Below are 144,179 nucleotides of genomic sequence, written 5' to 3'. Positions count from 1 at the left end.
TAAAACGTAATTGTGATCATCAAAAATAATTATTGAGTGCTCACTTTGTGCCAGCAAACACTGAGATGTGAAAAAGCCTGAGATTCGTCTCTATTATCAGAAAAAAAATAGATATAAAGAGTGATGCCAAAGGAGGGTGGCAAAGGCAGAACAGAAAGGACTTTTAATTGACATTCAACTTTGTTGGGCTTTTCTCTCTCTTTGAAATTTGGACTTACAATCAATAAAACGGTACAAATAAAATACAAGGCAGCGGGAAGAAACTGAGTTATAATTTATTCTCTCATATTCCAATAAACATCTAGTTAGTACAGAGAAAAGAATATGTATTAATATTTTAGAATCCTCTTAGGTATAAGAAAACAAATCCCACAAAATTGATTCTTGTGTCAATTTCTCAATATTCTACAACTGTAACTCCTTTAAACATCATCAAAAATGTTTTGAAATTTTAAACATGCACACTATCTAGAAATTTTTAGTGGGGAAAATAAGTAATTCAAACATGAGAGAGAAATTTATTCTTTATTGAAACTAACTCATCAAAGCAAAATCAACTCATTTTTAGAAAATACAATTCAAAGATGGAATGATACACACTGTAATTGCAATGGCAACGTGTGTAGAAAGGTATCCTTGCGGCTGACAGCGTTTACACTGAGACAGTCTATCAAATGGGGATGCACGACAGAAGGTACTTGGTTTGCAAAGTACTACTGAAACACTATTCAGTTTAACTTGAGTGGATTGACCTTTTTTACACATGTGAATGAATGTAGTGAGCCAAGATTCATAGGATCCTTGAGGTACATGTCTTAACAGCAGGAGTAACTAGAATAAAAACATCTGTAATCATCCTCTGCGGAAATTGACCAACCACTCACGAGATAGTCTATTGACATGCATAGTGTTTATCTCTGTGTCATTTACAGAAAAGAATTGTCAGCCTCTGTGTATGAGTTTTCTTTTCTCAGCTATTTGTAAGACCTTCTCAGACAACCATTTGCCTTCTTGCGTTTCTTTTTCCTTCGGATGGTTTTGGTCACTGCCTCCTGTATGTTATGAACCTCCATTCACAGTTCTTCAGGGACTCTGTCTATCAGATCTAACCCCTTGAATCTGTTTGTTACCCCCACTGTATAATCATAAGGGATTTGATGTAGGTCATACCTGAATGGTCTAGTGGTTTTAAGATGTGTTTAAGATATGTTTAAGATCAATAAGATGTCTTTGTTTTCATATATATATTATACTTTTTTCATTTTGTATATATATGTATATATAAATATATATATTTTATACACATATATATTTTATATATATATATATGTTATAACAATAGCCTCACATGATGATCCCGGAACTGAAGTCAGCATGTTGGTGTCCCAGGTGAGTCAAAAGTGAAGTTCCAGTCAAAGGCCAGTAGGCTCGAGACCAACAAAGATCTGATGTTTAAGTTTAAGTTCGAATGCAGGGGAAAAAAAAACAAGGTGTCTCAGCTGAAAGACAATCAGCAATCTGGCAGGAAGTACTCCTGTTGTCTGGGAGAGAGTCAGCCTTTTTGTTCTGTGTTAAACCTAAAAATTGAAGATAAAAATATGGAAGACATGATAAAGAAAAGATACGAACCAACACATTGATTTAATAAATGTTTCCTGAGACTCACCAAGTGCCAAGCACTCACTATTCTTGGTGTAAGACAAAAAGCAGTGAACAAAGACAGATCTCTTGGCCTCATGGAGTTTATACCCAGGAACAGAAAGACAGTAAAAAATAAGAGTATATAGATATGATTTCAGGGAGAGCTAAGGGCTGGGAGGAAAAGTAAAGCTTACCAGTGACTGAAGGATAACATGTTAATCTCTCAGTCGTGTCCAACTCTGTGGCCTCATGGGCTGTAGCTCACCACTCCTCTGTCCATGGAGTTCTCCAGGCAAGAATACTGGAGTGGGTAGCTATTCCCTTCTCCAGGGAATCCTCCTTCACCATCTGAACCCCCAGGGAAGCCCCTGGATAGGTACCCTAAGACAGGGTGGATGAGCAAAGTCTAAAAAATCACACCTATAACTTCAGATTTACGTTTATAACTTCCTTTTCCTTACTACTCATTGGGTTATATTTGCTGAAGTTAACACTTCAGCTGGTTAGGATTACCTAAATACCCCAAACTTGCATTCCTAAAGGATCTAAGTGAAAGTGAAAGTGTTAGTTACTCAGTTGTGTCCGACTTTTTTCGACCCCGTGGACTGTAGCCCGCCAGGTTTCTATGTTCATGGGATTCTCCAGGCAAAAATGCTGGAGGGGGTTGCCATTTCCTTCTCCAGGGGATCTTCCTGACCCAGGGATGGAACCCAGGTCTCCTGCATTGCAGGCAGATTCTTTACCATTTGAGACACTAGGAAAGGATCTAAGTTCTCAGTAATTTTACCTTAATTGAGTTGCCACTGTCTTCTTTAATTGTCATAGATTTATCAGAGGATATCCCACAGAATCCTCTAGACTTCAGACACACCCCTCCCTTTCTGTCTTTATACAGCAACAAACAAATTGTATCATGCTATTTGGGATCTATAACATTAGCTACCACAGTGATCTCTTTTCTAAGTCTATGTGTGGTGTTTTTTGTTTGTTTTTATTAAATTTTTTTTTTTTTAACCTCTCTGGCAGTGTGGGATCTTAGTTAAAGCATGCAGGGTCTTTGATCTTCGTTGTGGCATGCAGACTCTCAGTTGTGGCATGTGAGATTAGTTTCCTGACCAGGGTTGAACCTTGGCCTGCTGCATTGGAAACACAGAGTCTTAGACACTGGACCACCGGGAAAGTTCCTCTTTCTTTGTCTGTTTGTTCTACAGAATGATAACACACAAATGACTAAGAGGCCGTCCCAGTTTCTAACTGGGAAATAATTGATACATCCTCAGGGGATGTACCAGAGTTCAAAGCTATGAAGGTGGGAAGGAAAAATTTTGTGACTAAGTTATTAGGTATACTAGATAAACCCTTCCTGTTTTCATGCTTGGTCTTAGACTCACATATTCTGACTGTGGGAGGAAACAGAATCAAATGGTTGTTGCTGATTTTATGTACACACCACATCCTATTGGACACTGTGGAGAAACTTTGCAGAAAATTAGCTCTATAGCTGAGGTTTCAGTAGGCCAATTCCATCTCTGAGAGCTCAGTTGGTAAAGAATCTGCCTACAATGCAGGAGATCCTGGTTCAATTCCTGGGTCAGGAAGATCTGTGAGAAGGGATAGGCTACCCACTCCAGTATTCTTGGAATTCCCTTGTGGCTCAGCTGGTAAAGAATCCACCTGCAATGTGGAAGACCTATGTTCGATTCCTGGCCTGGGAAGATCCCCTAAAGAAGGGAAAGGCTACCTACTCCAGTATTCTGGCCTGGAGAATTTCATGGACTATATAATCTATGGGGTCACAGAGTCAGACACAACTGAGCAACTTTCACTTTCACTTTCGTCTAGAATGGTAAGAGCAATAAAGAATTTGACTGTGGCATCATTGCTTCTCTTCTCTTTCCATAAAATGAGTTTCTTTGTTCTGAAGCAACGCTGTATGGAAAAACAAGAAGGTAAACATGGTACCACAGATGAAGATGTTAGGACAAGTATAGTGGGCAAAACCACAAACCTCTATCCAGAATAAGCATCTAGTGAGGGCATGTAATTGTTCCCTGGAAGGTAGGAGGGGTCCATAGTAATCAGTCTTCGGTGACCGTGGTGTTTGTTTCTGCTACTAGCAAGCTGGGCAGTCAATGATGCATTTAGATCAGCTTTAGAGCGGAGGACCCCTGTTGTCCAGCTTCTGTATTTCCTCTGTCTTTGACCCGTACTACTCAGTCACTCAGTCGTGTCCGACTCTGTGACCCTATGGACTGTAGTCCACCAGGCTCCTCTGTCCATGGGATTTTTCAGGCAAGAATACTGGAGTGGGTTGCCATTTCCTCCTCCAGGGGATCTTCCTGACTCAGGGATCGAACCAGTCTCTCTTGCATCTGCTGCATTGTAGGCAGATTCTTTACCACTGTACCACTTGGGAAGCCCAGTAACTAATATGAACTGTTTAAGTCAAAACTTGTATTTTTCAGGCCCCATCTTTCAGGCCTTCATCTGAGTGGTGTTACAAGGCTGTGGTATCCACTTCTGGCCGCAACTGGATGCTTCACACATTCATCTGTAAACCAGGCATGAGTTGTTTTTATTTTCTTCCTTAGTAGGCAAGATGGGAACTGTGATAAGTCAAGTGAGACATCTAGCACACAAAATTCAAGGAGGTATCTACTGCTAGGATCATGTAAATGCTATCTTTTGTGAAAGGAAAGAAGAAATACTTGTGTGTATTTATGTTAGCAAAAGAAAACAGGAAGAATAAAAAATAATGAGATTTGTTACCTACAGGGGAGGTGTTCATGGGATGGACTTGATGGAGAAGTAATGACATTTTTGTGTAGTTTAACTTTTGAAGCCATATTAATGTTTTTCAGACTAAAAATAACAAAAGAAAACCCTAAAGATAGTATCAGAAAATTACTAGAGCTAATCAGTGAATTTAGCAAAGTTGCAGGATACAAAATCAATGCACAGAAATCACTTGCTTTTCTATACACTAACAATGAAAAATCAGAAAGAGAAAAGGAATCAATCCCATTCACCATTGCAACAAAAAGAATTAAATATCTAGGAATAAACTTACCTAAGGAGACAAATTCAGACTTAAATTGAAGAAAGTGGAGAAAACCACTAGACCATTCAGGTGTGACCTAAATCAAATCCCTTATGACTATACAGTGGAAGTGAGAAACAGGTTTAAGGGGCTAGATCTGATAGACAGAGTGCCTGATGAACTATGGACGGAGGTTCATGACATTGTACAGGAGACAGGAATCAAGACCATCCCCAAGAAAAAGAAATGCAAAAAAGCAAAATGGTCGTCTGAGGAGGCCTTACAAATAACTGTGAAAAGAAGGGAAGTGAAAAGCAAAGGGGAAATGGAAAGATATACCCATTTGAATACACAGTTCCAAAGAATAGCAAGGAGAGATAAGAAAGTCTTCCTCAGTGATCAATTGCAAAGAAATAGAGGAAAACAATAGAATGGAAAAGACTAGAGATCTCTTCAAGAAAATTAGAGATACCAAGGGAACATTTCATGCAAAGATGGGCTCAATAAAGGACAGAAATGGTAGAGACCTAACAGAAGCAGAAGATATTAAGAAGAGGTGGCAAGAATACACAGAAGAACTGTACAAAAAAGATCCTCACAACCCAGATAATCACGGTGGTGTGATCACTCACCTAGAGCCTGGAATGTGAAGTCAAGTGGGCCTTAGGAAGCATCACTACGAACAAAGCTAGTGGAGGTGGTGGAATTCCAGTTGAGCTATTTCAAATCCTAAAAGATGATGCTGTTAAAGTGCTGCACTCAATATGCTAACAAATTTGGAAAACTCAGCAGTGGCCACAGGACTGGAAAATATCAGTTTTCATTCCAATCCCAAAGAAAGGCAATGCCAAAGAATGCTCAAACTACCACACAATTGCACTCATCTCACATGCTAGTAAAGTACTGCTTAAAATTCTCCAAGCCAGGCTTCAGCAATATGCGAACCATGAACTACCAGATGTTCAAGCTGGTTTCAGAAAAAGCAGAGGAATCAGAGGTCAAATTGCCAACATCCTCTGGATCATTGAAATAGCAAGAGAGTTCTAGAAAAACATCTATTTCTACCTTATTGACAATGCCAAAGCCTTTGACTGTGTGGATCACAATAAACTGTGGAAAATTCTTGAAGAGATGGGACTACCAGACCACCTGACCTGCCTCTTGAGAAACCTGTATGCAGGTCAAGAAGCAACAGTTAGAAATGGACATGGAACAACAGACTGGTTCCAAATAGGAAAGGGAGTACATCAAGGATGTATATTGTCACCCTGCTTGTTTAACTTATATGCAGAGTACATCATGAGAAACACTGGGCTGGAGGAAGCACAAGCTGGAATCAAGATTGCCGGGAGAAATATCAATAACCTCAGATAAGCAGATGACACTACCCTTATGGCAGAAGGTGAAGAAGAACTAAAGAGCCTCTTGATGAAAGTGAAAGAGGAGAGTGAAACAGTTGGCTTAAAGTTCAACATTCAGAAAACTAAGATCATGGCATCTGGTCCTATCACTTCATGGGAAATAGATGGGGAAACAGTGTCAGACTTAATTTTTCTGGACTCCAAAATCACTGCGGATGGTGATTGCAGCCATGAAATTAAAAGATGCCTACTCCTTGGAAGGAAAGTTATGACCAACCTAGATAGCATATTAAAAAGCAGAGACATTACTTTGCCAACAAAGATCCATCTAGTCAAGGCTATGGTTTTTCCAGTGGTCATATATGAATGTTAGAGTTGGACTGTAAAGAAAGCTGAGTGCAGAAGAATTGATGCTTTTGAACTGTGGTGCTGGAGAAGACTCTTGAGAGTCCCTTGGACTGCAAGGAGATCCAACCAGTCCATCCTAAAGGAGATCAGTCCTGGGTGTTCATTGGAAGGACTGATGGTGAAGCTGAAACTCCAATACTTTGGCCACCTGATGCAAAAAGCTAACTCATTGGAAAAGACCCTGATGCTGGGAAAGATTGAGGGCAGGAGGAGAAGGGGACAACAGAGGATGAGATGGCTGGATGGCATCACCGACTCGATGGACATGGGTTTGGGTGGACTCCGGGAGTTGGTGATGAACAGGGAGGCCTGGCATGCTGCGATTCATGGAGTCGCAAAAAGTCAGACATGACTGAGCGACTGAACTGAACTGAAATGAAGGAGACAAAAGATCTATGCACAGAAAATTATAAGACACTGATGAAAGAAACCAAAGATGACATAAACAGATGAAGAGATATTCCATGTTCCTGGGTAGAAAGAATCAATATTGTGAAAATGACTATACTACCAAATGCAATCTACAGATTTAATGCAATCCCATCAAATTACCAATGGCATTTTTCACAGAACTAGAACAAAAAATTTCACAATTCCTGAATAGCCAAAGCAGTCTTGAGAAAGAAGAATGGAGTTGGAGGAATCAACCTTCCTGACTTCAGATTATACTACAAAGCTACAGTCATCATGACAGTATGGTACTGGCACAAGAACAGAAATACAGGCCAATGGAACAAGATAGAAAGCCTAGAAATAAACCCATGTACCTATGAGTACCTTATTTTTGACAAAGGAGGCAAGAATATACAATGGGGCAAAGACAGACTCTTCAATAAATGGTGCTGGGAAAACTGGACAGCTACATATAAAAGAAATTATGAAAAAAAAAAAAAAAAGAAATTATGAAATTAGAACACTTCCAACACCATAGACAAACTCAAAATGGGTAGACCTAAATGTAAGACCAGAAGCTATAAAACTCTTAAAGGAAAACATAGGCAGAACACTCGATGACATAAATCAAAGCAAGATCGTCTATGACCCACCTCCTAGAGTAATGGAAATAAAAACAAAAATAAACTAGTAGGACCTGAATAAACTTAAAAGCTTTTGCCCTGTAAAGGAAACTATAAGAAAGATGAAAAGACAACCCTCAATGGGAGAAAATAATAGCAAATGAAACAACTGACAAAGGATTAATTTCCAAAATATCCAAGCAGCTCATACAACTCAATACCAGAAAAACAAACAACCCAATCAAATTTGGGAAAAAGACCTAAACAGACATTTTGCCAAAGAAGACATACAGATGGCTAACAAACACATGAAAAGATGCTCAACATCACTCATTATTAGAGAAATGCAAATCAAAACTACAATGAGATATCACCTCATACTGGTCAGAATGGCCCTCATCAAAATGTCTACAAACAATAAATGCTAGAGAGGATGTGGAGAAAAGGGAACACTCTTGCACTGTTGGTGAGGAATGTAAATTGATATAGCCACTATGGAAGACTGTATGGCGATTCCTTGAAAAACTAAGAATAAAACCACCATATGACCCAGCAATCCCACTCCTACATATATTTACCCTGAGGAAACCACAACTGAAAGAGAAACATGTATCCCATTGTTCATTGCAGCACTATTTACAATAGCTAGAACATGGAAGCAACCTAGATGTCCATCTACAGATAAATGGATAAAGAAGTTGTGGTATATATACACAATGGAATACTGCTCAGCCATAAAAAGGAAGGCACTGGAGTCAGTTCTAATGAGGTGGATGACCTAGAACCTATTATACAGAGTGAAGTGAGTCAGAAAGTGAAAGATAAATACCGTATTCTAATGCATATATTTGGAATCTAGCAAAATTATATTGAAGAATATATTTACAGAGCAACAATGGAGAAACAGACTTATGGAGATGGAGAGAGGGGAGGAGAGGGTGAGACGTATGGAAAGAGTAACATGGAAACTTACCTTACCATATGTAAGATAGATAGCCAACGGGAATTTGCTGTGTGGCTCAGGAAACTCAAACAGGGGCTCTGTATCAACCTAGAGGGGTGGGATGGGGAGGGAAATGGGAGGGAGGTTCAGAGGAGAGGGGATATATGTATACCTATGGCTGATTCACATTGAGGTTTGACAGAAAACAAAATTCTGTAAAGCAATTATCCTTCAATAAAAAATAAATAAAATTTTAAAAAATACAGAAAGGGAGGCGACTAGAAGCAACTTTGTGGAATTGGCTTGGAATTTAGAGGTATCAGTATAATCTGGTGGTTATGGATAGAGACATAGAAATGTATGTTTATATGAATAATTTATTTCTAACTCTTTCTTGTGAGAATTTCTTGAAGCAATGATTCAAGAGAGATTGAGAGGTTAAGTGGTTCCAGTAGCAATGAGTGCACATAAAGCCCAGATCTTGGCAACTTAAAACCATTTGTCACTATAAAACATTATTAGAAAAATTGTTGATTAAGGGACTGAAGCAGAGAAGGAACAAGAGGAGCTTGGTATTTCTCACTCGACCTGAAATTAAGGAAGAGCTCAAAGAATGATGTCTATGCATGCTAAGTCGCTTCAGTCACGTCTGACTCTTTGTGACCCCATGAACTGTAGCCCGTGAGGCTCCTTTGTCCATGGGGATTCTCCAGGCAAGAATACTGGAGTGGGTTGCTATGCCCTCCTCCAGGGGATCTTCCCAACCCAGGGATCAAATGATGGGCACATGTCAAAAGTGCGGATGCCACCCTAACTGAGAAATCAAATATTTCAAAAGAACAGCATGTATACTATCTATGGTGAAACAGATCACCAGCCCAGGTGGGATGCATGAGACAAGTGCTCGGGCCTGGTGCACTGGGAAGACCCAGAGGAATCGGGTGGAGAGGGAGGTGGGAGGGGGGATCGGGATTGGGAATACATGTAAATCCATGGCTGATTCATATCAATGTATGACAAAACTCACTGGAAAAAAATAATAATAATAAAAAAATAAATAAATAAATAAAAATAAATTAAAAAAAAAAAAAAGTTAACCTTCCCTGTAATGTCACACATCATGAGCCTCTTGTTAAAATGCACTGAAAACAGTACAGCTCTCTTCTGAACTTTCCTGGCAAATATGTATATCTGAATCAGATGATGAGGAAACATCAGCTAAAGCTCATATAGAGGAGGTACTCTACAAAATTGTCAAGTCAAAGAAAGACTGGAACCATTGCAGATCAAAGAATATCACCTAAAGAGACACAGTGACTGTATACAATGTGTGAGCTTTTTATGTGTAGCTTTGTTTGCAGGTATTGAGGCGCTAAAGAATTCAGCAACTTCTGTAGTGTTTTCAAATGAGCAGAAAACATAATAGAGGGTTGATATCTCAGGGAGCTATCTGGGTGCAAGGCTTGTTATACTCTGTCTTATATACAAAGCAGATCTGCCTTATGTACAGAGCTTTATGTAAACCAAATTATATTTGTTTTAATCAGATTAATCTCCAGACTATTTGCCTGCCTTATTTTTCATTCATCTCTAGGTTCTGTTACCTAAAAGGATATAGTTTTCTTCCAATTTTATCTTATCTTCATCTTCCACATACATATCCTTCCCACTGTGATGTATAAAAAGAACACAATTTTAGATTTGAAGATATTTTGATTAATAGTATATATGTGAAATCTTAGTTTCTACCTATGTGTGTGTGTGAGCCTGCGTACTCAGTCATGTCCGACTCTTTGCAACTCCCTGAAGTACTATAGCCTGCCAGGCTCCTCTGTCCATGGGATTCTCCAGGCAAGAATACTGGAGTGGGTTGCCATTTCCTTCTCCGGGGGATCTTCCTGACCAGATGATTGAACCCACATCTCTTGTATCTCCTGCAATGGCAGGTGGGTTCTTTACCAGCTGAGCCACTTGGGAAGCCCAGGTAGGGTTAAAAATGTAAACTGACCTTTTTGAAACAGATTTTAAAGATGTGGATTTTAACAGTGTTTCTCACTAAACATAATGAAGAAATCCTCTGTATACGTCAATGTATGTCAGTGACACACAAAAATATGTTTAATATTTGAATCATTCCCCAAAAGGGTGGATATTCTAACTAGAATGCTAAAAGCTTTGGCAGGTGATGGAACATAAGTTTGAAGTAGAGCTTGGGACAGATGAATTGTTCTGCATTATAGCTGCCTGAGAATCATGAGGAGGGAAACACAATGCAAGGTCAGCTGGCAGTCACCGGATAGGGAGGTGAGCTGAGATGCAAGATGTATCACGAGCGTAAGAAGTAGGGGATTGGAAAGGGAGTGGTCCAAGAGGAATTTTAGGGCAACAGGCTCTTGAGTGTGATTCATAAATCTTATAAAATGCTTAGTGTACTTGGAGCGGTGGTAGAAACTAATGAAGAGGCATAGTTCCATGATTGACATGGTGTGGAAATCATAAGGCTTTGTGGATGAGGGCACTGTAGACAACTGAGGTCCGTAAGTGCACTTGGGCATCTTGTAATATGCAAAAGAACCCATCTGTGGATATGTTCTTTTATGGGTCTTGGTTTGCAGGGGCAGGGGGGGGGTCATGTTTTTCTGTAATATAATGACTGGTCAACAGTCATTTCCTGCCCTTTTTCTTTACTAAGCCATTTTTACAATAGGACAGTTTGATACATTTGGTAAATATCTGAGGCTAGTTCACAGGCAAACAAAGTCATAAGTAGATGGGTAACAGTCTGTTCACTGGTTTTCTCTAAATAGATACGATGAGTCACATCTTCCTCTGGGTTTACCATCTGCTGTGATTTAGAAAGAAGCCCTCATTTAAACAAGACTTTTTTTTTTCCTCTTTCTTTCATTATTCTTGCATGTGAGAAGGATTGGCCTGGGACTCACACTTTTATTTATTTCTTGTTGTACATGATAAACCCTTATTGTGCTATGTCAACCCTTGTCTTGCCACACTGTACAAATCACTTAAAGGGGGCATCTATAGCAGGAGTACCACTGAACTGTCTCTACAGATATAGCTGTAAGTGTGAGCTCATTTGCTCAGTCGTGTCTGACTCTCTGTGACCCCATGGGCAGTAGCCCGAGAGGCTCCTCTGTCCATGGGATTCTCCAGGCAAAAACGCTGGAGTGGGTTGCCATGCCCTCCTCCAGGGGATTTCCCGACCCAGGGATTGAGCCCAGGTCTCTTAGGTCTCATTCACTGGCAATTCCTCTCTCCTAGGGAGTGTCTGTGATGCTCCCTCACCATCACTATCTGGCAGAACTGATTTTACATGTTGATTGTCATAGCAGACATTTGAGATGAGCTACAGGTCACTTGGGATGATTTTGTAAAGAAATCTGTCATGACTGGGCAGTTGGGCAGAGAGGTTGGGACAATCTGAATACAGGAAAGTCCTATCCAGAGCTGCCATATAATTTTCTTCCATATAAGCTTACCCTCTATTTTCTATACACTATGATGAGAGAACCAGTTCTTACAATTTGATCATGAGTTTCATTCAAAAGTTTTCTAAAAGGACTTCCCTTGTGGTCCAGTGGCTGGGACTTCACACTTGCAATACAGGGGCCTAGGTTCAATCTGAGCACCGAAGAATTGAAGTTTTTGAACTGTGGTGTTAGAGAAGATTCCTGAGAGTCCCTTGGACTGCAAGGAGATCCAACCAGTCAATCCTGAAGGAAATCAGCCCTGAATATTCATTGGAAGGACTGATGCTGAAGCTGAAATTCCAATACTTTGGCCACCTGATGCATAGAACTGACTCATTGGAAAAGAACCTGATGCTAGGAAAGATTGAAGGCAGGAGGAGAAGGGGCCGACAGAGGATGAGATGGTTGGATGGCATCACTGACTCAATAGACATGAGTATGAGCAAACTCCAAGAGTTGGTGATAGGCAGGGAAACCTGGCGTGCTGCAGTCCATGGGGTCACAAGAAGTCAGACCCGACTGAGTGACTGAACTGACTGACTGGGTTCAATCCCCCGTCTGGGAACTGGATCCCACATGTCGCAACTAAGGGGTCATGTGCCACAACTAAAGATTCCCCATGATGCAGCAAAAATCAAGGATCCAGAGTGCCTTGACTAGGAACCGGTGCAGCCGAATAAGTAAATAAATATATATTTTTTTAATTTGATAAAACTTTTGAGCATCTACTGGGTACAGTCGTTGAATAAGATAAATTCCTTGCTTTTAAGCAGCTGAGTGAGCAAACCAACAATTGTAATTGCAAAGACAAAGATATATACAAAGAGCCTGAGTTCAGTGATGTGTTCTAACCTGGGAATTAAAAAAAGAAGTGTTTTAGAGGAAAGGGTGCCTGAGTTGTGCCTGAATAAGAAGGAAATAGTCAGGAAGTGGGTTGTGTGTCTGGGGGTAAGGGTGGCAGACCAACGTCCCAAGAGTGGGAGCATTATGAATAAATCCTCAGAGGTTTGAAAGGAAAGAAAGGAAATGCAGTAAGGTGTTCAGGGAGGAACAAGCATTGCAATCATGGTGGGACAAAGCATGAGGCCAGAAGGAGAGGAGTCGGGGCTGGATGGTTAGTGGAGTGGGTCATGGAAGCATTGCAAGACACAATGCAAGAGGCTTAGCGTTGATCCTTAGGCAACCGGGAGACATTGGAGGGTATATAATGGAGAAGCTGTCTTTTAAAAGACATGGTTATGTGGAGGAAGGGTTGCAAGTGAACAAAATAAGGAAACCATTGAGAAGGTTGCTGCTGTGGGAGAGAGATAATGAAAGATTGAACAGGGCGGTAATTACAAAGATGGAGAGAAGGGAGTTGGGTTTGAAAATTATTGGGAGCTAAAATTAGTAGAACATGGGGATTGATTACATCATGGAACAAAGTGAAGGAGCCCAGTACTTGCTGTGGTAACTCGTTGGCTGTAATACAGTCTATTTGAAGAGCCCCCTTAGTGGAATACAAATTCAGCTTTGAGTATTTTATCAGAGCTCCCCAAGTGGAGATATCCACTAGCCAGGGGTCCCTAAGCACCGGGCCATGGACCGATCCTGGTTCATGACCTGTTAGGAACCAAGTCCTAGAACAGGAGGTGAGCAGCAGGCCAGAGAGGGGAACTTCATCTGTATTTACAGCCACTCCCTAACGCGCTTGAATCATTCTGAAACCATACTCCCTCTCACCACTGGTCTGTGGAAAAACTGTCTTCCATGAAACCAGCCCCTGGTGCCAAAAAGGCTGGAGACTACTGCATTAGGCAATCAGATTTGTGCTGAGTGTCATAGCCAGGTCAAGGATGCTGCTACAGATTAAGAAATCAACAGCAGAGAAATGGGAATTAAAGCCCAGGGAGAATGTGTAGAACACAGAGGTCAATGGTCAGAAGCAGCAAATGGATGGAATGACCAAAGAGCAATAACAACAACAGAGAAAATTCATAAGTATAGACAAGTAGGAAGGCAGGGATTGGGGGTTGATGGTGGTAAGCTTTAGAAAGAACCAGAGGGAATCTCGGGAATATATCTAGAGAAAACTCTGATTTGAAAAGATACATGCACCCTGGTATTCACTGCAACACTATTTACAACAGCCAGGATATGGAAGTAACCTAAATATTCATATGCAGGCATGCCCAGTCACTTCAGTTGTATTTGACTCTTTGCAATCCCATGGACTGGAACCTGCCACAGGCTCCTCTGTCCATGGGATTCTCCAGGCAAGAATACTGGAGTGAGTTGCCATGCCCTCCTCCAGAGGATCTTCCCGACCCAGGGATCGAACCAGAGGCTCTTATGTCCCGTGAATTGGCAGGGAGGGTTCTTTAGCAGTAGTGCCATCTGGGAAGCCCAGATGAATGGATAAAGAAGATGTGGTATATTTATACAATGCAATATTACTCAACCATAAAAAAGAATAAAATAATGCTATATGCAGCAACATAGATGGACCTGAAGAGTATCATACTAAGTCAGTCAGGAGAAAGACAAATACAAAATGATATCACTTGTACGTGGAACCTAAAAGAAATGACACAAATGAATTATTTACAAAACAGAAATAGATTCACAGACATCTGAAAAAAATTAAGGTTACCAAAGAAGAATGGGGAGAATAAATTAGGAATTTGGGCTTAACATATACACATTACTATATACTGACTAGATAACCAACAAGGGCCTATAGTATAGCACAGGGAACTATACTGAAAAATTTTATAATAACCTACAAAGGAAAAGAATTTGAAAAAGAATATATATCTATATATAACTGAATCAGTGTGCTATATACCTGAAACTAACACAACATTGTAAATCAACTATACTTCAATTAAAAAAAATATTGCAAAAAAGCTTAATTCTGAGGAAGTCTTTTCTGACTAATTGAACTTAAGATAGTTGTTACTGCTGCTAAGTTGCTTCAGTTGTGTCCAACTTTTTGCAACCCCATGGACTGTAGCCTGCCAGCCTCTTCTGTTCATGGGATTCTCTGGGCAAGAATACTGGAGTGGACTGCCATGAGCAAGCTTTAAACCACAAAGTAACATTGGTCAGTTTGATGTCAGGAGAAAAGTTTTGATCCTTTGACCAACTCACTTGTGCCATCTAGAACTGTATTCTCTAGAAGGGTAGCTACTACCACAAAAATTCAGTTCAGTTCAGTCGCTCAGTCGTGTCCGACTCTTTGCAACCCCATGAATCACAGCACGCCAGGCCTTCCTCTCCATCATAAACTCCTGGAGTATACTCAAACACATGTCCATCGAGTCGGTGATGCCATTCAGCCATCTCATCCTCTGTCCTTCCCTTCTCCTCCTGCCCCCAAGCCCTTCCAGCATCAGGGTCTTTTCCAATGAGTTAACTCTTCGCATGAGGTGGCCATAGTATTGGAGTTTCAGTTTCAACAACAGTCCTTCCATTGAGCACCCAGTACTGATCTCCTTTAGGATGGACTAGTTGGATCTCCTTGCAGTCCAAGGAGCTCTCAAGAGTCTTCTCCAACACCACAGTTCAAAAGCATCAATTCTTCGGCACTCAGCTTTCTTCACAGTCCAACTCTCACATCCATATATGACCACTGGAAAAACCATAGCTTTGAATAGTTGGACTTTTGTTGGCAAAGTACTGTCTCTGCTTTTTAATATGCTATCTAGGTTGGTCATAATGTTCCTTCCAAGGAGTAAGCGTCTTTTAATTTCATGGCTGCTGTCACCATCTGCAGTGATTTTGGAGCCCCCAAAAATAAAGTCTGACACTGTTTCCCCATCTATTTGCCATGAAGTGATGGGACCAGATGCCATGATCTTAGTTTTCTGAATGTTGAGCTTTAAGCCAATTTTTTCACTCTCCTCTTTCACTCTCATCAAGAGGCTTTTTAGTTCCTCTTCACTTTCTGCCATAACGGTGGTGTCATCTGCATATCTGAGGTTATTGATATTTCTCCCAGCAATCTTGATTCCAGCTTGTGCTTCATCTAGCCCAGCGTTTCTCATGATGTACTCTGCATATAAGTTAAATAAACAGGGTGACAATATACATCCTTGATGTACTCCTTTTCCTATTTGGAACCAGTCTGTTGTTCCATGTCCAGTTCTAACTGTTGCTTCCTGACCTGCATATAGGTTTCTCAAGAGGCAGGTCAGATGGTCTGGTATGCCCATCTCTTCAAAAATTTTCCACAGTTTATTGTGATCCACACAGTCAAAGGCTTTGGCATAGTCAATAAAGCAGAAATATACGTTTTTCTGGAACTCTCTTGCTTTTTCGATGATCCAGTGAATGTTGGCAATTTGATCTCTGGTTCCTCTGCCTTTTCCACAAAAATTAATTCATAGTAAATCAAATTAAAAATTGAGTCCCTCAGCAGCACCACACACTTGTCAAGAGTGCTACCTACTAGTAGTACTAACAGTATCAACGCATTTAAAGTGCTCAATGGCCACGTTTTGGACAGAGTAGGTTCCCAGGTGGCTCAGTTGTAAAGAATCAGCCTGCCAATGAAGGAGACACAGGAGACGTGGGTTCAAGATCTGGGTCAGAAAGATCCCCTATAGGAGGAAATGGCAACCCACTCCAGTATTCTTGCCTGGAGAATCCCATTGACAAGAGCCTGGTGGGCTACAATCCATGGGGTTGCAAAGAATCAGACATGACTTAGGGACTGAGCATGCAAGGTATAATATTACCACCATGGTAGAAAGCTCCACTGGATGATACTTACCTAGAAATGACTCCTTGGTCTGTTACTGCCCAAGGAAGGAGCCAGGTGCTAATCAAAATGCCATTCACTAGTAGAAAAACTGTAGATGTCGTTACAGTGATGGTGTAGTCCTTTGTTCAATATACAAAGCAATATAGTATTAAGATTAGAAACCTTTGAAGATCAGAATTACATGGAACTAAATACAGTATTTAGCCATACTGAGTAAGTGGAGGTGAATTCTTTTCCCTCATGTGTTCTAATACAATAAAATCTGGATATGCTGCCATTATCTAGGGGATTAAGAAAAATGAACTAAGTCTAAGCACTTGAAATTTTGCATTTACTTTCTCAAAAATTGCCAAATGAAACAGTAGATGCCTATTGTGTATCAAGGCTCCTTTGCTTTTAGAAAAAAAAATATCTTTCACAATCTCTAAGTCAAACAATGATCTAAACTGTTTAAATTGTTCAAAATATAAAATGAGAGGTCAAGAGAGCTCCCAAATACTGTTCCACTGGGGCGGGGGGGGGGGGGAAGTAGTTCAAAAATTTTAAATATGTTCTTAAATTTGTGCTTTTTTATAAATTATCCCTCTTATTGGAGAACAGTAATGCTAGCTTCTACTGAGAAGCAAACATTAGTAACAACTAAAGTATTATAAGGAAATTAATATTTATTATGGTAATGAATTAGAAGATAAAGGTAAGAGTTCACTAAATAGCTTATTTGCTATTAAACTGATACTATTTTTAATAATCAAACCATTACCCAGGAGATGCTGGCCAAGTAGAAGATGCTGGCCAGTCTGGATGACCAAATCATGAGGCTGTGTGGTAAACAGTTACTGCCTGATTAACAAACAGGGGACTCTAGAAGTCTAATTGTGTCTTTGTGAGTGTGTGCGTTTGACATTAAATATTGTATCTTACTGCTCAGGAAGGACAGAAGGAAAACAAGAGGAAAAGGAAAAGCTTTGTTCTGAAGGCGTCCAGCAGGTGGCATCAGTGCCGCAGCTACAAGCATGCTTTCCATGACCCCAATTGAAAGAGATTGGTTTATGATCAAACTTCATTAACCATTTCTCTTTCTGACACGAAGCAAGAAGCACAATCTAAATATCGATATCTTCAGGATAAATCTACTTTCATCCTGGGAATGACTGATTTTAAACATAACTTACAGAAAGCTTACATAGAGCACGTGCTTCAAAGTCTTGAGCGAATGTGGGGGGCAAGGCTAGAATAAGCACAGTCCAAACAGGAGATAAGAGGATGGACCACTTTCCACTCTAGGAGAAGCCATCTGGGAAGAACAACTCTTTTCTTTTCAAACTCCCCTTTACTGTCAGTTCCATCTTCTGAGCCTGTCTGAAGAGAAATACATTTCCATTCTAAAATACAAAATCCACCCAACCTTTCTTGACCTTTGCTCCCAACAGCCACCATCCAATTTACTCCTCTCTTTAAAATCCCCAAACTTCTTGAAACCATGATCAACACTTTCTCATCTCTCTTTCACTCTTCAGTTCCCTTTAACCTGTTTCCCATCATTGTGTCTTCCAAATAATCCTCCATGGAGCCCAAAGGGAAATTTGCCCAACTTCAAATATCCCTGTGGTTAAACCTCACTTAGGATAGAGTCCAACTCCTAAGCAGAGAATTAGGGTTGCTTCCCTCCCTGACCTTCTCTCTCACTAGCAGTCCCCAACTGCCTCAGTTCACAGCACACACCATGCCTTTTCTCATTTCTGTGCTTTTGTTCCTTCTCTCTTCTCTCCCTGGAATGCCTTAACATTCTCCTTTCCCAGATTTGTCTGAATTTTCCTACACATTATTAACACCAAGCTCAAATTCTTGGAGGAAATTTCCCTAATTGGAGGAATTTCCCTAATTCCCCCAGTCCTACATGAATAACTGAACTTAGATCCAAATTTCTTATAATCCCTTCTGTATCTCTTTGGGAATATATTTATTAGTGAATATGTTACTTATCTGTGTCTGTATTATAGTGTTTTGTTTGTATGTCTGTCTTCCCTTTCAGACTGAGAATTGTTTTAAAGAGGAGGTTTGGGAGTTCAATGATTCACTGAAGACTCCAAACAAAAACAATATTACAGTAAAATACTTTGCCTTGTATACATTATTGAAAACTTTTTAAAAACATCTGCTACCTATGTAAATACAGACATTTATGGTTATTTCCAAAAAATTACTGTAATGGAAGAATCATGGAATTACTTAATCTAGGAGCCAATTATTTAGAAAGTAATAGAATATGGTTTTGGGGGAGAAAAAGCAGACAAACTTTGGAAAATCTAATGGTGAAAAGATGGAAAAAAACAAAGAGAACATGACAAATATGTAAATAAGGTCACTACTATGGTTACTGCTATTACAAAATATCATGCCCACTGGTATGCTAAAAAATTTGGAAATACAATAAAGTAAATATTTTCTGGAAAAGTACCTAATTGCTTCAGTATGAAGTATTTAATATTAATGGACTAATAAAGATCAAATTTAAACATTTATCAAATTGCCTACATAAAATACTCTCAATTTTTACAAGTGAATTATTTAAATATTTCCTAGAAAATTTATGGACCATTAAATTGTTTCAGAACATATGAAGTGGTAAAATTCACAATTCAGCCTAACAAAGCAAACATAATACTTATACCAAAACCCAATCCTTAGCCCTCAAACAAAACTGGGAAGATTCATTATCTGGAAAGTCATTAGTATTCAGTATCTCAAACTTGAAGAAAAAATTATACAAAATTTTTAACTTTATCATAATGATATTTAATTAAATTAGATGACTATTTGTAAGAAATTTTCTTTTAATAGAATAATGGTCCTTATAATAAAGAGCTTCAAGTGTGGACTTTGATAAATTTATCATTTTTTCAATTTTAATGAAAGACCCAATGGTTTCAACTTTGTATCTTGAAAAGAGAATGTGGTAAAATGTTTTGAAATCCAAGTTGTTTAAAATTATTTGGTGAACGACCCCGCATTACAGCTCACAGGATATTTATGCAGACAATTATTATGCCAGGTTGCGGTTCTTCCACAATAGGTCTAGATGATTTCAAACTTTGTGATTCTTGCCCTGGAAGCTATGTCTATATAATTTTGGAACTAAGCAATTTGTCTATAAAGTGTCCTTATAAAATTTGGTGAATATTTTCCATACCATAAAAAGAAATTATATGAAATACTAATGGAACAGTTTGTTTACAAATGATTTAAAGAATTAGAAATATGAATTTTCTCTTTGTCAGGAGTAATCCAATAGTAGTTATGTAGTTATGTTATCTTTGCAGCATGATGCTGTGAATAAAAATGAACTGCTAAAATATCTTAACAAAATGTGATGGACCACCCCTCAGCCTCTTATTGACCTTTGTTCTTAGGGTTTGAGGGTGGTAAATAAGCATTCCTAGAAGTGAGTCAGCCCCGTTGCCCCAAGTTAAAGCTGAGTAGGAAATAAAACAAACTAGTGGAGGTGAAAAACATCAGTTTACATATTGATAAAGCGAGATGGGAGATGCGAGACCAGGGGAGGCTGCCAAATAATTTCCTTGCTGAGACTTACTTTCCCTCCGTGGCTGTATTGCTCTCCTGCTGTGGGCAGAGCCAACCATGATAAACTGACCTCAGGAAGAGCTGGAACCGCCTCGCCTGAAAAAGAGACCTGTGCCTGCTGTCTTTTTTCTCTAAGCGCACCAATGAGATCAGCTATTCTCTTTCCAAGTGAGAAACACTAGAGGAAGGGTGCAAGTTCCCAATTTTGTAGAGAACAGTTGCTTCTACCAAGTATATGTTCAGTAAGTTCTTGGAGAAGACACCATTGGTCTTTAAATTATTTCATGTTTTAAGATTACATTTAATTCATAAGGTTAAACAACTATGGCTTAAGCAAGAAGGCAGCCAATGTTCCTTTTATTAAAAAGACATCAGACACCAGTAGCACAATTACTTTAGCAGCTACATAATCATCCAAGGTCCAGCCTTCTTTCTGCTATTTGCTCTGCCAATCCTCTTCTTCATGGCACAAGAAGGATTCTAGAGCTCTGGCCATTGTATAAAACCCACATTGAATATGGAAGGAAGAAAGAAAGAAGAGATGTGAAGAAGAGTATGTTCTGTCTTATTCAGGAAATTTTCTCAAAATGACACATGATCACATGACGCTTCTGTATTTGATATCTTTGCCAGAACAGTAACATGACTGTCCCTGTTGCTAGGGAGGCAGGAAAGTTATTTATCTGTGCCCAGTTAATACTGGGGCCTTATTACAAAGCACAAAGGGGTGGATGTGTTTGGGAAGCAACCAGCAGAATCTGTCATGTTGATCAAGCAACATGGAAAAGAATTAGTTCAGTTCAGTTCAGTCGCTCAGTCGTGTCTGACTCTATGCGACCCCATGGACTGCAGCACACCAGGTTTCCTTGTCCATCACCAACTCCCAGAGCTTACTCAAACTCATGTCCATTGAGTCGGTGATGCCATCCAACCATCTCATCCTCTGTCGTCCCCTTCTCCTCCAGCCTTCAATCATTCCCAGCATCAGAGTCTTTTCAAGTGAGTCAGTTCTTTGCATCAGGTGGCCAAAGTATTGGAGTTTCAGCTTCAGCATCAGTCCTTCCAATGAATATTCAGGACTGATTTCCTTTAGGATGGACTAGCTGGATCTCCTTGCTGTCCAAGGGACTCTCAAGAGTCTTCTCCAATACCACTGTAAAAAACATCAATTCTTCAGTTCTCAGCTTTCTTTATGTGAAAAAATAATGGCAGTTAATTTCCTCCACCAAAAAATTTTTAATCAAATTATCTAATTTATTTATTTATCTGCTTATATTTGGCTGTTCTAGATCTTGATTGCCTTGCACAGGCTTTCTCTAGTTGTGGCAAGTGGGAGCTACTCTTTGTTGCAGTGTGTGGACTTCTCATTGGAGTGACTTCTCTTGTTGTAAAGCACAGGCTCTAGGGCACATAGGCTTGGTAGTTGTGATACAGGGGCTTAGTGGCTCCATAGGCATGTGGGATCTTTCTAGACCAAGGGTCGAACTCATGTCCCCTGCATTGACAGGTGGATTCTTAACCACTGGACCAGAGGGGAAGCCCCTCAAACATTTTTAAATTAAGTTTTTACTCTTCCCTTATTTCAATAGCATATAGTTACCTGACAGTTTCAAGTTGTCAATCAAGCTCTTTGTAAAACCAAAATTCCATGAAAGAGGAGCCTGGCGGGCTGCAGTCCATGGGGTTGCAAAGCGTCGGACGTGACTGAGTGACTGAGCGCACACACACAATCATTTTATTCACATGATATTTGTGCCAGTTTCTCAAGTCCAAGAGGAAGAGAAAGTGAAACAACAGTTTATGCTTCAGTAATGGAAAAGCAATCAGACCCACATAAGTATGGCAGCTTCTTTCTTTATACTTAGAAACAAGTGTCCCTTTTTAGAACCACTATGTGTTTCAACTGTATATTCCAGGTCAAGATCAAACCCTTGAACCTGAGCCAGTCCAGGCTCCTATAGGGTTAAATTCAGGTTCTACCCAATCCTAGGAAACCAGTTCTAACTAACTACCCTATGGATTGAAAGAGAAGTATCCTAGAGGTTAATATGCTGAAATCCCCAAGTTCTTCCAATCTCCATAGTGACTTAGAGCTTCATATTCTTATTTAGATTGGACACACTCAAGCTCAGCAGACAGCCTGGGACTAAGCTGGTGTGCATTCAAAATCCAGTGAACTCCAGGAATCTCTGAGTCTCTAAAGAGGCAAGCAAGGAACACTTTTTCCAGATGTTGCCCGCTTCTGTTCAAAGTACACATTGCAATTCTCTGCTTGGGTGGCTGAACAATGTCATTCCTGACAAGAGGGTGCCATTTATTTTATTCATCTGCAAACACAACATTCTTGCTCCCACAGGAATCCCACCTGGGACACCAAATTTCAATATCCTTGACTACAATCTAGTTGTATCTGCCACCTACCACTATGAGCCACCTTTGGTTACTTGCCATTCCAGGTAACTAATTAAATAACAGCTTCCATTGGCAGCAGATGAACTCAGACTTTCCAGTAAGTATCAACTCCCATGAATTCTGGAAAAGGAAAGAGAACACAGGAAGCTTTCATTTCTCCATGTGGTATCTGACTGGTGTGCAGGTCAGTGGCCTTAGTGATCCCTAAGCACTCTAAGAGCTGATCACTCTTGTTTTTCCATGACTCAGTCTTTTGCTCAGTAAACCCAGCAATAAATATGACTGGGATTAAGAAATTTGGATAACAATCCCTGTTCTTCTACCAACTAGTGATGTACTTTATGCAAGTTTCTTAATTTACTTGTCTGTTTCATTTTCTAAAAAAATCTGAAAGTTGGAATAGATAGCTTCTGATCTCATTTTCAATTCAAAAATTCTGACTTGAGCTTTTTGAAATTTGTTCCTTGGATGATGTCTAAGAGAAATGTGTTTCAACATTCTCACATTTAAAAGAGGCGATCTGCTTGAAGGGAAACAGATGTAGGTGCAACATGGATTTCATTAATCTTATTTGTAAATCTCCATTCAGTAAGAGCTTTAACTTGTTGATTTCCAAAGTAGGAAAGGATTTTTCACAATTCAGGTTGAAATGTTGTGTCCTCAAAGGAAATTTTGGCAAAAGATCTCTTAAGCACATAGCTGATGGAATGTGATCATGTAGCCAATGGCTTTCTTATTTTATAAATCTTAATGCTGTCACTGCTACAGCACTAGACACAGTTGTTAGAGGCAAAAAGGAAAATACATCTGTTGAGAAAGAACAGGCATTTTTTCCAAGGGTAAATAAAATTTGATAAACTTGGAGTAAGGTTAGAAAGAAATTGAATTGTGTAACAGCATCACCCCATGAACTCTTTCTTGGATGAGTATGTCTACAGAACCACAAACCAGAGGGCCAACAGAGAGGTATACAGTAGTTTCTTTTACAGGGAGTAGGGATAAAAATATGAAAGTGAACTTTATGAGAGATATTATAGGTCTAAGTTGATTGAATATTGGCACTTTGATATGGATGGGCCAGATAGTTCTGCTTCTTGCTTGTGGGTATCAAGTGCTAGTTCTACCCAAATGTGGTACATGGACACCAAGGATGCAGAAATATCATCATTCTTGGTGATGAAATATCCTTAGTAACAACACTGAGAACTGTTAGGGTGGACTTCTAGGTTAGGGGAGCAGAACCCTGACCACAGGGGAACCTCCAGGAAACTAAAGGCCATGATAGTGGGAATGGAGGGGTAAGAAGAGAGATGAAGCCGAGAGCGAGTACACAGGGCAGCTTAGGGCACTGCCTGATTTGCATCCACTTGCACCAGAATTAACTGTAGGCCCTGCCAAGCATGATGGGGAGGGGATGAAAGTGTAACTGAAACTCTACTATGTTTGGGAATAAACACACTTGAACCCTCTACTAGGAGAATGAATATAAACAGAGAGTTTTTTTTTTAATTGAACTCTAGTTGATTTATATAAGGTATTAACTTCAGGTATATGGCAAGGTGATTGTTATATATTTGTATCTATATATCTATTTTTCAGATTCTTTTCCATTATAGGTTATTACAAGATAGTGAATATAGTTCTCTGTGCTACCCAGTAGGTCTTTGTTGTTTATCAATTATATAATGGTATACATATCTGTTACAAAATACACATTTTTTTTAATTAAAAAAATTTTTAATGTGGACCATTTTAAAACTCTTCCCTGAATTTGTTACAATATTGCTTCTGATGTTTGTGTTCTGGTTTTTTGGCATGAGGCACTTGGGATCTTACCTCCCTGACTAGGGATCGAACCTGCCCACCCTGCATTGGAAAGCGAAGTCTTAACCACTGGACTGCCTGGGAAGTTCCCATAGATTCTTTATTGAGAGGCAATTAATGATACAGTATTATACTTCCGGCCCTGTGGTTCTTCCCCTAATATCCTCCCCAACCCTTACCAAGGTGCCTTTCTTAGGACTCAGTCTTAGGCTCTCTGCTTTCATTCCTCCTGGCCCACTACCAAGAGCGCTTTTCATTTACATAATTTCATCTGATTCCCTGCTCCCTGGAGAGGCTCTCATCATGCCTTCTCTTCAGTCCCCTGGGGACAGATACTTCTTTCCTAGTTAATTTCACCCATGTGCTACTCTATTTAATACCCTGTAAACATTCTGTTACAATCTTGAAATGTCTACTTCTTTGTAAATGTTCTCAGTCTTTTTCATTAGGGTGCCTTATGTAGTTCAACAAGACTGTGAACTGTTTGGAAGTAGAGACAGTGTTCTTATGATAGCCTGATATAAGAGCTGGGTTCAGAGAAAAAGTGATCATGTAAGTGAAAGTGCACTTGTTATTGTTGATTTGTAGGATGGTGCCTTGCCTATCAACAACTCAGATGTTTGGAAACCTCAAATTTCTGGAAATATAACTAACAGAAAACAAGCTGAGAAAAAATACTGAGAGACTCTAAGAAACCCAAATAAGTGTCACAGCATCCAAATGTCAGTACTCTTGAATATTTCACCTGTGGTGTTTAATCCCATTTCTGCTTATTTGCAGAGGAATTGGAGGAGTGTAAGTGCCTGGTTTCTACAGTAGAAGCAGCAAAATAGTTAAAGTAGGTACAAAACAAGAATAGGTTAATAAGGATATATGTAAAGGTACAATATCTAGGGAAAAGGCAGAAAAACATCAGATTCTTCCATGTCCTGGCTATTGTAAATAGTGCTGCAATGAACACTAGGGTATGTGCATCTTTTGGAATTATGGGTTTCTCTGGGTATATGCCCAGGAGTGGGATTGCTGGGTCATATGGTAGTTCTATTTTTAGCTTTGTAAGGAACCTCCATACTGTCCTCCATAGTGGCTGTACCAATTTACATTCACACCAACAGTGTAGGAGGGTTCCCTTTTTTCCACACTCTCTCCAGCATTTACTGTTTGTAGATTTTTTTTTTTTTTTATGATGGCCATTCTGACTGGTGTGAGGTGATACCTCATTATAGTTTTGATTTGACTTTCTCCAAAGAATTAGTGACATTGAGCATCTTTTCATGTGCTTTTTAGCTATCTGTGTGTCTTTGGATAAATATCTGTTAGATCTTCTGCCCATTTTTTAATTGGATGATTTGCTTTTTGATCTTGAGCAGCATGAGCTGTTTGTGTATTTTGGAGATTAATCCCTTGTCAGTTGATTCATTTGTAAATATTTTCTCCCATTCTGAGGGTTGTCTTTTTGTTTGGCTTATAGTTTCCTTTGCTGTGCAAAAGTTTTTAAGTTTAATTAGGTCCCATTTGTGTTGGGTTTTTGTTTTTGTTTTTTGGGTTTTTTGTTGTTTTTTTTTTTTGTTTGTTTGTTTTATTTTCATTACTCCAGGAGGTGGCTCAAAAAGGATCCTTCTGTGATTTATGTTAAATGGTGTTCTGCCTATGTTTTCCTCTAAGCATTTTATAGTGTCTGGCCTTATATTTAGGTTATGAAAGAAACTTAGATGTTCATCAACAGAGGAGCGGATAAAAAAGATGTGGTACATATATACAACAGAATATTACTCAGCCACTAAAAAGAACAAATTAATGCTATTTGCAGCAACATGGATGCAACTAGAGATTGTCATACTGAATGAACTAAATCAGAAAGATGAATATTATATGGTATTACTTATATGTAGAATCTTAAAAAAAAGGGTACAAATAAATTTATTTATAAAACAGAGGTAGAGTCACAGATGTGGAAAATAAGTTATGGTTACCAGGGAATAACCAAGGGGGAGGGGTAAATTGGGAGACTGGGGTTGACATATACACTCTACTAGATATAAAATATATAACCAATAAGAACCTGCTGTATAGCCCAGGGAACTCTACTCAATACTCTGTAGTGGCCTAGGGTAGGGGAAAAAAAGAGTGGCTATGTATGTATATATATATGTATACATTGGCTTCCCAGGTAGTTTAGTGGTAAACAATCCAATCCACCTGCCAATGCAGGAGACACTGGTTGGATTCCTGTGTCAGGAAGATCCCTGGAGAGGGAAAAGGCAACCCAATCCAGTATTCTTGCCTAGAGCATTTCATGGACAGGGGAGCCTGGTGGGCTATAGTCCATAGGGCTACAAAGAGTCAGATAAGACTAAGTGACTAAACAACAACAACAAATATGTTTATGGGTAACTGATTCACTTAGCTGTCCACCTGAAACTAACACAACATTGCAAATCAACTATATTCCAATAAAGATTGTTTAAAAAATCAGACTCATGTGAGATTCCAAAAGAACAATTTGGTGTGATTTTAGTGACTTTGTAGTGTAGGGACAAACCATCATATTTTTTTTACAGAGTCTATGGTAATGGCAATAACAAAATCAGAACAAGAGTTTTTTTTCATACTGATGAACGTATTTTCAACAGAAGTTAAAGACTAATAGCTTTTAAAGTAAGTTGCAAAATACAGACTTTAATCAGGTAAAAATTATATCCAAAGGTTACTTATTGATAAATAACCTCTTTAAACTTTTTTTATTGGAGTATAGCTGATCAACAATGTTGTGACAGTTTCAAGTACACAGCAGAGCAACTCAGCCACACATATATATGTATCCATTCTCCCCCAAACTCCTCTTCCATCTAGGCTGCCACATACATTGAGCAGAGTTCATAAGCTATAGAGCAGGTCCTTGTTGGTTATCCATTTTAAATACAGCAGTGTGCATATGTTCATTCCAAAGTCCCTAACTATCCCTTTCCCCCACCCTTCCCTTCTGGTAACCCTAAGTTAATTCTCTAAGTCTGTTTGTCTGTTTCTGTTTTGTAAATAAGTTGATTTATATCATTTCTTTGTCAATTCTGCATATAAGAGATATCATAACATCTTACAGAAAAACCCAAATGAACGTTTTGGCCAGCCCAATAATTACGTAGTTAAGACGAGTAGGATGGTACAGCCGCTATGGAGAACAGTGTGGAGATTCCTTAAAAAACTGGAAATAGAACTGCCATAGGACCCAGCAATCCCACTTCTGGGCATACATACCGAGGAAACCAGATCTGAAAGAGACACGTGCACCCCAATGTTCATCGCAGCACTGTTTATAATAGCCAGGACATGGAAGCAACCTAGATGCCCATCAGCAGATGAATGGATAAGGAAGCTGTGGTACATATACACCATGGAATATTACTCAGTCATTAAAAAGAATTCATTTGAATCAGTTCTAATGAGATGGATGAAACTGGAGCCCATTATACAGAGTGAAGTAAGCCAGAAAGATAAAGACCAATATAGTATACTAACGCATATATATGGAATTTAGAAAGATGGTAACGATAACCCTATTTGCAAAACCGAAAAACAGACACAGAAGTACAGAACAGACTTTTGGACTCTGTGGGAGAAGGCAAGGGTGGGATGTTTCGAGAGAACAGCATCGAAACATGCATGTTATCTAGGGTGAAACAGATCACCAGCCCAGGTTGGATGCATGAGACAAGTGCTCAGGCCTGGTGCACTGGGAAGACCCAGAGGGAGCAGGTGGAGAGGGAGGTGGGAGGGGGGATTGGGATGGGGAATACATGTAAATCCATGGCTGATTCATGTCAATGTATGACAAAAACCACTACAATATTGTAAAGTAATTAGCCTCCAACTAATAAAAATAAATGGAAAAAAAAAATAATAAAGTCAGTCTGAAAAAGAGGTGCTACCCCAGCAAAAAAAAAAAAAAAATGATGAGTAGGATGGGTCCCTAATTCAATGACTGGTGTCCTTAGCAAAAGGGGAGGTTTGGACCCGGAGACAGATGCATGCCGGTAGAACTCCAAGTGACAAGGGAAGCAGAGATTGGGACAAGGCTTCTATCAGCCAAGGAGCACAAAGACTGCAGGCAAACCACCAGGATCCATGGCAGAGACCGGAGGCAGATGCTCCGTCACAGCCTCCAGAGGGAACCAACCCTGATGAACACTTCATCTTGGACTTCAAATCTCCAGAACTGTGAGGAAATACATTTCTGCTGTTTAAATCACATGGTTTGTGGCACTTTGTTATGGTAGCCCTAGCAAACTACTGGAACCATTCAGCCAGTTCCTTAGGAAGAATTAAAACTCATTACCAGGCTTCCCTGGTGGTTCAGACTGTAAAGAATCTGCCTGCAATGTGGGAGATCTGGGTTCAATCACTGGGTCGGGAAGATCCCCTGGAAAAGGGAATAGCAACCTATTCCAGTATTCTTGCCTGGAGAATCCTGTGGACAGAGGAGCTGGTGGGCTCTAGTCCTTTGGGTCACAAAGAGTTGGACACAACTGAGTGACTAACACTAGAACACTGCTCTATTAAATTTATAACAATTGTATTCCTAGAACAAGATAGATGGAGAGAAGGAAAAAGAGTAGGTAATTAGGCTTTCATTAATTTTAATTGTTTTATTTCTACACACGTATGCCTACCCGTCTACCTAATCTCCTTCCATAATGTAGGTAACTGCATAGAAAACTGTTCATCAGTCTTATTCCATGCAGTGGGGCCAGTCACTCTCAACTGCTTCTTTCTATTGCTGTACTATGTTCTAAGCACTATTAGAGATATTCGTATTCAAGATTCTGTTGGCCAGGGGGTTGGTCAATTAAATGTGTCTCATGGAGAGACACTTTAACTACATTCCCGCTGGGGGTGCCACGAATCAGATCCAGGAAATTAAACAACTGTCTCTTGAGCAACTGTCTCTTGAGCAACTATCTCAGGGCTCACTATGAGGCATTTGGGGACAATACACATATTAATAATTAACTACTAAGCTGAACAGTATCGGGGACACATATATCATATTTGAAGCTTTTAATAATATGCTGAATGGAAAAAAAGATCCTGAATCATAGGGCCAAGTCATGGGTTGCCTCCTTTGAATTTATGATGGGTTTTATGCCTCCAGGTTTTGGCAGACCCACTATAGCACTTCTGTCCTCCTCCTCCCCATAAAGAGGTCCATTCTCTGGGGTCCCTACTTCCTGCCCAGTGAAGCCTTGTCCCCTGAAAACATAATGATAATAAAGTCAATTTATTATTGTGCAATTAAAACAACTCATTTATGTATACCTATTCCATCGATGAACGGCCAGGATATCTTCCCAACCCAGGTATCAAACCTGCATCTCCTGTGTCTCCTGCATTGGCAAGTAGATTCTTTAACCACTGGGCCACCTGGGAACTTACCTCCATATATATTGTGGAAGAATATTCATTCATTTATTTAGGGATAATTTTATTATGAAATAGTCATTTTCCTACTTGTTTTCCTATATTTTTTTCAGTGACTTTCTGAAAGATGTTTTATGAAACACTTTAGATGTCATATCTACTCTCTGGGTTCAAGAGGCACCCGAGTGATAGAAACTTCCCGTATGTGATATTTGATCTTGCCAGATAAAAGGGCTTCTTTTTATGCTCCAAAACAGCCCTATTTCAACAGCATCTTTTAACTACAATTAGAAGGGGCTTCAGGACTTAAATGCTAATGAAACTACGGCAGGAAATAATTTGCTTTATTGATGCAAAGAGATGTTGATTGCAATCATAGAAGCAGAGAGCAAAAATTAATAAGACTTTGTTGGAAAGATTATTCAATCTGAATCTGTTTATTAGAATCCACTGTTTTGTTATATAGTGGGTTTGTTATATAAATGGGTTTCCATAGAATGTTTTCAAAGTAATGAGAGCCCCTTATATGAATGTGTCTGGATCAAGCCATGGGGGAAGCCCTTGATATATGTTATTCCTCAGTTATTCGGCATGATGAAATGGCCTCTCTATTCAAGAGATGGCATGATATATGAAGATGAATGATAACTGAAAATCAAAACAAAATATTTAATTCAGATTTTATAAAGATCCTTAATTATACTGTTTAAAATATAAATTCATACGTTAGTTGCTCAGTCGTGTCCATCTCTATGCGACCCCATGGATTGTAGCCCATCAGGCCCCTCTGTCTATGGGCTTCTCCAGGCAAGACTACTGGAGTGAGTTGCCATTTCCTTCTCAGAGGATCTTTCCAACCCAGGGATCAAACCTAGGTCTCCGGCATTGCAGGCATATCTTTTATTCTTTATCATCTGAGCCCCCAGAGAAATCTCAAATATAAACTTATCTCCTGCATTAAGACAGTCATAAATTCTGGGTCCTAAAAATATGTTATTAACTTCTACCCCCCAAACCCTTTTATCCTCATTGCTTTTCAATATAACCTAATTCATGTGACTGAACATCTAGATGAGGTGCCTTCCTAACTAAAAATTGATAGAAATTTTATCTGAGAAAAGCTTAAATGGAGATTTCTGTAAAGAGTTGGACCTGAGATCAAGGTGGGCTGAGAGAACATTTTTACTAATGGGCTTCATTTCAGGAACTCAGCTGACAGCTGATTCCCTTGTTATGGGTGCCACTCCCAGAGGAAAAGTGTGCAAATGATCTGAACCCAAGAAAGCAGGGGATGCTCTTGGAAAGCTAATGAGTTTTAAAAGCCTCATCTCCATCTAGTGAGAGCCCTGATGGGCAGCATTAAGCCTCTGGAAGATGAATAGTGCTCTCTGAGAGCACAGTTTTAATATTATTAACCTTCTTATGGTGAATTGAAGTTTCTTGTTCAGAGAAGTGCTGAGGAAAACCTCAACCCTGTTGACCTGGTGAACTGTAATAATGTAGATACTTGAGGGTGGTGGGAAGCAGTAGGCGAAGAGCCTCAGTAATTGGAAACTGATGCAGCAGTGAAGGAAATGTCAACCCACTCCAGTATTCTTGCCTGGAAAATCCCATGGGCAGAGGAGCCTGGCGGGTACAGTCCACGGGATCACAAAAGAGTTGAACACAATTTAGCAACTAAACAACAGCAGCAGCAAAATGTAAAGGGTTCTCCTAACAGAGTTCAACATTGATGATAAAGAAGAAGGAGATTGCCCAAGGTCCTCAGAAGTCATTCGACAAATCCCAACTAATGGTGGTCATTGTGAGCCACCACTGGGACATTGTATTGAGGCAAATCGAAACTTTTAAGACACTAGAAGCAGAAGTCCCGTCTTGATATATTCAATCCTGTTCCAGTGCTTTAGGAGAAAGAATATTAACTCTCATAAGAAGCATTCCCAGAAGGATTCTGTAATCATGTAAGATGAAGACATCCTTATGCAAATGACCTTTGTAGTTCGAACAAGCCAGAGCACTGAGAGTCTCTGGATGCGATGATAGGGTCACAGGTGCAGACCTGGCCTCCAGCTTCCCGCTTTTTTAAACCCATCCCAAGAGAGCACCTTTTGGCTCCTAGAGTGCCTTCTAATCCTGTTGTTGTTTAGTAGCTAAGTTGTGTCCAACCTCTTTGTGACCCCATAGGCTGTAGCCTGCCAGACTCCTCTGCCCATGGGACTTTCCCAGCAAGAATACTGGAGTGGGCTGCCATGCTTTCCTCCAGGGGATCTTCCCAACCCAGGGGTTGAACCTGTGTCTCCGGCATCTCCTGCATTGGCAGGTGGATTCTTTACCACTGAGCCATCTGGGAATCCCAAACAACACCTCTAAAAGAGTGCAAAAACAACCCACAGAGTGGGGGAAGATATATACCTAGAAAAAAACTTTATACCAGAACATACAAAGAGCTCTTACCAATCAATAAGAAAAACATAGACATATAAAAAGTATTTATAAAATATTTTAACATATACATCACAAAAAGAGGATATCCAAATAAGCAATAAACATATAATAAGACCCTCAACTGTATTGTTCTTAAGGAATTGCAAATTCAACCACAATGTATCACAGTATTCCTATCAGAAATGAAAAGTGAAGAAAGACAGAAAATATCAAGGGTTGGCAAATATGTGGATAAAGTGGAATACTTAGACAATGCAGGTGTGAAAATCAATTGGTATAATGCCTTTGGTAGGCCATCTAGTGCTATCTGTTATAAATGAATAATACACATCCTATAGCCCAATTCTTCTCAACAACAACAACTATAATCAACAACAAAAATATGAATATACATTCCTCAGAGGATATGGCATAGAATTATCATAGTGGCACTAATTTGTAACAGTAAAAAACCTGAAAATTTCAAATGTCACTCAATAGTAGAATGGATCAGTAAATGTTGGTATATTCACACATTGGAATATATTTGTACAGCCATGAGGATGAGTAATTTACAACTACCAAAGAAATTCCAAAATAATTCCCAAATATTGAAAAATCCTCCTAATGAATTAAAAACCAAGGTACATAGTAGTGTTCCATTTACATAAATTACATAAATTAGCAAAGGTATGATGCGAGAAGCCAGGATGGTGTTCACCCTTGGGAGAGTGGGCATGGTGAGAGGTATTCCAACAGTAAAAGGGGACCCAAGTTGGGTCTCCTGAGATTCTGGTAATATTGTGTTTTTCCCTTTGGATGCCAGTTTCTCAAGTGTGTTCAAGTCAAGAAAAATGAGATTTCCCTTACCAAGTGTTTTTAAGAGTAGACCAAATAGTATAATGAACCATCATGTATCCATGTAATCATACTCAGCTACAATGATCAGTTTATGATTCATTTTGTTTCAAAGATACTCCTACTTCCCACTTCCCATATTGCTTTGAAGCTAATTCCAGACATTATATCATTCATTTCATTTGTAAATATTTTAGTTAGTATCTCTAAATCACAATGACTCTTTTAAAAACAGAGCTATGGTAACATTATCATACTGAAAAAATTGGCAATAATTCCTTGATATTATAAAAAAATAATCAGCATTCAAGTTTTCATACAGGGCATATTTGTTTTATAGCTAGAGAAGTTCATCCTACTTGAAATTCACTCTTCTTGAATGAAGTCCATTTCAAACGGGATCTGATTCTCACATTGTTTTCCTGGTTTTTTTTTTTCTCATCTATTAGTTCAAACCTACCGTCATCTATCGGGCTTCCTAGGTGGTGCTAGTGGTAAAGAACTCGTCTGCCAATGCAGGAGGCATAAAAGACACGGGTTTGATCCCTGGGCTAGGAAGATTCCCTGGAGAAGAGCATGTAATCCATTCCAATATTCTTGCCTGGAGAGTCCCATGGACAGAGGAGCCTGGTGGGTTACAGTCCATAGGGTCACAAAGAGTCAGACACGACTGAAGTGACTTAGCATGCATGCACCATCATCTATATATTTAAAAGCAAGCTTAGTTAGTTACTAATGGTTTGCTTGATGAATAAATGACAACGTGTCCTGAACACTAGATACACAAACACACACACACATAAATACACATATTCAAGCTCTATGTTAAAAATATCGCCCTTTCCTATGGGTCTCTATGATAGAATTTTCTAGTTTTGTTAACTATCTTTTACAGTATTCTGTTTTTCAGAATGATGCATGTGATCAAATAAATTAGAAGAAATTGCTTTTTAAAAATCGATATTTGAACTTACAATTAGAAGAGGGTTCAGAGATAATCAAGGCAGAAAATGAAAATTTTGCTTTCTGTAGAAAATTATAGGGCCTTCCTGGTGGCTCAGATGGTAAAGAATCTGCCTGCAAGTTAGCTTTGTGGATTCAAGTGACATATAATAATACATAGGGCATGTTTATTGCTGTGGTTTGGACATTTGTATAAAGGAATTATGGTAGTTCTTGAGTACAGGATGTTTACACCAAATATACTCTCCTTTATGATGACAAAAGGTATTTATATTACCATGACCTGTATTTACTCCACAGGTCTTGATATTGGGAGCTCTGAGTCATCATTAAGCAAGCTGGTCTAAGCCCTGGAAATATAGTGATGCCTTCCTAGATAATGTTTCCATGAGTAAACTTTTGTGGTGACAAAAGCAGAAGAGTGCTTTGGCAGAGTTGTCAATACTCACTCTTCCCTCATTGTAATTGGCCCCCGCAAAAAATAAGTAGGGCATGGAAGAAACTCCAGCCAGTTGATTTTATTCTTGACAATATGGGTGAGTTCTCTGTCCTGAATAAAAAATGAAGCCAGAATTTGGGAGCTAATCTATTTTAAAATTTTAATTGGTTTCTTCTTCCAGCACCCAAGAGGCATCTTCTAAATTTGCGTCATTTTTAATACAGGGGAGATGGTAATGATAAGGGCTTTTTGATGTTGTTGTTTTGTTTTTAGAATGAGTTACTAGTGTTCTTCCTGTGTCTTTAGTGAGAAATTGGGAGAGGCTATGTGTTAGGAGATGTGATATTATGATTTATCATATATATGTATATTATATACGTATATTTGGTCTTTGTCCCCTTTTCTGGCACAGAGCTCCTAAAACCATTGGAATTCCCTACATGTTGAGACCCACAGAGATATCTTTTGTATTGTTAATGTGATTTTGGGGAAGCGGGTAGGTAACTTAAGGATGGGGGATGGTCTTCAGTGGAGGCAACCACATTATTAGAGGGTTAAAACTTTCCATTCCACTCCCTTTGACTCTCAGGGAGAGGAGGGGAGGTCAAGTTCAATCACCAGTAGCCAGTGATTTCATTAATCATACTTATGTGATGGAGTTTCCATTAAAACCCCAAAGGAGAGGGTTTGGAGTACTTCCATACTGGTGTATATGTGAAGATCTGTGGAGAATCTAGAGAGGGCATAAAAGCTTCACACCCTTTCCCCATAACCTTGGCTTTGCCTGTCTTCATCCAGATGTTCTTGACTTATATCCTCTGATAATAAACTGGTCGTCTAGTAAGTAAATTTTTTTCTCTGAGTTCTGTGAGCCACTCTAACAAATTAATTGAACCCAAGGAGGAGGTATTAGGAACCTCTGATTTATAGCCAGATGGAAGGACAGGTAACAACCTGGACTTGTAACTGTCATCAGAAGTCCAACAAGAGGGTCATTGGGACCTCCAATCTGTAGCCGGTGGGTCAGAAGCACAAGTGACGACCTGGGCTTGCTCCTGGCATCTGAAATGCGGGTGGAGGAGTCCTGTGGGATTGAGTGCCTAGCTTGTGGAGTCTGATGCTACCTCCAGTTGATGGTGTCAGGATTGGCTTGTAGGGCACCCTGGTGGTGTCTGGAGAACTGTTAGTGTGCAGAAACCTCTTCTGCCAAACATTGATACTGCATCCAAGAATCTAAAGAGAAGTACTGTTTTTAACTGCAAGGAAAAAGGTCTTTATTGTTATACTAACAAAAAGTACAGAGTAGACCAATTTCAAAGTTGCTTCAGTAGCTCAGTGATCGTGTCATAGACACAGATTCTGTTCAGCCTTTGGTACCATTCATATCCCAAGCTAACAAGGGAGGTAGGCAGAAAGAAAAGGGCCTTTCATATGATCCTTCTTCAAACAAGGAGTAAAGTTATTCTCAGAAGCCCACCACCCCCAGCCAACCTTCTCATGTCTCAAATTCTAGTTGTTCATGCCCAAACCAATCACTGGCAAAGTAGAACAGGATTATCTGTTCAGTTCAGTTCAGTTCAGTCACTGTCATGTCTGACTCTTTGTGACCCCATGGACTGCAGCACGTCAAGCTTCCCTGTCCATCACCAACTCCCGGAGCTTGTTCAAACTCATGTCCATCAAGTCGGTGATGCCATTCGACCATCTCATCCTCTGTTGTCCCCTTCTCCTCCTGCCTTCAATCTTTCCCAGCATCAGGGGCTTTTCTAATGAGTCAGTTCTTCATATCAGGTGGCCAGAGTATTAGAGTTTCAGCTTTAGCATTAGTTTTTCCAATGAATAGTCATAATTAGAACTATTATGGTTCAGTCCCTGGGGCTTATCAAACAAAACTCAGTATTATCACAAAGAAAAAGATGGAATGGAATGTCCTGGGTTGCATCGTGGTTTTCTGCCACACACCATTTTGTACAAAGTACTCACACAAGGTTTCCAATCTTGCATGTGTCAACATATGTTATACACCAGATGTAGAACAACAGAAATCAACATGAAAAGAAAGAAAACCAAAAACAACTTATATATTAAAACTTTTCATGCACAGACACAACAGTATACTTTATTTGTCTATCTATTTTACGGAAGGTTTATGAGCCATGTCACTTTAGTAAACTTGTTCTAGATCAAGCATGAGTTGAGAGGTAGATAATATTTGAGCAGACATTTTCAATCCTGCTGCTGCTGCTGCTAAGTCGCTTCAGTCATGTCTGACTCTGTGCAACCCCATAGAAGGCAGCCCACCAGGCTCCTCTGTCCCTGGGATTCTCCAGGCAAGAATACTGGAGTGGGTTGCCATTTCCTTCTCCATTTCAATCCTACAACACTACAAAGAATCAATAGAAAGGAGTACTAACAGATGAATGCAATTTCATCACTACCATAAAAATAATTAAAATATTTACCTCTGATGATATTTCATCTTTAGATACCAAGTCACCAAGAAGTTTCTGGAAATCAAAACAACACTGTAAAAATGTATCAAAGAACTCAAAAGATAGCCTGAAAATCCACTGAAAGAAGGAAAAATCAACAAGTGGAGTTGGAGATTTTATCTTGGTTACTATTCCGGAACAAACACATCTGAGCTTATCTTCTCCCCAGATATGTATTTCATTTGCTAAGATAGCTTTTCCGGTGTTTAAATTTTTTTCATGTGTCTAGACACCCTTGTGGTTAGGCAGCAACCCTGTGAAATAGTGATGAGGCAACTTTACAGATAAGCAGGGAACATTTGGTAATATAAACACTTGCTCTATTAATCCTAATGGAAGATTAACATCTGCACAGAAAGAAAATTAGTAGTTCAAACAGGGAGCATCAGAGTCTGAGGTGTGCAGTGCATCCTTGGTGCCAGATTGGCCAGCATTTTGTGGGACTGTAGTCTATGGGGAGCAGAGTTTTGCTGTTGGAACGGATGGATGGAACTGGATCAGATTATTCCCATGAATGTGACTGCAATCCTCATTAAACAATGCTCTCTCAAGAGGAAAACACACACACACACACACACACACACACACAAAGCTAGAAATGCAGGGTGCAGGAGAGAAAATGAAAGGAAGATAGTACTGGGAAGCAATTGGGGGATAAGAAGAGATGAACAAGGGCTGCCATTTGCAGTTCTACTGCCCCCAGTCAGACTCTTATCATCCCCTGTCTGTTGTGTGCATGCATACTCAGTAACTTCAGTCGTGTCTGACTTTCTGAAAATCTATGGACTGCAGCCCACCAGGTTCTTTTGTCCTTGGGATTCTCCCGGCAAGAATACTGGATTGGATTGCCATTTCCTTCTTCAAGGGATCCTTAGACCCAGGGATCGAACCGAAGTCGCCTGCACTGCAGGTGGTTTACCTCATTGCAGGTAGATTCTTTACTGCCTGAGCCACCAAGGAAGCCCTCTGCTATATACAGTAGGACCTTGTTGTTCATCTTTGAAGTGATTTATAAGGAAAGAGGGTAATGATGTTCACCTTGACTCTCATTTTGACCTTTATGAGAGATTAACTGGTTATCTCCCTTGGGTCTGTGCTTGGACTCTTCCAAGGAGGACGGTATACAATGTGTCCAATATTAACCCTAACTTGGATTCACTCTGTGCCTTCCCGAGCAAGAACGTAATTTTACTTTGTTTCATTTTCTTAAACCACAACACAGGAAATTTATATCTAGAAGGACTGGCTCTTGGGCAAGCAATTTGTCTGAGAAGTTTTTATTGAGCTGAGTCAAGATGAATCAGACCATGAAATTTCAATGTTTACAGCTGAAAATAACAATTGCATGATTAGAGGGATGAAAGGAGTAGGTGAGGCAACTTGTTGATGCGTGGAGATTATTAGATGTTGGAGTTGGCAGTCAAGGATATCAGGGAATATCTATCCCTGCGTGCATGCATGCTAAGTTGCTTCAGCTGTGTCTGATTCTTTGCTACCATATGGACTCCTCTCCCGCCAGGCTCCTCTGTCCATGGGCTTCTCCGGACAAGAATACTGGAGTGGGTTGCCATGCCCTCCTCCAGGGGATCTTCCCTACCCAGGGATAGAACCTGTGTCCCTTACATCTCCTCCTTTGAGAGGCAGGTTCTTTACCACTAGTGCCAACTGGGAAGCCCATCTCTATCCCTAACAGTCCTTAAAAGTCATATATTGAATTGGCCAGAAAGTCTGTTTTTTTCTATAACATCTTATGGACTTTGGGAAAGTTGGTCTACCATTCTATGCCTAAGCTTTCTCATTTGTAAAATGGGAAAAAATTAAGGACCTATTTTCATAAGCAGTCATGAGAATTCAATGATATAATAAATCTAAAGTACTGAAATGAGATAATGAGTATGAAATCTGGCTCATTGTGATCATTAATAAATGTTGGCCATCCATCTAGTGTATACCATCCAGTAATTGTGGTAAATATCATGCGACTCTGGAATAAAAAGCATAAGATATTGCTTCCCTTTTGTTAGAGTGATTCAATTAAAAAAATTATAGTCATTTCCTCAATGGTTTATCTTATTCCCAAGAACCACAATAAAGCACCTTTGACTTCAGAAGAGTCCAGAGGAGTCCAAGATTAAATGTTTCTCCATCTGAAAGTTTCATAATGGTCTGTCTTGTACTGAATTCCTAATGCTTTCTCCTATTACTAAAAGGATCATCAGCATAAGAAATAAGCATTTTTGTAATGCTGTAATAAAACACAGTTTAGGTTGCACAAAATTGTGTAGTTTGAGAGCATTTTCTCATACATTGTCTAATTTGCTTTCAACAGAATTCTAGTGGGGCTGGCTTTACTTTTGTGCACAAGAAATCAGAGAAATTAATGACCAACCGAGGATTACGGAATTGCCAGATGGCATGCTGGGACTCAGACTTTGGTTTTCTTACTTCAACTTCCATGTCATTGCATGACCTTTGATCTCCTGGCCTGGAAAAGGCTGGATTAACAGAGCATGTGGGGGATCTTCTATGGGTGGATGGCATCTTGGCCATGGGGTTGCTTATTTCTTACTGGGGCCATAGACCAACATTTGTAGTGTTCTGTATATCATCTCAAAGAGTCAGACATGACTTAGTGACTGAACAACAACAACTATATTGGTCTATAGTTGTTTTAATTTTTTTTTTTCAATTTCTCTTTTATTTATTTATTTATTTTTTCCAGTGGGTTTTGTCATACATTGATATGAATCAGCCATAGATTTACACGTATTCCCCATCCCGATCCCCCCTCCCACCTCCCTCTCCACCCGATTCCTCTGGGTCTTCCCAGTGCACCAGGCCTGAGCACTTGTCTCATGCATCCCACCTGGCCTGGTGATCTGTTTCACCATAGATAATATACATGCTGTTCTTTCGAAACATCCCACCCTCACCTTCTCCCACAGAGTTCAAAAGTCTGTTCTGTACTTCTGTGTCTCTTTTTCTGTTTTGCATATAGGGTTACCGTTACCATCTTTCTAAATTCCATATATATGTGTTAGTATGCTGTAATGTTCTTTATCTTTCTGGCTTACTTCATTCTGTATAATGGGCTCCAGTTTCATCCATCTCATTAGAACTGATTCAAATGAATTCTTTTTAATGTCGGAGTAATATCCCATGGTGTATATGTACCACAGCTTCCTTATCCATTCATCTGCTGATGGGCATCTAGGTTGCTTCCATGACCTGGCTATTATAAACAGATGGCTAACAAACACATGAAAAGATGCTCAACATCACTCGTTATCAGAGAAATGCAAATCAAAACCACAATGAGGTACCATTACATGCCAGTCAGGATGGCTGCTATCCAAAAGTCTACAAGCAATAAATGCTGGAGAGGGTGTGGAGAAAAGGGAACCCTCTTACACTGTTGGTGGGAATGCAAACTAGTACAGCCACTATGGAAAACAGTGTGGAGATTTCTTAAAAAACTGGAAATAGAACTGCCATATGACCCAGCAATCCCACTTCTGGGCATACACACTGAGGAAACCAGATCTGAAAGAGACACGTGCATCCCGATGTTCATTGCAGCACTGTTTTAATTTTTGAAATGAAATTACTGTATTCATTTCATCCCTGGAAAGTTCACAGAAAAACACCACCAAAACAACTAAATGTGAAAAAACAGTTACTTCTTTTATTCCCCCTCTGTAATTGTTGTTCAGTTTCTAAGTCATGTCTGACTTTGCAACCCCATTGACTGCAGCATGCCAAGCTTCGCTGTCCTTAACTATCTCCCGCAGTTTGCTCAAATTCATGTCCATCGAGTCAGTGGTGCCATCTAACCATCTCATTCTCTGTCATCCTCTTCTCCTTTTGCCTTCAATCTTTCCCAGCATCAGGGTCTTTTCTAATGAGTGGATGCCTTGCATCAGGTGGCCAAAGTATTGGAGTTTAAGCTTCAGCTTTTCAGTGACCATTCAGGATTGACTGGCTTGATCTCCTTGCAGTCCAAGCGACTCTCAAGAGTCTTCTCCAGCACTGCAATTTGAAAGCATCAATTTTTCATTGCTCAAACTTCTTTGTGGTCCAACTGTCACATCCATACATGACTACTGGAAAAACCATAGCTTTAACTACACAGACCTTTGTCAGCAAAGTGATGTCTGTGATTTTTAACATGCTCTCAAGGTTTGTCATACCTTTTCTTCCAAGGAGCAAGCGACTTAATTTCATAGCTGCAGTCATCACCTGTAGTGCTTTTGGAGGTCAAGAAAATAAAATTTGTCACTGCCACTTTTCCTCCTTCTATTTGCCATGAAATGATGGGACCAGAAGCAACAATCTTAGTTTTCTGAATGTTGGGTTTTAAGCCAACTTTTTTCACCCTCATCAAAAGGCTCTTTAGTTTCTCTTTGCTTTTTGCTATCAAAGTGGTATCATCTGTATATCTGAGGTTGTTGATGTTTCTCCAGGCAATTTTGATTCCAGCTTGTGATTCATCCGGGCCAGGATTTCACATAATGTATTCTGCACATAAGTTAAAGAAACAGGGTGACAATATACATACAGCCTTGTCTTACTTCTTTCTCAAACTGGAACCACTGTTGTTCCATGTCTGGTTCTACCTGTTGTTTCTTAACCTGTATACAGGTTTCCTAGGAGACAGGTAAGGTGGTCTGGTAGTCCCATCTCTTTAAGAATGTTCTATAGTTTGTTATGATCCACACAGTCAAAAGCTTTAGCATAGTCAGTGAAGCAGAAGTAGATGTATTTCTGGAATTCCCTTGCTTCTCTATGATCCAACAGATGTGGCAATTTGATCTCTGGTTCCTCTGCCTTTTCTAAATCCAGCCTGAACATCTGGAAGTTCTCAGTTCATGTGCTGCTGAAGCCAAGTTTGAAGGATTTTGAGCATAACCTTGCTAACCTGTGAAACAAGTGCAATTGTGTAGTAGTTTGAACATTCTTTGGCATTGTCCTTGTTTGGGATTGGAATGAAAACTGACCTTTTCCAGTCCTGAGATTACTGCTGAGTTTTCCAGATTTGCTGACATATTAAATGCAGCACTTTAACAGCATCATCTTACAATTTTAAGTAGCTCGGTTGGAATTCCATCACTTCTATTAGCTTTGTTCATAGTAATGCTTTCAAAGGCCCACTTGACTTGACACTCCAGGAGTCTGGCTCTAGGTGAGTGACCACACCATTGTGATTATCCTGGTCATTAAGACCTTTTTTTAAAAAATATTTCTTCTGTGTATTCTTGTCATCTCTTCTTAATCTCTGTTAGGTCCTTACTGTTTCTGTTCTCTATTGTGCCCATCCTTGCATGAAATGTTCCCTTGATATCTCCAATTTTCTTGAGGAGATCTCAGCTCCTTAGGACATCTTAATATACTACCTAGTATACAATTTCTGCTCAAAAAATGTTTCTGAGTTAATAATTGACTGACAATGAAAATGCATTAGAACCAGAAAACAGAGGACACATCAGATGAACCATCTCCAATCAAGTTGTCATATTTGATGTACAAAGCTAGTGTAACTTAAAAGATATTATAGCTTTCACAAAGTATCTTGTTAATTACTTTCTTAAGAAATTTATTTTTCTTAAGATAATGGCAGACTCAAATATATGCTTACGACATGAGGCATTTGTCATATTCTATTTTGGATAATTTTCTCTTGAATAACTCAGTTTTGTCCCCATTTTACTGGTATATAGCACATTTTATACCTGAATGACAATGATGCAAACTTTTATATACTTTTCTTGGTGATCCGTCTTTTATTCAGTAGAAGGATGGTGATTAGTTTACCACAGAAGCTAAATAACTCTCCTGAGGGTACCACTTTTAACTAGTTTGATTTGTGATATTATATTATAAGAGTAAGTGAGATAAACTTCAAGCAATAATAAATCAGGTGACTCCTTTTCAGTAGCCAGCAATCAAATTTCAAAGCTCAAAGTATGAAAACTTTGTGTTCACTCATCATTTATATAAGGTAGTCTAATAAAAAGACACAATATTGACTCCTAGAATGAACCACCCTTTGTGTAATTATATACGACTATAAAAGTGGGTGCAACCTATGGACTGTGTGAGAAAAGGAACAACTCTTTACCTGGGTAACATCAGGTACAAGACGTCAATTTCCATGAATAAAGGTAAGCATGATTTTTATTCACTATCTTGTAACTTTAAGATTTTAAATGTCCTAACATTTCAGATGTTAGGTGAGTCAAGTTTTCTGATATAAGAAATTAACATAATGATAATACTTATTATATACTTCAAAGGCTAGTTTGTGTTTCAACTCTAAGGAATGTAAGTTCTCATTTTATATTTGATGTTATTTAGTTTCAATCTGGCCTAGTTCCCATCATGAATTGGATGAAAAAAAACTTTATTTTTACATATGATTTTATTCAAATTGTTTGAGCTATGATTGTCCAGAATTACTGAGAAGCTTAATTAAGACTTGGAAATCTAAAAAGATTTTCTCTTTACAGACTGGGAAATTGAATGTATTCTTAAAACAATAAAACAATAATATTTCTATATACTGAAAATACATTGAACTACAGATATTATTTGCGTTAACTGCTTAAAATAAATTCAATAAGATATTTTCATATATTGGTTTAAAATATCCTTGTGCTTAAAAGCTTCCATATATAATAAAGTTATTAAGGTAAATAGCAGAGGTGCTTTCTATTGCATTTTTACTGCCCCAGTCAACAATGACCTTGGTATAAATGAATTAAGTGTATAGCAGGTAAAGTTGTACCACAGAGGCTTTTCATAATCAGCAGGGAGTTTCAACTGTACTTTCAAATCCTATAGAGTAATACTGCTAATATGAGATATCTACCATAATCTCCTTCATGGGCCGATATCATGGAAACGTATTTTAAATTTTGACTGTTGCTTCAGGTTAAATAGTTAGAAATAAAAATTCAGAACATGAAGATTAACCCACCATCTGATTAAGCTTTATAGAATACAGTTTACAGGAATAGAATACAAGTAAAATAAATTTATATAACTTACTTTATTCTAAAATTTGAATTACTATTTGCCATGTCACAATTGATTCTTAGCAAGGTTTTCTTCTGGTCTGGGGGCCAACTTAATTAGGTTTTTTAAATACTCACCTTTGAAATAACCTTATCAGATTCGCACTTTTATTAATTGCACTAATAATCTCTCTAGACCACAGTTGTCAAGGGCCCTGGAATGGGGCTGGTTTGGATGATCTGTGTCTATCAGTTGGTCTTCTGGGAGGTAGAGAGGGAAGAATCTGCTTCAGGCTTCTCTCAATCAAAGCTCATGGGCAGTCTCTGATTCCTGATAGAAAAGAGTATCTCACAGGCGTCCACAGTAATATGCGTATGGTGTGTGCATGTCTGTGTGTCTGTGTGCTTGGGCATGTATGTGTGGCTCAGACAGTAAACAATCTGCCCACAGTGCCGGAGGCCTGGGTTTGATCTCTGGGGAGGGAAGATCCCCTGGAGAAGGGAATGGCAACCTACTCCAGTATTCTTGCCTGGAGAATTCTACGGACAGATGAGCCTGGCGAGCTATAGTCCACGGGGTTGCAAAGAGTGAGACATAACTGAGCGACTAACATACACACATATGTGTATAACATCTATATATCTGTGTTAAGCAGAATTTTCTGTTTGGGACTTTGCTATCACCAAACTAATGACATGGCCTAGTGAGAAGTAGGATTTATTAAATATTAGTTTCTCCCCTTCCTCCCAAACCCAGTCCTTTTCTAATGTAACTTAATTATTTCAAGATGCACTATACAAAAAAAAAAAAAAAAAAAAAAGAACATTTCCACACAAGTTGGCAGACACAGGATAAAATTTCTTAAATTACAGAGAAAATAAGAGAAAGTGATTGAATTAAGATAGTTGTCTGAGACACATCTACTTTCTTTCCCATCTGAAAATGTGAAATAATAAAATATTTTTTTAATAAAGATAAATCCAAATGAAAGCAGGAAAAACAAAACAAAACAATGCATGCAACCAAAGGTTTAGAAATAGGATTCTGGAAAGATGGGAGGTCAAAACTACATCATGAAATTTTATAGAGCTGAGAGAAAACTCAGTGATCACACCAACGGTCATAAACTTGGAAGAGTGGGAGCTTTCAAACAGTAGAGAAATTTCTCTTTCTTTATGAAAAAAGTGATAGAGGAGGAGACAGAAAGAGCTTTGATGACATTCAGTCCCAGATCAGTCTGTCTTACACTAGTACACTACATTAACACAGGCTTTTTAGTTCTATGAACCAATCAATTCCACTATTGGTTAAGCTAGTTTTGGTTGTGTTTTTCTGTTATCTGCCATGAAAAGATACCTAACATTGTAGATACAAAAGAAGATAATGAATAACATGGAAGACGATTTCCCAGAGCAAAGAAAATCATTAGATTAGAAGCACCACAGAGTTCAGAACAAGGCAAAATAGAAATGCTCAATGAGTTACATATTGGTGATGTTTTGTAACAGAATAAGGTGAAAATCCTAAAACATTCCAGATAGAAAAATAAAACAAATTAACAAGAAATGAATGATAAACAGATTGATATAAGATACTTTATCTGTAAAAATGAATGATGAAAAAGAAAAATAAAGTCTTCAAATTTCTCAGAGAAAATGACTTTGAAATAGTTTTATATCTATTAAAACTATCATCCAAGAGGAAGCCAAAATAAGGAAAGTTTTAGACATGTAAGGCCTAGAATTTTGTATCACCAATTTCTCTTCAACAAATTCTTCTTCTCTAGAAGAATCCCTTGTATATGGAATCCAGGAAAAATTCACATGACTCTGAGAAAGGAATTATAAGGATTGTGAGAAACAGTAATATAAAAAATAATGATAAAATTTACAGTTATCTAAATACTTTTATAAAGCTTAATTTTTTAAAATCTGAAACTAAAACCCTGGATATATTAATATGGGTTATAGGGATAGTCAACAAGAAAGAAATGTAAGCTGTTGTATTGTAAATGGGAAGATATAGACAAGCATTAACTTTTGAGATTGACAAAAATCTTAAGTGAGGAACAACAATAAAATATTTTGATTATTTCCCATCAGAGACAATGGAGGTCAATGTAATAACATTTAAAGTGCTTAAAAAAATCTGTTGAATAAAAGTTATACATCTAGCAAAATTATCCATTAATAATTTTTTTCAAGCAGAACAGCCTTACAAGAAATTCTAAAGGAAGTTCTTCAGATAGAAAGGAAATGATACCAGACTATTATGCAAATCTACTGGAAGAAATGAAGAGCACTGAATACGGTAAATATTTTAACACTTTTATTTTGAAGTATATAATATACATAGATATAGTATGTACCCATAAATGTATTACAAATAATAATAATAGTATAAAGATGGGAGAGGAAATGGAGGTGTATTGGAAAAAAGTTGATATAGCTTACTGGAATTAAATAAGTACTAATCTGAAGTAGACAGTGATAAGTTTTGAACATTGTTATCACTACACAAAGAAAATAACTTACTAAAAAATCTACCAAAGAATAAAAATAGTTTGCTAAAAGAATTGTTGAACACAAAAGAAGTCAGTAAAAGAGGAATAGAGTAGAAGAGAAAGATATGAGACATAGAAAACACATATCAAAACAGCAGTACCATAGAAACAATTACAGTTAATTTCAAGGGTTAAACATTGTAATTAAAAAACATTCTGGAGTTAGATGAAAGAGCAAGATTTAACTTGACACAATGTATTAGAAATACTTTAAAGATACATAAAGGATACAAAAAAGGTCTACCATGTAAACAATAAATACAGGTGACCTGGAATAGCTATCTCAGACAAAATAGACTTTAACACAAAAAATATTACTAAAGACAAAGAAAGAAATTTCATAATAATAAAAGGGGAAATGTAACAGAATAGCAATAATTACAAATATGCATACATTTAAGAACACACAGCTACCCAAAAAGAAGTAAATCCTGAACAAAATGGAAAGAATAAATCAACAATTAACAGTTATAACTGGGGGCTTCCTAGGTGGTCCAGTGGTAAAGGATCTGCCTGCCAATGCAGGAGATATGGGTTCAATCCCTGGGTTGGGAAGGTCCCCTGGTGGAGAAAATGGGAACCCACTTCAGTATTCTTGCCTGGAAAATTCCATGGACAGAGGAGACTGGTGGGCTACATACAGCCCATAGGGTTGCAGAGTTGGACATCACTGAGCACTCAGGCATACACACAGTTATAACTGGAGATTTTAATACTCTTTTCTCAGCAACTGATAGAAGAATAGACAAAAAATTCACTAAGAATATGGAAGACATGAACAATGCTATAAACCAAACGGACTTTAAAACATGCAAAAATGTTACCAAAAGAAAGAGAATACGCATTCTTTTGAAGTATACATGAAACAGTTTCTAGGAGAGACCACATGACATCCATAAAACAAGTCTCAGTGACTTCACATTTGAATTTAGATGCACTGAAATCATACAAAGTATTTCTCTGACCACAACCGGATTGTCAGAAACAACAGAAAGAAATCTGGGAAAACCCCAAATACTTGGAAATTAAACACACATTTTCAAAAAATAACTTGTGAATTAAAGAAGAAGCCACAAATGTAAACACAACAAATCATGGAATTTATGGGATGCAACTAAAACAATGCTTAGAAAGTATCTTGTAGCTTTAAATGCTTATATTAGAAAGATCTAAAATCAACCGCCTCTAGGTTACATATTGAGGAAGTAAAGAAAGATCAAGTCAAATCCAAAGCTACCAGAAAGAAAAACAAATTGAAGAGAAAAATCGTTGAAAACAGTGAAACCAAAGGTAGCAAAACTATAGAGAAAAATCAATACAATTAATAAGTTTCTTCTTTGAAAAGATAAAAAAATATTGATAAACTATTTCTGAGAAGAGACAGATGACACTAATTACCAAAATCAGGAAGGAAAGAGGGGACACTACAAGAATTAAAAGGATTGTAAGGGAATTTTACGAACAACTTTACAGCAAGAAATAGGCAAGTTAGATAGACAAATTTCTGAAGAGAAACAAATCACCAAAGTTTACTCAAGCAAAAATATAAAATTTAAAAAATCTATAAAATAAAAGTGAATTGGTCATTAAATATATTCCCAGAAAGAAAATTAAAAGCCCTCGTGGGCTACAGTCCATGGGGTCGCAAAGAATCGGATACATACAACTGAGCAACTACGCACAGCACAGCAATAAAATTCTTAAGGATACATTTAACAATAATCGTGCATGATCTGTACATGGAAAACTATAAAATACTGCTGACACAAATCAAGAAAGACCTAAATAAATGGATAAAAATACCACATTTATGGATTAGAAGACAATGTTAAGGTGACACATCTCACCAAACTGATCTATAGACTCAATGCAATTCCTATCAAAATCTCAGCAAGCTTTTCCATGAAATTGATGAGCTGATCCTAAATTTATAGTGCAAAGGACTTAGAATAGCCAAAACAATTTAGAGAAAAAGAAAATAAAATTTGGGGGACTTACAACATCTGAGTTCAAGTTTACCATGAAGCTATGAAATCAAAACTGTATGGTATTGACTTAAACACAAATATATCTATCAATGGAAAAGAACAGGAAGTCCAGAAACAAGTCCCTATACTTATGGTCAATTGATTTTTGACAGTAGTCCAAGGTTAAACTGATGAAGAAAATACAGATTTTTTTTAGCAAATGGTAACAACTGAATATCCACATGAAATAAAAAGAAACATTGGACTCTTGCAGCACACACAAAAATTAACTCAAAGTGAATCTTTGTAAAAGCTAAAATCATAAACCTGCTGGAAGAAAACATTGAAGAGAACCTTATGATTTTAGCAGACAAAAATTTATACATATGACACACAGTGCACAATCCATAAAATGAACAAATCAAATTTTTATCAAAATATAAAAGTTTTGCTTTTTAACAGACAGCATTATGAAAATAAAAAGAAGCCACAAGGTCTAAGAGAATATTTGCAAATCACTTGCTTAATAGAAGTCTTAGATGTAAAGGCTTCTTGGATATAAAGACTTCTATTAAGTAAGAAGTCGTTCTTAGAATAAAGAACTTCAGTTCAGTTCAGTTGTTCTGTCACATCTGACGCTTTGTGACCCTATAAATTGTAGCATGCCAGGCTTCCCTGTCCATCACTAAATCCCAGAGCTTACTCAAACTCATGTCCATAGAGTCAGTGTTGCCATTCAACCACCTTATCCTCTCTTGTCCCCTTCTCCTCCTGCCTTCAATTTTTTCCAGCATCAGGGTTTTTCCAGTGAGTCAGGTCTTTCCATCAGGTGGCCAAAGTACTGGAGCTTCAGCTTCAGCAACAGGATCAGTCCTGCCAATGAATATTCAGGACTGATTTCCTTTAGGATTGACTGGTTTGATCTCCTTGCAGTCCAAGGGACTCTCAAGAGTGTTCTCCAACACCACAGTTCAGAAGCATCAATTCTTCGGTGCTCAGCTTTCTTCATAGTCCAACTCTCACATCCATACATGACTACTTGAAAAACCATAGCTTTGACTAGACGGACCTTCGTCAGCAAAGTAATGTCTCTGCTTTTTAATATGCTGTCTAGCTTGGTAATACCTTTTCTTCCAAGGAGCAAGTATCTTTTAATTTCATGGCTACAGTTACCATCCACAGTGATTTTGAAGCCCCCAAAATAAAGTCTGTCACTGTTTCCATTGTTTCCCCATCTATTTGCCATGAAGTGATGGGCCATTTAGAACTGGACACGGAACAACAGACTGGTTCCAAATAGGGAAAGGAGTACGTCAAGGCTGTATATTGTCACCCTGCTTATTTAACTTATATGCAGAGTACATCATGCGAAATGCTGGGCTGGTGAAGCACAAGCTGGAATCAAGATTGCTGGGAGAAAAATCAATAACCTCAGATATGCAGATGACACCACCGTTATGGCAGAAAGTGAAGAAGAACTAAAGAGCCTCTTGATGAAAGTGAAAGAAGAGAGTGAAAAAGTTGGCTTGAAACTCAACATTCAGAAAACTAAGATCATGGCATCCGGTCCCATCAACTTCATGGCAAATAGATGGGGAAACAATGGAAACAGTGACAGACTTTATTTTTCTGGGCTCCAAAATCACTGCAGATGGTGATTGCAGTCATGAAATTAAAACGCTTGCTCCTTGGAAGAAAAGTTATGACCAACCTAGACAGCATATTAAAAAGCAGAGACATTACTTTGCTGACGAAGGTCTGTCTAGTCAAAGCTGTGGTTTTTCCAGTCGTCATGTATGGATGCGAGAGTTGGACTATAAAGAAAGCTGAGTGCTGAAGAATTGATGCTTTTGAACTGTGGTATTAGAGAAGACTCTTTTTTTAAAAATAATTAATTTTTTATTGAAGGATAATTGCTTTACATAATTTTGCTGTTTTCTGTCAAACCTCAACATGAATCAGCCATAGGTATACATGGAGAAGACCCTTGAGAGTCCCTTGGACTGCAAGGAGATCCAACCAGTCTATTCTAAAGGAAATCAGTCCCAAATATTCATTGGAAAGACTAATGCTGAAGCTGAAACCCCAAAACTTTGATCACCTGATGCAAAGAACTGATTCATCTGAAAAGACCCTGATGCTGGGCAAGATTGAAGGCAGGAGGAGAAGGGACCGACAGAGGATGAGATGGTTGGATGGCATCACCGACTCAATGGACATGAGTTTGAGTGAACTCCAGGAGTTGGTGATGGACAGAGAGGCCTGGTGTGCTGCAGTCCATGGGGTCCTAAAGAGTCAGACACAACTGCGTGACTGAACTGAATTGAACTGATGGGACCAGATGCCATGATCTTAGTTTTCTGAATGTTGAGTTTTAAGCCAACATTTTCACTCTCCTCTTTCACTTTCATCAAGAGGCTCTTTAGTTCTTCTTTGCTTTCTGCCATAAGGGTGGTGTCATCTGCATATCTGAGGTTACTGATATTTCTCCCAGCAATCTTGATTCCAGCTTGTGCTTCATCCAGCCCAGCATTTCACATGATGTACTCTGCATATAAGTTAAATAAGCAGGGTGACAATATACAGCCTTGATGTACTCCTTTCCAAATTTGTAGCCAGTCTGTTGTTCCATGTCCAGTTCTAATTGTTGCTTTTTGACATGCATACAGATTTCTCAGGAGGCAGATAAGGTGGTCTGGATTCCCATCTCTTGAAGAATTTTCTATAGTTTTTTGTGATTCACACAGTCAAGGGCTTTGGCATAGTCAATAAAGGAGAAGTAGATGTTTTTCTGGAACTCTCTTGCTTTTTCTATGATCCAATACATGTTGGCATTTAACCATTAATAAGGAACACTGATGGGAATGAGAGGTCTTGGAAGAACACTGCTTGAAAAGTGCCTGAAATGCTAAGTCCAGCCAAAGATAAAAGGAAAAATTAAATAATATTTCAATCTCTTTGTTTTCATAAGCAGAAAGCGGGGGGGGGGGGGGGGAGAACGTCAAATCTGTTAACACTAGCCATCTTCAATTTTCAGTGTTAAAAAACTAGAGGACAAATTAAAAGAATATTTAATTCTTTGCTTTGGGGGATAAAAATGGGGCATAGGGACAAGAATGCAAAAGGTATCCTTCAAGACAGATGCTGAGCTGGCAGCTAAAGCCAGTGACTATTACAAAGGGGCAATGTTGGCCTCCTATGACCCTCCTGCCAGCACCCCCAGTGATGCTGGAGTTCCCTGGGTCCAGATTCCTCTCTGAGGCCAACACAACCAACTGATGCTTACCACCACGACATGCTCTCTGCCAGGCTTCCAAAATGACCCCTGAAAACCCCTGAAACACCTTCCTCTTAGTTCTCTTTTTGCCTTAGTGACCCCTTTCAGCTAAGAATTAGTAGAAAAGCAACTGATCAATGTAATTGATAATCACAAATAAAAAGTTTTAATATTCCTATGAGGCATCTGCTTTTAAAATGCCAGGCAGACTGCAATGACTCAAGATTATTCTCTTTTCCCCCTGTTCCTCTAATTCTTTCCTTTACTGGTATCCCAAATACATTCCCTGCTTCAGCTAAATGATAATAAGGTATGCAGCTGACCCCCGGTTCTGCACTCCCTGGACACTGATGCTGCTGGGAAACTGTCTTTCAAAAGTCCACATCTGTGGGTCAATGACCAGTGATAACTACTTCAATAATATCCTTCCAAGGAATTCCATTCAAAGGGTGGACTTGATGGCAACCTGCCATCACGACTGGAAGATTTTGGGGGAATCTTTCCGTAGAACCTTTCCATAGTTCCACAGTATCATCATGCTACCTTCAGTTCAGTTCAGTTACTCAGCCATTTCCGACTCTTTGCGACCCCATGGACTGCAGCACACCAGGCCTTCCTGTCCTTCACCAACTACTGGAGCTTACTCAAACTCATGTCCATTGAGTCGGTGATGCCATCCAACCATCTCATCCTCTGTCGGCCCCTTCTCCTCCTGCCTTCAATACTTCCCAGCATCAGGGTCTTTTCCAATGAGTCAGTTCTTCACATCAGGTGGCCAAAGAACTTGAGCTTCAGCCTCAGCATCAGTCCTTCCAATGAATATTCAGGACTGATTTCCTTTAGGATTGACTAATTGGATCTCCTTGCAGTCCAAGGGACTCTCAAGAGTCTTCTCCAACACCACAGTTCAAAAGCATCAATTCTTCGGCACTCAGCTTTCTTTATAGTCCAACTCTCACATCCATACATGATTAATGGAAAAACCATAGCTTTGACTAGATGGACCTTTGTTGGCAAAGTAATGTCTCTGCTTTTTAATATGATTTCTAGGTTGGTCATAGCTTTTCTTCCAAGGAGCAAGCATCTTTTAATTTCATGGCTGCAGTCACCATCTGCAGTGATTTTGGAGCCCCCCAAAATAAAGTCTGTCACTGTTTCCATTGTTTCCCCATCTATTTGCCATGAAGTTGATGGGACCAGATGCCATGATCTTGGTTTTTTGAATGTTGAGTTTCAAGCCAACTTTTTCACTCTCTTCTTTCACTTTCATCAAGAGACTCTTTAGTTCTTTGCTTTTTGCCATAACGGTGGTGTCATCTGCACATCTGAGATTATTGATTTTTCTCCCAGCAATCTTGACTCCAGCTTGTGCTTCATCCAGCCCAGCATTTCGCATGATGTACTCTGCATATAAGTTCATTAAGCTGGGTGACAACATACGGCCTTGAAGTACTCCTTTCCCAATTTGGAAGCAGTCTGTTGTTCCATGTCCAATTCTAATTGTTCCTTCATGACCTGCATACAGATTTCTCAGGAGGCAGGTCAGGTGGTCTGGTATTCCCATCTCTTGAAGAATTTTCCACAGTTTGTTGTGATCCACATAGTCAAAGGCTTTGGCATAGTCAATAAAACAGAAGTAGATGTTTTTCTGAAACTCTTGCTTTTTTGATGATCCAACGGATGTTGGCAATTTGATCTCTGGTTCCTTTGCCTTTTCTAAATCCAGCTTGAACATCTGGAAGTTCACGGTTCATGTACTGTTGAAGCCTGGCTTGGAGAATTTTGAGCATTACTTTGCTAGCGTGTGAGATGAGTGCAATTGTGCGGTAGCTTGAGCATTCTTTGGCATTGCCTTACCTACCCTTAAATGCTCCCCAATGTAGCCTGCATGGCAAGCAGTCCACAAACCTTTATTTAGTACCTGCTCTCTGTCAGGTCTTGGGTCCACAGGGTTCTTAGATTAGTTTCTGAAGATTACAGGTGACTATGATAATCCAGAGTGTTTAAAAGAGCACGCGTGCTCAGTCATGTCTGACTTTTTGGGAACCTGTGCCTGCCAGGCTCCTCTGTCCATGGAATTTTCCAGGCAAGAATACTGGAGCAGGTTGCCATTCCCTACTCCAGGGGATCTTCTGAACCCAGGGATCAAACTCCTCTCTCTTGTGTCTCCTGTATTGGCAGGCAGATTCTTTACCACTGTGCCACCTGAGAAGCTCCCCAACTGCCAAAAGAGTGTCAGTTAAATTCAAGACTGTGCAGAGTAATTTGCTTTGGAAGGAAGTTTTTTCTTTCTAAACTTGTGGCAGAAACATAGTGGCAACATGTGGCAAACGTAGTTTCAGTGGCTATATTATTTGTAGGTAGATGTAAAACTAACCTCTCTCACAGAGAGTAGACGCCTTCCACTCCACAATTACACCAGCTCTGTTTATTAATAAACTCAGCACTGGCCCATGAAGATAAGCCTTTCAAACAGTGCTGAGGGTAAACAAGTGGACACTAGTCATCATGATTTCTCCTATAATCTAACAGTCATTTTATTAGCCCTGCTGAAACACCAGTCCCTGAGGGGATTAGTATTGTTATGCACAGGAAATGGGGTCAGAGGTTCAAAGTGACTTCTAATCCCTCAAGCCACTGCTAGAATTTAATCACTCCCCCTTTCTTCCCTAGTAGCTCAGCTGGTAAAGAATCTGCCTGCAATCCAAGAGACAGGGTTCGATCCCTGTGTTGAAAACATCCCCTGGAGAAGGAAATGGTCACCCACTCCAGTACTCTTGCCTGGAGAATTCCATGGACAGAGGAGCCTGTCAGGCTAGTCCATTAGATCACAAAGAACTGGACAGGACTGTGTGACCAACTTTTACTTTCTTTTCTTTTAGAAAGATAAGTTTTTCTAAAAACCTCTCCAGCTCAGAGAGACTTCTACAATGACGCAGACACAGGAAGCTGAAACCTGGTGGCTCTTAGCTGGGAAAACAAATAAACCTATTCATTTATTTTTAAAATTTGGTTGTGCCATATGGTGTATGATATCTTAGTACCCCCACCCACGATCAAACACAGGGCGCTAGCATTGGAAGCACAGAGTCTTAACCACTGAACTTCCAGGGAAGTCTCGCAATAAACTTTTTTTTCACTGTGTTGAAATAGGATTTATTTGAAATTGTTTTTTTTAAAAAGAACAAAACAAAAAAATGTTAAGTTTGGCTTTCAGCACATATCCAGGTCACTGTAATGGCCTTCAGAAATATTAAAATCTTAAACATCAATGAACACTCCAAGTCTTCCTTAAACATAATATGACGTTCCACAGTCTAGTACTCTTGAAGGCAAAGTTGTGTCAGATCTCACAATCTTGACATTTTGTAGTGTTTACAATTTAAGAGGTCAATGAAACATTCCCCCCAAAACCTGCCGTAAACATCATCATTACTTCAAAACTGTATGTAATACTACGTGCCAGGAAGAGAGAGAATACAGAGGTCTGTCAATTCTGCATTGCATAGAAATAAAACTCTACTAAAATAAAACTCTAAAAAACTAAAAGCCTTTCATTAAAAAATGTAACAACTTTCTGCTGAAGCCAGGACTGATCTCAAAATCGGAAGCCTTAGAACACAATCCCTCAAATTCTAGGGTATTCTTTTGATTTACACCCATTTTACATGAGTTGATTGTTCCATTTAAGAATGGTCTGAGTATTGTGATTTTCTTCTTTTTTTAAATAAATATATAAATAAAAATATTTAAATAATAAAAAAATAAACATCTTCCCAGTGTAACCAGTCACTCACTCTCTTGTCATTCTCTCCCCTGTGCGTCCCCCTGCTCACCCCTTCCTTTCTCTCTGATTGCAGGAAGGGACGGGAGCTCTCAGGGTTTTTATTATGAGTCTAGATTCGGTGGAGACACTCTGACCTGACACCTAGACTCAGGGGTGCGCTGCTGCAGCCGGGACGGGCCAGTAGCGCTTACCGCCCGGGGAAACACGTGGCGCGGCCTCCCCCTGGCCGCGCGTGGACACGATGGCGTGTCCCCACCCCTCCATGCGTGCCTCCTGCTTCCTGCCTTACAAGTAGCCTGAGCCGGGCAACTCCGGCCAGAAGTCCTCCCGGCCTCACGCAGAGCAAATCTCTTTCCTCCCGGGGACTGCCGGGTGCGGAAGAGCTCGGAGCTCCGGCGCGGACCCCAGCGGCGCGCGCGCCCTCAGCGCCAGGCCGCGCCCCGGCAGCGCCCGGCGCCGGCTCACCCCGCCTGTCTCGCCCTAGGTGCCCGCGCCCGTGGGGAGCCGCCGCCGCAGGTGGCGTCCGGGGTGTGGTCAATGAGGCGAAGCCTGAGGAAGATGCTGCGCCCCGGAGAGAAGAAGGAGCCCCGGGACTTCGTCTGCCTGGGCGTGGAGGACCACAAGGACAACAGCAATGACTTCAAGGTACCCGGGCGGGCGCGCTCGGAAGTCTGGGCGCGGGTCGGCTCTTCCTAACTTTACCCTCCTCGACTCGAAGTCTCCTAGCGGGCAGCCCCGGCATGGGAGGACCCGGCCAGGTGACAGCTGTCTCCTTCGGGGTGTGCGTGACCTTCTCGGGAAGTGGGAAGCTCCGGGAGCCGCGTTCTTAAAAGGCGCCCGCCGGCTGCTGCCGGCTTTGACCCTTCTGTTCGCTCGCTTGTTCACCCTTCTCTGGCTTGTGGTGGGCAGCTGCCGCGTGGGGAGACCTAGCCCCAAAGTACCGCTGGCATTTGGCCGCAACTGCCTGGTTCCAAAATCGGAACGAGTTTTGGAGCTCGTGCTGTTCTCCTTTTCATAGATTTTATTTAGAACCAAAGAGCTAGCTGGCTGAATCTGGCGGTCGGAGAGCTAGCTACTCAAGAAGTGTTTGGGGTTCAGAAGCACGCTTGTCTCGCGGAGGGAAATGCAAGCAGAACCTAACAGTGAGGTGTTGCAGGGATTGGGAGGACGGGTGGGCGGACTCCTCCAGGGGCTGGGGCAGTCAGTCAGAAGGGACTTTGGGGGAGGAGACACTTCGAAGCGGAGTAGGTGGTCTTCCGGAGGTCCCAAGGGCTAGGACGGGGCTTCTGTTTCTTCTGCTGTTCCCAAAGTCGCTCTGACCAAAAGGCTGCACCAGTTCAGGTTGCTGGCTGATGGCGCTGAGGGCGGAGGCTGTCGGATGCTCAGAACACTCAAGCTGGATGCCTCATGTTGTCAGTAGGAGGAAACATCTCTTTTTAAACGTTAAAAGAATTAAAAGCTCTCTCCAACGCTACCACAAATCTCTTTGCATGGTGAAATCATTTACACTTTGATTTGCTCATGGAATATATTTTAGAATACTTCCAAATCAGCCGCTGGAGATGTATCTCATTTTTCTTAGCATCTTTATAATATCTCCTTGTATGAATGTGTCATGCTTTACCAGACCAGCACGTGTGTGTTTGTTTTGTTTTGCTATTATACACGTGATTGAGTGTCTGTGGGTGTAGATATGGCTTCCTCTGTCTACAGTACCTTAATGAGTATGTTAAAGGCCTAGTAGGATCAAAAGTCACCTATGGGCTTAATTTTGGTAGAAATCGCCAAGTTGCTCTCTAAATAGGTTAGGTGAATAGACAGTGTTTTTAATTCTGCATGTGAGTCAGGCATGCAAGAAAATTAATTAAAACCACAAACCAGGCCTCCCAAGGTGAGTTTATCTGCGCATCCATATTAAATACTTTAAATACTCCTTAATATTAGTATAATAACTATGGTCTTTTAGCTTAATAAAAAGAACTGAAATTATAAGTGAATGTCAAACACTAGGATAGTGTCTTTGGAGTTAACATTAAGGGACTGGAAGAAATTTTTAAATTTTTAAAATCACACCAAATGTACTTTCTTTACTTATCAGTGTGGTCTTTGTTTTCTGGAGATAATTGGTGAAGGAATTCTGCAAGACAGTGTCTAACTTTCTTTATGTTTTTATTTGTCTTTGTTTAGTTTTCTTGCCTAAGTCCAGCAGAAGCATTTATGTTATCTAAGGCTTTTGAAAACCACAGTCAAGCTTGTAGATTGAGGGATTTATATATTTTATTTTGTTACCTGACTTTAAATCATCCTATAGAAATCTCAGCAGTGAGACTAATTACAAATCAATACATGTAGCACTCTGGAGAGTTCTGAACTCTAAGGATTTCCTTATTAAGAAGACATGGTGTACAACATTTTCTCCAGCATGCGCACACAATACCTCAGGAATCCTGAAAAAAAATCAAAGGATGGCAGAAAACTTACAAGATCAGAAATGTGGAATATGAATCATCTGACTGATGCTTTTGATCTTTTCCAATGACTTTCTTTCAAGGGAGTTAATACTTTAGCATTTGGTCTTAATTTCTCATTGTCATGGGCTTCCCTGGTGGCTTAGATGGTAATGAATCCACCTGCAATGCAGGAGACCTGGGTTCAGTCCTTGAGTCAGGAAGATCCTCTGGAGGAGGGAATGGCTAACCACTCAGTATTCTTGCCTGGAGAATTCCATGGACAGAGGAGCCTGGCAGGCTACAGTTCATGGGGGGTTGCTTAGAGTTGGGCATGACTGAGTGACTAACACTTACCTTACTTACTTCTCATATTTATAATCTCCCATTTGTTAAAATCTCTCATTGTAATAATTTCCTTCCTTTTTGTCCTATATTGCTTATATGTATTTCATTAAAACAACCTAAAACAGGTGTATTTGATACCTCCAGTTTAAAGGACTCAGAATTAGCTTCTTTAAACATGATAGGAGAACTAACCAATCAGTCCTAAAGGAAATCAACTCTGAATATTCATTGGAATATTGAATAATCATTGGTGCTGAAGCTGAAGCTCCAATACTCTGGCCACCTAATGCGAAGAGCCAACTCACTGGAAAAGATCCTGATGCTGGGAAAGACTGAGGGCAGGAGGAGAAGGGGGAGGCAGAGGATAAGATGGTTAAGAGACTGTCACCTACTCAATGGACATGAATTTGAGCAAACTCTGAGAGACCGTGAAGGACAGGGAAGCCTGTCATGCTGCAGTTCATGTGGGTTGCAAAGATTCAGACACAACTTAGCGACTGAACAATAACAACAAACGTGATCTAGTCTGTTACATTCTGTATCTAGTCACAGAGTTCAGAATCTGAAAGAATCTGAAGTGACCCTGTGACAGTAGAAAACTATATTGACTGAATATGTAATAACTTGTCTAGATGACATCCTTGACTTTCAGTACTTTCTTTGAAGAAATCTCTTTGAAGCCTAGGTAACATGCTGTGAACTAAATTCAGACAGCACATCTGATGAGTTTGTATAAAATATTTAGATGCTTTTTTTATCATTGTGAACTCAAGCAGTACCTCATGAGCCTCTGAACCCAGTCCTGGCTGTCAAAGAGTATGTAATTGGATTTGTGTTGACAGCACATCACTGAGTAGACCTGTAAATTGCTCTTTTTGATACAGTGGGGTAGATGATAGAATTCCTTTATTATTACTGGAAGAACATATCAATTTCAAGTGCTCTAATACTTCCTAATGGAGTCAGGTAAACACTTCCTTTGATGGGGTGAGACAGTTGAAAAAGAGCCTACTTCTGTGAAGAGCTCATTTTAAATTTATTACTGAATATGTATAAATTTTGAAAATTTCATACCTTGTGAGAATGAATCAAAAGCAGAATATCAACACCTCGAAATTTCACAAGAAAGAGATATACTGTCATCCATGATAAGTCATCTTTAGTGCAGTTACAATAAAGAATATAAAGAGCATGAAGAAAACAAATCTTAGAGAAAAGTTAGATATTCTAGAAAGTTCTTACTTCTCCCCTGACATCAGTGGACATTAATGTCTGTTTGGAATCATACTTTTCCAGGCCAGTGACAACTGCCAACTATGCCCAAAACTTATGGAACTTGTCCTGCAAAGTTTATTCTTATGATCTGGAAACTTACTCTATCACACATTTTCTCTATCACAACTTCAGTCTCCACTGTATGTTGGATTTTTGGCATTCATAAGTCAGACAAAATCTGTATTCCATATACCTTCCGTTCAAATACTAACTTTGTTCCTTACTGTGTGCCTTTGGGCAAACAATGTAACCTCTCAGTGTCTTGATCTCAGGTTTTAAGTAAGTACATAGGCAGTGGAAACAGTGAGAGACTTTATTTTTTTGGGCTCCACAATCCCTGCAGATGGTGACTGCAGCCATGAAATTAAAAGACACTTGTTCCTTGGAAGAAAAGCCATGACCAACCTTGATAGGATATTAAAAATCAGAGATATTACTTTGCCAACAAAGGTCCATCTAGTCAAAGCTATGGTTTTTCCAGTAGTCATGTATGGATGTGAGAGTTGGACTATAAAGAAAGCTGACTGCCAAAGAATTGATGCTTTCGAACTGTGGTGTTGGAGAAGATTCCTGAGAGTCCCTTGGACTGCAAGATCAAACCAGTCTATCCTAAAGGAAATCAGTCCTGAATATTCATTGGAAGGACTGATGCTGAGGCTGAAGCTCAAGTTCTTTGGCCACCTGATGTGAAGAACTGACTCATTGGAAAAGACCCTGATGTTGGGAAAGATTGAAGGCAGGAGGAGAAGGGGACGACAGAGGATGAGATGGTTGGATGGCATCACCAACTTGATGGACATGAGTTTGAGCAAGCTCTGGGAGTTGGTGATGGACAGGGAAGCCTGGCATGCTGCTGTCCATGGGGTCGCAGAGTTGGACACGATTGAGCAACTGAACTGAACTGAACTGAACTAAATGCTAGCCCTTCCTGCCTGCAGAGAACCAGGAGGCACTGCACCTGACCTGACTTGGCCTGGCGCAGAATCCCAGTGGTCAAAAGAGGAGGGGGGGATTGTTCATTCCCAGAGGAGAGTGGGCAGCTGTTCTAGATAACTGACCAAGAGACTTACATGACCATCCTTCAATATGATTCTAGCTCCATTACCTAGGAACACATTGGACAGGAATTGACTATTAGCAGGAAGGCCAAAGAAAGGACAGTAATTTAGCTTCTACTCTTACTCCTTGCATTCACAAAAATCTTTTCTCATCAAATGAGAATCCCTTATGCTGTGGTTTCAGTACATTTTTCACCTGGCAGAGACAATGCCTCTATGTTTTCACTCTACTTATTTTCTTCTCAACTCGCATCTATTACATTTACTTCCAAACTCTTCTCAAGGCCTTTATTTCTTTAGCATATACAGGTTTGGGATCAGAAAATCAAATTATTTATTTAATGTGCTTATCAGTGTGAAAGCATTTGTAGACCTGGGTTCGATCCTTGGCTCAGGAAGATCTCCTGGAGAAGGGAATGGTTACCCACTCCAGTGTTCATGCCTGGAGAATTCCATTGATAGAGGAGGTCGGTGGACTACAGTCCAGGGAGTCTCAAAGAGTCACACGTGACTGAGTGACTAACACTTTCACTTTCTTTCTATATGTCTAAGAATCGGCTAGCCACTTAAGGAGACACAGGTTCAGTTCCTAGGTTCAGAAGATCTCCTGGAGTAGGAAATGGCTACCCACTCCAGTATTCTTGCCTGGAAAAACCCATGGACAGAGGAGCCATGCGGGCTACAGTCCATAGGGTCGCAATGAGTCAAACACAACTGATATGCATGCTCTGGGTCATGCTCTATATGTCTAAGCATTTTATGTTCTTCAGAAAAAAAATATTTACTTTATCATAAGCACAGGAACTAGTTTGGATGATAACTTTTTTTAATGATGAACTTGTACTAATAAGTTTTACATATGCTTATTTAAGGTAACAATTTTCTATATACTTCTAGGTGGTGTTCGAGGGAAACAAATGCGGTTTACAAAACTTTGTGAAGAAACAAAAGAGATTAAAAAAATATGATGATGTGAATGCCTCCCCTTTGCACCATGCTGCAGAAGAAGGTCAAGTGGAGCTGATGGAGATGATTGTCAATGAATCCTCCTGTGAAGGTAACAGAACTTTACAGCTAGTGCTATGTATTCCATCATCCCATTAAACTCATTTGGAAAGAGTGGACTGAAGCGATTCTGGAGCGTCGATTAGTTCCAGATTATAAAGGGCCTGAATGTCTCACTCAGGAATGTGGTCTTCCCTCCAGCCAGTGCCCTTCAATCTTTTCCACTGAAATACTGCAGAGGACGGTGCAGGGATCTGGGACAGCCCACTGCCAGTGCAGATTTTCTTTGCAATTGCATGATAGATCATAAAAATTCACTTATATTTCATATATTCTTATATACTGTTTCCACTGAGGTCATCACATACTTAAATTGCTTGCTTGCTGTGTGCGCATGCTAAGTCACTTCAGTTGTGTCTGTCTCTTTGGGACCCTATGGACTATAGACCACCAGGCTCCTCTGTCCATGGGATTCTTCAGGCAAGAATACTGGAATGGTTAGCCATTTCCTTCTCCAGGGGATTTTCCCAACCCAGGGATTGAACGTGCATCTCTTATGTCTCCTGCATTGGCAGGTGGGTTCTTTACCACTAGTGCCACCCGTATCGTGGGATAAAATTGACACCCCAAGATGTCACATCCTCCCCAGCCTCGTGCCCCCATCCTTCTCTGAGAAACTCAGCTGTAGTTGATAAGGAAGAGGGATGCCACAGAGATTTAAGCAGTGAGGTGGTGTAATGAGACCATTATTATTGAAGGTAAGATGAAGGTCAGTTAAAAAGCTATTTTAGTAGTAAAGAGAAATTGAGCATCCACTAGGGTTTTGAGATTGGAATAAGGAGAAAGGGAGGGATTCAGGGGCTGTTTCACATGTAGAGTGGGAAGTGCTTGATAAAGATTGAATGTAAGGAGTAAGTTATGAAAAGGTGGACTGATGTTGACATTCTTAATTTAAGACTTAGGTTAATAGTCTAGCCATCTGGAACAGAAGGCTTATAAGAAAGGAGAAGAAAAGTGAGTGTGAGGAGATAATTTAAATATGGTCATACTGAGGTTAAAAGGCCCAGGGGACATCCACTTGAAAATTTCTAGTAGACTTGTAGCCTAATAGCTTGTATCTAGTAGACCAAAAATATAGAAGGAAAGGGTCACACCACAGGGCCAGTATTGCATAGGAAGTAGCTCAAATTGTGTAAATGTGTGAAAATCCTTTAGAAGACCATGGAATTGCCAGTGAAAGTGGCTAAGGGTAAAACACCAACGTTCAGGGTCAGAGGGCAGAGGAAAAGCCAGAAAAACGATGGTGAAGACAGTGATGCACAAGAGATTGATGGCACATGAGCCAAGGGAGAGAGTAGTTAGAAGGATCAGGTATCACAAAGAGATCACACAGAAAGAAGACACAATAACCTTGACATTAGAAGGCCTCCCGACCTCTGTAAAAGTGATTTCTGAAAAGCAATGGAGGTAAAAGCCAAATTCAAGTTATTTAATTGATGAGTGGGAGTTTGTAAGTTTTGGCCGCGGTTTCATGAGGTTTGGTGCTAAATAAAATGCTGAGTGTGGTGCTTTGTCTTGTTCAGACAGAATGGTCAAGGGATGTGTGTGAGTATGTGAGAGAGAGAGAGAGAGTATGTGGGGGGGTGGGGCGCGGGGGGGGGGTTGTTGAGAATGAGCCACTGGAGTGACTGAGAGAAGATAGTGGGGAGATAAATGTTAAAAAGGAGAGAAATGAGAAATATGGCTGCAGCCTGATTCCAGGCATTGTAGGTGGTCCTTAAGTCATATTTATGAATGAGCTCTTTTCCCTTCTCTTCAGATATGAAAATATACTACCACCAATTAAAATGGTTAATAAAGCAGACAGTTGTGTTTATTTTAGAGCAGATATAAAGTAAATCCCGCGGTGTCAAAGGGCATGCTGATCACAGGGTAAATAATACGACGATATATTATAGAAATATGTGGAAACCATGTATGGCATCAAGGTGCACAAGCTCTAATTCCAGTCTTGTGTTTGTTAGTGGTGCATCTTTTTTCTCATTAACATTTTTTTGAACCATTGCTAAACGCCAAACACTCCACTAAGATCTTTAAGGACATGATTTGATATCCTTCTCCTAAGAATATTGCAAGGTGTACCTGTTTCGCTCCCTCCTTTTCTTCCTCCCCCTCCCCTTTCCTTCCTTCCACCAAATTTGAATATGAGAAAACTGAGATTCAAAGAGCTAAGTCAGCTTACAGAGCTCCTTACTAAAAAAAAAAAAAAAAAAAAAAAAAAAAAAAGAGCTCCTTACTGGCTGCATAATGTTGGCAGGATTTTGAACCTCTCTAGTCCTCATCTTTCTGAAAAATGGTCATGGGCCCTTGTGAGCTATTGGGGGGCTGGATGAAATAATGGTTGCGTGGAACTTAGAGTTGCCTGGTGTAGAGTTGTTACAATGCTTTGCAACAAATCCCCAAATTCATGGCACAGATAAAAGCATGTAGCAATAGAAAGACCTATTTCCTATGGATCCTACAGATTGACAGCTAACTCATTTGACAAAGTCAGTGCCATCACTGACATGCATCCCCAAAGGTGTCTGTTAGATGTTTTTGAGAACTGAAGCTATCTTTTTATTTCTCCTAAAGAAGGTGAAGCCTCTACCATGGCACTTGGCACCGAGCTTTGCAGTAAATAGGCATGCAGTAGGTGCCGAGTACAATCCAAGCAACGTCTCACCTGTATTTTGGTGTCTTTTTCTAGTACTGAATGTGATGGATGATTATGGAAATACCCCGCTGCACTGGGCCGCAGGAAAAAACCAGGTGGAAAGCGTTAAGTTTCTTCTTAGCAAAGGAGCCAACCCAAACCTCCGAAACTGCAGCATGATGGCCCCGCTGCATGTGGCTGTGCAGGGCGCGTACAACGACGTGATGAAGGTGAGCTTGCTGGCGGCTTCCAAGGTACTGAGCATCATAGCATAGGCCGGGCCTCATGTCCAGCTATGTCTGCCTCGTCCAAAAGGCCAACCTCAGCTGACAGGGCCAACAACATGTGATGATTTTAAAGTTGGCTTTTCTTCTGACCAAAACCATCTCCATAGTGATCGTGATGATGATGGTGTGAAGAATAATAACCACTGTCTCATTTTCTTGATTAGTTCTTATGTATCAGCTACCAGCCTTTTTCTGTGTTTAGGAGCCTTCTGTGTTTTCGGTTTGTAAATCCTCATTTTAAAAAATCTATAAAGAAGACCATAATTATCCCCGTTTCATAGCTGAGGAAACTGAGGTAGAGAGAGAATTAAATAACTTGTTTGGTTAGTGCCTAAAGTTAGGAGGAGAAAGCGAAAGTTAGGAAATTTGTCTTCATTTTTGTGTTTCTCAAGTCAGGGTTTTACTGCTTTTACCTGGCTGATCTAATGCTTCAAAGAAAGGAGGTGACCAATGCCTCGGTGAAGAGAGGAAATATAATTGGGATTTATTGTTTTTGTGAGAGTCAGTGGATCCACAGGCCTTAGTGGATGGCATGTCTTAGCAGAAGACATAATAATACTATGGGGAAATTTCTTAATATTTTTTTAAGAGAGTGAATTGGGTAAAATAGAGGAAGCCTTGAGAAATGCAGTTTACAAATGAATTATATTCTAGAAATTCATTTCTGAGGTAGGTAATTTGGACCTTGCAGTGAATTTTCCTGTAGGAGAAATGTTGCGAAGGACGACATGGCTGTTGTGTCAGAGTTTCAGCTGCGATCACAGAACACCACAGACCCAGTGGCTTAAACAACAACTGTCTCTCACAGCTGTGGAGGGTGGGTTGTCCGAGACTGAGGCAGTGGCAGATTTGGTGTCTGGTGAGGGCCTGATTCCTGGTTCATATGTGGCCTTTGTCTCTCTGTGTCTTCATGTTGAGGAAGGAATGAGAGTTTTCTGGGCTTTCATTTATAAGAGTGCTAATCCCACTCATGAGGGTTCTGCCTTCATGACCTAGTTCAGTTCAGTTGCTTAGTCCTGTCCGAGTCTGCAGCACAGGGGACTGTGGCACGCCAGGCCTCCCTGTCCTTCACCAACTCCTGGAACTTGCTCAAACTCATGTCCATGGAGTTGGAGATGCAATCCAACCATCTCTTCCTCTGTCGTCCCCTTCTCTTCCTGCCTTCAATCTTTCCCAGCATCAGGGTCTTTTCAAATGAGTCAGTTCTTCCCATTAGATGGCCAAAGTATTGGAGTTTCAGCTTCAACATCAGTCCTTTCAATGAATATTCAGGACCAATTTCCTTTAGGATGGACTTGTTGGATCTCCTTGCAGTCCAAAGGACTCTCAAGAATCTTCTCCAACACCACAGTTCAAAAGCATCAATTCTTCGGCACTCAGCTTTCTTTATAGTCCAACTCTCACATCCATACATGACTACTGGAAAAACCATAGCTTTGACTAAACAGATTTGTTGGCAAAGTAATGTCTCTGCTTTTTAATATGCTGTCTAGGTTGGTCATAGCTTTTCTTCCAAGGAGCAAGCATCTTTTAATTTCATGGCTGCAGTCACCATCTGCAGTGATTTTGGAGCCTTCCAAAATAAAGTCTCTCACTATTTCCCCATATATTTGCCATGAAGTGATGGGACCGGATGCCATGATCTTAGTTTTCTGAATGTTGAGTTTTAAGCCAACTTTTTCACTCTCCTCTTTCATTTTCATCAAGAGGCCCTTTAGTTCTTCTTCACTTTCTGCCATAAAGGTGGTATATCTGCATATCTGAGGTTATTGATATTTCTCCCAGCAATCTTGATTCCAGCTTGTGTTTCATCTAGCCCAGCATTTTGCATGATGTACTCTGCATATAAGTTCAATAAGGGAGACAATATACAGCCTTGATGTACTCCTTTTCCTATTTGGAGGCAGTCTGTTGTTCCATGTCCAGTTATAACTGTTGCTTCCTGACCTGCATACAGATTTCTCAGGAGGCAGGTCAGGTGGTCTGGTAGTCCCATCTCTTCAAGAATTTTTCACAGTTTGTTGTGATCCACACAGTCAAAGGCTTTGGCATCGTCAGTAAAGCAGAAGTAGATGTTTTTCTGGAACTCTCTTCCTTTTTCAATGATCCAATGTGGATGTTGGCAATTTGATCTCTGGTTCCTCTGCCTTTTCTAAATCCAACTTGAACATCTGGAAGTTCATGGTTCACATACTGTTGAAGCCTAGCTTGGAGAATTTTGAGCATTACTTTGCTAGTGTGTGAGATGAGCAAAATTGTGCAGTAGTTTGGACATACTTTGGCATTGCCTTTCTTTGGGATTGGAATGAAAACTGACCTTTTCCAGCCCTGTGGCCACTGCTGAGTTTTCCAAATTTGCTGGCATACTGAGTGCAGAATTTTCATAGCATCATCTTTTAGAATTTGAAATAGCTCAACTGGAATTCCATCACCTCCACTAGCTTTGTTCATAGTGATGCTTCCTAAGGCCCACTTGACTTCACATTTCAGGATGTCTGGCTCTAGGTGAGTGAACACACCATTGTGATTATCTGGGTCATGAAAATCTTTTTTGCATGGTTTTTCTGTGTATTCTTGCCACCTCTTCTTAACATCTTCTGCTTCTGTTAGGTCCCTACCATTTCTGTCCTTTATTATGCCCATCTTTGCATGAAATGTTCCCTTGGTATCTCTAATTTTCTTGAAGAGATCTCTAGTCTTTCCCATTCTATTGTTTTCCTCTATTTCTTTGCATTGGCCACTGAGGAAGGCTTTCTTATCTCTCCTTGCTATTCTTTGGAACTCTGCATTCAGATGGGTATAGCTTTCCTTTTCTCCTTTGCCTTTCACTTCTCTTCTTTTCTCAGCTATTTGTAAGGCCTCCTCAGACAACCATTTTTCCTTTTGCATTTCTTTTTCTTGGGGATGGTCTTGATCCCTGTCTCCTGTACAATGTCACAAATCTCCGTCCATAGTTCTTCAGGCACTCTTGTCTATCAGATCTAATCCCTTGAATCTATTTGTCACTTCTACTATATAATTGTAAGGGATTTGAGTTAGGTTATACCTGAATGGTCTAGTTGTTTCCCTACTTTCTTCAATTTAAGTCTGAAGTTTGCAATAAGGAGTTCATGATCTGAACAACAGTTGGCTTCTGGTCTTGTTTTTGCTGACTGTATAGAGCTTCCCCTTCTTTGGCTGCAAAGAATATAATAAATCTGATTTTGGTATTGACTATCTGGTGATGTCCATATGTAGAGTCTTCTCTCGTGTTTTTACAAGAGCGTGTTTGCTATGACCAGTACGTTTTCTTGGCAAAACTCTGTTAGCTTTTGCCCTGCTTCATTTTGTGCTCCAAGGCCAAACTTGCCTGTTAGTCCAGGTATCTCCTGACTTCCTACTTTTGCATTCCAGTCCCGTATAATGAAAAGGGCATCATTTTTGGTGCTAGTTCTAGAAGGTCTTATAAGGTTTTCATAGAACCATTCAACTTCAGCTTTTTCAGCATTACTGGTTGGGGCATAGACTTGGATTACTGTGATATTGAATGGTTTGCCTTGGAAAGGAACAGAGATCATTCTGTCATTTTTGAGATTGCACCCAAAAACTGCATTTTGGACTCTTTTCTTGACTTATGAGGCTACTCCATTTCTTCTAAGGGATTCTTGCCAACGGTACTAGATATAATGGTCATCTGAATTAAATTCACCCATTCCAGTCCCTTTTAGTTCACTGATTCCTAAAATGTCGATGTTCATTCTTGCCATCTCCTCTTTGACCACTTCCAATTTACCTTGATTCATGGACCTAACATTCCAGGTTCCTATGCGATATTGCTCTTTATAGCATTGGACTTTATTTCCATCACCAGTCACATCCACAACTGGGTGTTGTTTTTGCTTTGACTCAGTCTCTTCATTCTTTCTGGAGTTATTTCTCCACTCTTCTCCAGTAGCATATTGGGCACCTATCGACCTGGGGAGTTCATCTTTCAGTGTCATATTTTTCTGCCTTTTCGTACTGTTCATGGAGTTCTCAAGGCAAGAATACTGAAGTGCTTTGCCATTCCCTTCTCCAGTGGACCACATCTGTCTTGGGTTGCCCTATGGCATAGCTCATAGTTTCAATGAATTAGACAAGGCTGTGGTCCATGTGATCAGTTGGATTCATTTTCTGTGGTTGTGGTTTTCATTCTGTCTGCCCTCTGAGGGATAAGGATAAGAGGCATATGGAAGCTTCCTGATGGGAGAGACTGACTGTGGGGGAAACTCGGTCTTGTTCTGATGGGCAGGGCCATGCTCAGTAAATCTTTAATCCAATTTTCCGTTGATGGGCGGGGCTGTGTTCCCTCCCTGTTGTTTGACCTGAGAGCAAACCCTGGTGGAGGTAATAAAGACAATGGCGACCTCCTTCAAAAGGTCCCGTGCATGCACTGCCGCACTCAGTGCCCCCATCCCTGCAGCAGGCCACCACTGACCCACACCTCTGCCAGAGTCTCCTGGACACTCAGAGGCAAGTATGGCTCAGTCTCTGTGGGGTCTCCTGGTGTACACAAGGTTTTGTTTGAGCCATCCAAGCGTCTCTGGTAGGGATGGGGTTTGATTCTAAACGGAATTTCACCCCTCCTACCGTCTTGCTGGGGCTTCTCCTTTACCCTTGGACATGGGGTATCTTTCTTTGGTGGGATCCAACAGTCTCCTGTCGATAGTTGTTCAGCAGTGGGTTGTAATTTTGGAGTTCTCACAGGAAAAGATAAGTGCACATCCTTCTACTCTATCTTGTAGACTTAAGCACTTCCCAAATGCTCCTCCTCTTAATACCACAATGGGGATTAGGATTTCAATATGTGAATTTTGAGGGACGAAAACATTCAGTTTATCACACCACACCCAAACCTACTCAGCCTATGAAACACCAACAATACCTCAGGAGTGTCCATGAACTCCATGCTTCCTTAGTTCAGACCGTTCCTCTCAGGCCCCTGAGTCCTTGGCTCCTGTAAGCCAGGCAGAGAGGGTGTGAGATGATCCCCCTCCCCTCTCTCCCCTTGTGCCTTGTCTGTAGCTTTGCCATAATCCTTAGCACAGGGTACGGCAATCAAATGTTCACGCACTCATCCCCCACTCTGGCTGCTTATACTGGAAGGAGGGACTGTGTGTGACTAATGGAAACATCTCCAGTCCTCAGCATTGCTGCTAAATGATGGCTCTTGAATGAATAAATTAGTAACTAGGCGTTCTGGCTGAAGGGGAAAGGGAGAGTTTAGGTATCTGTGCCTAAGAAGACAAGTCAGGACAGCCCCTTGCAGAGGTTATTGGAGAGGCCTTTGGCAATAGGCTGTCAGTTTCTGTCGATGTCTGCATTATTCATGAGCCTGATGCTACTTCCATATCGTCTGTGCTGGGCCACCAGTGGCTGCGGACCCCTCCCCCGAGAGATGGCACGTTTCCCCAATGAACTCTTGTGCTTCCTCTGAAGGCTCTTATCAGGAACAAATGCCTATTGACTTAATTAATCTCACCTCTGAAAGTGTGATTTGGGAACTCAAAGGCAGGTAACAGTTGAAAGGTTACTGTTAACTAGAAATCAAATCTTCAGGCTAACAAATACAGGATAGGTATCACACTGAAATAGAAGAAAGTCTAGAAATAAACCCATAACTGATTTACAAACTAGATGGTGGATATAACAGATTTTCCTTTGTGACACCAGAACAAGGCAAAAAAAAAAAAAAAATAGGGTTGTAAGGGAACTGAAATTAGTTGTCTCTCCTTTGCTTAGTCTTACTAACCATCACTTTATCAAAAGATGTTTTCAAGCCCTTCTGCTTCACCAGAGAAGGAGGAGAAGGAATTTAGGAGGGTCTCTCTGTGTGCTTGCATCCTCAGGGCCTGCCTCTCCCATTTATACCACCTACAGTCCCCCAGGTTCCCTCTGTCCATGGAATTCTCCAGACAAGAACACTGGAGTAGGTTGCCATTTCCTTCTCTAGGGGATCTTCCTGACCCAGGGATTGAACCCGGGTCTCCTGCATTGCAGGTGGATTCGTTACCTTGTGAGCCACAGGGAAGCCCTATTTATAACACCAGCTCTTGCCAGTTTCAATCTCCATTATCCAGCCTTCCCCCCAAACCTTCCACAGCTGCCTTGTGGTTGTAAAGTAAAAAACTGTTACCCATGTGTGACCTTGTGTGACCTCAAGTTCTTACACAGATACCACTGGCGTGCATAGTGTTTCCTGGGGCACACTGGATCGGGGTTGGGGGCCGGCCTCGCTTCTCGGTAGCCTGCAGGTCTTAGTTCTTGGCTTAACCCCAAAGGGTACAGTTGGACCTCCCATGAGGCTTCCCGGATTCTCATCACAGGGATCTCTGGAGGTCTCACCCGCCCACCTCCAGACTTGTCTGGTCATGGCTGAGCTTGAACTAGACACACAGTTTAGTTGCTCTCCCTGGGCCCCCTGCCACCTACAATTTAACACAGCTTTAGGAAAGACTGTGCTAATGGCAGTGAGCAGAAACACCCTAAGAGATGCTCCGAATCTATGAGCTGTGATTCTAAGAGGGCAGAGATTTAAAAAAACCTCTCCTTGTAGACTTGTGTAGATTACCTCACATGCAAATCAGTCCAGACTTTGTTAAGAACAGAAGGCGATGCCTCAAGTCCATTGATTAAACTGTGTGTTCTCATTTTCCTTCATACATAATCTTCCTGTGTGTTCTTATGGCCTAAAATTCCAGTGTAATTTTCCTTTATGAGAAGAGCTGATTAGTAAGCCCGATTCATTTGCTGACACATTAGGACACATTCTATTAACTAGAAGCTCTGCGTGCCTTCTTTTGTAAGTCAGAGTTTTTAGGAAACAGCTTGTTTTAAGAAATTCTTTCTTAACTTAGTTGTGAGCACATGATATAATTTTATCAGAGTCTTGCTGCAAAAGAAAAGGCCTTTAGAAGTCTAATTCAGAGATTTCTCTTTTGAAGGAGACGTTTATGTAAGAAAAATTTTGCTAGAAGAAAACTAGTTCAAGATCAATAGATTCTTAGCCAATAATCAGCTGTAAGTCAGCCAGATGAAGGGGTAACAGGTCTTCACTTAAATTCCATTAGACAAATTGCTTAACCATTTTAGCAGGAATTCTCATTTCTTACATCGGAGAAAAAGTTTCTGGTTCCAGACTAAGTTTGAACCGATTGAGTTAAGCTATATCTCTGTTACATGAGACTCTCTTCTTTCCTGGAAGGAATGGAGTTTTAATGGACATTTCCCAGAATACTTGCAATCTGGGTCAAAGAAAAATGTCCAGATGGGAAAAGGAAACAGTTCCCTCCCGTTTGCTTCTCCCTCCCTCCCTCTCTTCTCTCTCTCTTTCTCCTTTCTTACATTCCTCCCTTATCACCACCCACACATTCCAAATTTATTTTTTGGCTCCATCAATTTATTTTTGGTAGATATTAGTTAATCTCATATATTAAAATCACATATCTGGAATCTGGAAAAATGGTACAGATGATACTATTTGCAAAGCAGAAATAGAGATGTAGATGGAGAGAACAAAGGTATGGATACCGAGGGGGAAAGTGAAAAGTGAAAAGTCAGTTGTGTCTGACTCTTTGCGACCCCATGGACTGTAGGCTACCAGGCTCCTCAGTCCATGGCATTTTTCAGGCAAGAGTACTGGAGTGGGTTGCCATTTCCTTCTCTAGGAGATCTTCCCGATCTTCTCCCACATTGTAGGCAGACTCTTTACCATCTGAGCCACCAGGTAAGTCCAAGGAGGGGAAGAGGGGAAGATAAATTGGGAAATTGGGATTGACATATATACACTTCTTCTTCTTCTAAGTCACTTCAGTTGTGTCCGACTCTAACTCTGTGAGACCCCATAGACGGGAGCCCAGCAGGCTCCCCTGTCCCTGGGATTCTCCAGGGAAGAACACTGAAGTGGGTTGCCATTTCCTTCTCCAATGCGTGAAAGTGAAAAGTGAAAGTGAAGTCGCTCAGTTGTGTCCGACTCGTAGTGACCCCATGGACTGCAGCCTACTAGACTCCTCCCATCCATGTGATTTTCTAGGCAAGAGTACTGGAGTGGGGCGCCATTGCCTTCTCCGATATGTATGTTATTATGTATAAAATAGATAACTAATGAGAACCTGCTGTATAGCACAGGAAACTCTACTTACTGCTCTGTGGTGACCTAAACGGGAAGAAAAGCCAAGGGAGAGGGGATATATGTATATAGCTGATTGACTTTGCTGTACCACAGACACTAACACAATGTTATAAAGCTACTATACTCCAGTAAAAATTATATATATATGTATGTGAGCATATATATATGTATGTGAGCATATATATATTTAGTGAGCAATGTTAACTAGTATTTACGATTTTTAGTTTATTTTCAATTCTACAACTCCATGTTGGCTGAATTAATGAGCTATAGAAATTGCCATTATTTCATCTACATGAGAAATTTTTGTAGTACCCACTAAGTACAAGGTTTCATGCCAGATTCCATGGGAGAGTGATGGAAAAGATGAATAAGGGCATGGTTCCTGGTACTGAGAGCTTAACATCCAGTAGAAGAAAAGTACCCTATTTGAAAGCCTGCAGGTAAACTTTTGACTGACTATTCGCTCTTTTATGTAGGTCTTGATTGAGCACAGCAGTACTGATGTTAATCTGGAAGGAGAAAATGGAAACACAGCTCTGATAATCACATGTTTCACAGATAACAGTGAAGCCATGCAGCTTTTGGTTTGTATTTTATTTATATTTTTTCCTGTTTTCTTTATCCTTCAGTACAACATGAATTTTTGTTCTTTAAAACAGTTTTCAGGGATTTCCCTGGTAGTTCAGTGGTTAAGACCCTGTGTTTCCAATGCAGGGGGCACAGGTTTGATCCCTGGCCAGGGAACTAAGGTCCCATGTGCCATGTGGTGTGGCCAAAAAATAAAAAAAATAATAAAACTATTTTCAGTTTCTCTTTTAGCAAAATATAAAATGTATAAAGTGTGTCAGAAAAAAAATAGTTCTATGAGTTTGAGTACATGTTCACATCCCTTAGGGCTTCCCTGATGGATCAGCAGGTAAAGAATCTGGCTGCAATGCAGGACACTCGGGTTCAATCCCTGGGTCAGGAAGATACCCTAGAGGAGGGCAACGCAACCCACTCTGGTGTTCTTGCCTGGAGAATCCCATGGACAGAGGAGCCTAGTGGGCTGCAGTCCATGGGGTCACAAAGAGTTGGACACAACTGAAGCAACTGACCATACCCCTTAAATCTTAAATGAGTCTGAAATTGCTTCCGGAAGACAAATAGGAAAGCATTACAGAAAACGTGAGATGACTGAAGTGAAAAGAAAATATCAACAAGAAAAATTAATGTGAAACTGGTGATCAGACCTAGAATGAAAGTGAATGTGAAAATCACTCAGTCGTGTCCAACTCTTTGTGATTCCATGGACTGCTGGAGTGGGTAGCCTTTCCCTTCTCCAGGGGATCTTCCCAACCCAGGGATCGAACCCAGGTCTCCTGCATTTCGGGTGGATTTTTACCAGCTGAGTCACCAGGGAAATCCAAGAATACTGGAGTGAGTAGCCTATCCCTTGTCCAGGAGTACTTCCTGACCCAGGAATCGAACCGGGGTCTCCTGCATTGCAGGCAGATTCTCTACCAGCTGAGCTATCAGGGAAGCCCAGAATACAAAAGACAAAGCATAATGGCCTGTATGTGCATAAAAGTGAATTGTACTTGGGAATCTGAGCTTCTGAATAGTCAAAGGAAAGATGAAGATTGTTATTTACAAAATTATTGTTGGGCCCTGAAATAAAAGCCAGGAGAATCACAGCCATCTGTTTCCAAGATGAGAAGAAACAGCTGCCATGGGTTCTCCGGAAGGGACCCTTGCATGATTTAATGACTGAGCTCCTCAGCCATAACCCGACAAGAAGAGCCAGCCTTCTCTCCAGTGAGATTTCTCAGGATGATCCAGTCCGACTCTTCAGGTGTCTATCACCATGGCTAAGTCCTGCTCCACAGAGTGCCCCTTCTGAGTGTGGTATTAGAATTTCATCAAAGAGCTTTCTGTTAAATATTCCTCAATCACTTGTACATTATTCAGGCCAGATTTTCTATTTTTAGCACTTGATTTTCCCTCTCCACCACCTCCAGGGAGTAAATGAAATAAAAGAATTTCAGACTATCTGTGGGATATTTCAAATTACAAATACCTTCTAACATATTTACTAAATATACTTGGATGAAAATATATATTCTTATAAGCTGCCATGATTGGACCAAAAAAAGAATTTAAAAAGATTTGACTTTTTTTGATCCAATCATGACAGCTTATACTGGGAAATCCCATGGACAGAGGCACCTGGTAGGCTAGTCCATGGGGTCACAAGAGTCAGACACAACTTAGCAACTAAACCAACAACCAGCCAACCACAATGGAAGGACCTCAAGCAAAAATTAACAAAATTAGAAATGGCAAAAGGATTTAATTGAATATGAAGGAGAATTTTTAAATGGCAAAGGATCAGTATGCAATCCTATCCTAAAAATTTGAAAATGATTTTTAATGGATAAAGGAGCTGTGCTTAGTCACTCAGTTGTGTCCGACTCTTTGCGACCCCATGGACTATATATAGCCAGCTAGGCTTCCCAGTCCATGGGACTCTCCAGGCAAGAGTACCACTTTCTACTCCAGGGGATCTTCCCAACTCAGGGATTGAACCTAGGTCTCCTGCATTGCAGGCAGTTTCTTTACCATCTGAGCCACCAGGGAAGCCCAATGGATAAATAACTGAAAGTAATTAAAGTGTTAAAATTGACTACAAAATTGAATATCTGTAAGGAACTATTAAAAATATTTAGGGAAAAAAGCATTGCTAATACTTCGTTAAAGCTCTGGAACGAGCTAATATTATATGCTTTTATAGATTTTATAGTTTCTTTCAAACTTGCAAAGAAGTTTCTATTTCAGGTAATCTTCCTGTAGCGCAAAAAAAGAGTGACTTTGTGCAGATTAGTTTTATAAAGTAGACATAATAATAGTTCCAAAACTTGAGAGCTCACCCCAAAGAAAAATGTAGATCAATTTCACATAGATGCAGTCTTAAAAATACTAGCAATTAATTCATCAAAATAATGAAAAGTAACATGTAATACATTGGCCTTATCCAGGGACTGTATGGAGAGTTCAGTATTAGATTAGATTATAATCCATTGATTGACCTGAGCCAACAAAGCTTATGATTATATCGATCTATTTATCTTTAAATAGATATAAAATTATCTGTATTTTCACAGATTTATAAGAAAAAGACATTGGTAAGAGGCACATAAAGTTTATTTAATTTCTCTAGTAATCAAAGAAGAAGATATTAAAACAATTAGTTTTTTCAATCTCTAAAATTGAAAGGACAAAAATTCCTTATTGATTGAAAATGTAATGAGTGTTAGAAAATGTAATGAGTTAGGGAATTTCATTCACTGTTGGCACAAATGTATTTTGACTCACCAATCCCAATTCTTGGAATACATCTCAAGGAGATAAAGATATCACTGATATTAACACCAGTAATATATATAGCAGAGAAAACTGAGAAAAAGTTGAAATTCAGTAATAGGGATTCATTGTATGAAGTTTTGTGTACCCCCAAATGGAATATGTATTTAATAAAATCATATAATTTAAGAATATTAAGTAAAATACTTTTAAAATGGTGTGATCACAGAGTATACACATAAATATTACTGTGCAAAGACAGAAAATATTGTCTTCTAAAATGTAAAACAATGCTATCCCTAGAAAGCAAGACGATACATGTATTTGCTTCTTCACACTTTTTTGCTTTTTCAAAATCTCTTATTTTGTGATAAGAGGTACTTAAAACTGAAATCCACTGTTCTATAGAAAATGATGATTGAGAATGGTTGACTCAGAGTCCCCACTTCAGAGGTGAAGGTAATATATATACCATTCTGTTCATTTTAACAACTTTTTAATAGAGAGCATTCATTAGTGAAAATGTCTGATTTTCATGATTTAATACAAGTGCTGGTCTAATCATTTGTTAATTGCACAAATGACAGGAAAATTATCTGGGAAATATTATCACTTTATTTGTATAAGGAAATGAGAATGGGTATAGGAGCAATCATGATAATGTTTTTAAAAATCACTTTAGTTTCACGAAAAAATGTGTTGACTTTGGTGGAAGATCAAGTTGAAATTTTGGTGTCCATGTTGTTACTTTGTCATTAGAAAATCTAAAGTGTCTCTAGTTCAGAATCCTAGCCTAGTTCCAAAATTACCTTTTTGTCCAGATCTCATATCATACGAAGCTTTTCTATGTAAATAATTTTACGTAGGCACAGAGTAGTGAAAAGTTATGGGAGAGGCATATAAATTCTTGTCCATTCTTGTGACTGGGGTTTGTCTTTTGTCATTTGACTTCTTTTGTTCTTTCTTTTGTTCCAGTTAAATAAAGGAGCTAAGCCATGTAAATCAAATAAATGGGGGTGCTTCCCTATTCACCAGGCAGCATTTTCGGGTGCCAAAAAATGCATGGAAATAATATTAAAGTTTGGTGAGTAGAAGCTTTCCTCCATTATGTACTATAAAGAAGCCTATTTTGGTGGATGCTATTGAGAAATATTTAATATAATTTATACCTGGGCTTTTATGTAAGTCTAAAAGTCCTTTCTTCTTTTTTTTACCTTTTATTTATTTATAGTATTTATTCTCTTGAATTTTATTTTCTCCTAAAGGTGAGGAACATGGGTATAGCAGACTGTCTCACATTAATTTTGTGAACAGTGGGAAAGCCAGCCCTCTCCACATGGCAGTTCAAAGTGGGGACTTGGACATGATTAAAATGTGCCTGGACAATGGTGCACAGCTGGACCTGCTAGAGGTAACTATTCAGATTCCTCCTGTAGAATTGTTCATGTTCTGTTTGCCAAAGTGCCCTACAGTTCTTTCACAGTTAATTTAGATAGATGTTACTTCCTGCTATTCATGCAGAAGCAGAACAAGAGATTCTCCCAAATTTTAATCTATCTAAAGAATTTTGAGAGCTACCAAAGACAATTGCAAACACAAATACAGATACAGTGGAGATAAAGACACTGATGACAGAAGCTAAGTATAGTCAGAGCTGTCAAGAACTGTCACCTTGCAAGGAAATAAAGTTGCTAGCTATGACTTTTATATTGAGGCTTCTCAATAGGTGAAACCAATTACTCATTGCCATCTGAACTTCCATACTCCTTGATTTTGTTGGACTGGGAAGGAAAAAAAACACAACTGAATTTAGGTTTGATCCTTAAATTGGGATGGAATATTGATTGATGCTGATATCAAAACTCTTTACAGAAAGGGAAGTGCACAGCCCTTCATTTTGCTGCCACCCAGGGAGCCACTGAGATTGTTAAGCTGATGGTATCTTCCTATTCTGGCAGCAGCGATATTGTTAATGAGGTGGATGGAAACCACGAGACACTGCTTCACAGGCAAGTTTCCCTCCTATCATTCTGAGCACAGATTTTTTGTCTTCATGTGTTTAATTAAGAAGACAAGACAACGTTACCGCTTATGGTAGCAAAGACTCCATAGTTCAAAAGAAAAGAGCAGAGATAACAGAGATCCTATGGTTCGACTGCAATCTCTGTGTTCCTCTGGAATCAAAAGTAGAAAGTTGAACAGATTTTCATGGGATAAACTCTCCACTGGAATATTCTGGATGAGTTCTTAGTCCAGTGGCTATAGGCTCAAGATTCGTTTCCTATATGCTCAGGAGGTCAACATACATGGCTTTTCAAAACCTTTCTAACCTGTTTCAGGTCCTCACATGTGTGTTATCTTCATTCTCAGTGGGGGTAATGGAACAGATACATATGAGTGGTCCACTTTTCCCACCTGATTTCCCTTTCCACTTAGTCCCACAAACATATATATACTTAGTTTTAAGGAATGATAGCCAAGCTCCAAAGAAGATAAATATTTCTGTTGAGTTTAACAGAAATACATATCAGATAAAAGCATCTGAAATTATAGACTTATTAGCTGCTAAGACAGAAAACAGGCAGTGTACACTGAGTGTTCAATTCCTTGGGAAGACAAAAACTGGCTGTTCCCTATATGAGTGAAAGAAATGGCTGAGAAGGGGCTTTGCTGTCTCTCTGTCTCTATCTCTCACCATCTCTCTCTGTCTCTGTCTGTCTGTCTGTCTGTCTGTCTGTCTCTCTCACACACACCCAATACGCATGCAGGCAGAACTAGAAGCTTGGAATGGCAGAAGAGCTGAGAAAGCCTCAATAAGTAACTGGACCAAGAAATCTACACTATCCCACAGTGAAAAAGAAACTCTAGCTACCAATATAAGATCTGGTTCTAAACTGGGGAGATAGAGGCATTAGTGTATACATTAGCAAAACCGCTAGCCATAATAGGCTATGCATGAACAGAAGGAACTCCAAGGAACTTCCATGCAGGAAGAGTTTGCAAACTAAAATATCAGAGCATAAAGGAAAATTTATAAGATTATGACAATGAAATCAACAAAAGGCTAATTTACTTCCAAAGGAATAGAAATAACAGGGCAATTTATAAATAATTTCATAATGAAGGTATTTAAAACTTCCAAAAATTTAAAAGAAGGAATGGTCAGTTATGTAAAGTAAATGTAGTAAGAGAAGGCATTATGGAAAACAAATTGGCATTTGTGAATCAAAGATTGGTGATATGAAAAAGATGCAGTTGGAAACCCTAGACAAGGGAAAACAAAACAAATATTGAAATAAAACAAAAACTCAGTAGACAGATTAACCTCTAGACCAGAGATTTTTCAAAACTACTACATGTTAAAATCCTGTGAGGAATTTATAAAATCCCAACATTAATTCATACTTAGAATTGCTGATAACTCTCAGGAATTTTTAAAAACTCTTTGTGATGCCAATGTTTAGCCAATTCAGAAACCTAGTGATCTGAGTGTAGTTAAAATGTGTACATTTACACTAGAGCTTTAATATACAAATATGCACAAGAAGGAGTTATTTTAGGATAACAGACCCATCTACCTGACCAAAAAATATACTTAGCCTGGTGACTAGCTGGACACTTTCAACTTGAGTTGGCTGAAGATTTTTTGGACTAGTTCAGTTCAGTTCTGATGAACCTAATGCTAATCTATGATCCTGGAATGTCCTTTTAATAGCCAGTGACGTTAGAGTTTATCTTGAACCTCAAAGGAAAGTTTGTTCCTTGGTCTACAGTTTCTTTTGCTGCTGTAGTGCAAAGATCTCATTGGTGTGCAGGCCACACTTGGAATACCAGAGCTCTAGACTGAGAAGATACAGAACAAATCGAATGGGACTCTTAAATCAAATTTGACTCTTAAAATTACTCAATACATCTAATAACATTTAGAATGCAACCTCTTGTGAATTTTGAATGAAAATTGACAAGCTGATACTAAGACTTATACACAGAACGTTAAGAATAGAGGAGATAGTCTTGAGTAGGAACAAAGAATTAAGATTTGCATTAGGAAACACTTTTAAATCATTGGTATTAACATTTGTTATGGTGATGTTTTAATATAGATTAAAAATATGTATTTGCTGTATTAATTAACATTACCCTTATGGCTGTTTGTGAGATGATACCAAGTGACTCCAACTATATCCATCGGTTTTTTTTGGCTTCATAAAACTTTAGGAAAGCTAACACTGCCTTGTTAACTTTTGCCAACAAAGGGGCATTGTGAACCCTGCAGGTAAATTTTAGCTGAACCTTGTATGCAATTGTTGCTATTTCTCATGGTCACAGTGGTAATAGCCAGTTCTTTGGCCTTTTATTTTAAAACTCTTAGGACATATTTTACTGTTCACTTCAGAACATGTTCATGATGGTTTTTTACAAGGAGAAAATAGGTTTGCAGAAAGATGAGGAAGAAAATCTTGTGATGTATTTGATCTTTCTCTATTACTCCTACTTGAAAAGTTACCCTAATCAGAATCCAATTGTAGATTTTGAAAGGTTATTAACTCCCAAGCCTTTTATCATGTTATTCAATGATCCTTTAAATTCACTTTCTGGATATATTAAATAGTCATTTTATTTTGTATATTTATATCAATAGTTCCTTAATATGCTTATAATTCTCTTTTTGCAGAGCCTCATTATTTGATCACCATGAACTAGCTGACTACTTAATTTCAGTGGTAACTATTCCTTTGACAGATTTATTTTTTATTACTATTTATGGTTGAAAAATCATATAATTACATACCATGAATCTTCAAAATTCAACCAAATTTTTCAAATTGGGGTATACTTGCTTCACAATCTTGTGTTCGTTTCTGCTGTACAGTTAAGAGAATCAGCTGTGAGTATACAGACATCCCCCTCCTTTTGGATCTCCCTCCCACTCCCCCATCCCATCCATCTAGGTCACCACAGAGCGCCAAGCCGAGCTTCCTATGCTATACAACAACTTCCACTAGCTGTCTGGTTTACACATGGTAGTGTATATATCCATCCCATTCTCCCAGTTCATCCACCCCTTTCCTACCCCCGTGTCCACACGTCTGTTCTCTACATCTTCATTCCTGCCCTGCAAATAGGTTCATCTGTACCATTGCTCTAGATTCCACACATATGCATTAATATATAATAGTTGTTTTTTGCTTTGATTTCTTGCCTATCAGCAAAAAAATTTACAAAAAGATGATTGATACATTTGCAAAACATTTTGAAAATTTTTTCTATGTCTTTACTTTCGTATCTCTGAGATGAGGGATGTACACTAAGCTTACTGTGATAATCACTACATGATATCTGTAAGTCCAATTATTATGCCGCATACCTTAAACTTACACAGTGCTGTATGTCAGTTATGAAAGTGAAAGTGTTAGTCGCTCAGTCATGTCTGACTCTTTGTGACCCCATGAGCCCACCAGTCTCCTCTGTCCATGGAATTTTCCAGGCAAGAATACTGGAGTGGGTTGCCATTCTCTTTTCCAGGGGATCTTCCCTGGAAGGCCCAGGGATCAAACCTGGGCCTCCTGCATTGCAGGCAAATTCTTTACTGTCTGAGTCACCTTGGAAGAACTGATGCTAAAGCTGAAGCTCCAATAGTTTGGCCACCTGATCTGAAGAGCCAACTATTGGGAAAAAAACCTTGATGCTGGGAAAGATTGAAGGCAAAAGGAGAAGGGGGTGGGGGAGGATGAAATGGTTAGATAGCATCATTGATTCAATGGACATAAATTTAAGCAAACTCCAGGAGATATTGGAGAACAGACTAGCCTGACATGCTGCAGTCCATGGGGTCACCAAGAGTTGGACATGACTTAGCAACTAAACAACAACATGTCAATTATATCTCAATAAAACTAGAAGAAAAAAAAAAGATACTTGATACATTCACAAGTAGGGTATATTGTATATGAATGGATACATTCACAAGTAGGGTATATTGTATATGAATGCATAATGGCCAAACCTCATTGCCAGGAAGCTAGAAGTACCAGAGTATACTTTTGATTCCTATATCAATGCATTTTTTGTGGGGAGTTGATAGGTTCATGGCAAGGAATGCTCTCTTGTGACCCAGCCCTGGGAAGGTGTCAGGCTTGTTGACTCATCAACCCCCCTTCAGTACAAGTGGCTTGCAGGTGTAGGCAGGACAGAAAGCATGTGCGCCCTTCACCTTCCATTATAATCTTCTGCCCCTGCTGCCTCTGTGCCAGCTTTCAGACAACGAAAATGTGAAGAACTAAAAATACTGTCCAAGGTTTGTTACAAGTGAAAGCACAAGACCTTTTTCACTCTAAGAAATGCCATCAATCAGCTTTTGGGTAAGCCCTTTTACCCAAATTTAGTAAGCCCTCTCTACAGATGTGGCTATGATGTATTTATTTAAGCCCTATCATATCAGTAATGAATGTAGTCTGGCCTGGAGTATTTAACATGTGCTTGTTGTCAATAGAAACTATTGAAATTGTGGTATTTACATAGAAGAATCCCTGGAAGACTTATTATAGCCCAGAGTTTTGTTATGCGCAGTTTCCTGCAAAATCATTGAGGCACAACCTCACTGATCACTATCAGGCTATCATGGGTAACTGCTGCCCCAGTTATCTGTATTTAGTGGGTCCCAAAAGAACAGGATCCTATCTCCAGTCAGAGTTTAAGCTATTTTTATTACCCTGTGCAAAAGATAGAATTCTTTCCATGAACTTTTAAGTTTTGTTTCTTGTCATATCAAATATTATAACCATAATATGTAATGGTAAATACCAACTTATTCCTTTAAAATATATACATATGAGATGTGATTTCTTAAACGCAAAAATTTTTTAACATTTGACTAAAATTTTACTTTAGGATTTGAATGATTTCAATTCAGTTATTTCAGTTCATCTGTTTCAGATGAAGTAGAGTTTTTAAAAAGAGAACAGTTCTTTTTTTCATGAGTTATAATTAACACATACTATTATGTGAATTTCAGGTGTAGAGCATAATGATTCAATATTTGTATACAATGAAAAGTGACCACCACAGCAAGTCCAGCTATCACATGTCACCATGAAAGTTACAAAAAATTTTTTCCTTATGATGAGAGCTCCCAGGATCCACTCTCTTGGTGATAGAAGTGAATGATTTCTTGCGAATGGTTTAAGAATCACAAATGCAATAAACTTAGAATTTTTTTTATCACAGATATTTAACAATCTTTTCTTACAGTGGGAACTAAACTAGTGATATAGGTCAACATTTTATGATTTCGGCAGGAAGATAGATCTACTGCCAGATGTCAGTCAAAAGATTAACATGTGAGAAGGACTTCAGTTGTTGAAGTTATAGAAGAATGCCTTGGTTTTCTCTATGATTCATACAACGTGAATTACAGGGAAATGTCAAGCAGTCGTGTGTGTGAGTGCTAGCTATATTTTGGACATTCTGTCCCAATGAATGAACATTACGTTACAGATTGTAGTGTGAGCTGTTTTGTCTGTTCATAGGCTCTTTGTTGAATGACTTGTTTTATTTTAGGGAGCAGATATTGATATCACCGATTCTGAAGGACGGTCTCCACTTCTATTAGCAACTGCTTCTGCATCCTGGAATACTGTAAATTTGCTCCTCTCTAAAGGTACTAAGAGGGACTGAGCCACGCCTTTAGAACTGCTGCTCGGTTTGGTTAAACATTCAGGGTCCATTTACTGTGTGCCAGGCTATGGGCCAGCTGCTATGAACACAAATGGGATACTTCCCACATCTAGAATAATTTTCAGTCCAGTAGGGCGTAATACTTGGAAAGATAACTTCAGAACAATAATTGATAACCTTTATAAGGAAATGATTACATCCCAGGCATTTTACTAAACACTTTATATTCATTCTCTCAGTGAACCAATCCTACCTGATGTAGGTACTATAACTGTTCCCATTTTAGATACTAACCCAGTCTGATAATGAAGAAAAGAGATACCTTCACCTCTTCTCTCTTGATCTCTAATCTCTCTATAATTCTATTTTTATGTTTTAAAAGATGAGACCTCATATATTAAATAATGTCATAAATCACACATTCTCTACCCCGTTGTACACACACATGCACACTGTAAGATAAACACATTTTAAACCATGTTTAGTTTTCTCACCTAAATAAAGTTCCCTAACTTAAACACTGGCCAAGTTTTAAGTCAATCTTTTATTTTCTTACATTGAAAACCCACCATAGGCTATGCTTTAAATAAATGAGTAGAGTTATATTTCTATTGTGCTTTTTAGGTGCCCGTGTGGACATAAAAGATAATCTTGGACGTAATTTTTTGCATTTGACTGTTCAACAGCCTTATGGATTAAAAAATTTGCATCCTGAGTTTTTGCAGGTAATATATATGTGTGGATTTCCATAAAGTGAGTTGGGTTCAATAGAGAGTAAAGTGATTTCATTTATTATAATTTTTATTCCTTTGAAGGCTGAGTCTGGAATTTAAATTTTATTTTTAAGTAAAGATGTCATATTTGAATATTTATAATATAGTAGTTATGATTATGATAATAATAATAAATTGCATCAGGATCATTTTCTAAATTATGGAGAGTTTCCATATACCCTTATCTGTAATAGAATGCCTTTCCTTCACTCTTGGACCATTAAGAATTGTGTATCAATTGAGAAGTAAAGTACATGAGTGAATTAGCAGCACTTCCTAATCAATGAAGAAAAACTACTCAACATGCTTGTTGACAAATTGAAAACATTATCTCTATATTTATATTCACCAGCTAATACTGACTGAGTGACTATTAGGTACATTTGAAGTGCATCATACTTTTTTAATAAATAGATTTTAATATAGTCTGTGTCTTAAAGAGTCAAGTATATTTGAATGTCTAAAATATAAAATGTTTATGGATTGATTTAAGCTGCTTATTTGCCATTTGATTTTTATTTAAAAGATAAAGTGATGTTAATTTCATTTTATTTAATTCATTTTTTTAAAGTGATACTAACTTAACAATTTTGCTAATTTTGACTAACAGAGCACATTAACATTAAGCTGTTAGTATTACTGGGCCAGGCGTGGAATGAAGGGAGAGATGAGAGGTTGGTTTGTGGTCAAATACATTTGGAAAATGCTGGGTTTAAAAATATTAAATACACTTCCTATTAGGATTTCTCAGTGCCTTTAATACGGTAATGTACATTATAGGGAGACAGAGCACACATCTTCATCCGCATTTATTTTACTCTAGCATCCTTGTGTATGTTTTTAGTTGTTCAGTTGTGTCAGACTCTCTGCGACCCCATGGACTGTAGCCTGTCAGACTCCTCTGTCCATGGGATTTCCCAGGCAAGAATACTGGAGTGGGTTGCCGTTTCCTTCTCCAGGGGATCTTCCCGACCAAGGGATTGAACTCGCCCATCTTGCATCTCCTGCATTGGCAGGCAGGTTCTTTCCCTCTAGCATCACGTGGGAAGTCCCTAGTATATAACCCTTAAGGTTATTTATACTTTCCACTCAAGGTGTATATATTGGTCCTTGTTAGAAAATACTATTCTACAAAATAGGTTGAAAAACACTCTGTTAGCATCATCACAGAATTATATTTAGAATATCCATCTTTCCCATAGATGCAACATATAAAAGAGCTGGTGATGGACGAGGACAATGATGGGTGCACCCCTCTGCATTATGCATGTCGACAGGGGGTCCCTGTCTCCGTAAACAACCTACTCAACTTTAATGTGTCCATTCATTCCAAAAGCAAAGATAAGAAATCACCCCTGCATTTTGCAGCCAGGTAAGGGTCACTTTAAGCGACATACGAGTATGTCCTCTCTCTGTTAAATGTTTGCTTTGAAAATATCAAACTTTTTTTTTTTTCAAGTTATGGACGTATCAATACCTGTCAGAGGCTCCTGCAAGACATAAGTGACACGAGGCTTTTGAATGAAGGTGACCTACATGGAATGACTCCTCTCCACCTGGCTGCAAAGAACGGGCACGATAAAGTTGTTCAGCTGCTTCTGAAGAAGGGTGCATTATTTCTCAGGTGAGGATATAAGATTGCAATATTTACATCTTCTTTGTAACTGGCTAGACGTTGTCAGGCTGTTTTTCTATTTTATTTTTGATTATGATATCTCACTTTCAATCTCACTAAGTACTTTTACCCATCTTACTTAATCCTCAAAACATAACATGATTTCTCAAATACTGAAAGAAAAGTCAGTATTATTTCCGATTGAAAACACTGAGGTTCATAGAGCTGAAGGCCTTGTTCAAAGTCACAGAGTAAGTGGCTTTGAGTAGTTTTCAGAATCTTTGAGATATCGCTTCTTATATATTCCTTCATCTTGCTGTCAGCTGTTTTGGCAGATATAAGGCAGTGTGTTTTTACAGACACACACACACATGCTCTACAAATCAAAGACTCTGCATCTTATTCAATATGACGACTGATGGACATGAAGAGCTCCCTTTAAGCTGCAACAGGAGACATAAAAATTTCCTGAATTTCACTACAAAGGAAATCTAACACATGAAACAAAACCAATAAAATGTGCTGTGCTTAGTCGCTCAGTCGTGTCTGACTCCTTGTGACCCCATGGACTGTAACCCGCCAGGCTCCTCTGTCCATGGGGATTCTCCAGGCCAGAATACTGGAGTGGGTTGCCATGCCCCCCTCCAGGGGATCTTCCCAACCCAGGGATTGAACCCAGGTCTCCTGCATTGCAGGTGGACTCTTTACCGTCTGAGCCACCAGGGAAGCCCAAGTTAAAATAATTAAGTACAATACAAAGTGGCATCATTAAATGACACCTTTGTAAAAATAAAAGGAAAACCCAGAAGCTTTTTGTAGATGTATGATAGGCTAATTTCTAATTGCACCAATGTGGTAGCAAAGAGTTCATTAGGCTAATGTTAAAAAACATATCTCTTTATCAGAGTACCAATCTGATTGGTACCAAGTAGCAATGATGCAGCCGTGAAATGAATGTTCTGCTTATTTCCTTCCTGCCTCCAAATGAACACCAGGCAACAGACTTGCAAAGGAGACCCCAGGTGAACCCAGAAGACAAGAGCTCTTGCTTAATTATGTCATAACTGAAATAGCGAGGTGTCTCTTGCACCTATTATGGTTACTCACTGGCCCTGAAATTAAATTGTGTCAGGATCTCTTTTTTTTTCTATGTCTAATTTGGAAAAAGGGCAAGTGTTCACTGTATTCATATCTTCAATTTCTGACAGAAGAGACAGACATTTCCCAAAAGGATCAAGTAAGAATCTTTGAGAGCATGAGAGGAACAATCTCTTTAGACCTGAACTCAGAAAAAAATAAGTGGCACTAAGCTAAGCATCTTCTATCCATGTTTTGTACAATGATATTATTATTATAATTATCTTCATTATTATTATTAGCCATGACTGGTAGCTACAAGGACTAATAACACCATCATGGAAAAATTTTTGATACAATACTCAATGAAAGAATAAAGCAATATTAAAAATAGTGTGTATAAGTACACTACTTATACACATTATACATTGCTTATACTTGAAGAAAATATGTATGACACAAACATGCTAACTCTAGTTTCACTCACCCAAAGTATTTAATAGTGTGTTTATAGACTTTATTTATTTTCTTTTACAATTTTATTGAGATTATAATTGACACTGTGTAAGCTTAAGGGCTATAACACATGTGTCATGAAAGGGTTACCACAGTAAGTTCAGTGAACACCCTTAATTTCATACAGATACCAAAAAAAGGAAAAAGAAAAAAATGTTTCCTTGTGATCAGAACTCTTAGGATTTACTCTGTTAATGATGTTCATTTATAACATACAGCAGTTTTAATTATATTTATTCATGTTATATACCACATCCCTAGTATTTATCTTATAACTGAGAGTTTGCACCTTTAATCTGTGGACTGTAGCCCACCAGGCTCCACTGTCCATGGAAGTCTCCAGGCAAGAATACTGAAATGTGTAACCATTACCTTCTCCAAACTATCTTTCTGACCCAGGAATTGAACCTGGGTCTCCTGAATTGCAGGCATATTCTTTATTCTCTGAGCCACCAGGGAAGCCCTCATCCAATTAAGCTTGAAATTAGCTCATGTTTAATTAACCATGTAACACATATTTGGGCTTCCCAGGTGGCTCAGATGCTAAAGAATCCACCTGCCAATGCAGGAGATATGGGTTTGATCCTTGAGCCCGGAAGATCCCCTGGAGAAGGAAATGGCAATCCACTCCAGTATTCTTGCGTGAAAAATCCTGTGGACAGAAGAGCCTGGTGGGCTACAGTCCATGGGGTTGCAAAGAGTCTGACACAACTTAGCAACACAACAACAACAACAATACATAATTACTTGCTAGCACTCAAATATCTCAGATATGGTTTGTTTCTCCGATCATCAGACCCACTTTGAATTGGGAGGTGTCCTTCCCCTTTTCTTCTGTAAGGTAAATGCACACATTTTCTCTTACTTCTTTAACAGTGACCACAACGGCTGGACTGCTTTGCATCACGCTTCCTTGGGCGGGTACACTCAGACCATGAAGGTCATTCTTGACACTAACTTGAAATGCACAGATCGGCTAGATGAAGAAGGGGTACGTACTGTGTTTCTCATACCTACCCCAAATCTTGGCATAGAGGAACCTTCCAGCATTGCAAGAAACCTTCTTAGCTACTCTCTTCCCTTCTTACCATATATTGGGTTCTCCTTTTTTTTAAACTTTTTATATTGGAGTACAGCTGATTAGCAATGTTGTGACAGTTTCAGGTGGAGAGCAAAGGGACTCAGCCATGCATATACATGTATTCATTCTCTCCCAAACTCCCCTGCCATCCAGGCTGTCACACACACTGAGCAGACTTCCCTGTGCTCTACCATAGGTCCTTGGTAGTTACCCATTTTAAATATAGCAGTGTGTACATGTCCATCCCAGACTCCCTGACCATCCCCAGACTCCCTAACTATGCAGACTGCTAGTGAGGAAAGAGTCAAAGGGGAGCAGAATAAGGAGACAGCCCCAAGAGGTGGGTGTATGTTGAGGACAGCTGGTGAGTCTCACAGAGGCCTGTTACAGGCCCACGTGAATTGATGATAAAATTTTCACCATTCCCTGGTGGACCAAGGGAAATGAGGAGGGCAGGGGTAAGTTTTCCCTAAAACTAAGCGTATTTGATTTGAAAGACTGTCCTTCAGTCCACTATGATGTCCTTGGTTCTTTTTTGGAGAATGAGTATTGAAATGTACATTCTTTCACGCAATGACAGAGCTAGAGGACTATCATTGCCTTTTAAAATGTTTTTTTGTGGCAAAACTAGAGACTGGCAACCTTTTATCAACTTCTGAATTTTTTTTTATTTTTGGCTGTGCTGGATCTTTGAAAGAGCATGGATTTTCTCCTCTAGCTGTGGCAAGCGGGGGCTAATCTGCAGTTGTGGTGCAGAGGTTTGTTCTCATTGTGGTGGTTTCTCTCGTGGAGCACAGGCGCCAGGGTGCGTGGTTTCCGCAGTGGTGGCTCCCAGGCTCTAGAGCACAGGCTCAGTAGTTATGATGCGGGAGCTTAGTTGCTCCACGGCACGTGGGATCTTCCCCTCTCAGGCATCAAACCCAGGTCTCCTGCATTGGCAGGCGGATTCTTTACCGCTGAGCCACTGGGGGACCCCCAAATTTTAATTCTTTGCTATTAAATAGTTTTGTTAATAATATCTTAAGCAATTCAACAGGGAAACAAAGCTGTAAAATAGCCAAAGGATGAGTAGCCTTTGTCACTGGATTGTTTGTGTTGTTTTCTCTGAAAGAACACCGCGCTTCACTTTGCGGCGAGGGAGGGCCACGCCAAAGCCGTCTGCCTGCTGCTGAGCTACGATGCCGACGTGGTTCTGAACAAGCAGCAGGCCTCCTTCCTGCACGTTGCGATTCACAATAAGAGAAAGGAGGTGGTCCTCACGACCATCAGGAACAAAAGGTGCGCTGCCATCCTGCCCACAATTGTCTCGTGGCGTCAGGCGTGTCCTCTGGCGTCAGGGATAATCTGAGAGGAAGCAGGAAGAGAAAAAGAACAAAAGTTTCAGCTGTCGATCAACATTTTTATTTATTTTTCCTTTTTTTTAATTGAGGTTTAGTTGATGTGCAATATCAACTGATGTGTAAGTTCCAGGCATATAACATAGTGCTTCACAATTTTTAAAGATTATATTCCATTTATAGTTTTCTAAAATATTGCCTATATTCTGTGTTGTACATTATATCCTTGTAGCTTATTTGTTTGATACATAGTAGTTTATACCTCCAATTCCCTACTCTTATTTTGCCCTTCCCCTCTTCCTTCTCCCTGCTGGTAACCACTAGTTTATTCTCTATATCCATGAGTCTCTTTCTTTTTTTAAATATTCACTATTTTTTTTAATTTTTAGTCCACATATAAGCGATACCATAAAGCATTTGTCTTTCTGTCTGACTTATTTCTCTTACCATAATACCCTCCCAAGTCCATACGTGTTGTTACAAATGGCAAAATTTCATTCTTTCTTACAGCTGAGTAATATTCCATTGTATCTATCTATCTATCTATCTATCTATCTATATACACACACACACACACACACACATATACACCACATCTTCTTTATCCATTCATCTGTTGATGGACACAGGTTGCTTCCATATCTTGGCAACTGTAAATAATGCTGCTTTGAACACTGTGGTACATGTATCTTTTTGAGTTAGTGTTTTTATTTTTCCCCAGGATTATATATCCTGTATACCTATATACTCAGGAGTGGACTTACTTCATCATATGGTAGTTCTATTTTTAGCTTTCTGAGGAACCCCCATAGTGACTGAACCAATTAACATTCCTACCAACAGTGTATGAGGGTTCCCTCTTCTCCACATCCTCGCCACCATTTGTTATATGTGTTCTTGTTGACAATAGCCATTCTGACAGGTGTGAGGTGATATCTCATTGTGGTTTGAATTTGCACTTCTCTGATGATTAGCAGCATCTTTCCATGTGCCCATTGGCTATCTATTGTCTTCTTTCGGAAAATGTCTGTAGAGGTCTTCTGTCCATTTTTTAAAATCAGGTTGTTTTTTGATGTTGAATTGTATGAGCTGCGTCATATCATTTGAAAATATTTTCTTCCACTCAGTAGATTGTCTTTTTATCGATGATGTCCTTTGCTATGCAAACACTTTTGAGTTTCATTAGGTCCCATTTGTTTATCTTTGCTTTTATTTCCCTTGCTTTAGAGACAGATGCAAAAAGTCAACATTTTGAAATGTCAGTTGTTTTCCCTAAAATTTTTAATGAGCCCTTTGAGTGACCACAGACACCCAAAGAGTTGCTTAACCTCTCTGGTCTTCAGCTTCCATTTCTAAGTGACGGGAGCGCAGACCCAGTTCACAGCACTCTTGTGAGGCTCCCAGGGTTCAGGTGTCTGTAGCCTGTGGCACCATGGTCGTGGTCAGGCTGACTCTGCCCTGACTCACCTGACCTTGCCTGAAGCTCTCCTGCCCAGTGGAAACCCCCAAACTGGATGTTGGTGAAAATATTCTCCAAGGTAAATCCCTGTTGTGACCAGTGCCAGGAAATGGAATTTCCTTTAGCCCATGATCTTGTGTGGCTGTGGGTTTTTTTAAACCGTACTCTAAGGAGTTTTAGTGATGAAGTTGGAGGGTAGTTTGTCCCGTGTCTCAAACATAATCTATTCTATATATTAGTTGTCACAGATAGATTCGCACCAAGGCCCAGCATCACCCAGTAGTGGACTCAGAGATGAGCACTCTCATATTCATAGCAGACCAAGCCTGTGTTTTGGAGCATGGAAAGTCTCCAGGTCCCCCGGCCCATTCTTCCTTAGAAGCACTCATCAGCGCAACCTGGAGTTTTCTATTGATGGTACAGATAGCCTAGACAGACTTTACTGATACGGTTAACAGAAAATTTGTCTGGGTAGCTTTTAGAACTAGCCTCTTATTACAAAGATAGGATCTTGGAGATAAATGGGCTCTTTTTACTTCCTGTTGTAGATTTCTTTCATTCTTGGTGTCATAAACATCTCCTTCTCTTGTCCAACCAGATGGCAGTAAAGAAAGATGCAAATCTGCAGTGTTCTCACAGAGCCCATGGTTATTAATGTACTTGATACATGTTGTTGTTGTTGTTTAGTTGCACAGTCATGTCCTGCTCTTTTGCAACCCCATGAACTGTAGCCCACCAGGCTCCTCTGTCCATGTGATTTCCCAGGCAGCAATACTGGAATGGATTGCCATTCCCTTCTCCAGGGGATCTTCCCGACCCAGGGATCGAGCCCATTGTCTCCTGTTTGGCAGGCAGATTCTTTACCAAAAGCCAGCCACCTGGGAAGCCCTGATACATGTTACTCTGTAGTTTAATTCAATACATGATGTATACCTGGGTTAAAGGTAAAGGGTCATGTGCCCAGTGCTGTGTTGCTGTTGTGTGTTCGTGAATGTGGGTATCTCCATACAGCATGACAAGCTTTGAAGGTAATACCCCTTCATGACTTCAGGGGGAAATCAAGGTTAAAACCTACCTTCTTGAAAAGACATTTAGATAAAGAGTCAGAACAGTGATTATAACAGCCATCCTTGAATTTGCCCACATTTCTAATTTCCATGAATGAACAAGGACTTTATTAGATTGATTTCAGTTCACATATTGATTCCATTGGAACCAATCAGTTTCTCCTAAACATAATAATCTTGAATTTCAACTAACCAATCAGTTTATCCTAAAGATAATAATCTTGAATTTCAACTGGAAGTTCTGTTGTTGCACACAACAGAAGGTTTAAGAATTGTGTTTATTGTTTTTTTACAGATGGGAAGAGTGTTTCAAGGTTTTTAGTCATTGTTCTCCTACCAATAGATGTCCAGTCATAGAACTGGTAGAATACCTCCCTGAATGCATGAAGGTAAGTTCTAAAAACAAAAATCATTTGGGTATATGCTTGGCATGTAATCAAATGTGAGGATTTATTGTTGTAATCACAACCTAAACATAGTAATTTCCATCTTTAAAGTTAAGCATCTAGTTTTATATAGGCTACAAGGGAATCTAGCCAACAAATTTGAGAAGGACATACTTGGATTAAAAAATTCTGTTAGTGGTTATGTGCAATGTAGGGAAATATGTTAAACATATTTTTTTATCCCAACAATCCAAGTCTAGAGCAGAGAGCACTAGTGGAGGTCGCCAGCTGAATAAAGTCTCTAGATATGGGGGTTTAGGGGCATGCATGTTATTCTTTCATATTTGCATTTATTAGTTGTGAACATGATTTCAAATTTTCTCACTCAGTAATTCCAGTTGTTGGGATCTGTCCTAATGAATAATCAGATGTATAGACAGATTTATGTGCAATGATGAATAATAATAAAAAGTTATAAATATTCACATATAGAAAACGTAGAAATTACTCCAACATGCTAATAAGAATTACAGTTGTGATTATGATTTGGTTTTTCTTTTCTTCTTCATGTTACTATATATTTTCTAGTTCTTTTTCGATAATAACTTGGTATTATTTTAGTGTTATGAATATTTTTTTAACTAGGGGAAGTTAAAAGTCTTTTAGTTTAGCCTCACATCACACATTTGAGTAACATACACAATCCTTCCCCCATGACCTTCCCCTTCCTCTGATAGCCCAGCCTTCACTTTGCCTGTGCTGGTTATTACAAAGCTTTCAAACTGTAATAGCCAGGCCTGTGTCTGGTTCTTCCTTGCACAGCACAATTGACTGGACTTGTCTTTCTTTTTCATGATGTCTTTTATGACTCCTAGTACTGCTGCTGGGTCATCAACAGAGACCGCCTCAAAATTTTTAAGTTGCCTTGGTGCTTGAGACCAGCCAGGGCAGGCATGCCCTCCCAGTGGGGCCTGAGTCCCTGTGTCTCCCCTTCAGGGTGCTGTCCAGCCCTCTACCCTTGTGTCCTGCAGGTGGGGTCGACCAGATGTCCCAGGAACTCCAAGGGACCCACTGATGGAGTCACCTGGGGCCTTGTGTCCATATCTGGTTTCAAGAAGGTAGACTGGGCAGAATTTCTTTCTCAGGATCATGATTTGGGGCTACCAGAAAGGTCCCAGCACACAGATTTGGGGTTACTCAAATTGTTTATATAGTAGACAGGATCCCCCACAAAATATCTGTCCCTACACTTCCCAGGGGAGGATCTAATGCTTAACTCTTAAGTGATTTCTCCCTTAACTGAGCATCTCTAGGGCCTCCAACTGTCATTATACTATCCATGGCCTAACATCCTGTCCATACCACTTTGGATGTGAATTTTTCAGTGCTGCTCAGTAAGGCAGGTACAGAAGCAAACACAGTATTCCAGGATCAGATGATACAGAAGAAGCAACCTAGACTGTGGGAAGAACTCAGGACTCAGCTGAAAAGTCTCGGTTAAGACAATTAAGTTATCACTAGAAGATGCTAAGCAAAGGAATCCTCAATCATCCACATATTTTCTAGAAACCCAGAAAAACATCAAGTTTTAGGCAAAGCAAATGGAATATTTATTACCTAAAATTTAGTAAATGCAATTTCATTCTCAGGTGCGTATTTTTCTATATCACTTGGTATTGCTGAGGCATGCAGTGGTACTTGTTAACACTTCATGTTTTAGACTTTGTTCCTGAATGACTTCGATCATAGTGTACAAGTCTTTGAGATACAAGAAGCAAAGGAAGGGGAAGGTAATATCTTGGGTATTATTTTAGAAATGGGGCCAAATTGCATCTTGGATCTAGTCTCCTGCCCAATAGCTTAGCCAGTCTTTCTCTCTCAAAGGTACTTTTAGATTTCTGTGTGACACCCTCCACAGAAGACAAGTCCTCCCAAGACTACCATGTAAGTTTATTTCATCATAATAACTTGAAATGTATTCTCTTTAAGGAATAGTAAAAATAATGTTACTAGAACTCCAGAATCTCAAAAAATGGTAATTGTCTTCATTTCTCATATTATTATATTATCTACTTATGAGATAATTTTTTCCCTTGGATCTACAGTTTTCTCTCATGATTTTAATTGTTTCTAATAGTTTTGTTTAGCCTTATTATTTATATCTTTATATTTTCTTGGGTAATATTGCCTGAAGAATGAAATCCTAAAACATCTAAGTGGTCTTTCTAGAAGACATTTTTTTCCCACAACTAGAGAGTTAGAAAAGAATCAAACGCCCTGTTAGGACTTTTATTTTTTGAAATGAATACAGAATAACTTACTTTACTTTTCTTCAAGTTAAAGGGCTCAACTTTATTTGAATCACTTAATTTTCAGCAGAATGATAGGGTTGCATATTTGATGTGTTAAGAATGACTTTGGGGGCCCATGCTAGACTGCAACTTTTAAAAATTGTTATCTTCTACAGATTGAGTATAATTTCACATATCTTCAGTGTCCATTGGAATTCACCAAAAAAGGAGCACCTGTACAGGACATTGTATATGAGCCTCTTTTAACTCTCAATGTAAGTCCACTGTTTTCCTTATTCAGGTAGTTTCTACATGAGTTCTGTAATGTTTGGTATGATAGTTCCAGGAAGGAGTCTGGAGAAAATTCCAGATTTATGCTTTGATCTTTGTGTATGCCGTACAGCCTAACTCTTTATTTGTTAGTAAATAAAGCAATCATTTTGTATGATTGCTGTAATTTGGTGCCCTTAAAATTCCACACTGTTGATCACCTAATGGTTATGCTAGATCTGCCCAACCCAGAATCCAATAAACCATGAACAACACAGGCTGACCATCAGCATCTGCTCCTACCTCCATCCACTTCAATGTAGACATACATATATAAGTTTCCAACAGTGTAAAACCACAGGAAAATGCAGGGGATGACAGTTTACAATCATCGATTCCAAATTCAGCTAACCACTGGCCTCCAGGGTAAATGCGAACCTCTCAGCAGCTCTTATATCCTTCTGGAAGAGTGAACCCAATCTGAAAGCAGGCCCTAATCACACAGTTTGGACCCAAATTTCCCAAGAGACTGGCTCCAAACCAGTTCTTATTCAAAAGAGTGCTTTTACATTTCTAGTAAGTGAGATCATGAAAGCCTTGCAGATAATCTGCTTCAGGGTAAACCAGGAGTTTCAGACTCAACTGCAGAGGAAAACAGGTGTCAAATAAGTGGGTTTCTGGTCTAAAAGGACAGCAGCTACTAGTTTCGACAGATTTTAGCCACGTGGAGCAGCAGACTTGTGGTGTAAATATTGGCAACACAAAAACTTGTGTGCATGTGAAAGAAAACATATTTGAAGGCTGGATGGCAAATGGCGGTGTAGGATCCAGATCTGTTCTCTCTAATATAGTATCTGAACCACATGTGACTGCTTAAATGAAAATTAGTGAAAATGAAAATAAAGTTAAAAATTCATTTCTTCATTTGCAGTAGCCATGTTTCAAGCCCTCAGAACCCTATGTGTCTTGTAGCTCTTTTGTTTAACAGCACAGATATAGAAATTTTCATCACTGCAGAAAGTTCCATTGGACAGAACTGTTCTAGTTCAATTAAGAACTTTCATTTGCCTTAAATGAATTCATTTCCCTATGTGGAAGCCTTTGATACAGACCATGGTGCCAGCCATCACCTAATGTGAAATCTAAAAGATTGACTGATGGGGATTCCTGGCTGTCCAGTGGTTAAGACTCCCCCTTCCAAGGCAGGGGGGTGCCGGCTCACCGGTTCAATCCCTGGTCGGGGAGCTAAGATCCCACATGCCTCATGGCCAAAAAAAGCAAAACATAAAAAAATAAACAATATTGTAACAAATTCAATAAAGATTTCAAAAATTGTCCGTGTTAAAAAAAAAAATCTTTAAAAGACCTACTGAGTACTTGGAGTGTGAAGGAAGAAGAGACATGTGGATCTTATACCCATAGACTGGCGATGACAACTGATTCTCACATCAGTTCTATGCAAATCATTTTAGCATCTGTATAAAATGGTTCTCTCTAGCTTGTGTGTTTTTTTAAAAATATATTCTTGATATAATTTTGATTTTTCAAGTTTTCTGAAATAAGCAAGTGTTGTTTTGGTTAAATTCAAAATAAAGTTATAAAGCCAGCAAACAAAAAGCTGAGTTTATACTCAAGAGTTTAATGTGATTGTATTTTTATTGATCTTTCCTTATTTCTCAGGCAATGGTGCAACATAACCGCATAGAGCTTCTCAACCACCCTGTGTGTAAAGAATACTTACTTATGAAATGGTGAGTATTAAGTAGTGTTTCTTTTGAATGATGCTTTCATTAAATTTATTAAAAATCTTTCAAAACAAAAAATAAATTTACCCAGTAATATTTGATTGTAAAAAATCTTCTAAATAATTATTTAATGGTATTGGAATATTTTATATTTTATTACTTCTAATGTTTTATACTTTGAAAAAGAAATATGTCAAAGGCAAATTTTGGTATTAAAAATGTTGGTATTAATATATCTTTGCCATTAAATGAAATATTTGGGGGGATCATTATATAAAACACAAAGAAGCATTCCTGGGCTCTGCAGTCTAGCAGACAATGAAGTAACAAGAGTATTCCTGGGAAGAGCATTAAACTTGGAGTCAGAGCTAAAGTTCCTTCCATTAATTGGTGAGAGATTTTAAGTAAGTCAGTAATTTCCTAGGAAGTTGTGATTCCTTTTCTGGAAATCAAAAAGGTGAATTCCAAAATCTTTGGCTTTCAAGTTCAATGAATTTATCAAATACATTTCCGGAAGAGACTATATATAACTCCTCTTTCTGCAGGTATCTTAACTAAATATTTGTGGTTGAAACTATTCAGTTGTGGTTTGCTTATGTTTTGTAGGTTGGCTTATGGGTTTAGAGCCCATGTTATGAACCTAGGATCTTACTGTCTTGGTCTGTTTCCCATGACCTTTCTTGTTGTCAATATCAGACCAGGTATGGCTTTCAACTCAACTGGAATCATCAATGAAACTAGTGACCATTCAGAAATTTTAGACACCAAGGTATCTTTAATTGGTTTTTATATTCCAACTTTTTAAAACAAGATTTTCAGAACTGTGGGCTGGGCATTTTTTCTTTAGAAAATACTTTAACCTCATAATAAATCTGAACTATCAAGACTTTGTTTAATACAAAGTGCTTGTAGAATTCATATATGTAGCAACTTCTAAAATCCTTTGTAGAATGAGAGGGAATATAAATAAATAGGTCAATAAATGAGCTCATCAACTAACAAAAGGAATTGACATGTATGAGAGCCAATGCACCTGACATGTATGAGGTACATTGACATGTACCTAGCTTAGATGGGTGTTGAAGTATAAAATTTAAAATAGGATATACAAGGAAGCAGGCTTCCCTGGTAGCTCAGCTGGTAAAGAACCTGCCTGCAATGCGGGAGACCCCGGCTAGACTTCTGGGTCGGGATGATCCCCTGGAGAAGGGATAGGCTACCCACCTCAGTATTAATGGGCTTCCCTAGAGGATCAGATGGTAAAGAATCTGCCTTCAATGTGGGAGACCTGAGTTCGATCCCTGGGTTGGGAAGATCCCTTGGAGGAGGGCATGGCAACCCACTCCAGTATTCTGGCCTGGAGAATCCCCATGGACAGAGAAGCCTGGCAGGGTACAGTCCACAGGGTCGCAAAGAGTTGGACATGACTGAACGACTAAGAATATACAAGGAAGCAGATTTCTAGCTGCCAAGGATCCTGGGGAGGGGGAGGTGATGCTTGGCGGGGACAGGATTTCCATTGGAGGTGATGAAACAGTCATGGCACTAGGTAATAATTGTATAACATTGTGAATGTACTTCATGCCACAGAACTGTATGTTTCAAAAGGTAACTGTATATGTAAAATGTAACATTTTTGAAATGTAAATTTTATGTTATGTATATTTACCACAGTGAAAAAATTATATAGATCTATAGATTCATATTCCTTTTGAATTCAATTGGCAACCTCTATTAATAAAGACATTATGAAATGACTGTGTTGTTTTTATATTGGCACCACAGCAATTTTCTGTTTAAAGCAAAACTGGACAGTACCTAGAAATAAAAGTGGAGAAAAACAAATGTTTAATAGTGAAAATGATGAAGAAAAGTATTGTTTTCTTTGGTACCCTTTATAACTGTTTGTCTTTTTGTTTCAGAATTCCTATGCTATAAATTTCTGTATGATTTTAGTTTTGCTATCAAGTATATTAGGATACTGCAAAGAAGTGGCCCAAATTTTCCAACAGGTACATGATATGTTTTATATCGTTACACTTGCAAATATTTTAATATGCAAAATATAGATTAATTACTAAACTATTATATAACTTATGTCAGAATAAAATCACATAGCTGGATGAATGTATAAATCAGAAATAACAAGTATAAACTCTTCAAAATGCAGAAATCACATGATTTCAGATAAGGCTCCTGCATTGGATGGTGCCTATTTGATTTATCTGAAGCAAGAGGTTTCAGTTTTATTAGTACGTATGTGTCTATCAAGTATCTTAGGATACCACAAAGAAGTGACCCAAATTTTCCAACAGATACATGATATGTTTTATATCTTTACAGTTGCAAATACTAGATTTAAGGGACTACATCTGATAGACAGAGTGCCTGATGAACTATGGATGGATGGAGGTTTGTGACATTGTACAGGAGACAGGAATCAAGACCATCCCCAAGAAAAAGAAATGCAAAAAAGCAAAATGGCTGTCTGAGGAGGCCTTGCAAATAGCTGTGAAAAGAAGGGAAGTGAAAAGCAAAGGGGAAAAGGAAAGATATACCCATTTGAATGCAAAGTTCCAAAGACTAGGAAGGAGAGATAAGAAAGCCTTCCTCAGTGATCAATGCAAAGAAATAAAGGAAAATAATAGAATGGGAAAGACTAGAGATCTCTTCAAGAAAATTAGAGATACCAAGGGAACATTTTATGCAAACATGGGCCCAATAAAGGACAGAAATGATAGGGACCTAACAGAAGCAGAAGATATTAAGAAGAGGTGGCAAGAATACACAGAAGAACCGTACAAAAAAGATCTTCATGACCCAGATAATCACGGTGGTGTGATCACTCACCTAGAGCCAGACATCCTGGAATGTGAAGTCAAGTGGACCTTAGGAAGCATCACTATGAACAAAGCTAATGGAGGCGATGGAATTCCAGTTGAGCTATTTCAAATCCTGAAAGATGATGCTGTGAAAGTGCTGCACTCAATATGCCAGCAAATTTGGAAAACTCAGCAGTGGCCGCAGGACTGGAAAATGTCAGTTTTCATTCCAATCCCAAAGAAAGGCAATGCCAAAGAATGCTCAAACTACCGCACAATTGCACTCATCTCACACACTAGTAAAGTAAAGCTTAAAATTCTCCAAGCCAGCCTTCAGCAATACATGAACCGTGAACTTCCAGATGTTCAAGCTGGTTTCAGAAAAGGCAGAGGAACCAGAGATCAAATTGCCAACATCTGCTGGATCATTGAAAGAGCAAGAGAGTTCCAGAAAAACATCTATTTCTGCTTTATTGACTATGCCAAAGCCTTTGACTGTGTGGATCACAATAAACTGTGGAAAATTCTTAAAGAGATGGGAGTACCAGATCACTTGACTTGCCTCCGGAGAAATCTGTATGCAGGTCAGGAAGCAACAGTTAGAACTGGACATGGAACAACAGACTGGTTCCAAATAGGAAAAGGAGTATGTCAAGGCTGTATATTGTCACCCTGCTTATTTAACTTATATGCAGAGTACATCATGCAAAATGCTGGGCTAGAGGAAGCACAAGCTGGAATCAAGATTTCCAGGAGAAATATCAATAACCTCAGATATGCAGATGACACCACCCTTATGGCAGAAAGTGAAGATCTAAAGAGCCTCTGATGAAAGTGAAAGAGGAGAGTGAAAGAGTTGGCTTAAAACTCAACATTCAGAAAACTAAGATCATGGCATCCGGTCCCATCACTTCATGGCAAATAGATGGGGAAACAGTGGAAACAGTGGCTGACTTCATTGTTCTGGGCTCCAAAATTACTGTGGATGGTGATTGCAGCCATGAAATTAGAAGATGCTTGCTCCTTGGAAGGAAAGTTATGACCAACCTAGACAGCATATTAAAAAGCAGAGACATTACTTTGCCAACAAAGGTCTGTCTAGTCAAGGTTATGGTTTTTCCAGTGGTCATGTAGGGATGTGAGAGTTGGAATATAAAGAAAGCTGAGTGCAGAAGAATTGATGCTTTTGAACTGTGGTGTTGGAGAAGACTCTTGAGAGTCCCTTGGACTGCAAGGAGATCCAACCAGTCCATCCTAAAGGAGATCAGTCCTGGGTGTTCATTGGAAGGACTGATGTTGAAGCTGAAACTCCAATACTTTGGCCACCTGATACAAAGAGCTGACTCATTGGGAAAAGACCGTGATGCTGGGAAAGATTGAGGGCAGGAAGAGAAGGTGATGACAGAGGATGAGATGGCTAGATGGCATCACCGACTCAATGGACATGGGTTTGGGTGGACTCTGGGAGTTGGTGATGGACAGGGAGGCCTGGTGTGCTGCGGTTCATGGGGTCGCAAAGAGTTAGACACGACTGAGTGACTGAGCTGAACTGAACTGATGTGTCTACCCAGCTCCAATGAAGTTTTGAAAGACTTCTCTGTGTTTTCTCTGAGATATATTTCATATTTTGCTAACACACAGATTTTTTCAATTTGATAATTTTAAGTGTCACTGTTTACAGAGATAATTTTAGGTGTGACTGTTTATTTGGCTTAAGACCCCATTTCAAATGGATCTTTGAATTCCTTTCCTAATAGGAATGCTTTATTTTATTGGATAAAATTTCAAATTACAATGAAATTGGGGAACTTTTTATTGCATAATTTTTACAGGTGGCTCAGTGGTAAAGAATCCACCTGTCATTCCAGGAGACTCAGGTTCAATCCCTGAGATGGGAAGATCCCCTGGAGAAGGAAATGGCAACCCACTCCAGTATCCTTACCTGAGAAATCCCATGGATAGGGGAGCCTGACCAGCTACAGTCTGTGGGTTCACAAAGTTGGACATGACTTAGCAACTAGACAACAACAACAACAATGTCTTTTTAAATAGGTGAACACACATTCAGATCAGACACAAGGTTTATATAAATTATATGTAGGTCTTTGATGTAGTTGATAAATGGCATCAATCATTTATCTGTCAATGTGGAGGCTTAAAGTCTTTCATTATTCATTTTTTGGTATAATTTTGTATTTTTATAAGTCATATAGCTTTTATACAACACCTCATTTTCTGAAAGAATTTACTGTGTTACATTTTATAAGCACAAGGATATTTGCATTAAAGAATGTTGGTAGTAATAACAGTGTTTTGCATTTGTCTGATACTATACATCACAAGTACACACACACACACACATTTCCATTAAATTGTCAAAATTCTGAGAGTTAAGACTGTGTTCTTCCACTGTTCCTTAAATGATTTAGGACATATTATTTAATCTCTCTTGTCATTATTTTTATTTTTTAAAGATGAGAATTACAAATGACAGTTTATATTGAACTGTAAAGTTGTATGATTTCTCTACTAATTTTGGTCTCCACAGTTCCTTATTGATATGTAAATGGTCTACCCTATAGGAAATCTGATGTTCAAAACATGAAATATTTAAGAATAAGAGATGATACCAAATCATGGTAATTAAGTCTTAGCACAGGCCCCAAACTTCCTTAGAAGCAGCTTTAGTTCATTACTGAGAAATCCACGTGCATGTCCTTATATAGACAGAAAGGAATTACTAAAACAACTTGCAGTCCCCCAGGAGTTTCCTTAAGATGGAGTGAACTTTATGAGTAAAGCCTTGAAACTTATAGAATTGCTTAGGCTCCCAAAATGCCAGGTCAGCAGGAGAGGCTGGGGCACCTCTAATACTGATCTGTACCCAAGACTCTGAGTTAAGTCCAGGATGGCAAGAGCTGATGGCCCCTTGGTCATAAACTTCTCACCAGCTGTAATGCCAGAAAAATGTTGTTACTGATTACATATATATAACCATCCATAAGTTGCCAGGTCTCAGGTTGTACATGTGGTAATTCTTTATTCTTTTCAACCCCAGAAAAGGAATTACTTTTTGGATAAGGACAATGCAGCTGAATGGATCATCTACACAACCAGCATCATATTTGTGTCACCCTTGTTCATCAGGATACCAGCATATGTGCAGTGGCAGTGTGGAGCAATTGCTATATTCCTCTATTGGATGAACTTCTTATTGTATCTTCAGAGGTAAAACCAGCTTGAATGACTTCTACATCCTTTGTTGTTGTTGTGGTGTAGTCACTAAGTCATGTCCGACTCTTTGCAACCCCATGAACTGTAGTCTGCCAGGCTCCTCTATCCACGGGAATTCCCAAGCAAGAATACTGAGTGGGTTGCCATTTCCTTCTCCAGGGCATCTTCCTGACTCAGGGATAGACCCCACATCTCTTGCGTCTCCTGCATTAGCAGGCAACTTCTTTACCACTTTGCCACCTGGGAAGCCTGTAAGCAATTGGTAGCATTATCTTTGATACTGGGAAGCTATGAAATAATTTCCAGTGGGCAAGTGGTAAAACAATTCAAGATAAACATTAGGAAGAAGTACAACAAAAGAAACAGCAGTTTGACAGTTTGAAAATTGAAGGCTTGACTCATCACAAATTCTCATGTCCCTTTTTGAAAGTAGAGGGCCTCAGTGATCTCATCTATGAAACTTAGTACCTGGTGCCTCATAACTATTGAACTAAGTGAAATTTAGTTTCAGCAGAAAAGTGAGTAAATGTTGTAATTTTCAAAATATCCCTAGATTTGAAAAGTGTGGAATTTTTATCGTGATGTTGGAGGTGATCATGAAAACTCTGTTGAAATCGACAATTGTGTTTGTCTTCCTTCTTGTGGCTTTTGGACTCTGCTTTTACGTGCTCCTGAATATACAGGTGAGGTATTTGCATGAGTCATTGATTTTGTTGCTGTGAATACTGGGAATATGTATTTATACTTAAATCTTAATGGTGTACAAAATTCATAATAACCTCACAATATTTGAATATTTTTTATCTGCTATAATAGCATTCATATGATATTTATTACAGGGAAAAGTATAGTCTTACTCAATGACTTTGTCCATTGTCAGAAGGTTTATGTCTAGTGCATGAGGATTTGTTACATGTGCAGAAAAGATCTTTCTGATGACTTTTGTTGTTGCTGTTGTTGCTTAGTCACATCCAGCTCTCTTTTGTGACAATGTGGACTGTAGCCCACCAGGCTCCTCTGTCCGTGGGATTTCTCAGGCAAGATTACTGGAGTGGGTTGCCATTTCCTCCTCCAGGGGATCTTTCCGACCCAGGGAATGAAGCTATGTCTCCTGTTTGGCAGGCAGATTCTTTACCACTGAGCCACCAAGGAAGCCCTTTGAATGACTTTACCACCAGTTTATTAGTATTAATAGTTCTTATCAGTGTGTTTCAGTAGCTATATTCTTAGGACTTTTTTTTTTTTTTTAAAAAAAGTACTTTAAATGTGATTTCTATCATTTCACTCTCTAGAAAACATTTTGTTCATTATATGCATTTTGAATTTCATTTTCCCCTTACTATCTTTCCCCAGGATGCTTTCAGCTCTCCGTTCCTTTCCATAATGCAGACCTTCAGCATGATGCTAGGAGACATCAATTATCACGATGCCTTCCTAGAGCCATATTTGAGGAATGAATTGAAGTATCCACTTCTGTCCTTTGTACACCTTATCACATTCACCATGTTCGTCCCAATTGTCCTCATGAATTTACTTGTAAGTAATTTATCCTCCTGTTTGCTGTCAGTAGATCACTTGGGATATTTAAGAATGAAAATGCTTTTTACCCTCTTTTGTCTCCTTTCACGAAAGTAGAAAAAGAACTGCTATAAAATTCATTTATTCAACATTCATTAGTACCTGGGGCGAGCCAGGCAGTGTGAGGTTGGAGGATGCTAAAATGCATCTGTTTGGCAAATATTTACCAAGAACCTACCAAAATGCCAGACACTGATATAGGCCCAACAGTGGTGAATAAAACAGACCAATACCCAGCCCTGACATGATTATAAACTTGTCATGAAGATGAGTAGTAAACAAATAAATATGTAGCCTGACATCACAGGGGTGATAAATGCCATGAAGAAGTACGAAGTATCGACAGAGTAATAAAGTAATGATGAATGGTGGGTGCTGCTTTGCATCTGGGCTAAGGGTCAGAGGTTAGGCAGAGACCTTCATGGAGTGGCAGATTAAGACCTCATCTCTGCCCTAGAATTTCTCATTGACCCTCTGGAGATTCAAGTGGGGAAGAGGCGCTCATGCAGAGGGCATCGGCAGCATTCAGCTGCCACCTCTGAGCCAGTCAGAGCCTGGATGCCCTCAGCAGACGCAAGTGTTCTCTTCCACAGAGAGTCTGCTCTGGCCACAGGCATCTTGGTTGATGCAGATAGAAATACATCCCAATTCTGGGTCCATGGGGAGCCTTTGCTGGCAAAATTGTTACTGAATGTGTGACTGTCCATAGAAATAAATATTTATAGATAAATAAATTAAATGGACAAGCACACATTCAGTACATTTTGTCTGAATCTGACTATACAGCAGAGACTGTGCTAGGCAGTGTTGATGGAAAGAAAAAAATAATACAGACTACTTAATGTTTTGATTCATGCTGTTGTTGAGTCACTAAGTCGTGTCCGACTCTTGCAATCCCACTGACTATTCTAAGCACTGGCATACGGTGGTGTCCTGGGCAGACAGAGACCTTCTCTCATGGAGTTCACTTTACTCTGAGCTTCTTGAGAGCACGGACTGGTTTTTTCTCTGTGGCTACCACCTGTAGGAGGCTGATCTGGCATAGACAGGTGTGAAGTTCCTAACAAGTGATGAGAGAGTGAGTGAATGTAGCTGATTTAATTCAGGTTCAGAGCTGACAACTTACCTCACTTAATTCTACTTAGCCGTGGATTTCTAGAGGGAGATTTTATCAGTGCCTCACTCACCTTTAAAGTGTACCTTTTCCTCCCAAAATATATGGAAGAAATAAATTCCTTCCCTCAGTTTAATGTTTTAGCTTTTCCATGTTGTCAGGTCACTCTTGTTTCCTCAAGTGCTCAATGCCTGGAGTTTGCAACCATATTACATGGTTATACCAATCCCAGGCTTTCCTTGTGGCTCAACTGGTAAAGAACCCGCCTGCAATGTGGGAGACCTGGGTTTCTATCCCTGGGTTGGGAAGATCCCCTGGAGAAGGGAAAGGCTACCCACTCCAGTATTCTGGCCTGGAGAATCCCATGGACTACATGTAGTCCATGGGGGTCGCAAAGAGTCAGACACGGCTGAATGACTTTCACTTCATCCCTGTCTTGTCCAAAAGTAACATATTTTCATTTTAAGTTAAGATGAAATGCAGGTTAATCTGTGTGCCCTCACTTTTCATAAGAACACTTATGACTACTGGACCCACTGATGGAACCACCACTGTTACAAAGGTCTACAGGCTTTTCAGGTTTCTGTACGGTGTGTAAGCACAGTGTCTTAAGGCCACTGCTACTAAATTTCATGCCCATTCTGACTGTAGTCAAAGGGACTACACACGCACTTTTAGATGAGTCATTAAACCAATAGTGATTCACTGCCCTGTTGTCCTTCAGATTGGTTTGGCAGTTGGTGACATTGCTGAGGTCCAGAAACATGCACTGTTGAAGAGAATTGCCATGCAGGTAAGTGTTATATTTCATTATGACTTACTTAACTTACTAATGACTCCCCAATTATTCATGTATAAACACTGCTGATTTCTGAGAACACAGTTATTTCATACAGGTATTGTCTTAGCCCTGAGAGGTACCCCACCCTGCTCGCTCTTTGTGTCAGTATAGCGTTCCTGCTCTGGTCTGAGAGTCAGTAATCATGAAAAAGATTTCCCCTAACAATCTCAGCAGAGAAATTGGGTAATTGCCTGAGCCTCTTTCTGTGTTAGCATTTGGCCAGCCAGGTAGTTAGAGGCTGGACCAAGAATGTCAGTGATTCTTGTCAATAAATCCCAAACGTACTTTAGGTGGAACTTCACACCAGCTTGGAGAAGAAGCTGCCACTCTGGTTCCTACACAAAGTTGATCAGAAATCCATCATCGTGTATCCCAACAGACCCAGATACAGCAGAGGGATATTAGTAAGTACATGTGACAAATACCATCATCAATCACATGATATTGACATTCATTCATTGTGTCATCCGTAATGGTGCCCGTTTATGGGCAAAGTTCCCGTCTTCCGAGTGGCTCATCCATAGCCTCCATGTTAAATATGTATCACATCCCCCCAGTGAGAGTAGAGGGTGGATGGACCAGTGTAGGTATACTTCATTTGTTCTTCCTAGTCACGTGTGACTTACATATGTGTGGAGGTATGTGAGTACATACATAGAATACATGTGTATATATACACAGGTACTTACACACATAGGGAGAGTGTACATTACAGAAAATATACAAAGTGTCAAAAAGACTGAACAAGGCTATTGCATTATAATGGAAAAGGAACTTATACTAACAGTCAGAAGTACTGGATTCTAATTCTTTCTGAGTTCTTCATAGGTTGAGTTTCCATTATGTAGTTATAAATAATAAGGTCAATCTCAGTAAGAGCTTAGGCTTTCTTCTGCAGTACATTGTTTTTCTGTTTGATTTCTCTCATAACTGTGTTTGCCATCACCACTGAAACACAGAAAGCTCAGCAACTGATTCTCTGGCCTGGAGCTTACTGAGTTCCAGGTCTCTGTAGCCAACTCTCTATATGACATCTCTGGTGTGTCTCCAAGGTACCTCAAATACTGCTGTTCAGAACAAATTCATGCATAGCACACTAATGATCTCTACTCCTCTTGTTTCACCTCCTCTCAACATCCCCTACAGGGAGAGGGTGAAACTATCCCATCTTTTTCCAGACCTTCATGTTTCATAGGATGTCAGCACCATTCATTTGCCCGTGGAGCTGTTGTCCATCTCCTTTCCCTTTCTCACCCTCACACCCAACCGATCCCACATTTGGTTCCCATGTGGCCTGTGCAAGTGACCATCCTCTCTTGCCTGGATGGCTACAATTACCTCATCCCTGGTCATTTCACACCTGCCCTTGACCCTTTGCAGGGCACTGATGGTTTAAAAGACATTAAAAAGCTAACACAATATTGTAAAGCAATTATCCTCCAATTAAAAATAAATAAATTTTAAAAATATTTAAGAAAAGCAAAAATTCCTATGATAAACTATTATGGAAAAGAATATTAAAAAAGAATGTATATATAGGTATAATCAAATCACTTAGCTGTACAGCAAGAATTAACATTTTAAATCAACTACATTTCAATACAAATAAATAAATAAGAAAAAAGACACTAAATTAAAAAAAAACTGTATTTCAGAAATTTCCCCATGTGACATTAAGTTGTGTTGGATAATGGTGCAGAATAGTTTGAAAAAAATAACAACCCATCATGTGTGGAATACCACTATTTGTGTTGGACGTTTTTAATGAGAAAATATACTATGGTTCAGTCACACCTTTTCCTAAACAATCCCCTATTCCAGTTTACTCCATCTTCTATATTAACTATACATCTTATACATTCCTCAGTTACATGTGTGACTTCATTTTATGGCTGTTTATATTTGTCTATTTCTATCAAGAGGCTGTGAGCTCCTTGAGGGCCATGATTGTGTCTCTGAATATTTGTGCTGGCATGCCCGCCTTGTAGCTGACTCATGGCACCTGTTCAGGAACTAGTTCCTGAACGGAGTTCTACCTGAATAACTATTAATCTCTTATCCCATAGCGTGGTGTATTTCATTATATCTTTTGCCCCCACGAAACGAGACAAGAAATACCAAATGTTGATACATCTTTAGAAACAGAAATAATGAAGCAAAAGTACCGGTATGTATTTTTCCTTTTATCTGTATTTGAAAAATTTAACACTCTAAATAATGATGAACAGTAAAAGTCTCTATTGTCTAATTGTGTTTATTTATATTGTCATGCTTTAATTGATGATGTGGCTAGCATACTGAGAATTTTGAGACTGCTTCTTTTTAGACCCAACAACTGATTTGGTGCTACTGACAAATCATTTTGCCCAACAGTATCCTAAACTGCATTCTTTATCAGCTGTCTCAATTCTTACATCAAAACTCTAGAAGTTTTGAGGATCCCTGGAGAAACTATGCAGTGTACAGTGATGAAGCCTGAGGGCTTCAGGGCTAATTTACCTGCTTTCAAAGACCTACTCAACTATTTTCTAACTGCACGACCCTAGGCAAGGCGTTTAACATTCCTGTGCAACTAACTGTGTTTTAATCTTTAAAATGGGGATGAAAATTTAACTTGGGAGAACCACTTAAACTTTTAAAATATGTGTTCATTAAGAGGATCATGACTACTGAAAGTCAAAGTGATAGTCACTCAGTCAAGTCGGACTCTTTGAGACCTTATGGACTGTAGCCTACTAGGCTTCTCTGTCCATGGGATTTCTGTCCATATTCTTTCCAGGCAAGAATACTGGAGTGGAGTGCATTTTCCTTCTCCAGGGGATCTTCCCAACCCAGGGATTGAACCCGGGTCTCCTGCATTGCAGGCAGATTCTTAACCATCTGAGCCACCAGGGAAGCCCTTGGTACAGTTGATCTGATCTAGAACCCAGTATGTAGCCTTCCTGTACTCAAGGACTGAAAGGATAATTGAAAATTAACCCATAAAATGTGTTTCCTTTCAGGCTGAAGGATCTCGGTTCTCTTCTGGAAAAACAGCATGAACTTATTAAACTCATCATTCAGAAGATGGAAATCATCTCTGAGACAGAGGATGAAGATTACCACAGTTCTTTTCAAGACAGGTTTAAGAAACAGCAGTTAGAACAAAGGAATAGCAAATGGAATTGTGTATTGAGGGCAGTAAAGGCAAAATCACACAGCCCTTGAGTATCAGTTGTCCAACTGTGCACCGGGTTCCTGATGGTCGGGTCGGGGGTGGTTTGTGACTTACTGGGTCTACATTCCAATTTGGCAAGAGTGAAGAAAAAAGCAGAAATGTAATTCTGATTTCACTATATGTGAAATCATGGTTCCTGTATTCTATATAAAAGGTAGACTCTCTGTTTCTCTTCATATTTTCTGCCAGTCACTATGTACAGGGATTATCCTTGCTAATAAGTTCAGGTTGGACTTTACCTCGAATTATTTGAGTGGGTAGAAAGCTCATTTACTAGAACACACATTGTAATGATAAGGAGTAATATGTGTAATAACTATTAAGCTAGAATACAAATGTCAATACTGGATCCCTGCTTAATAATTTACAGTAGGGCCATGCATTAGACAATGAAGTATTGTATGAGATCCTACCACTTGGTGTTAAAACTCTCTGTTGAAAGACTCTGTGCATGGAACTCTGTATGCTCTATTCCCACCAAATAAATTCCCTACCTTCAGGCTGCTCCTAACACACCTGAAGTCACTTTGAGATGAGGCCCCAATTAATAGACCTTCTGTTATACATGAATTTCACTATATGTAGCATCTGTGATTTCTGTATATTTTGCTTGCCGCTGATGATAATAAATGTAATATCTATATAGTCACCCCAGGGATTATTGTGTAAGCCTTTCTATTATTAATACATTTGTTTTTGAGATTTGCAAAAACACCTCCATCATATATGTCCTTTTTCTTTTGATGTCCAGTACAAAGTGTGATCAATACCTCATCATTGATCTTTCAAAGTCCCTCTCTTGTTTCATTTTCCTCTTAGCCTTAAGTCTCATGGTACTCCCCCCCAGGAAACACCCTCTTTAATGAACGTCTTTGACCGGGTATGCATTTTTGTGTTTTGCTGAACAGTGTTAAGTTTGGGGTGTGTTTTTACTTACCTAGGTAATTTGCTATGCTCTCTTTCTTACTTCTTGTTCTTACTTACTTCTTGTTCTCTTGCTTACTTCTTTCCATTGGACATTATGTCTGCAGGACATAACTGAGTTGCCCCCTGTCCAGTTAGTAAGAACTCCTGACAGCCGCTCACTGTCATGGTGTACACCCCCACAGAGGACTCATTTCTGCTCCAGAGATGGACACAGTGGTGTCCTCCTCCTTCCTCCATCAAACACATTCCCAGACACTGTCATACAAACAGGTCAAGTGCTGAGTGACAATATATATTATGAAAAAAAACAACATAGAGAACAGACTTGTGAACACAGCAGGGGAAGGAGAGGTTGAGACGAATTGAGAGAGTAGAATTGAAACATATACATTATCATATGTAAAACAGATAGCTAATGGAAAGAGCATCAGAGAACTGATTCTTTCAAACTGTGGTGCTGGAAAAGACTCTTGAGAGTCCCTTGGACAGCAAGGAGATCAAACTAGTCAATCCTGAAGGAAATCCACCCTGAATATTCATTGGAAGGACTGATACTGAAGCTTCAATACTTTGTCTACCTGATGCAATGAGCCAACTCATTGGAAAAGACCCTGATGATGGGGAAGATTGAGGGCAGGAAGATAAGGGGGCAACAGAGAATAAGATTGTTGGATGGCATCACCGACACAATGGACATGAGTTTGAGCAAACTCAGGGAGATAGTGAAGGACAGGGAAGCCTGGTGTGCTGCAGCCCATGGGGTCGCAAAGAGTTAGACACGACTGAACAACAACAATGGGAAGAAGCTGTATAATACAGGGAGCTCAAGCTGGTGCTCTGTGACAACCTAGAGGGGTGGGACGGGGTTGGGGGTGAGAGGGAGGTTCAAGGGGGAGGGGACATATGTATATTTATGACTGATTCACATTGTTGTATGACAGAAACCAACATAACATTGTAAAGCAATTATTCTTCAATTTAAAAAGAAATGACAATGTATGGCAAAAACCACTACAGTATTGTAAAGTAATTACCCTCCAACGAATAAAAATAAATGGAAAATAAATAAATAAATAAAAATAAATGGAAAAAAAAAAAACAACGCTTCATGGTTTCCCATCTCCTACCTATTACTGTCTCTCTTCCACCCAGAATGGCCTCTGTCTCCTCTCTCCAACTTTTTTCCACTTCAATTTAAATGGCATCTCCACTTAGAAGTCTCCTAATGCCCCGAGATGGTGCTCCCTACCTCCTTTGAACTAGGGACTGTATTTCTCCTTTGCCACTTCTGTCTGTTGCACTGACCGCTAGGGGGTAGACTCTTGAGGTCAGTGATTGACTATCATGAATAGCTTCAAGCAATCTAAAGAATTCCATCCTGTTTCTTTTTTCATTTTTCTTTTTATCCTATGTAGTTTCTGGCCCAGGGCCTTGAGTAATAGATAATAACAGATGCTCGATGAACATAAATACATAAATAATAAAAATCAGGGAAAATAATAAACACTATAAGCCTGAGAGATACTGTAAGAAAACTGGTCCAGCCTGCCTCTGAAAAGCAGTGTAGTGCCCCTATTCTGTTGATTCTTGTCCTAGAGAAGTTGAATCATTTTCCTTTAACTGGTGGAAGAAACACTGAAACACCACTTTTCCGCCTTTTTTTCACTGTGTTAATCTGCATTAATCTTGTATTAATACTCTGGTAGCTCAGCTGGTAAAGAATCCGCCTGCAATGCAGGAGACCCCAGTTCAATTCCTGGGTCAGGAAGATCCCCTAAGAAGGGATATGCTACCCACTCCAGTATTCTTGGGCTTCCCTAGTGGCTCAGATGGTAAAGAATCCACCTGCAATGTAGGAGACCTGGGTTTGATCCCCAGGTTGGGAAGATCCCCTGGAGGAAGGCATGGCAACCCACTCCAGTATTCTGGCCTGAAGAATCCCCATGGACAGAGGAGCCTGGTGAGCTACAGTTCATGGGGCCGCAAAGAGACAGACGTGAGTGACTAAGCACACACATTGAGGAAGAAAACTCTAGGAAGAGAAAATTACAACTTCAGCTGTTGTTCAGCTGTTTTTAAAACTGGTAGAGAAGGGAAGGAAGAGAGGGATGATTATGGCTCCTGAAAGAAAGGACAGTATGTCAGTACTAGCAAAACCTGAAGGAAGGGTCTCACAAGCACTTTCTACACAAGCTGCAAGAATCTAATTGTGAAGCAATACTGAGGCTCAGGAATCTGTGAGAATAACAACCAACTCTGCTATAGCCCCTCAGACAACTGTTCTCAGAACTCGAATTCTTCATCAGGACCTTCTGTGGGCGCGGCCCAGGGACAAAGCAGGATCCTCAGTTTAATCCCCACTTAAGGACTTCGACAAAAAGAGGAACATATGGGAGACAAATCAAGGAGCTACAAATTGACTCAGTAAAGGCAAACACCATCCAACTCACTCAAGAACCACCTTCTGTACAGACACAAAGCTTTGATTCTGAAGAAGCCAAAGTTGTCTGAGGAAACCATGGTAGAGACAAACCCAAAGCGGGGTTGAGGAGTGCAGACATCTTTGCTTTCAGAACACCTCAGGCAGACACAAGAGCTTTTGTGCTGCGTGCTAAGTCACCTCAGTCGTGTCCAACTCCTTTGCGACCCTATGGACCACAGCCCACCAGGCTCTTCTGTCCATGGGATTCTTCAGGCAAGAATACTGCAGTGGGTTGCCATGTTCTCCTCCAGGGGATCTTCCCAACCCAGGGATTGAAACCACATCTCTTATGTTCACAACCAGATAAACCAGCAAGTTGCAAGTTTACTGTGACACAGGGTGGTATCCTCAGCCATTGAGATACAGATCAGGTCCTCTGAAGGAAGGAAACCAGTAAGCCCAACTGCAGTCTTCAGCTAGGGACTCAAAGTCTCTTCCACCCCAGCAGAGACAGTCGATCATCAGACAGCCTGATGGCCTCGAGGGTTTTGCCTCAAACGCTGAGTATGTCACAGAAACCAGGGAAGTCCCCAGAACTACAACACTGAACTGCCTGTAAAAACATCTGCAATTCCCACCATGCAGTGTCACTTTGAAAACCTTACCAAATAAAAATCTGCAAAATATATGTAATCTTCCAAATTTAAATAAGATGAGAAATGCATTAATCCAAATTGTCCCTCTACTCAGAGGAGTGGAACCCCAGTTCTGCAGCAGGTACAGTGCTGCCTGGAGTCTAATGGTCAATACTGTCCTTCCTTCTTAGTTCTTGAGGAATGAAGGGGCCCGTTTTCATTCAAATCACTGTAGTCTCACCACTCAGCACACAAGCCCTGTTTGCACACTCTACCTTCCTACAATTGCTGTGCTGCCTTGAAATGGATTTGACCCAAGCTGATAAGTGACACTGCCAAAAAATGGGAGAAAATCAGGGATTTGGGAAGTTTCCATAAACTGATGAATGACAATGCACAGAACTTTGAAACATGGGCTATGTTCATTTCATAATATGAAGTGTAGAAGTATACCACCTATGTGACTGGTCTAATTTTTTAAAATGCTACTTTTTTAGAGTAGTTTCCATTTAAGTAGTTTTTAAGGCAGTATTTTTTTTTTAAACTCTGAAGAAAAGTCAGTGAGAGAAAAAGCTAAATTCTGTGAAAATATTTTGATGTATGTTTGTTACTGACATTTTAAATCCTAGGGTTTCCCAGGTGGTGCAGTGGTAAAGAATCTGCCTGCCAAAGCAGTAAATGAAAGTGACAAGGGTTCGATCCCTGGGTTGGGAAGATCCCCTGGAGGAGGAAATGGCAACTCACTTCAGTAGTCTTGCCTGGAAAATTCCATGGACAGAGGAGCCTGGCAGGCTACAGTCCATGGGGTCACAAAGAGTCGGACAGGACTGAGGCACACGAGAGAGAGAGAGAGAGAGAGAGAGAGAGAGGTTTATGATAAGAAACATCAAAATGTGGCAAGTTCCTTGCTATCAATATACTACCCAGGGCTTCATTGCTATTCTTTGCACATGGATATTCAGCAAGAGAAGTTATCTGTGAAAAGCTGAATTGGTGCTTCTGGTTTTTCCCAAGACTAGTACACAACAATTGAAACCCAATTTGAAACAGAATAAAATAGGGCCAAAAAAGTGTTAAGTTGTTTGAAAAATTATTTTTTAGCTTCTAAGGTTGTTTATAATTTGAAAAGCAAGTAACTAAAGCAAACAATGCGGGGAAGGCCTCTGTGGTTGGGTGAAGCTCTACCGCTTGGGTAGAATATTTCCTAAGATTCAGTTCCTTACCTGCTGGGAAAGGATGAATGAGGAAAGTCAATATGGGTGTTTTGATTAAATCATTCATTTAAAAAATGGCATTCACAAAAATAAGTACAGTTTTAAATGTTTTTGGTTATTCTTAATATTTTCTTTTAAAAATATCTAAGGAAACTATTATCATGGAAAAATATTACATACACAGAGTAGGGCTTCCCTGGTGGCTCAGGCAGTAAAGAATCCACCTGCAATGCAGGAAATGTGGGTTTGATCCCTAGGTTGAGAAGATCCCCTGGAGTAGAGCATGGCAACCCACTCCAGTATTCTTGCTTGGAGAATCCCATGGACAGAGGAGCCTGGTGGGCTATAGTCCATACGGTCTCAAAGAATCAGACACAGCTGAATTGTGACAGCATGCATACATACACAGAATCAGAAAAAGTAATTGGCTGCAGAATTTAAGCTCACATGGATATATATATACATATCTTCGTATTTTGAAAAGTGACATTCTATGAACTATTCACAAGTGAATATACTGAGTTACTCCTGAAGATAATTTCTGAAATGTAAAATCAGATTTAAACAATACATTTCAAATGATACAGATCAAATGAGTACATGGCAAACTATAACTACACATTGGGGCTCGTGTGCTCATATACAGAATTCTGTGTGTGTAACCTGAAACTTTTTATTGAGATGTGAATCAGATGCTTTTGAATTAAACAAAGAAAGTGTCACTGACAAAAAGAAAAACACAACTACTTAGTCATTTAGCAGCTATCATACCCTTCAAAGAAGATGATTTAAGGCAACACAAACAAAAATACACTTCCAGCTTAACCTGACCATGTAAATATTCTAGAGTCAGCTCCAGACAGGGGCTTCAACCCTGCACAGCTAATGACACTTGTGACCCACAGAAATCCTAGCTGGAATTAGCCTGTCTGCACGGCACTTTAAAAACAAGTCAGAAAAAGGCAAACTTTCTGTTCTTCTGGTGCCGTGTGTATATATTTTGGCTATTTCAGGATATAAGGTAATGGAGGAAAAGCACCTTTTGTTTCATTTTTCACCATAATGAGGAGTACATTTGACGTGTACGACAATTTCACTAGATAAGACAGGAACAATAAAACACAGGGTCGAAACACAAAGAAAAGAATGCTTTCTGAGGTCCTACTGGGCACACATAGTTGTTTTATGATGTTTTAAAACTCAAAATAACTGATCATGCCTAAGCATGTTCCATACTTTGGAAAAAGGGACATTTATGAAACCTTACTTATCAACAAATGTTTCAAGAGATCAAGAACAGCATAACATGTACATAACATGTATATATACAACACAGGACATAGATGTTTACGGGAAAGTGACGAACCTCTTTGTAAATGTCCATTGCATAGGTTTCAAAGATCAAGCCAGTGCAATATAACTGTAGATTATATCAATATCTTCTGTATTGATCACTGACAGCTCTGGTAACTGTAAAAAAGGTCAAATCATTTGCATTTCACAGCTATGCATGATGATCAGGGGATAAATACTGCCTCACACATTATTTTAGCAAAGAGTTGATTCTACTCAAATCAAAGTTAAAGATAGTGTGCCATTTGTGACTAAAGTGTGACATTTGAAACTAAAGAAATATAGGTTAGATTATTTTTGAAAAATTTTTAAGTAACTACAAACATAATTTAAACAGAATACATATCAATGCACTAAAATAGAGAAGAAAATAAGCAAAAACCAACAATATAATCAAAGCATTAAAAAAGGAAAACATTGAGACCCACAAAAATCCAAAGTCATAAACAATAGAAAAATAATAAAATCTATCAATTCTGACAACAGATATAAACATTAGTAAAAGCAAAAATACTCTCCATTTGGGTTAAGAAATTTAATTAACTAGAGAATAATCTAAAACAGCATTATAGAAAGATGAGCAAAGGTAAAAGTGAAAATGTAAGCAACAGGAGTGACAAAATGAACTTAGCACAAAGAATTCAAGGGAAAAATTTAAAAATAGAAAAATACATTGCTTTACACTGATAAAAGTTTTGATCTATTAGGAAGTCATGAGTTATTAACCTTTTTGTTTCAAGTAAGTTATCAAAATGTGTCAAGCCATACCTGGTAGTCATGAATCATTGATAGAAATACTGCGGGAGAATCTTATCACACCTCCATTAGCCTAATCCCAGCTCTACGTTTATGAATTGCGCGACCCACAAAGGTTATTAAAACATAGTTGCCGAGGAACCAGCAGAGAAGAGTCTGCTAGGTTGTGGCAGAGAGTAGCAGCTGCTGGGGTAACGCAGGTGCCAAAATTAGGTTCCCAGACTAGAAGAGGACCTGGTCAGAACGATGGGTCTTTGGAGACAGGAGGGTTTAAGAAACCTTTAGGCTCTTGATTATAATTTTTAGTATTACTTCCTCATCTGACCCAAGGTTAACCTCTTTTGATCCCAGCCCACTTTTTCCCCCTTCCAATTTCTGACATTAAAATCCCATTTTGCCTAATAAATCAGAGTTTTAAAAGTTTAAAATAGTAAAGAGTTTATAACCCTTGGAATTTGAGTTTGTGAGTAGAGAGAGAAAATAATAACTAAATCTGAACCATTACTGGGTCTGGCTTTCTTCCTCTTTTATCTGATTTTTATTGACAAAAATGAAGCTATTTTAATCCATATGCCAATTGAGAGGATACTGATTCCTCCCTGTGTCCCTTCCCCAGTTAATCTACTATCTATAAACTTTAGCTGAATGAGACCTGCCCTATTCATGCTACTAAAATTTAGTCTTGCCCTCTGCTCCCTCCAAATCTTGCTCTTCATATGGGTTTGTCCCATATTCCCTGGTGCATGCATGCTTAGTCATTTCAGTCATATCCAACTCCTTGCAAACCTATGGACTATAGCCCGTCAGGCTCTTCAGTCCATGGGATTTTCCAGGCAAGGACACTGGAATGGATTGCCATGCCTTTCTCCAACTCAGGGATCGAACCCACATCTCCTGCATTGTAGGTGGATTATTTATCGAGCCACCAGGGAACCCCCCATATTCCCTCATGTGCCCATCCCAAACAGGATACTTGTTTCAACAGTTGGTTCTCATGGTGAATAGCATATGTTCCAGGGGTGTCATCTACTCTTTCACTGAGACGCTAGATTACTCTTGATTCTGGAATGTTCTAGTGCCTTGCTGTTAAAAGCATGGCCTTTTGGACCAACAGCATGGGCATCCTCCGGGAGCTTCTTAGAAATGCAGAGTCTCAGGCCCCAATCTAGACCCACTGAGTCAGAATCTGCATTTTAACAAGGTCCCTGGTGATTCAGGGCTTCTCTGATAGCTTGGTAAAGAAGCTGCCTGCAATGCAGGAGACCCCAGTTTGATTCCTGGGTCAGGAAGATCTGCTGGAGAAGGGATACGCTACCCACTCCAGTATTCTTGGGCTTCTCTTGTGGTTCAGCTGGTAAAGAATCTGCCTGCAATGTGGGAGACCTGGGTTCAATCCCTGGGTTGGGAAGATCCCTTGGAGACGGGAAAGGCTACCCACTCTAGTATTCTGGCCTAGAGAAGCACTGCTCTAGTGACTGTTTCACACTACTATTATTGCATACATGATTTTAAAAACCTACAATCAAATACAGGAAATGCTCATATTTAACCACCCCCACTCCAGTTTCATAATGCATACTGACTTAATAAAGGCTCTGATAAAACCTGTAGTGAACAAACCAATATATTTTGTTTTTATAACATAATAAGTTTGATATTTACTACCCACGGATCCCCTGTCACATGGTAGCTATTAATATCCTTCAGAATTCACAATCTATGGGACATATTTTGGGAAATGCTGAGCTAATGGACATAATGTGATGAAAGAAAGCAAAACAACAATCAGGCACTTCTTTGGATTTCAGTTTCCTTACACATGCATTGGGGGTAAATCTTGACTTATTGACAGCTAAGAAAAAGATGAAATAGATGTGAAAGCCCTTTGAAAATTTAATTCATTTATTTATTCACTTAGAAAATATTTATGAGTGCTTTCTCTGTTGGTAGGTGTGGGGGCTACAGCAATGAGAGAAGCAGATGCAGTTCCTACTTCCATGGAGCCAAAAATCAATTTCAAGTGAATTAAGGATTAAGATCTAAAGACCGCAAATGTATGTAGTGATTCCCCTGAGGTAATCAACTTCTAAAGGCATCCTATAAGTGTTAGTTTAACTCAAAATTATTTATTTACTTAGCAGAATGCCTTCTCAAACCCACAGGGAATAGGAGTACCTACTGGCTAGTAATAATAATAATGTGAGCATTTATATAGAACTTACTAATAGGTAGTTTTTAATCAAAGTCATGCTGGCCAGCCAGCCTCTGATGTATAATATTTGCCAGTTTCCATGGTGTAAATATTCTCCTCAAGGCCAATTACTGCAAGCTACTAATATGACATCACCGAATATGGGGATGGGAAGATTTGTAGATTCAGAAAAGATGTAACCTCTCAGTCCTTGTGAGCCAGTACAAACAGCACACCATGGCATGAACCATTCTAAGTAGTTCATGTAAAATAAATCATAACCACTTGGGAAGAAAATGACTATTATGTTTCCCCCATTTTACAGATGGGGAAATTGAGGTATGGAATGATTACAAAATGTTTTCCAAGATCATGTGACAAGTAAACGAGAGTTAGGATTTGAATCCAGGGACATACAACTCTAGAAGTCCTACCTTAAAACAATATAGCCAGTGCTTAGTGGAAAGTTCTGATATATAATAATTCCTTCAGTTAGTGTCAGTCAACTCCATCTCATTCATTCATGCATTCATTCTACAAGGAGGAGTCAATGATGGGAAATATAACACTTTGACTGAAATGCTGATAACTGCTCCGCTGAAATGAGAGTATTCTATGTGGGAACTAAAATAAACTAACATTTGGGTGTGGCTAACACATTCCTGGTGATAGAGTACTTGTACTTTCAGGGGACAGTCACCAGATTCCTTTGGTTTGGCATGCCAGATAAACTGAGATTTGGCCAAAACTGTTCTTTGGTAACTGCTAAGAGATTATGATAGACATTCCAGTGGGCATGCAGATCATGTTGTTCCTATTATCTGAATGGTAAGGCTATTGTCCTGGTTATTTTATACAGACTTTGGTTAGGATAGTGTATTAGTTTGCTAGGGCTGCTGTAACAAAGTACCACAAACTGGTGGTTCAACAAAAGAAAATTATTCTGTAACAATTCTGGAGACTAGAAGTCCAAGATCAAGGTATCAGCAGAGTTAGTTCTCTCAGGGCTATGAGAGAGGATCTTCTCCATGCTTTTCACCTAGTTTCTGATGACTGGCCTTCTTTGGCTTGTAAAAGCATCATCCAGATCTGTGTCTTCATTTTCACATGGGATTCTCCCTCTGTACATGTCTGTGTCCAAATTTCTCCTTTTTGTAAGAACATCAGTCATTTTGGATTAAAGCCCACCTTATGACCTCACTGTAATTACATCTGAATGACTCTGTTTCCAAATAAGGTCACATTCCGAGGCACGGGGGGTTAGAACTTCAACATATGAATTTCACAGGGGATACAATTCACCTCGTAACAGATCTGCTTATAAGAGTAAAACTCAAAATAACACCTATAAATGTAAAGTTTAAAGTTAAAATGATATAAACCAATGGTTGATTTCTCTGTGTCATCATAAAGGCTAGAGGTAAGGAGTACAGGGCTAATATAGCCACCTTGCTCCATAGAATCCTTTGCACATCATCCAACCCTTGTCTTCAAGGTCCAAAATGTTGGCATCCAAGGTTCTAGACTGTGAATTGCAGGAAGGAACAGGATAAAGGACTGCAGCAATGGTCTCTTAAAGAAGATTCCTAAGATCTGTATGTATTATACCACATATATTCTATTATATTTGGATTTAGCAAAATGACTACATTTTGCTTTGAGAGAAGTTGAGAAATACAGTTCTTACTCCATGCAGCTGTGTGCTATTCTTTGAAAGAATGGATTAATGGATGTCGGCAGTCAATCAGCAATTTCTACCACAAATTAGAAGAGAAAAATCACAAAATTTTAACACCTGTTTGAAGAAGGCAGCTCCTTAAAGTGTTGCGCCATTTCTAATGCCAGGTACATCACCTGGGGAAGACATGAAACTTAGAAACATTCCCCAGGAGGCTATTGTTGTTTAGTCACTAGCTCTTTTGTGACCCCATGGACTATGTACATGGGATTCCCCAGGCAAGAATACTGGAGTGGGTTGCCATTTCCTTCTCCAGAGGATCTTCACAACCCAGAGATCAAATCCTTGTCTCCTGCATTACAGGTGGATTCTTTACCACTGAGCCACTGGGAGGCTGTCTTAGTAAAAGGCAGAGACAACTTGGCTTAATCAGGTTTTTAAAATGGTACAATGCTGTGCAAGAGATTAGGTGTTAAACAGAAAACCAGTCTTGAGACAGTATATTAGAAACTAGTTAATATCATATCCCAGGAAAGGCCTTCTTTTTCTTCTTGGACATCGATGGGGCATGGGATAATAGCTGAAAGCCCATGGTGAGCAGCACAATTTTCTGGAAACCAAATTTATTTAGCTTTATGACACTCTACATATTTATTTCTCTTTTTACTCGAGAATTTACTATGGTTTATTTTCAATCATTCCATTCCCGTTTCAACTGTAAGCCAGTTATTGAGTCAAGGGATCTTACTCACACTTAGGTCAGACTGTCTAAATGATGGAGAGAAACCTACCTAGGCTTCTTCTATGGTAAAGGTAGCAGCAATTTTTCTGACTGCAGCTGTGATATGGTGTAGCCCATCACCACGTCCTTCCCTACCAGTAGAACGTTCTTTAGAAAGAACTTTGGAAGTTTATAAAGTTAATAAAGAAGGCTTGGGACTTCCCTGGTAATCCAGTGGTTAAGACTCTACACTTCCAATGCAGAGGGGATGGGTTCAATCCCTGGTTGTGGAACTAAGATCCCACATGCTTTGTGGCCAAAAAATGAAAAACACAAATAAAGGCTACTTTATCTCCGAGTTAAGATCTTCATACAGCCTAGTGCATCCACTCCCAGAGTTCTCTCTCTCCTTTTCTCCTCTAAGCTAATGTGAGGGGACTTAGACCACCGATTCTCTGCTCATCTCCCAAGTTCAGGACCTGCTGGTCCATGGCCACCAATATGATGAAGCAAAAAAGAACTAGCTTGTAATCTGTCTTCCTGCTCTCATAACCTCAGGAATCAACAGCAAGGGAAAAAAAGAGAGAGAAAGATATTTGCAAACTTCCTGAAAATTTGACCCCGGGCTCTCAAGCTGGTTTAGAAAGGTCCAATCACAACTAGTGCCTGAGCACATTGAGCCCAGTAAATGACTGACTCTTGAACTAATGGATGGACATTACAGAAAGAGTTACTCCAGATTGGAGAAGCTATATCAACATCAGTTAGTCTCAAGTGGCTACAGCCAAAACAGCCTTTTGAATATGTCAGAAAAATGAAGAGTAGCTTAACAGAGCCATAAAAGAGGCTTTCCAGTAGTCATGTACAGATGTGAGAGTTGGACAAAGAAGGCTTAGTGTCAAAAGAATTGATGCTTTCCAACTGTGGTGCTGGAGAAGAATCTTGAGAGTCCCTTCAACAGCAAGAAGATCAAACCAGTCAATCCTAAAGGAAATCAACCCTGAATATTCACTGGAAGGACAGAGGCTGAAGCTGAAGCTTTAATACTTTGGCCACCTGATGTGAAGAGCCAATTCACTGGAAATGACTCTGATGCTGGGAAAGACTGAGGGCAGGAGGAGAAGGGGGCGACAGAGGATGAGATGATTAGTTAACATCACTGACTCAATGGACATGAGTCTGAGCAAACTCCAGGAGATAGTGAAGGACAGGGAAGCCTGGCATGCTGCAGTCCATGGGGTTGCAAAAAGTCAGACACGACTTAAGAGACTGAACAACAATAAAGAGAGGCTTCTGATGAAAATCTCTGTCTTCAGAAATAATAAATCTGCTTTACTAAAAGGAAAGGGGGAAGGAGAGAGTGAATGAACTAAGTGACTAGAACAAGGGATTTTCCTGTTCTAACACATCTTCTGTTCACAATATATTAATAAAATGTTTCCACTAACACTGTTTCTTTTCCTAGCCCTACATCCTCAGCACAGAAATTAATTCAACCTTCAGATAAGCTTACTTCTGAAGACTCAGGAACACAACAGTCATTTTTATCTCTTACAAAATGTGATTTTGAATCTACTACAGTTTTATTTCTATATAGGGATTATAGAAATTACTCAAAAGGAAGGTTGATAGAATTCTGATTCTTAAGATACTGTTTTATGAATACAGATGATTTAAATTTGAATGTTGTGAGTGAATTATTCTCTTTTTACTCTATTTCTAAGTAATCAAATTTTTATATTTTGTCGATTTTGTTGTTTAAATGATTTCACTAAAACAACTGTAATAGGAATTTTACTGAGCAATTGGAGATAGATTGAAATAAAATGGGGGAATTTGAACAAATTGTGAAATGAAAATATCTCCTCCATATCAATAAATAAGAAATGTCACAGCCATCAGACATTTCTGGCTTCCAAATGTGAATGAGGACTCCCAAATTTACAATCCAGAAGATGCCACCAATCCCCACGGTGATTACTGAGGAACTGAGGGGGTGAGGGGGCGGGGAACGGGGAGATGCCTGAGGCTGCCAAATCTACCACTCTTAAGGCGATCAAGGAAACAGGACTGGCCCCAGATAGCGGAGGTGCATATGAAAGGAATGGATTCAGTGAGCCCAGAGGCTTGCATCTTCCCATACACAGAAAGCTAAATTCCTTGATACCTTCTCTCTGATGTCCAGACTACCTGCTACCTTTGATGCAAACTGGTATATAGCCTGACTCTCCAGCCCCCCACCCCACCCCTGCCCCATCCCCCACCGCCGCTTCCTTGGAGCAGTATTCTCAGAGCTAGTGAGATACTGTCTCCATACCCTAACCAGTCCCACCAAATAAAGCAACTCTCTACTTTCAGGTTGTGACTTTTAGTCGACAAATGTTACTGAAGATATTTGAAGTAAAGGCCATTTCTGTTTATGCCCAGATACATGTTTACTAAAGTCATAAGACAAACATGAAAGCAACTTGACGTTTACTTAAATAACTTTTAGTCAGTTTAAAAAAAATATTTCAGAGCGTTTGTAACTCAAGTATTTAACAGAAAGGTAAAAGGCTTCTCTTGATTTGGAGTTTTTCTTTTTTTTTTTTAATGGAACACTTTTCTTAGTCATCTTTCCAATTTATTTGTGAGTTATAGACTTTCTCTTTCTGCTAAGAATGTTCTGCCCAGCAAGTAATGCATCTGGTCCTATGAGATTATGGCATCTGAAGGAAAAATCCATGGACAGAGGCTGGAGCCAGTGATGGAGGTCCGGGGAAGATGAACAAAAAATAAACAGAGCCTCTGAGCAGCAGGGCTTGCCTGGCTGGGGGCAGGGGAAAAACACAGGAGTTTTCACATACATAAGACTGGATGTTCAGGAGAGATAATTTGCATGCTCACTTTAACCTGATACTTAGGGAGGGGAAAGGAATTTAGGAAATATAGTATAGGGAAAAAAAATTCATCTGCTCAACACTAGATGGCAGTGAATGATAGTACTTAATAGAAAATAGGATTTGGGTGTCATCAATGACACTATGAACATATTTGGACTGTTGAGTCTTGACCTAGAACAATAACAACAACAACAACAAAAATCACCTGATCACTCTTGCCTTGTTTCCTGTTCTAGCTATAATCCAAATGATGTATGAAAGACATTATTTTTTCCTTCTCCGATGGCAGCTATAGCTCTGTCTCAATCTTCTTTACAACACTCAGTTTCTCCATTCTGGTGCTGTGGTGTGTTGTAATCTTTTACATTTATATCCCTTACTGTAAATATACTCTTTTTTCTTTCAAAAAAGTGTTTATATATAAAGTTTTTAGAAACAGCGAACACTGTTCATTCTTTTATTTGACTGTTGTTATCCATTCCTAGTCAAGTGCTTTAAATGCCTTGCACTTGGAGAACTCTTAATAAGCACTGCATCTTTTAAATACACACTGTATTAGGTTTTGTGTTGTCATATGAGAAACAAGCCTGAGGCATGTGTTTTCTACTCCTTGGTCTTCTTCCCTGTAAGTGTTAGGGGAAGCACACTGATTGAAACCGCCCACCCTGGCCAGGCACCATAGTAACCATTTGCATGAGTTGTTTTAGGACAGGAGGTCCTGCTAAGGAACACGGAACTAATAAGCCACCACCAACTGGAAGAGTTTGGGAAAGGTCAAAAGGAGACACCACATGTGCCACCACCTCCCGGAATCCTTCTCTCCGGCATCCATCTTGGCTGCACAAGGCGTGCACCACCAGGAAGGACTCTGAGTCAGAACGATTGGCTAAGGACAACCGGGAAACTAATCCCATCACCATAAAACCACGCGGCAAGAGCAGTTCTCCTGGCTTCCCTTCCCTCCTGCTCTCCACCCAGGTGCCCTTCCCCAATAAAATCTCTTGCTTTGTCAGCACATGTGTCTCCTCGGACAATTCATTTCCAAGTGTTAGACAAGAGCCCAACTTCAGGCCCTGGAAGGGGTCCCCTTTCCTGCAACATAAGTATAAAATTTTCCTAAAGGAAGAGACTGTGTTATTTTTTCATATCCTCCGGAACTAGAATATTAGCATCTTGGACCATCAGAGCTGAAAAAGACCTTAGTATTAACAGTCACTTGGTCCAATTCCATCCGTTTTCAGAGGCAGTAACTAAGGATCAGAGTAGGTAAGTAACTTGCCTGAGGTCACCAAGCAGCATTTTAGTGGGGCGCTGGAAACAGAACCAAGGTATGTTTGAAGAAGGAATTCATAGGGCCTGAACTCCATCTCAGGCCTGTCCGTGCTGGCCGTGCTCGACTGCCTCTCCAGTGGACTCTGAACTCTCTGCTTAGCGCCTATGAGGACGACAATGGAAGGATAAGACCCCCTCCAGACAGAGGAATCTTGAAGATCACATCCAGGCTACTCATTGCCTAAGAGGAAGCATACCGTAATCACACCTGTCTCCGGACAGGTCATAAACTTTTTTTGTATCTGTCAAGATGTAATCACAGGCTTATCGATTATTAACTGGTTGGAATGTAACTGTGGGCTTATTGACTATTGACTGTTTAAGACACGTACACATGGGGTAGGTGGTGGGTTTAGACACCTACGCATGGGGTATAAAAGATTTTCACAAATGCTGGACGGGGTCCTTGGCTAAGAGGAGACTCTGCCTTGGGCCTGCCGGCGTAATAAACTGCACTCCACTATCTGCATTGTCCTTCTGAGTGAGTCTGTTTCCCGGAGAGCGTGGCTATAACATGTTGGCCTGTAGAGCTTCTTCCTTAGCACTTTATAAGCTCCCAGGCCAGAGGTGCTGAATGGGAAAAGTGGGTTCTTTCCAGGCTGGGGGCTGGGTTTGGGGGAAACGTCCTGTCTCTGGTCTCAGCCAGTCTCCTCCGGGTTCAGAGGTTTTGAAGCCCAGGGAGATGGCACCTACTCCCACGCAGGCTCTGCAGAACGGGCAGACGGGTAGGATACAAGAACAACTTTTCTTTAAGCCAGTGATGCAATCCCCAAAGGGTGAGTGCCGGTCCCTGCTTCTGGGAGGAAAGAGGTGTCCCTCATCCTAAAATTAAAGGAGAAGAGAAATTTGAAGCTTCGCACACCCAGCCTGTCGCCGCCCACATCCAGGGGCGACAATGGCTGCATAGGTGGCCTCTCGGGTGGCCAGGGAGACAGCGCTGGGGGTGCAGGCGTCCTGCACCCACGCCCTCCGCCCACCAGCGGGGCACCCCGGTCGCGCACCACCTCCAGTCCCTGCTGGACGCGCTACCTCAGGGTGGGGATGGGTGCCCTGCCGCGCCTGGCTCATCCCAGTTGCCCCCACCCCAGGGTGGCACAGGCAGGAAGCCCCCACTGTCAGCGGGGCAGGACCTCCATTCCGGACACCCCTGACTCTAGGAGACAGCTTGTAAGAGCAGAGTTGTAGGACTGTAAGCCAGAGGGCCTGCGGGTGGCAGGGGGACTGCGCTTATGGGAGAGAACAACTGGGCTTAGGGAGCCCTTGAACCGGGAGAGACCTGACCTATTCTACTTCCAGAATTATTTCCTTCCAGCCCCAGCTCATCTCGGGCTTACAAGAAGATACACCCACTCTCTGAAACTGGGAACCACGATGCTCTGTTGCGCAAAGAAAAATAATTTTTAAAAAAGTTAAAAAAACAAAACTTTTCTGAGCTTAAGCAATCTGCAAGATTTTTCCAGTATACATACAGTAAGTGCAGACAAATACTGTTTGATTTCACTTACATGAAATTCCTAGAAGAGCCAAAATCACAGTGTCAGAAGGTTCATTGGTGGATGGGGGGAGGGGAGCAGAATGGGGAGTTAGTGCTTAATGGGGACAGAGTTTCAGTTTAGGAAGGTGAAAACTTGGGGAGGTAGATGATGGTGAGAGTTGTACAACAATGTGAATGCATTTAGTGCCACTGAATGCTACAGTTAAATATAGTTTAAAAAAAAAAAAGAAAGAAAGAAATCTGCAGTATTTAAGGAACTGGGCCTTTGTGGGAACTTCTTTTACCCTCACATCCTTCACCAATAACATTAGCCCATGAGTATTTGTAGGGCATCTGCTAGTCCTCAGGACTGTGCTAGGCATGGAGGCTAGGATGGTGAATAAGACATATGTGTTTTCTTCTTTCCTGGAGTTTAGAAGTTTAGAAGAGACAGGCTTGGTTGTGGGTGGGGGGTGGGGGGTGGGGGGCGGTGTGCGGCAGGGAACAGTTCCATGATCCAATGCTTCCAAGGGCGATGGCTTACAGGGGTGTGCTGAAACCTCTGGTACTGGCTCCCCACACCCACCCCAGGCAATTGTCAAATCTTCAGGAATTTTGTCAGCCCTGTGTTAATCATAGGGCTGTCAACCATGCTTGCAATCAGCTAAGGTGAAGTACTCAGACTACTGAGATCAGCAACTGTCACAAAGCAGCCCTCCCCCAGAGACCCTGCTGTTAACTTTTATCTGCACATCATTGGAAAGAAGTGTTATGTCTCTTGGGGAGGATATCTACCTGCTGCTGAACAGGATTCTGTGAGTGTATCCAATTACCAGCTGGGCAGGGTGAGCTGGAAAGGGGGCCAATGCATCTGACAAGGGTGCTGTAGCCACTGATGTGTGCTGTGTCCTCCTCTCCATCAGTAATCCAAGGCAGGGAGGAGTATTTCCAGGGCCATCTGTGTCAATAAGGTGGCCAGGCAGTGGGGATGGGGCACCCACAGTGGTACAGCATCAGTTTTGCGTAGAAACATTTGGATTATGGAGGTTCAGTGGGTCCAAGTAACTGCCCCAACGTGCTCTCCCAAACTTTAGTTTTGGGGGCTTGTTTTCCTTTCGCATTATTTATTTATTTGGCTGTGCTAGGCCTTAGTCACAGCATGCAGGATCTTTAGTTGGAGCATGCGGGTTCTAGTTCTCTGATCAGGATCGAACCTGGGCCCCCTGCACTGGGAGTATCAGAGTCCTAGCCACTGGACCAGCAGGAAAATCCCTTTTGCAAATTTTAGACATACCTAAGCCTTCCACCATCAGGATTTTGCCTGATCTACCTACCTTCTGTTCTATTCCTAACTTCATGTTTTCTTTAAACTCACTTGCTTTATCTATGTAAAGAAATATTAAAGGAAACTTTAAACACTATTAATAAAATCAATATTGTTTGTAATAAATAGAAAGTGATCATAAAAGTAAATGCAATGAAAACAGAACAATGCTATTAAGTTTAAGCTCTGAACTTGAGGTCAGCTCAAAGAGTGAACATCAGTAGGTGTACAAGATATGTTAGTACCACTTGGCAACATTTCTAGAGATCATCAGAATAACTGAAATCAAATTAAAAAGAAATAACTTTATCAGTGTGACTGGACATTATTTAATGTCTTATCCAAATACCATTTAAAATTATCTTGTTATCATGATGCCATCATGCATCCTGACCTTTACTCAGCACTTCACAAGTGCCAGGCACTGTTCTAAATAACTACTGATTTTCTGTAGTAATTGGATGTTAATGGAGTTTTTCTTTGTTCAGCTTGTGCCAGTTCTGTGGCCATGCTATTGGGCTGGCCCAAATTTTCACTCAAGTTTTTCCATACCATCTTATGGGAAAACCTGAAGGAACTCTGTGGCCAACCCAATACTTTGGTCTTTTTTACTCATTATGCTTCAACTGACTTTAGTTCTACAGAGCCTGAAGGCAAACACAATTTACTACTGTGATAATTATCTTCTAACGAGCACATAATAAATCCTTCTATTTAACTGATAGATATGACTTTAAAACACATCTTCATCCTATTACTACTATGAATATGATAAAAATTTCCCCAGAAATAAAAATAAAATTAAGCTTTCTTGGCTGACCATTCATTCAACAGATATTTATTGAATGCCTATTATACAGGCCAACACGTGGACACAGAGGATGATGAACTTCTCTGGCTGATGGGCCAACCCGAGGTCCTGAAGACATTGTCTCTCCCAGAACGTGGACACGGTAAATAATATCGTCAGTTATGTGCAAGAGTTTACTTAAGAGCAGAAGGAGGACAGAAGCTGAAGTTCATGCTTGAGAGACTAGACTTCCAAAAGGAAAAGATAAAAAGATTTTAAAAAAAGGAGAGCTGCGTGGTGATTATAGAACATAATCCTGTATCATATATTTGAATGTTGCTAAAGACTAGATTGTGTGTGTGTGTGTGTGTGTGTGTGTATACTTGGGCAGTTTTATTTTAAATTAAATTTAATTTTAATTTTTGAATAGCTAATGCATTCATGTGTTTCAAAAACCAAAAGACCTAAAAATGTACCTAGTGAAAAGTTCTCCCTCCGTCTCTTTCCCTCATCAGTCAATCTAAGTAAGAGAGTAGATCTTAAATGTTCTCAACACAAAAAGACATGGTAACTATGTGACAGGATGGAGGTGGTGGCTAATACTATGGTGATAATGATGTGGCATTTTATAAATGTATCAAATCAACCTAAATGGGAAGGAAATCCAAGAAAGAGGGGACACATGCATACGCCTGGCTGGCTCATTGTGCGGCTCAGTAGAAACTAACACAGCATTGTAAAGCAACTGTGTGTGCTCCGTTGCTCAGCCATGGCCAACTCTTTGTGACCCCATGGACGGTGGAGCCCACCAGGCTCCTCTGTCCATGGAATTTTCCAGGCAAGAATATTGGAGTGGGTTGCCATTTCCTTCTCCAGCAAAGTAATTATACTCTGATAAAAAAAATCAATTAAAAATAAATAAATAAAACATTATATACCTTAAACCTGCACAATGTAATGTGTCAATTATATTTCAGTAAGGCTAGGAAAAGAAAAGAAGCCCAGTTTTTTCTTGTCCAATATCTGATCGCACAGAGGAAAGGCAGAATCTGCCAGTGACTCAGTGGGCAGGCAGAGGTTATTCATCATCTACACTCTGGGGTCCAGCCCTGCCTTCCTGTGAGCTCAGGAGTGGGTCATGGGATAGGGGCTAGTCTGAAGACAAAGCACATTCAGCCTTCCTCAGAACCAGAAAGAAGAAACTGGCAGTGAAGATGGTTTAATAAACAGGAACTCCCAAGGGAGCCCCAGACCAGACCCAGTGTCCACTGGAACCCCAAATACCACCGCTAAATGAATTGGCTGCAATAATGATGATTTCATGCACTTCTTAACATAATTACTTTACCCAATTCAAGATCTCTTCAAGTGTTTTCCTGCCATCAATCACCAGTACAGGCAAAATCTCAGATGGTCCATGTTTTACTTTATACTTGCTTTCTCTATCCCCTGCCCTAGCTAGCCTTCTTGGTGAGCATGTAACTTTTCCTTTTCCTTTTATAAACTGAAAAATGAATGGTTTGGGTTCTATTTTTCCATTCTTTCCCTTCTCTGTACAAACAAGCTCACTTCCCCCAATATTTTTTAATGAAATATTCTATCTAGACCAATCCACACCTTGGTTGTCTTCCTTTGCCTACAGTCTCACTTATTGGTCTTCCCTGGTAGCTCAGACGGTAAAGATTCTGCCTGCAAGGCAGGAAGCCCAGGTTCGATCCCTGGGTCGGAAAGATTCCCTGGAGGAGGAAATGGTAACCCACTCCAGTTTTCTTGCTGGGACAATCCCATGGACAAAGGAGCCTAGCAGGCTACAGTCCATGGGGCCTCAAAAAAGTCAGACACGGCTGAGCACACATGCATTTTAATTTAATTACAGGGCTTCTTTGGTGGCTCAGTGGTAAAGAATCTGCCTGCCAATGCAGGAGATATGGGTTTGATCCCTGGGTCTGGAAGATCCCCTGGAGGAGGGCATGGCAACCCACTCCAGTATTCTTTCCTGGAGAATCCCATGGACAGAGGAGCCTGGCAGGCTATAGCCCATGGGGTCACAAAGGGTCAGACCTGACTTGACAACTAAACAACAAGTCTCCTATATACGAACCTTCAAGTTGTGAACGTTCAGATTGCAGTGTGTGTTCTGTCAGGGTCAGGTGTGAGTGACACGGCACTTGCCCCACCGTCTCCTACTGCTGACGACCCTTCACCTCATCTCCGTCCTCCTCTTCTTGCTTATTCGCTCGATGCCAGTCTGTGTACCAGCTGTTGTACTGTACTACTGGACTTTTCAAAGGACTGTTCTGTAAGACTAAACATGCTTTCTTAGTTTTTGCTATTTTTGTGTATTATTTGTGTGAAAAGTATTATAAACCTATTATAGTACAGTTCTACAATATGTAGCTGATTGTGTTCGTTGTGTACCTAGGCTAACTTTGTTGGACTTATGAACAAACTGGCCTTACGAACACGCTCTTAAACTGGAACTCATTCATACGTAGGGGCCTTACTGTATAGTAGGGGTCCCCAACCTCTGGGATCTAGTACCAGATGATTTGAGGCAGAGCTGATATAATAATAATAAAGTGCACAATAAAAGTAAATGTGCTTGAATCATCCCCAAACCACCCCCACACCCCCAGTCCATGAAAAAATTGTCTTCCACAAAACTGGTCCCTGGTGCCAAAAAGGTCGGGGACCGATGCCGTATAGGATTATAGCTGTGGTACTCGATGGGGGGCAGAGAATGGGAGATAGGGGCATCTTGGGTGTCACAACTGGGGTGGGAGAAGGCTACCTGCATGTAATGAGTATGTCCCTCAGTGTCCCACAATATATAAGACAGATCCCACAACAAAGAGCCAAAGAACAGAGACCCCGAATTCAATAGCCCAAGGTTGACAAACACTGGATTAGAGGAGCAATATTCAGGACACTTTTATCATAAAAGTCTGTGATACCCTACGAGAATCAAAAGTGAGTCAGAACAGAAACAGAAACTGAGAAGGGTCATCACTGAACTGTTCTTGAGAATTTCCAGAAGCTCTGGCCTATTTATCTCCCATCACTGTGCACGGGCTCATATGTGCTCAGTCACTCAGTTATGTCTGACTCTTTGTGACCCCATGGACTAGAGCCTGCCAGGCTCCTCTGTCCATGGGATTCTCCAGACCAGAAGTGGGTTGCCATTTCCTTCTCTAGGGGCTCATGTAGTTCTAGTTATAAGATTATAGGACACTCTCAAAATGTGTTCTAGCTACCCATGTGGATGTCCCTCAATGCTAGGTCAATTTCTCATTAAGAGACTTTTGCTAATTCTTAAACTACCTCCTTACTTTGCATTTCTGTAAGTCCACTCAGCACCACATCTGAAAATAGGAAGATTAGTCAGCATTGCATCTGTAAATAGGAAGATTAGTCAGAAACCAAAAATGAGCATTTCTTAGGTACTTGCTTTGAAGGCAGAGGGCATAGTCACTAATCGCAGTTGCATTCTGAAAGGCATTATAGCAAGAAGAAGGGCAGCGATGTAGGGGCCCCTAACTGGTTAATAATAATGAAGGCATTAAGAACAGGCAAAGCTCTAGCCCCCCTGGACAGCTCGGGAGATGGATATTTCTTTCAATTTAACTAAACTTAGGTATGATGGAATGAACTGCATTTTGTGAAGTTGGGGCTGCAGAGAACTGTCCTATTTGTTTTAGAAATCCAATCACTGTCAATTTTATGTTTATTTCAGACGTTGCTAGGTAATCAGCAGGCCATGAACAGCGGGAGAAGAGCTGGCTGTGCCATAAGGTAGCAGTCGCCCGTGTGATACAGGAGGAAAGGTGTCACATTATAAGGGAAAGAAATTATAATGTATGCAGCTGCTCTCATCGGGCTTTTGGAAGAAATATGTAAATAGAGCAATGGAGCATAAACACAACGAGGAAATGGGCAGGTCTAAACCCCGCAGGAGTTAAACACCACTTGTGTAAAAAACAGAGATGGTCCTTGGAATTTCAGCTCTTGGAGGTGCAAACGGCTTATGTCTGATTCCAGCCCATGGTAGCAAGACCCTTCTTTACCTTGAATAAACAGGAAATTACAACCAAAGAACACACCATAAGACAGAGTAATGTGATCTGTATCACTCTACACACTGAACTGCAGTGCTCCTGGATTTATACATAAACACTTCAGAGCTGTAAATGATAAAAGACTAAGTCTGTTTATCTCTGCATTGTGTACTTGGGAATTAAGAAAAAATGAAGAAAAAAATCTACTGTAATAGTAAAAGCCCCAAGTGCAATGTTTAGAATAAAAAATTCTTTTCCTTAGAAAATGTGTGGAACTACATTGCAGGAACTTTTAAAAATAGCACATAGAACGGAATGTTCTTCCACAGATGAAAAATTAAGTGTACCATGTCCTTCCCCATCACCTGTGGCTTGGTAATGTCCTGTCAAGCAACCCAATTTAAACTGAAGGGGAGAACCTTCTGTAAGGCTCTCCACACCTGGATTTTATCAGAGATTCACTTTTTGCCCCTATGAAGAATTTGCCTTGATTCAGCAATGGGCTCATCAGATGCCTGTCCCATTCCTCTGTTCTGAACCTTTGTTCTGGAAGCTGCAGAATGATCATTGGAGAATGCCTGGGGCACTGTTCTTCAGGGGTCCCTGACACTTCAGAAGCAAAAGTTGGAAGTGATGTCAAAGATATCCTAAGATTGGCTCAGGGCTGAGCAGACAGGAAGTAACCAGGATAGCAGCCCCTCCCTAAGATTCTGATTCTACGTCTGTGTTGTATCTGTTCCTCCAGAAAATGACTATGGTTCCAGATGTCTGTTCAGCTGGGCTTGCCTCCCCACATCAGTTTGCCTGGTTGTCCAATCAGTCTAGCAATCGAACCCATTTGCACATGGAAACCAAGCCCTAAGGATATGCGATCTAGACAAAAGGATGAAAGTTAATCCACCTGTGCTCATTTTTCTGGAAGCCTCAGAGAGCTGGCCCAAGTTCCCCCAAATGTATCCTTCAAAGCAGCCTGATTATCACTCAGGGCTTAGTGAGTGTATGCCTTGTACAAAGAAAGTACATTGCTGTTACAGAAGCACAAACAGCACCGAGACCAATCAAAGTATAATCTAAAAACCCATTGGTGCCGATGAACCTGTTTGCAGGGCAGGGCTTCCCTCGTGGCTCAGCTGGTAAAGAATCCAACTGCAATGCAGCAGACCTAGGTTCAATCCCTGGGTTGGAAAGATCCCCTGGAGAAGGGAACGGCTATCCTCTCCAGTATTCTGGCCTGGAGAATTCCATTGACTCTATAGTCCGTTGGGTCACAAAGAGTTGGACATGACTGAGCGACTTTCACTTTCACTACTTTCAGTTGAGGTGCAGATGTAGAGAACAAGAACAGACTTGTAGACGCCGGGTGGGGGAAGGAGTGAGGAATGAACTGAGAGAGTAGCACTGGCATACATACACATTATCACGTGTAAAGTAGCGAGCTGGTGGGAAGCGCCTTCATAGCACAGGGAGCTCAGCTTGGTGCTCTGTGATGACCTAGAGGGGTGGAAAGAAGGGTTGGGAGGCAGGCTCAAGAGGGAGGGGTCTTTGTATACATATGGCTAATTCATGATGTTGTACAGCAGAAACTAATACAACATTATAAAGCAATTATATTCCAGCGTTTTAAAAAAAGGTGAAAAAAAAAACTCCACAGTCATTCTATGTTTGCATGTAGCTGTTCCATTAACTATCAGTCCAACTGCAGGCTATTATTTATGTAATTTTATGTGACTCAGTTACTTCTTCAGTAAGAGGGAGAAAAATAGCACCTTCCAGTAGTCCCACCCTTAGGGATCCAGCAGTTGGGGCATGGCCCAGAACTTGCATTTTTGGAAAGCTCTTCACGCAATTCTGATGAGTAGCTAGACATAAGAACCACTGGTTGATAATTCCAAGAAAATAAGACTACTATGTCAGGAAAATAAAAGACATTTATGTATTTAATTTTTGGCCCTACCACTCAGCTTGCAGGATTTTAGTTCCCCGACCAGGGATCAAACCCTGGGAACCGGAACGTGCCCCCTTCAGTAGACACGTGGAGTCAACTACTGGACTACCAGGGAAGTCCCCACAACATTTATATTTGATGTTACCCTAAACCAGGCATTAGCCTGGGAGAATACTATTCTAGTTCATGACAGATTTAAAGTTAGCATGTATAATTTTATAGACTGAGATTAAGAGTGGGGGGTTGGGGAGCAGCCAGTTATTTGGCTGCTGGCAGGATATTCTCAGCTAATTTGTATAAAATATTCAGGACAGTTCTGGGTACACAGTAAATGCTCAAAACATGTTAACAATGATTTTCAGTATTGAAGAGAAACTGCATTGCTTAATTTAGGAAATTTTTAAATAGTCTTTAAAGAGGTGATCAGCTCTTCACTTGAGCAGAATATCTTTTAGAGATTACATGCAAGTATCCACGCACATTAAAACTTTATCTAACATATTAACTGCTTACATTTTCCCACCAAGCAACTTTGGAGAGCTCTCTTTTTACTCTCACTTTTACATTTTGCATTTTAAAACTGATATTGATAGTCCTTTATCCTTCTGAAAAACACACACCAAAAACTATCTGAAAAGGACATATGTTGTCATTCAAAGAAACTGGAGCTGGAAAAATCCTTTAGTCCATCACTGGGACAAATGTTAGGATATTTCGAAATGTGTACCAACCAAACACTTATATCTATAAAAAAATTCCAAAAAATTTTCCTGCCTTGTATGTGTTTATAGTATAAGATGTATTGAAACAGGCATGATGGTTTGAAGGTATAAGATGTTCATTTCATTACTTCATGTCCCTGATCATCCTTAGCCTTCCTTCATAAGCTTTTTTTTTTTTTCCTTCATAAGCCTTTTGCACCTTTCTGGCATCATCATTTCTTCCTGTTCTTAGTTAAGACAGGGTGATACTTCTTAGCAGATACAAAATGACTAAGTGACTTTTAGTAATGTCAATTATGTGCTGGGTCCTTAATGCAAGACCACTTTGTGATCCTGCTCAATTCTTTTAACTCTTTCTTCTCACCAAGGTGTTCCATAGCTGGGGCACCAGTCACTATTAAAACATGATTATAAATCATGGATTATTTGCCCACTGACCCTTCTTACCACACACACACACACACACACACACACACACACACAAAAGTTCAGGCCTCACTTAGACAGCATCTCTGCTCTTGATGAATCTTTATGGAACCTTATCTTATATTTTTAACAGCAAAGCTCAGGCTCTGTTTTACTGAAGCTGTTTATATATCTAATCAGAGTGGATCAGGAAATGTGGTTGACAGCGTAGGGCTGCCTGAGAAACATAATATTTGCTGGCCGGCTTTAAGGCCACCTTTCAGCTTGAAGGCGTGATCAATGGAGTGTGTCTGAGGCTCTGTTTAGATTAAGGGAAATAACGCACTGGTGGCCACATTCATCCCAAGCAAATCATTTTCCCTCACTCGGACTGTAGTGAAAAGCTTTCCAATAAAGTGATGACAGGATTAAATACAAGCAACTTCTCCTGTGTCCCTCATGTGGTTATTGGCTGCAGGCTGAAAGGAATGGGGGTTCCAGTTTGACTGGGAGGATGGCCCTGCAGAAGAGATGGCCCCCATACTCTGCCCGCCCCTACCTAGCTGTGTGGCCGAGGGCAAGTTATTGGATCTGAGACTTTGTTTCATCATTTATACAACAGAGATTATTAGTTAGGGTTCTCCAGAGAACTCTCTCTTTCTCTTTCCGTATATATAATGCAATATATCTATAGATATAATATCTATCCATTTATTTATATGGAGATTTATTTTAAGGAACTGGTGCGTGGATTGTGGGGGTTGGTGAGTGTGAAATTTGCAAGGCAGGCCTGGGACTCAGGCTCAGGGAAGACTGATTCTGCAGCCTGAGTCTAAAAGCAGTCTGGAGGCAGAATTCCCTCTTTCTTGGGGGAATTCAGTCATTTTTTAAGGCCTTCAACTGATTAGAAGAGCTCACTCACATTACAGAAGGTAAACTGCGTTACTCAGAGTTGACGGATTTAAGTGTTAATCTCAACTAAAACATACCTTCACAGTGACATGTCAACTGGTGTTTGGCCAAAAACTGGGTACCATGGCTGAGCTAGTCGACACATAAAATTAACCATCACAGGGGATCATAATAATCTTTGCTCAGAGAGCTTTGGGGAAAATAAATATTAATGCCTAAAAGACACTTTGCATAGGACTTAGTAACAGACTCTGTGTCCCACAGTGTTAAGGAGGATTTGATTCATCATTTAAGGCTAAGTTTTAAAACATTTAAAAAGACATGAATGAGTTACCATTGGGTAGATTCAACGTGACCACGTGACAGCATCTGCTTCCTTCCCAGTCTACTGATTGATGAGCCTCCCAGTAATAAGCTTTGGAGTCTCTGGACATTGAGGGGTGACACATTTGTAGCAAAGGCATGTTTCTAGGCTCACTGCATTTTTCAAAACTTACCTTCTGCTCTTGAAAAACAATAAAGAAACTTTGTGAGTACAGACAGATTTTTTTGTGGGTGTTTTCATATCCTGTGGCCCCCATAATTTGGAACATGAAGGCATAAGTTAAGGGCTTATTTCACACTCTTCTCCAGTGCTCGCCTAGAGTTGGAAAAGGGCATTTAAAAATGTGGCTTCCACATACATCTTTCTCTCCGTGGTATGAAATATGGCCTCAAAGAAAACTCCGTTGTTTCCATTTCAAGGTCCTTTTGTGAGCAGAGAAACTGGGCAGTTACTGGTGGAATGCTACCTTTCCAAGATTTATGAGGAGTCGTGGAGGGCTCCGTAAACTCGGAAGGTAGCTTTTGTATCCTGCAGCACTCAAGACTGATTTAATTTCATGTCAGTCCTGGAACAGCAACCACAATATGAGCTGCAAGTTTATAAATTGCTCCTTGGAGCAGCTGACCTTGCAGGTGGGGGAGTCAAATGGAGTGGAAAAGTAGAGGAAGCAAGCAGATGGAGAATCTTGGTATACTGAGTGGGCAGATCCATTTCACCAAAACAAGAGTTCTCTTCTGCCCCCCCCCCCCATAGTCACCCCCAGGCCCCTTCTTTCCCTCGAGTTTGTCTCCTGCCTAAAACACTCATTTTTTTCCCCAGAAGATGTCAGATGGACGAGTGAGGAAGAAACTGGATTATGGTGCCATGGTATATAGGGTCTCCTGGATTTTCAAGATTATTTCATGAAAATTCTGCTCCTGAGCTGGTCAGAATAAGCAATCTAAAGCCTAATTTACATCTCCTCTCACAATAGAATCCATGATGGGGATGTTAAACTGATTGCCACTAAGTTAATACTCAGAAGCACTGGATTCTTAACAGGAGCTCAAAATGTGGTTTGGATTCATAGCATCCACTAAGTCAGGCCTTAAAGAGAGCAAGCAACACACAATGTTATTGGGAGAAAAGCACACATATCAGGATAAATCTCCCCCAAATCTATTAGTCCCGTCACAGTGGAGAGCTGTTTATGTGAGTGCTGGCAGCCTCTGTTTCCTGTTGTCACTTGGAATTATGCTGGATGAAGCATTTGTGGGCAATGTGAGGACAGACTTACATTGGGGACAGGACGATCACAGTAGTTTGAGAGGTACTTCCATGCCCACAGAATGCATATCTTCAGTTAATTCTAAAATTAAAAAATAATATATTTCTTAGAGTAGACATGTAATTGAAAATGCAGCTATGTCAGTTACCCAGACGAATTAAGAAGTCATCCCTGTTCTCAGGCAGCTTAGTCCAGTGGAAGGAGGGGGCAAAAATTAAAAATAAGTTATATTACAATATGCTGTGTGCTGTAAAATATACATTGTTGGAATCCAAAAGTGTCAGTCAGGGAAGGCTTCATGGAGGTGGTGGCATTTGAGCTGAATCCTGACTGGTGGATAGCTTTCTGGTTTTTGGTTTTTGTTTTTTTCAGCTAAGCGGAATAAAAACAGAGCCAGGAAGAAAAAGTCAAGGACTTGTGAAACGGCCAGAAATATTCTGAGAAAGGTGAGAACCTAGTGTGTCTGAAGCAACAGACATGTGCTCAGTGACTCAGGAGATGAGGGAGAGAGAGCTTAGGCACAGACTTCTAACAGCCTAGGAGAGGAAACCTGAGCCTCCGAAACTCCAGGAAATGGCTGTAAGATGGAGAAGGACAGATTGAGGAGATATTAGTGATAAGTGGAGTGTGGGGCCTGTAAGTGAGAGAGAAGGCTGCTGCTGCTGCTGAGTCACTTCAGTCCTGTCCGACTCTGTGCGACCCCATCGATGGCAGCCCACCAGGCTCCCCCGTCCCTGGGATTCTCTAGGCAAGAACACTGGAGTGGGTTGCCATTTCCTTCTCCAATGCATGAAAGTGAAAAGTGAAAGTGAAGTCACTCAGTCGTGTCTAACTCTTAGCATCCCCATGGACTGCAGCCCACCAGGCTCCTCCGTCCATGGGATTTTCCAGGCAAGAGTACTGGAGTGGGGTGCCATTGCCTTCTCCGAGAGAGAAGGCTAAGAGTACACAAATTTCTAGCTAGGAAGGCTAGATGGAAGCTTGCTCTACTGATTGCTAAGGTAATGGGAATGGGAAAGATCAGCAGTGTCAGGTGACAATTGCTGTGGCAACATGAATGGGAGACGGATGGCGGGTGGGGAGGGTGGAATTTCCCCAAATTCATTTAAAATCTCCTTTCAAATGAATGACAACTATGCCAGTTCAAGAAGTCACTCCAACAACATGAAAATGAATCTCTGTCAAACTCCACGAGCTGAGTTCATTTTGAAAGAGAACCTTGATAATGGTTACGTACTATTTTCCATAATTGGCATTTACATTACAAAATAAGTTTCAATCTTTGATAGAAAGTAAGCTCTTCTTCAAATAAACTTTAAAATAGACAATTTCATTTTGGTCTGATGAAGACTTATTTTATTTGACAAGGACCTGAGAAAGGATCAATCTGTTCAAAGTTAAGATAGCACAGAACAATCATCTAAGAAATTCTTTATACGAGATACTACAATTTTTTTCTGGAATATTTTCCCTTGTCAGAGCTAATGGATCATATATGCAGTAAATTACTTCTTTCAAAGTGAAATTCCATCTAGTTCAAGTTACACTCATTCTGTGTGTGCACATATCTACCTGTGCAAACACCCAGACATTTCCACAGCCAATACCTGATAAACTTCAGCATCATAAACCTTACTGTCACTAATTTTACATGGCAGGAGGCAAATTTCCTGTAAAGTAACTTTCATTTGGCTTTTCATTTTTTGTTATATTTTAGTAACATTTCTGTTGTGAGTGTCTCATTTTCAAAGTGGGGAGAAAAGATAAAATACTATTAAATACATAGAACTACAAATGAACCAAAGCTAACTTAATGTAGTTGATATGAACGAACTTCAGTTAAATGAATTTATTTGTGCAAACTATGCAACAAATAACCCCACTTAAGGGTAGTACTTAGAAAAATATATTAAACAATTTGGAGTTTATTTTTGTGTGCAGTGTGAATCTGGGACCTAATTTTATTTTTTCCATATCATAACCAATTTCCCTGAATTTTTAACTTAGTAGATCATTTTTCTTAATTTATAATGCACTATCCCAACTAATTGTTAATGTGCTAGCTTGCTTTAATAGTGTCTAATGTTAACTCATTTTTGCATTCCTATGCTGAACAAGTGTCACTTTCTAGCATATTGGTGGGTTCAATATGCAAATATTTTATTTGGAATTTCTTCTATATTCAAAACTAAGACATTAGTTAAAGTTTTATTGATTCATCAATTACTTAGAGGGTTCTTCATAACCCAAAAGAACTTGGAGGGTATCTTGATTAACTGTTGCTAACTTAATCACATTTTACTCAGAATAGTCTCTCTCCATGTACAAAAATTCTTTGATATTTGTTGAGATTCACTTTGTGCTTTAGTATGTGAAATATTTTTGTTAATGGTGCACTTGCCCCAACACAACATTTTACTAAAAGAGATTTGTATGGATATGTATGTATTTGCACAAAAGTAAACAATGTATATGCATACTTTTATGAGGTCTCAAGCCTTGGCATTATTCCTGCACCCAGGCTCTATGATACTAATTGTTGAAATTAGTTGAAAAATTGTTGAAATTTATGATACTAATTATGAAATTATGATACTGTTGAAAAATTCTAAAAATATACTGTATGTGTGTGCGTGCTCAGTCATGTCTGACTCATTGCAACCCCATGGACTTTAGCCCATGAGGCTCCTCTGTCCATGGGATTTCCCAGGCAAGAATAGTGGAGCAGGTTGCCATTTCCTACTACAAGGGATCTTCCTGACCCAGGGATTGAACCCTCATCTCCTGCATTGGCAGGTGGATTCTTCTACCACTGAGCCACCAGGGAAGCCCCAAAATATACTACTTCTGTCTAAATGCTCAGGTCCCAATGTTGAGAGTGCAATGCCTTAAGACAATGGCACAACTTGAAGAAAACACAATTACCTAAGAGAGAAAAATGACTGACACAAATACTTCATCTAACACTGACCAGAGACCTAACATTTGGTGTAGGTATGTTGGAATCTACTGTCAGGTTCCAGGGATTTTCAATATTCCTACGTTTTTCTTACTCAAAAACACATGCAACAAGCACCTTAATTTCTATTATCTTTATTTCATTAGCCAGAAAACAACTGCTCACTATATTTTTAATAATAATAACAGCATATCAAAATTCTGTTGCTAAGCCATCTAAACATTGGGTTGGCCAAAAAGTTCCTTTGGGTTTTTAAGATGTTATGGAAAATGCAAATGAACTTTTTGGCCAACCCAATAACATTTTATCAGTAAGCTATTTTCTTATTTCTTTTCAAAAATGCTTTTGAATGAACGGCCATTAGAAATTAGCCAAAATCGAATCTAATCTACTATGGAACAAGAAATGGCTAGCAAAGTGACAGTTTCCATTCATCAGCAAGTCAAAAGTAGCAAAGGTCAGTAATGTTCAGTGTCAGCTGGTGTGTGGAGAAATGGTTGTGCTGTCTCTGTGTTGTCAAGAGGGGATCTATATATCCTTCGATGAAGGCTCTTTGCTTCCTTTCAGCTAGCCTGTGTCCACTCTAGTCTTTTCGTGTGCTCTGTGCCTCAACCTGCCTTTAACGGGAGCTCCCCATCGTGTGTGGGTTGGCAGCAGTTCCCAGGAAGCTGTCTGGTGCAGTGGTCAAGGGCATGCAGACCACCCTGCGTTTGATGCTTGACTTTGCCATTGACTCTACCCTCTTAGGGAAGATGCATAACTTCCCTGACACTCAGTTGTACGAATTATTGACATCTGTGTGTCCAAGCCCTTGGAGCACCCTTCCAATTGCCAGATGGGAGGCTGCCTGATTCACAAATCATTAAGTAGAGACAATTAGGTCTTTCTTTTGGTTGAATTTTGTTACATTTGTTGCAATGACAGCTACCTGAGGTCAGTTTTGAGTTGAAACTTGGAAAAGCAAGGGAAGAAATGGGCTTAGGAAACTGACATTCAGTGCATCCCTCCTGTGTGCAGCTACTCTCAGGCACTACATACACGTCATCTCATTCTAAACCCCCCCCCTTCCCCCCAAAGCATTCCATGAGCCATAGAGGCTTGATGGATCTCAGTTCCCAGACAAGGGATTGAATCCCGGGCCCATAGCAGTGAAAGCGCTGAGTCCTAACCACTGGACTGCCAGGAAATGCCCAAGGATGCTTTTTTAATAGATGAACACAGAGTCATTCCCAGTGTTACATAATATTTACATAGCAGAACCAAAATTTAAACTGAGATCTGTCTGAAATTCGAATCTATGCGTTTAACCATTAGTTAACACTGATCCCCAGGGTTCCAGGAATAGTGAGAGAAAGCCATGAAAATGAGAGAGAACTAAGGGAATAGGGAGACCTGTGTAAGGGGGAAGGCTGAAGCCCAGTCAGTCTTGATGGCTGGATAATTGGCCCAACCACTCAATTCACCACAGAACCTCGATTCCAGACAGCAGATCAGCAGTGGGGGAGGAATCGTTTCCAGGT

General features: G+C 39.9%; 1 protein-coding gene across 1 annotated transcript; it reads left to right on the top strand.

The window, feature by feature from the left end:
* Positions 1-43,175: 43,175 nt before the first annotated feature.
* TRPA1 (transient receptor potential cation channel subfamily A member 1) lies at positions 43,176-111,090 on the top strand. The gene is made up of 29 exons (XM_043879915.1): positions 43,176-43,214; positions 46,275-46,377; positions 56,146-56,306; positions 61,687-61,846; positions 64,544-64,719; positions 73,405-73,512; positions 77,246-77,354; positions 77,536-77,681; positions 78,143-78,279; positions 80,946-80,994; positions 83,831-83,930; positions 84,572-84,672; positions 85,923-86,092; positions 86,180-86,344; positions 88,805-88,919; positions 90,121-90,287; positions 93,168-93,261; positions 95,143-95,202; positions 95,726-95,824; positions 97,500-97,570; positions 98,171-98,333; positions 99,487-99,576; positions 103,445-103,614; positions 104,174-104,303; positions 104,974-105,156; positions 107,037-107,105; positions 107,444-107,557; positions 109,220-109,320; positions 110,156-111,090. The coding sequence occupies exons 2-29, from the start codon at positions 46,323-46,325 to the stop codon at positions 110,358-110,360; spliced, it is 3,468 nt and encodes a 1,155-aa protein (XP_043735850.1). The 5' UTR covers positions 43,176-43,214; positions 46,275-46,322; the 3' UTR covers positions 110,361-111,090.
* Positions 111,091-144,179: the final 33,089 nt, after the last annotated feature.

This window comes from Cervus elaphus, chromosome 21 (assembly GCF_910594005.1).
Source record: "Cervus elaphus chromosome 21, mCerEla1.1, whole genome shotgun sequence".
NCBI lineage: Eukaryota > Metazoa > Chordata > Mammalia > Artiodactyla > Cervidae > Cervus > Cervus elaphus.
This window is presented reverse-complemented; position numbering and strand designations above follow the sequence as displayed.

Excerpts from the sequence above, each read along its gene's own strand:
- TRPA1 (XM_043879915.1), top strand. The coding sequence starts at position 46,323 with ATGATACCAGACTATTATGCAAATCTACTGGAAGAAATGAAGAGCACT. Across the intron at positions 64,720-73,404 it reads CGTACAACGACGTGATGAAG|GTCTTGATTGAGCACAGCAG; the intron begins GTGAGCTTGCTG and ends TCTTTTATGTAG. Across the intron at positions 97,571-98,170 it reads GAATACTTACTTATGAAATG|GTTGGCTTATGGGTTTAGAG; the intron begins GTGAGTATTAAG and ends TATGTTTTGTAG.